We start from the raw sequence: 144,179 nt of genomic DNA, 5'->3' as shown, positions 1-144,179 counted from the left end.
GTTGAAGCTGAAGTTTTAAACATGAAAATGTGTATGTTGGACTTTCAGCACCATTTTCCTTAAGTGTAGAAGTTTGACAATGGCGTTTGGAATGTCGAGCATGATTCCACTGATTTTCCAAACACCATTGTCAAACTTCTACACTTACAAGAAAGTGGAATTGAACATCTGACATACACGTTTTCGTGTTTAAAACTTCAGCTTCAACCTCACTAATAAAATTTCTTCGGCCTCAGCCTCGCTAATAACTTTTGGTTATACTTCAAAATTTATTTTTATTTTAAAATTTGAATTTCCTGTACTTCTAGTTATATATCCTAAAATGTAAATATTTTGATAACTAATTTAATTTGAAAAAATATTGTACATATGCAAAGAAGAAAATAAAAATTTATTCTTGAACATATACAGAATGAATGATGATAAAACAAAATATTTTAATTATAACAAAATTTTTGGGTTTCTCTTTTTAAGATTAAAAATTTTAAATGAATCTTTTTTTGACTTTTTTCTTATTATATCCAATTCTCATTTGGTACACATGGGTTTGTATAAATTTTTGTCAGAAATGCAGGCTAGTCCAAAAGTGTGGAAACATCCTTATAAGACAAAAACAGATCAGTAAACAGTAATCTGATGTCCTGACATGATATGGGAGAAGGGAAAACTTGTTAGGCCATGTCACTAATATGGCAGCCATCTTGAGTTCAACTCCAAGTTTTAAGTGGGAAGATGGGCGCACAACATATCAAATTGGTGGAGAATTTTCCCTTAAATAGCAAATTGCTGACATTTGTGCTAGCATTTAGTCAGACTTGTCATTTTTTACATTGAAACTCAATGCAACTACAAAATCAAATAAAACCAGACTATTCATTTTACAATCTAATCAATATAGGCAATTTTCCTGAACTGAAAAATACAACTATAAGTGTAATTAGTTATTTTTTTTTCTCTTCTAATTATTAAAACAAAAATATTTACAAAAAAATGTTCTGTTTCTTAAAATAACAGTACTATAATCAAATAAGAAAAGTTTTAGTTTTAAATGTTCCAAAGCTCAGAATTTAATTTCACTTCTTGTTTTCTCCTCTCTTTTTCTTATGGTAGTAAAATAGAAATAATTTGGTTTTCAAAAAAATTTGCCTCAGTGATAAAATAAATTTTTAATTATTATTTCTTATTCTGTATGTTGTTAAGACATTTATATTTCACAATGATTCAAAATTTTTTTATTTTAATGAAAAATTTGTTGAGGATTATTGAAATGAATGATGTTAATGAATACAAGAACAGTTTTTGTTTAATTTAGATGAGCATGGATTAATTTGAGATTGACGAAGTCCCTGAAATAAAATAAATATTATGTATTAATTACATAAATTAAAAGTTTTAAAATATAAACAAAATATTTACTGAATATTTTTATATAATTTAATAATTTTGGTTTAGTCTAGATCAGGGGTGAGCAACCTTTTTAATCAACGGGCCAATTTGAATTTTAAAATTTTTTGGCGGGCCGCACATAAAGTAACACTTATTAATAATTTACAAAACTTTATTTATAATAAACATTAGAATGAAAAAATATAAAATTTAAAAAAAAGTAAAGATTTCATATACAAATTTTAATGCAAAATAAAAACAAACAAGAAAAGAACAGAAAAACGAATTTACTTGAAATTTTTAATGAGAAATTTGGCACTGTTTTTTCGATACAAGCTGATCAATATCAGCCGGAATTGATGAGGTAGCTACACGTACGCAGCTTTCTAATCGTGCATCACTCAGTCTTGATCGGTGGTCATTTTTGATTAATTTCATGGTTGAAAATAATTGTTCGCAAACATACATACTTCCGAACAGAGACATCATTTGCTTTGCATTTTTCTTCAAAAGCGGAAATTTCTCGGGGGTCACATAAGATTTATAAAAATTTTCGATGTTTACTGAGAAAAATACATTTTTTAAATCGGTATTATTCTGCATGTCAATCACTTCCATTTGAAAGTCTTCGGGAACTGTATCCACATCGATATTAAATGGCGAGGAAAACATTTTCATGGAAACCGCTGTCTTCTCAGCTTTGAACATTTGGAATCGTAATTGAAATTCGTTGATTAAAATGTCTATATATTGTGCGTATTTTTGAGAAGTAGTAACATTTTTCTAAATGTGGAAAGTGAGACACATTATTCTGCAAAAGATGCTGTTTCAACAATTTTAATTTGCCCTCAAAGCCCTGAATTTTATCATACAAATTGTGAATAAACTGTCCTTTGCCTTGAAGTTCCACATTAAGATCATTGAGATGCTGAGTCTTGTCGATAAGAAACCCAAAATCGCACATCCATTCTTTATTACCAAAATGAGGAAAGGCATATCCCTCATATCCCTTCATATCCAAGAACAATTGTATTTCGCTTTTTAAGTTGTATACTCTTTTTAGCATAGCACCTCTACTAAGCCAACGTACTTCGGTATTAAAAACCACGTCGCCATATTCAGTTTCTAAATCTTTCAGGAATTCTTTAAATTCACGGGGATTTAACGCGCGCGACTTTATAAAATTGATCAGTTTAATTATTGGTACTGTGACATTTGGCAAACTCAATCTTTTCGCACACAAATTTTCCTGGTGAATGATGCAGTGGTTAACGAATATTTCCCTTCCTGTGACCTTCTTAATGTCTTGAAATAGCCTTCCCGATATTCCTACCTCCATGCTTGACATTGCCCTTGCTCCATCTGTCGATATACCAATAATCTTTTCTAATGAAATTGAAAAATTTTCCAACACAGACTTTAGTTCATTGTACAGGTCTTTGCCGGTTGTAGTCCCTTGCACTGGAATCAGTGAACACAATTCTTTAGTAATATTAAATTTGGTGTCAATACCACATAAAAATATAGCCAGTTGTGCTGTATCGCTAATATCGCAACTCTCATCAAGTGCCAAAGAACAGTATTCGAATTTTGCAATGCGTTCACGAAGCGTTGTTGCTATGTTCTCAGACAAGTCTTCAATTCTCCTTGCAATGGTGAATCTTGATAAACTAATGTTTGAAATAATATTTATTTTATCAGGAAATGCTATTTCTGCAACAGCAGTCAGACATTCTTTTATCATCTTTCCATCCTCAAAGGGTTTCATTTTTTGTTTTTTTGCCAGTATTTGACTGACAACAAAACTAGCCTTTACTGCCATATTTGATAAAATAGCTTGATTTTTAAAAATAGCCTGTTGGTTTCCCAAGTTTTTCTCCATTTGATTAAACTTATCTATCCGGAGTTGTCCTGTTAAGTTTTTATATTGTTGTTCATGTTTTGTATCGTAATGCCTTTTTATGTTATATTCTTTTAATGTCAATACAGTCTCTGAGCGTATTAAGCATACAGCTTTATCTTTGACGAAAGTGAAAAAAATAATCAAATTTCCACTTTTCTTCAAAATGCCTGTGCTCATCCGCAACCTTCCGTTTCTTTTGTTTGCTTTTCCGACATGCTATTATGGATTAAAAATTTGAAAAGTTAAAAAAATTTGTAGGAAAACTTAATTTTGAATAAAAAAACTCTAATATTACCTTTTTGACAATAATATTGCACTCACGCCTTTCAAGAAACACAAGAATTGCTAAAATTGCTAGTTAACAGCTTACCAGTCTGACTGATTGTGTGACAAAAGCAAACACAAACAAGCACAGAAGCGGCACGTTCGTATTGCATGTTTAAACAAGTCGCCGACAAGTGAGTAACTCGTCACAAAAAATTGTTTCGGTTTAGTATGTACTACCATTTTATTATAATTAATTTTATAACATTATATTGATGGGAGAAAGTCGATAAAATAAATTCAATTTTAGAAATGCTTGGCGGGCCGCATAAACATGTTTAACGGGCCGCAAGCGGCCCGAGGGCCGCGTTTTGCTCATCCCTGGTCTAGATCATCATCAGATCCTTTACCATTAAAACAATGCATAAACTGCTATCTCATTCAAACATGAAAGGACAGGCCAATCTAGTACCCTAGACTCATGTTCCAAAACATTTCAGACTACCATCCTCTTTTAATGCATATGCAGTAAAACCTTGTTAATTTTCAAACTGTGTTAACTCAAAATTATAATAATTAGAAGCTGCCAACAGGTTCAGGGCATGGCATGTAGGATTTTCCATGTAATATAGTAAAGACAAAATTGTAGATACTTTTAACACACCAATTTTCCCATGTACAGTACCTTCTATCCTTTGTTAGATCTATGATGGCCATTTTCTCTTATATTCTGTGTGAATATAGACAATTAAGATAACAGAATACCACACTATTACAACCTTACATCCTTTTACTGATACAGTATGTGATCAGCATTCTGATTGAGACATAAGGGAGGTGTCTCGATAATATGTTCAAATGCACTGTAAATTGTATACAAGTTTGTAATCATTCTGTGAACTGATTCCTGAGAAACAGCTTGATAACAGGGAATTTACAGTCACAGAAAATTTTGAGAAAGTTAGATATCAAACTCACTGACTCAAAACTACTCAAAGTCAGGATTTTTACACCATTTAAAGTTAAACTTAACAAGGTTTTACTGCTATATATATACATATATATACAGTAGAGCATCGATTATCTGACCCCCTATTAACCGACCACGTTCTAGTCGGCAAATTCAAATGTCCGCTAGTGATGTGGCACTACAATATTTGGTTATGTCTTGGCTACTTTATTATTATTTTTGTTAAATTTTTGCATGTTTTAGCTTGCAGCACTGGCTCGACCATGAAAGGGAGGCTAGTATTTAAACCAGGCCTAATACACTATACTAATAATGTATTTTTTCATACTTTTCGGTTATTCGACTTTTCAGTTAAGTCGGATAATCGATGCTCTACTGTATATATATATATATATATATATATACATATATCTAATATTGACAAGTATTTTGACCAAAAGTACTCTTCACTATTAAATTTATATAGTAATATAAAGATATTGGTTTTCTACAATTTTTTGAGCTTCAGCTAATGAATGATTCATAATTAATATATTATGTAAGTTATCATCATCATATATTCAAAATTTACTGTTTCTGATATATAATGTTTCTTTGTATAACTGATATAAACTCACATAAAAATTACTTCTTACCAATTTTAGTATCTAACCAAACTATAAAAAGTTTTCAGTAATTTTATCATATAAACATTTTGAATATCCTCCCAGGTATAATATAATAATAAATCTAAACTTTAATTTATATAACCATATTTTTCAGTATCTGTAGCTATATTAATCATATAAAATTCATTTAATAATTATGTTTACTAGTGTTAAAATATTTTCCATAATGTAGGATTTTTAAAAAAATTATTGGTGATAAATATAAAAGGATATAATTATTCTAATTATTTTATAAACTGTTTCATATAATAGATTAAAAACATGTTTAACATTTAACATTGAAAAATATTCTTTTCAAAACATGTCTTTTGAATTTCATGCTGTAAGGAACTGAGTCCGAACATTATTTTTATTTTATTATTATTTCCGTTTTATTATCTTTTGTTTGGGGTTTATGTTTATTTAGGACGAAGGTTCCCCACCACTCTCTTGTTAGTAATGAAAAAATGAAGATAAAACAACTCACGGAGAAATAAGCGCCATAGGAAACATCTTGCGCACTTGCGCTGCCCGGCGGAAGTAACAGTCCGCAGAAAAAAAAATGGAGGGGGGAGTCCCCACAATCACTAGTAGAGAAATACTTGATAAACCGTCTTAAACATCCCAGAAAATTATGATAAATATTTTGTAAACGGTTTATAAGCTTTGTCGGAAACTTAAAGCTGCCAGAAAAGAAAGTTAATGTTAGCAACTAAGTATGTAAATAAGGGAAGTAACCCAGCTCAAGTGTGACGTCACCTCACAGTATAAAACCCGTACGTTAACCGAAGAAAGCGAGGTGAATTCCAAATCGAGGCGACTGTGAGAGCGAAGTAGATTCGAAAGCGAAGTATTTTCTGATAGGAGTCCAGATTGATAATTGGACGATCCAAGGTGTTAAAGAGGAGTTTGATTGACGATTTGATGATATCGAAAGGATTGAGGAAATAGTTTCTTCGTACAGTGAGGTGACGGATAGACGTTTAATTAGTAAGAGATTTTGTTCATAGTTTCTAAGTATTTGATTGTCGAATTTCAAAGGGGAATTAATATTAAGTTAAGCTAAGTAGCTGAGTTTATTGTCGGGTTGACTTGCTGATTTTCGTTAATAAATTTTGTTTGGATTATTGACATTTGTACGTAGTACGTTCTAGTTGCTAATTAAATATATTTGAACTTTTGATCTGACTTGATATTTATCGTTATTATTACTAATTTTTCGGTGCACGCTTAAAAGCCCAGGCCTGGCAAACTAATCTCGAATCCGCGTAAAGTACCCGTTAGGTTAACGGAAGTTTTACCGACCGCAATTATAGTCGGTCTCCTAAGCTACTAAAAATAGTACTTTACAATGCACTCAAATTCAATCAATAATATTCTTCTTACTTTAGTGTTCAGTTCTTATTTTCAGTAGAGTTTTTGCAGGAAGATAGAGAAAACATTAAAATATTTTAGAATAGCTAGCTTATATAACAATTTGTTAATAAATAAATTCTCTTATAATAATGTATCATCATAATGTTTTATTAACATTTTAAAACACTTGTACTCACGCCTAGTTATATCTAGTTGTATACTTGAAGATATTAAATTTATTTTAATGAAAGTGCTTGTAAGTTTTAGTTATATTGTGCATTTATTCTTGTTCTGTCACTTTTTTTTGTAACTCTTTCTGCCCTGTAGGCACTAAGAGGACTTCTTTAAAAAGCAAGCCCACAATGGGGTGGCCGAAGTGGTGAGGGATGAGGCCCGACATATCCAGACGGATTACCCCCCAAAAATTCCTGGGGATTTTTCGATCTGTCTGGTTTTGATCCCAGGTCCCCCAGAGTGGTAGGCTGCCACCTTCACTGCTCGGCCATCCAGCCGTCTTGTTCTGTCATTAAAGTAACACTAACAGACAATTTTTTCCTATTTTATTTATTGAAATTTTTGGTGTCTGTCATTCTTTTTGTCTTAAATGTAACTGATTTTTCTGAGAAATAGGACTAAAGTACAACATTTTCAGCATTGATAGTAGTTAAAATGATCAAATTCATCAATTATTGCACTGCTTCTGATTCTAGGTGGAAAGTGTAGCTGTTTCTCCTGTAAACAATATAAGTATTCCTAAAAATTATATTATGAAATTCTGTACAATAAAAATAACAAAGCTTATGGAAAACAGCTTTATGGCAAAGTATTCAAAACTTTATAGTCTGCAAGACTGTAAAGTTGCAATGTTTTATTATTTCAAGCTTCTCCTTAATACATAAAGCTTTCCTTTTTCACATTCATTTGTCAAATTCTTAATAATAAGGATATTTAATCAATTTGGGACATTATATTAAACACTTTTATCAACAAAAGTACACAAATTTAGAAGAACAGCAGAGTACACATTCAGGGTAATGTATATGAGAGAACTGGAGTAAGAGATTGTTTTAGAGGTGTTATTTCTCTATTTACCTACTATATATAACCAAATCTCTATACTAGAATGTTATATAATAAGCTAGTTTCCCCGAGATCAACAGTCTGCATCAACCACTTAAAAGTTGCCGTTTCTATCTTTGATATTTTAAAAAATAAATTACAATGTGCATTATGAACAAAATATTATGTATCCATTGTATATGATTAAAAGATTAAAGTTGAAATAATAAGTATAAAATTTCAGAAAACAGCATTCTATTGAGAAGAAAAATGTTTCCAAATTTCTGATGACAATAAAATATAAACAAAAAGCTAAAGTAAAAAGCCATTCTCAATATAATAACCCTATAATATATTTACAGATAAAAAATACTTTTTTAAAATCAAACTATTTAATTATAAAAACTATATTTTTATTAATCAATAATGAAAAATATTACCTGATAATAGCCTGTATGATACCCACTCATATACCATGACATCAACATAGATGCTAGAGCTTCATCTTCATTTACAATACTATCTTCAATGGGAAATGGAGGAGGAGGCATTGGAGGTATTGTCTTTAAAAATTTCAATAATTAAAAAATAAATATTACAAAATTTATATGAAATAAAATATGTATGATTAATATTATAGTATAATAAACATTTTAAGTTATTCTTCTCTTACATCAATTATAAAAGATTCTGAAAAATTTATATATTTTAAAAATCATTTTGTGACAAATTTATTTAAAAATACATCATCTAATATATACTTTATTAGCATAACTATTATTAAACTATTAATTTTAGCTAAATGTGATTAAAACAATTGATTTAAATTAATTAAAATTCAGTATACAGGGTGGGCCAACGAAAACGAAACGGCGGAGTGTTCGTGTTCGTCCAAGCAAATCGCTCGGACAGGTCGATTTTATACTCGAGGGGACATCTTTTGCAATAAAGTTTTTGCGATTCTGAATACAACAGAAGACAAAAACTTTTAAAAACTCATTTATTTTGTATTAACTAAACAAACATTTATTTCGAAAAAAAATGTTTGTTTAGTTAATATTCAGATTCGCAAAAACTTTATTGCATAAGATGTCCCCTCGAGAATAAAATCGACCTGTCCGAGCGATTTGCTTGGACGAACATGAACACTCTGCCGTTTCGTTTTCGTTGGCCCACCCTGTATATAATGATAATGTTTTTTCACTTATGTTATTTGAATAGTTGAGAGCTTAAAATAGCCACGATGACTTTGAAGATGACTGATATAAAAAATTATCATAAAAAATTGATCATTGTCAATCACCCCTTCATTCATAAAAAAAATCTGTTCCAAAAATTCAAACAATGATTAAGTAGCATAAAGTTTTGTATTGTTGTCAGCTAAAAGAAATGATTTGTACTTACAAACAGGAATCTCTGCAGCTTTGGCATCCTGAATTTTGCTGAAATTTTTATAGATTTAGTACACTCCTCCCAAAATACAAAGTAATATAAATTATACCAATGAGCAGTATTTTACAAGAAATCACTAAAACTTCACTAAAACTTTTCTGTGAGTGTCATATACTAAATGCTATATGTTACTCATGGCTTATAGAACTCGGCAACAAGTGGCATGGATAAATAAGTAAAACACAAGGTGAAAAGCTCAATATTGTAAATTCAATTATGGTTTTTTCAAAGTTTTTCCCACAATTTTTCATTTAGTGTGCAATCCAACGAATCATTAGAAAATACATTTGGTCCACAAATACTATATTGCAAATATTAATATCATCCACATATTCCTAAATTATGCCATAGGAAAGTATTTTCAATGAAAAAAAATTATTTCAAAATTAGGCTACATAACAAAATAACAAATTTGTGTATTACATAAAATTACATGATTTCACAATTACATTAGTTGTCACTCTTGGAGTGTTGTTCACAGTTCTTTATTTGTATTTTGATGATAATTATTGAAAAAAACATTTGAAACAAAGTACCAATTGACACCAAGCACATTTGATAGAAGTAACATCTTTGCAACAATACAGATGCTTTAACATTGTCAAAGGAAAGTAAGTATCCTATACTTAAAGGTTTAAAATATGTAGATGATCATGATAATTACATAGCAGTATTTTTTGGCTAAATGTATCTTCTAATAATTCACTGGACTGCCCACATCAGAAAAAATTACAAGAAAAAACTTGAAAAAAAAGCAGAATTGAATCATGACATCAAGGTTTTTAATTCAGTGCCTTACTTACTCAGCCATGCCACTCATTGCAAGTGGTTTACAGAAACTGGTGTATATAATGCACAAATAAAAATTTAAACAACAATTTCTCATAAACTACTTTCTTGTTGGCATGAGTAACACTATTGTGTATTATTGGGAGAGATGTAATAAAATCTAATAAAATTTCAGCAAAAGCCATGCTGTCAAAGCTTGGATGTTTCCTTGTTAAATTGAAAATACTAGTCAAGTATAATTAATTTAGTGCTGATTTAAAAAGAATGGCTCTTTTATTGTTATTTAAATTTTTAAAAAGCTTGTTGAATAAGATCTAGTTTTGGAAAAACAGGAAATTAGGATCCTGATTTACACAATGCATGACCTTATAAAAGATGAAAAAGTTCAGGAAAAGTTTAAGCTGCAGAACTAAAATATCTATATTAAAAAATTCTAAATATAGATTAAAATATTTATGCAAAAGTTGACTTTCAACATATCTCATTATTATTGATAGTTCCTTAATTATTTTTTGCAAGATGATGTAAAAGGTATATATATACTTGAGTGTTTAGTAATAAAAGTATATATATTTTGTGTTATTTTATAACAAAGTAATCAAGAAATATCAGGAATAATGAGATTTGTTAAAAACAAATCATCAGATTTATTTTGTTGTTATTATTTTGAGTATCTTCAATTATAGAAAATGTTAAAAAAAAAGATTTTTGCATGTCTTTATATCACTTTGTTCAGAATCACAGTAATGTAAAAATATTTTCTTGAAATCATAATATACAGATGAATAAATAACATTTTATTCAGATATGTAATTCATATGAGGAGAATTAAAAATCTGTATAATGAATTAAATATTACTATAAAAACAATCTGACGTAATATCTATGTCAGTTTTCATTACATTTAGATATAATAAAGAAAAATTTATTTAATACTGTGATGCTGTTTTAATGAAAGAAAATATTTTTAACATTTGGAGTAACAATTCTAATGTATGCTGGAAAAAAATGATTAATGAAAAATGATAAAATAGAATATTCCTGAAATGATATTAAAAAAAAATGAACCTTTTCAATATTTTATCTATTTTTTATTATGGTTATTATGTAGTATTACAGCTACAAGTTTTGGAAATTTATGGTTTATATCTTTTAATTAATTGTTCATTTTAACTGAATTTATTACTTTAATAAAATTATAATGTTTATCCAAAAAACTAACCTGCATGCAGTTTCTTTTATGATGACAAGAAAATGGAGGTACTGGAGGCATATTTGAAGATGGTACAAATGTCTGAAAACATTTATTATTAATAAATTGATATAATTTGATACATTTCATAAAACACATTATCTACAAATTAAAATAATATTCAACAATTTTTCTAACACTATAATCATTTTAAAAGTTAATTTCTGAATAAACACACAAAAACTGTGCTCATAAAGACTTTGCACACTAATCACATATATTGTTGCAATCATAGTTTCGCCTGAAAATATTTAATATGGTCTATTATACATTTATAATTTTCTATTTAGTTATTGTTAAATTATTTTTATTTTACATTTCATGTAATATCCACTTAATAGCATTCAATATAAAATTTTCTTTTGTTTGTTAACATGTCACTCAAATTATTTTGAGTATATTTATATTGGTTATATCATTGTAGGATAAACTAGTGAAAGAAGATTATGCATTTCAAACCATATTATTAATTTTAACTATTACACTTTTTCTATATATTCAAACTTCCTAAATTCAAAATATAAACTTTTAAGATCCTCATTGGTGTAACAATGTAATCCTATCTTATCCAATTTGGTCATTCATCATCAAGAAAAACTGGTATATTTAAACTTGTGGCAGAAAATATAACATATATATATAAAATTAACAAGTAAATTTTGTCAATGCTATATTTGAGAAGTAATTTTATAATAATTTGCAAGTTTTGATTCACTTATATTCAAAACACTCAATTATTTCTGATACTATGGACCAAAAAAACTGTTATTAAAATTAACTAAAGTTTGCTATGTTAAAATTTATCAAATCATACGAAAAATAATCATTTTTGCTTACCATTAAGTTTGTTTAAAAAGTTATTGATTTTACTGAACAACAACAAAAACATTAAAATAATGGAATTTTCCTTTATTATAGGGTAGCTGTATTCTTATGAGATTTAACTCTATAATCCTTTTATCATCAGGTGTAGTATTTCAAACAGCCAAACAAATATCCATTGGTTTAACAACAAATTTATTATTCAATTTTCTCTTCTACATATGCATTTTGGGTTGATGTAAAACCTCAACCTCTCTTCAGTGAATCTGTACATGTTTTTAGTTGTTCTTTATAAAAAACAAGTACAAACTCACTGAAGAGAAGTTGAAATTTTTTGTCAACCCAAAATGCATATGTTGAAGAGAAAATTGAAGATATTATATGATTATTATTATTAGTAAGATATTGTGTAATTATTAAAACTCCAACTGACAATAACAGAATATGCAGTTTCTGTTAATAATTAAAATAAAAACAGTTAACATTATATAAATTAATTAAATTAGTTATGTATGGGTTAACTTGTTTTGAAAATTAAAAGAATTGTAATGTTATAGTGTTTATACAAACCCCAGATGTAACATGAATAACTGTAATACAATAAAGTTAATTTGAACTTTTGGAAACCTGACAGAATTTATTAAATAAACATATAATTAGTTTAACAGCTTGCATTTTATGCATTTTCTTCAAATATTCCCACTATTATTATATAAAAAACAAAGACTTTCAGCATCTGAATGTTCAACAGCTTTTATTATAATTCTAACGAAGTGTTATGATATATTAAAACAACATATACATTGATTTTATAATGATAAAACCTTACATGACATTGATCAGGTCCTGAATATGATGACTGTCCAGAGGTATGAAATGGATACTGATGTGTTAAAAAATGATTTTTTCCATTTTGATTCTTGTATCCATGTGAGTGTTTATGATTTGTTCCTACAGATGAACTTGTATCTTCTGCATAATAATTGCAATTCATTTCATCTGAATGCTAAAAATATATTTCATAAAATAACTTATCTATTTATTTATATACAATACATTCTATGTTAAAATGAAAACAAAATACACATTATATTTTTATTTCAAACAACATTAATACTTTATACTTTTAAAATGGCTTTCTCAAGATTTTAATACTTAAATATGCAAACATAATAATGAAAAAGTATTTATAACTGCAATTATAACAACTAATTCTTTATTTTTTACTTTTTGCAATGGAATATAGAAAAAAATTAATTTTAATTAATTTTAATTATATTCTTTTTTTATATTATTGAAATAATTACAATTGGAAAATTAATATCAAGATTAAAGTTTTATTTAATACAAAAGTACAAAAATCAAACCCTATCCATATTACTTTCTTCAACAAATATTGTGGGTAATTCTGAAACTTAAGATTGAACATAAATGTGAAAAAAAGGAAAAATCATTTAATTTTCATAAGATAATCTCAAAAAATTAACTACAAGTTTATGAAAAAATCTCATGCAGTTGAATATAATTTTTATCTCATAAGTCAGAAAAAACAAAGTTAAAAAAATGTATATATATATATATATATAATATATATAATATTTATTTAAATCTAGAATAAATAAACAACATGTAAGTAAAAGCCTTGACCTTAAATTCCACAATATTTAAAAGATGTTTTCTGTGAAGCTAATTTTTTTGGCATATCAATTACACAAATGAAAGTATTAGAACACAAAATTAAATTTCAGAAAATTTAGTTACCAGTAGTCATGTTAAGGAAAAAAGATTAGATTTACATAATGTAATCCATTCAATAATGAAATGACAACATGTTTACCTAAATCATCAAATTCATAAAATTATTAATTTATTAGCTTAATTTTATCTAAATTATTTGAGTCAAAGTTAGCTGCACTCTAATTAATTTTAAGTTTGACTTATATTGCTTATTACACTGTGCATTTGTTATTCTAGCAAAGATTCTATTGAATTTATTTACAAATTTATTTATAATTACTTTATTAAAACCTAATCAGTTATTATTTGCATTCAAGAGCCTTGAGTTTAAAACTCTTCATAAAATCTGAAGAAAATCTATTTGTGTATTATGAATACTTTTCTTCACAATACACAAATATATTTGTTTATTTTTATACATGCTTATATTTTTTATATTTTATTGTTTTATCATTATATTAATACTGAAATTAAAGAATACACTTATTCACTCGCCTGATTTGGCAAGTTTAGAATAAAAACCTACATCATCAAAAACAAACTTTCAGACAATTTGAAACAACATCTTTTAAGGAATTAATGCAGTTGATTTGTTTTTCTCTTAGTTACATCCAATGTAATCTATAGAAAAATTTTTGTTTCATATTCATAACCAAATTTATTGGAGAAAGAAAAATTAAATAATAATTTAATTATAAGTGTTACAAATAACAAAAATATAGAAAAATCAGCAAATTAATATAAAGAAAATAATAATTATTAACCTCATAATTAGCATTATATTTCTGTGCTGCTATATTTTGTTGAATTCTAGCTTCTTTTCCTTTTGAATGGCAAATATTTTCTATTTTTATATTCTCTTCATTTTTATATCCAAGGAATTGAACTGTACAGATTCCATTGTTTATGTGCTTAATAACAGCTTCATATGGAAGACCATCTTCTGAATAAATAGCTTGGCAGTAATCTCCAACTTTCCACTAAATTAAAAAATTGACTGTATTAAACGATTTACATGTAATTTTTCTCCCAAAAAACTAAAAGGTATGATTATTATCATATGATGATATTGTTATTGTTATATGATACACGTTATTACTAATGTACATATAATTCACTTAATATTCAAATTAATAAATATTATAAATTTCTGTACTGGAAATATAAAAATAAAGAACTTTTTAATCAGTAATTTGAAGATAATTTATTTCAATTACATTTTATTAGTTTATTTTTTAAATTAGTTTTAATTAAATAGAATAATTTTAAATTATTAGCATTCTCTGTATTTTGTTAAGAAAAAATAAACAACAGATTATTAAGATTCCATTGACTAAGTCTTTTTCATTCTTAGTAGTTAACATGATAACACAACATGTGCATATATCTCTTTATGAGAATATGAAGAAAATTAACAATTAAATAAAATATAAAATTATAACAAAGTATATAGAAGAATGAAATAATTTGTCTCAAATTGCTTCACTTTAAATTAATGTATTTCGTATCTATTTTATATATTTGTATCAATTATTTAAATTACTAAACAATTGAAGTTTCAACATAAATTTTGCTATATTGATACCACATGGACACTGAGTTTTTTCATATTTGATTATGACAGCCACATTAAAATTAATAAGTTAATAAAAGTCATATCTTTTTAATATAGTATTAAAAAGATATGCTTTTTCAAAAAATGTCTTAATTTTAAAGATATTTATATAAATCTCCAGAAAATATGGTTACGACAAAAATAATAAAAATAAACAGTATGTATGGAGTTAAACAAATTTTCTCTATAAACTCAGCACTGACATAAAAGTTTTTAATTGTATAATTAATTAATTACAAATATAATATTCAACTACTACTAGTGTGTCACTAATCAAATTGTATGAATACATCAATGAGTGAACTAACCAAAAGTTATGGCAACATTAAACAAACTTCATTTCTTCTTGTTGAGAGAAATACAAACACACTTCTTAAGAGTACTTTCACCCAATACAACTGGGTTTCTTCAGTTACAACTTCAAACAACAAAAAAATATTCAGAACATATCCTTGAATATCAATTTTCAAAAAGTTCTATTTGTGCAATATCCTTATGCCAGTAAATAATAGGAGAAAAACAGAACAAGCAAGGAGCAATACATAAAGTAAAGACTTGAGTAGTGTAGTGTGTGCAATAGTTATGTACAGTACCTCCTATTATTTGCTGGCATAAGGCTATCACACAGATAGAATGTTTAGAAAATTCAAATTCAAGGACATGTTTTTTGATCATTTTTGTTCTCTTTCGAGTTAATTTCAGAAATTAATTAATTGAGTTATTTCAGAAATGGCACCAAAGTCATAAATAACAAACTATTTTAAGTGTGGTCTGAAAATCACAAATATCCAGCTAAATTAATAGCAAGTGATGCAGATTCAAAAGCATTTAAGAAAACCTGGCATATCAGAAGGTAATAAACAAGTTTAATCCTAAAGTAATATTTTAAAAAATTCCACTAAAAATAGATATTTCATATGCATTCTATACCCTCAACCTAGTTTGCTATCGAAATTTTGGTTATATAGTCATACCAAAAAGGATATATATTAATTCTATAATTAAAAATTGTAATATAATTTAGGATTATAATTATAATATGAGCTATTTTAAAATAGTTATTATATTATTATAAACAATAGTTTTATTATACTTTGCACATAACATATAATCAGCTTATAAACATTTTATTTTGCCTTTTTGAAAAACTTTACATTAATTTGTAAGTAAACAAATCAAATTATATATAGTGAAAGCATACTGTTGTTTTATTCTTTGATCTTCCGCGTTTCTTTCTCTTGTGACTACTTGTTACACTAGCTTTACCATCACTGTCAGATACAACTTTGTTCCTTTTTGCAATTTGTTCCTATGTGAGAAAATATTTTTAAAAAATTATTAATAATTATGAAAAATATTTACAAGCATTCCTTAATTTTCAGACAATTTGTCCTTTTGTACATTATACCTTGATACTTTATATCTACATCACTTTTTGTATGTCAAATTTGGACTTTTACACGTTTTCAGTTGACAAACAAACTTTTAGCTATCATGTAATGGCACTTTCTTTCAGCTTTAATAACAAAAATTTTTATTGCATGTCTTTCTGTTTAATTGATGATTTTAACATTTAAAATAATTTTTTATGCATCATATTCTCTGTAAAAAAGTTAAAACTTTTCTATCTTTATAAGAGAAACTTCCTACCTTAACCTTTCTTTTTAGTTCTGAAAAAAAATGCTTTACAATATACGAATCTATTGTTTGACTTTTGTACATATTTTTGAAAAAAATGTCCTAAAGTCAAGGAATGCCTGTATGAAAAATCATATGTAAATTTTAGAAAATTTTAAAATATTAATGTCTATAATTCAAAAAAATCTTTTAAAATAATAATCATTTAATTGTACTGATAAACTTTCTGCTTTTAAATATTAATAAAAACTAATTTTATAATTATTAGCTTCTCAAAATTTTAGAATAAATAGAATAACACTCAAAAGCAAAAAAAAAAAAAAAAAAAAAAAACCAAAAACATTTACATTAATTACATTAGTAATTATTGCAGAATTTACCAAATTATATAACAACTCATATTCAATTACATTAATAATTTCTCATTGATTAAATAAAGCAATTTATTTTGTATGCAATCGTTATTGGTTTAAATCTTAAACCCTTTTATTTTCTCTTTTTTAATTAATTAATTAAAAACTACATAAGTTATATAATCATTATATTTGAAAAACTTTAAATTCCAAAATTACGACATAGTATAGTATATAAAAAATTAAGTTTATTTTCAAAAATTGTAATTAATAAATACCAAATATATTAAAATGTGAAATAATCCTTTATTTATGGATTATCCTGATAAAAAATTTGCAACAGAAAACTTGATTAATCAAAATTTAAAGCACATTTCTTTCTATTCTTATTTCCAAAAATAGTTGTGAAATAAAGAATTTAAAATGCATCAGTGAACTCGATGATAGCTTCTTTATTTCTAGATTTATCACACTCTCATCAGACACAAGACCAGTTTCAATATATCAATTTTAATAGTATGAATTTGATTTACGGTCCCTCCAACTTTTTTTACAAATTTTCTGCAAAATTGACATAGTTACAACTCCAAATCATACAAAGAAATTTTCGAAATTTGGCAATAATCGTTTACAATTCTATCCATTAAGTATTCAATTAAAAGTGTTGAAACCGTACAAATATAAGGAAAAAAAAGGAGGGGGATGGTCTTAATTTAGTAGTGGTGTGTATTACTTTACTATTTTAAGTTTTTTCATATGTTGTAATTTTAACTGTTGGCGAGATTGTGACGTGTATTACGTCGTAGTTTTAGTTGTGTCTTGCATTGTTCTAAACACGGTTTCAACACTTTAAATTGAAACTTAATGGATAAAATTGTAAACAATTATTGCCAAATGTCAAAAATTCCTTTGTATGATTTAGTGTAAATATGTCAATTTTGCAGAAATTTTTAAAAAAAGTCAAGGAAAGATTAAGTCCAAAATGCATAGTATTAAAATAAATTGATATATTTAGGCTGGTCTTGTGTCTGATGAGAGTGTGAAAAGTCTAGAGATAAAGAAGCTATCACAGAGCTCATCAATACATTTTAAACTAGACAAGAAGCTTAAAATAAAATGAGCAATTACTTATTGTGACATTGTCATGATGCCGGGCTGCAATTTTTAATCATATTTTTAATTTAAAATGTATACTCTCCACCTCAAATTAGAAGTGGCTTGCCCCTGTATATCATACTTTTCCATTAACAATAGAATCATGCCAGTGATTTACATAACACTTTACAGGGGAAAATTTTTGAATTGAAGGTTTTCATTAAAAGTTTGTATATAGTTAATCAAGGCCTCCTGCCCCTAAAGTTTACATATCTAGTCTCATCTTTCATGTATCTAACTCCATTCAAGATTAAAGAAAGACAGACGGATGGACGACAGTGGGAATTTATAGGTCTACAATTTTTTCAAATTACAACCCAAATAGTTCAATTTTGATAAAAAGCTACCAGACATCTATTAATAAACATAGATTTAAATGTTTTAAAAGTAGCTCTAGGTATGCTCAATTTTTTGACCATGTAATATCAAAATTATTTTTCAGGTTCCTAGTTATGCCAAAAAAAAAATCTCCGATACCTTCATTAAACAACAATATTAGGTATCTCAAACATTATTATTTATTTATTAACATATCTATAATTTTGTACAAACAATTCATTACTGTTTTCGTCTTTAATTAAAAGGAAAATATATATTCAGCGGTCATCATCTATAGCAGATTATAATTTGAAAATTCATAGAGCTATTACTATATTTTACAATTACAGTTCATACAATTTATTTATATTTTTAGATTTTCATTATCAGGAAGCATTTCTTATATATAAAAATAGTTTAAAGTAAGAAAATTTAAATTTTGAAAGTGTAAAAGAAATATTAATAAAGAAGAAAAATAATATTAATTTAATCTGATACTATTATGAAAACATTTTATTTTCATTCTGTATGAATCAAACAAAAAGTCTTACCTCATATATGATTTTTAAAATAATATGTTTATTCTCTGTATATAAACTTGGAGAATTTGTAATTTCATTAAAAATATTAACAAAATTTTATTGCAGTGTTATTTATTACTTTTATATTCTAAAATAACTTACATTAAAAGAAAATTCAATAATACAAATCCTCTTACTTTGACATGGCTGACAGCTCTATCGTATGCTTCAATTAATGCAGTATCATCCCACATGTCACTATGATCATCATTCTGGAAATTTAAAATAAAAGTATTATTTTTCCAGAAGTTTTTAATCATAAAGACAAAACTAAATTAAGTTTAATGTATATGATGATTTATCATCAGAAAATACACATTTCATAATATTGGATTTCATAGTAATTCTTTGAAACTTATTAGTCTTAATAAATAATTTGACTATCATTTATCATATTGTTGGGCTGCAATTTTCAAAAATTGCAGACATATAAATTTCCACTGGCATCTGGCAGTCTTTCCTTAATCTCAGAAACAGAGTTACATAGATGAGTTGAGACCAGATATGGAAAGCTTAGGGGAAGGAGGTCCCAATTAACTATATAGGAATTACATTAGAATATATACACATTATTTCAATTCAGATATTTTCTTCTAAATGAAGTTAGGTAGATGACTGACATTACTTTTATTTTTAATAGGAAAAGTATGATGTACAGGAGCAGGACACTAATAAATTGAGAGCATTGTGACAAAAAAATTGCAGTCTGGCATTGTGACAATGTTATAGCTTGTTTTATTTATAAGTATTGTATTAATAATGTAAATCAATTGGTTCTAAACATTCAATGGGATGTTGAGAGAATTGAACTATTCTTTTTCATAATGTGGAATATGCAACATGTCATTTATTGACAAATGATATCAGTTATATTCAAATTTTTTTTATCGACATCATAATCTGAAAAATCGTTTTATGAATTTTAGAATTATATCAAAAAATTAGTAATTTAAATTAGTTTAGTTCAATTTTATAAAACAAATATTTATACAATTAAAACTAGATTCATCATTCTCATAATCTAATTGACTTGTCAATATCACTTTTGTCATTACTAAAATTTTTGAGACCTGATAAACTTTCAATCAATAATATTAAATACTTTTAAATAAACAAATTGTTCTTAAACATTATATGAAAAGAGTAATATAATTAAGGCATATATATATATATATATATATATATGCCTTAATTATATTACTCTTTTATATACACTTCAGTTCTTGAAGCAATTAGTTATTTTATTTAAGAAATTCTCATAGTCTTTTAATCTGTTATAATAGACAGAATTTAGATTTAGCTTGCAAATATTAAGATAATTTTGAATTTTAGTTTTTACAGTAAATATTTAATAATAATTAAAATATATAATAAGACATTAAATTTTAATGATTTTGTAAAAATGTCAAAAGTTATCAAAATATTATATTAATATAGAATTTTTGAAAAATATGAATTTGATCTCATACATAATATTTTATGTATGAGATCAAATTCTTAACACTGAAAAAAAATTGAAAATATTAATAAATAAAATTCTCATTGTAATTCATTTTTATTTCCAGAAATGTACTTGAATATTTACACAAAGTAGAAATTGTATACTCATTTCAACAGATAGATCAAAATGGCTTAACATTAATAATTTAAATACAGAGAATATATAGTAGAACCCTGTTAAGAAGTTTTTGAAGGAACTACTGTAAAAAACTTCTTATGCAGGAATTGTAAGAAAATAATTAATTACCGTAGAGCATCGATTATCTGACCGCGTTCTAGTCGGCAAATTCAAATGTCCGCTAGTGATGTGGCGTTACAATATTTGGTTATGTCTTGGCTACTTTAATATTATTTTTTATTTTTGTTAAATTTTTGCATGTTTTAGCTGGCAGCACTGGCTCGACCATGAAAGGGAAGCTAGTATTTAAACCAGATAATACACTATACTAATAATGTATTTTTTCATACTTTTCGGTTATCCGACCAGTCCCCAATTAAGTCGGATAATCGATACTCTACTGTACTTGTATATTCAATTTTATTTCAATATCAAGGTAATATAACATAGCATAGTGTAACATAGTAGTCATTATGTTAGATTATTAAAGCCAATCTAACCTATTGAGCCTAAAATAACCTAACCTAACTAAACCTATATCATCATCACTTAACCTGACTATCAAGCAGATATTTTTAATTAGAAAAAGTTTATGCTGTTGACTAAATCTAAAAATGCTGTTCATGGAACTGTAGGTTCAATTCCTAGCCTAACAAATCAACTTGATAAACCTTAGATTTATCAAGTTGATTTGTTGCAAGTCAGACTGGCGATATACATGACCCCCTTTATCTCATCACCCCTATCTTTAATCACCAAAATTTAATAGCATCAATCTCCCTAACAAAGAAACATCCCTGCAAAATTTCAGAAATTTTTGATAAAAAGGATAGGATTTATTAAGCTTCAAAGAGGGTGAAGAAAATTGTGTCCCCCCCACACAAACTAATCCATACATATAGAAATTACCTCCTAAATTTTTTTCATTTCTCAATATTTCAAGGTCCGAGTCCAAAAATACAATCATCATGTTAACCGTTTTTTTGAATAATTTTTTGACCACCAAGATATAGTATATGATGAATACGTCCCTCATGGATGAACTGTGACAAAGGAAATCTGACTATTTTACGTCACCTATGAGATGCTGTAAAGTGCAAGAGATCACAATTCTGTGTTGTGACTAGTTCATTCATCATAACAATGTGCCAGCCACGAATTGTATCTCATCCAGACATTCTTTGAAAAACACATAGTGCACAGGTTCAGTAGTCTCCTTACTCTCCAGTTCTTTCCCAAACTCAAGATGCAACTCAAAGGAAAGAGATTTCAGGACACAGAGAAGATCAAGATTAATGCAACAAAGTGCTTGATGGAGATCCCAATAAATGAGTTTTAAAAATGCTTCCAATAGTAGAAACATTGCTGGGAGTAGTATGTGAATTTGGAAGGGGACTATTGTTTGAACCAAATAGATACATAGGTTTTCTTTGACATTAGGTTAGATACTTTTTGATTAGACCTTGTAGATGTTCAAACTTGGATATATTCACTACCAGATTCCACTTGATCACACATATATTCAAGAATTCCGGTTGTCCATATTATCGTCAATGGATTAATTCATAAACAGATTTAGGGATACTATAGATTGCACTCTATGCAATTTTGGGACCGAGACAAGTTCAACGATAACCTACTTTTGGACCAGAGGCAAAAAATAAGAAAGTTATCATACTTTTTCTGGTGATTGTGCGATGATTGGGAATTGCGTCACTCTCTCCACTAAGCCTATTGCGTGTTTAACAGGCAGTCCGGCAAGTCAGCCATACATACCTTCGACACAGGCAGATGTTAATCCACGAGCATACTGATTGTCTGTGGTTGGAGTGAAGTCCTTTTCGCACACCCTCGCACTCCTCAACCTTGGGGCCTACAGCCCCTCAGCCACTGACATGCTCACTATCACTTGTGGTCGGCTAGTACTACACGCCGCTATCACGACTTGTCCAACAAAAACCGGTACTTATGGGTTAACGGGACGCCAGTCAGAAATCGCGATTTTTCCAAATAACATTTTTAAAATTTAAGACAATTGTTAAATCAAACAATAAATTAATGATTTACAAAAGGCATAGTTTTAATATTTAACAAATTTGCAAAACTGCTTATCCCTTACGGTTATTGTTACCATAGGTATCCAAGATGGCGGCTTGTCTCTGATTCCAGCATACAGAAGAAAGGAAACAGTGAGGACACATGAGGACACACATTTTCTAAACCTAACCTATTCTAATAATTTGGTTGCTAATAATTATGGTAATTTATTAGAATAGGTTAGGTTTAGAAAACGTGCATCCCCACTGTTTCCTGTCTTCGGATTCCGACTGGCGTTCTGTTAACCCATAAGTACCAACAAACCTAACCTATCCCTCTGGGAGATGACTGTCACAGCTAGATGGCAGAAAAATCTGAAATGGCATGGAAAGTACTGTGAAAGGCAAGAAATCGTAAATATTATAACTTTCTTATTTTTCATCTCCGGTCCAAAAGTAGGGAACTGTTGAACCCATCTCAATCCCGATTTCAAATACATACTCAAAGTCCCGAAATTCCCATATTCAATCTATAGTACAACCACAGATTCTATTTTTGTCTGACAGTTTCACTGTTACATATAACATTTGTGTTTGTTAGTGTTTATCAATTAAGATGTCAACCCTCTGTAAACAAAATACACATTAAAAATTCATACAAGCACAAATATTGTCTCTGAAATTACAAATAATTGGTCATAGTTAAATTACTATGGCATGTTTTATTGTGCAAATGATTCTGTGAAAACTGATAAATACCGAAACATCCTTATGATTAAAACAGCTAATTTGCAATAAATATACCTCTTCTCTTTTCCAAATAATTTCATTTTCAAAATATTTTGGAGAAGACATCTTCAATTCCTAATTCCTGATGGTAAGAAAAATCGAATGTTTTAATGTTTTTTCGTAATTCAAAAATTCTACTCGTAAATTACGTTCTTTTAATGCCTACTTCACCTGTGAAACTCTCGACGAAATTTGTTTATTTCATCGAATCACGTTGCCAACCGAAATGAGATTCGCTCAAAATGTTGATAATTAGAAAAGCACAAAAAAAAAAAAAAAAAAAAAAACGAATTTTGAAATGATAATAAAATTCGTAAATTTGAAATTATAGTAATAGTGTATAATAATTAAGTATTAAAAGTAACTTATGAACAATGTAATTTAAAATACACATTACCTTAATCTAGACTCGGCCAGGCTCACAATGGGGCGGCCAGACAGAAACGGGATCCGAAACAAATTAGTTCCGAAAACTTCCAAAACTGTAACAGCAATCGAATATACGATTGCTGTTACAGTTTTGGATGACTTACTTAAAACCGACAACCCGCCCATACAGTTTACATGGAGAAATTCGACATAAAGTGTCAGTCCATAGATCGAATTTCAAAATTCTGGCTTCATCAAGACATCGGCCTTGCAGAATTGTACATACTGTCTTTTCAAAAAATATGTTTAATGGTCGAGCTGGTTAGCTGGAACTTTGATCACAGACAAAACACTTTTTGACTAATGAAGAACTCCGCTCAATAACAGCACTCTTAATATCATCTCCACGAACATGAATTTACGACAGATACAAAAATCCAAAGTTCGCTTGAATGGCAGGTTTTTAGACACTGTCCACTCTCCAACATTAATAATTTCTTTGGGTTCAACGTTATCGTAAGCACGCGACAATTTTAATGAATATCTAAAAAAACAGTTGTTAATACCACAATATGTTTTCCAAAACTTCTTTGCCGACTATTTATGCGAGGTAAACTATTTTTAAAAAGACGTAAAAGAATAACCAAATAGAAACAAACTTCACTTTCTTATTGTGATATCCAGTGGCGTAGCGTAGATGTCAGCCGCCCGGGGCGGAGGAAAATTTCGTCCCCTTAAATAAAATACGGGGGAATCTCTACAAGTCAGTACAGACGGTGTTGTCAGTCGCTACAATGAGCAAGATGTCATTATTATACATTCATTTAAAGAAAAGGGATTCTCCATTTTCGTCACAGAATAAGTAATGAAAAATTCCGTGCTCATTTCAATCGGTCTGAATCGTAGGTGCGACAAAAATATGAAATGAAATGGTTCAAATTTTTACAAGATATTATTATTATTTATTGTGAAAAAATGCCGCTCCCTAAAAGTGCCGCCCGAAGCGGGCTGCCCCTGCCGCCCCCACTAAGCTACGCCACTAGTGATATCACAATAAAGACATTGACGAGACGTAAATTACCTCGGATAAACAGTCGGTAAAAATGTTTTGGGAAACATATTTTAAGTGCATAGAGCAGACGAGAACAATTTCAACATCTTCAACAATTTCGTTTTCACAATATAAGTGTGCCTTACGTCTTTTCCTGCCCCCTTCGCCACGTGGTAGGTCCGACTCGGTGGAGAGGAGTTGTGTAAATCAGGGTGTGTAACCGAGGGTGGGAGATTTATTATAGGGTGTGTCTCGGGGAGAAGTTTGGACGAAAGTGGAGAGAGGAGGAAGAATCAGAAGGGAAGAGTGTGGTGTGTGAAAGTGGCAACCTACCAATATTTTTCGATTAACAAATATAGTTCTTACTATATACTGGATGAATTATAATTCTTCCCTCCACGAAAACCCTTCATAATTCAGTGATAGGTGTTTCTACAACAGCTAACGTTTTTCAACCCCGTCGGGATCTTCTTCAGGCACAGCTCATAAGAAATTTCAAATAGCAGTGAATGGAACAAAAAAAAAAAAAAAAAAAAACCGAAGCGAATTCTATTCCATATTTGGAATCATGGAATTGGAAGATAAGATGGAACATTATGCTCGTGTTGGGATGTTGTTTACGCTATTACGTTTGCCGATCTTTGAATATAAATTGAATTAAATTAATGTGAAGTTATTTGTGGGTGTGCATTTTGTTATGACCCTGAGGTTAGACCGAGGTCTACCGGTCTACAAAAAAAAGGAGAAAGAAGTCGGCTTACAGAAAACGTGTTTATTAGTAACTAACACCAACTGGTGAACAAAGAAAACTTATATACAAATTCCCTTCCAACCTCAAGTGTACCGACAATTTTCCCGCGTGGAGAAAAAATAATCGTTTAAGATGATACCTTGGGCTGTCCTACTTCTGTATTGACTCCCTATAGTTCGTCAATCTTCCATACAGTTCCGATGGAGTTGGATTGTTGCTCCTCTCCTCCTTTGTTCTCCGGGGCTCCCCGATCCTCTCACGTGCTTGACACCGGTCCCACTCAAGCGGACGACGTTTGACCTCCAAGGATCCGGAAACAAAAAGATGCCCTTCTACGCCTGGACCTTCTATTTATCTCGTTCGCTGCTGCAGTCTCCCACGGTGATCATTCGGCAACCAATCTAAGGACCCTTTTGCACGCGTCCCCCAAGGTGGAACGGAAAGGTAGCACGTGTCGTCCAAGAATGATGAACAAACAAAATAATACCCGATACAAAAAAAAAACGCGATAATAATAACCCGATAATGACCCGATACAGTAACGCGAAGTTGTCTAAAAAATATACAATATATACAAATAAACAAGGGGAAAAAATCGAACAAATAGTGGCAGAGCACTACAATTTCCTTCATAACAATATTTCCAGGCGTGTGAGATGTTAATTGCATCTTTGCAGTTGATGCATGTGTTCTGCAATCCCGCCTTATATATCTCTGGAGTCTCCAATGTTCTAAGTTGGTCCGTATGGTGTGACATTCTGATTATACGAGCATTTTGGAGGTCGGCTGAGATTCCCGGTTGTGTGGCATAAGTTGCCAGTGTGGTAAATTGTTTATTGTTGGCAATGTCGTACCTGTGGCGCTGATGGAGAGAGCGTTTGGTCGAACCCACATAGACCAAACTTCTATTAAATCTGTCATCCCAAAGGGGAACCGCATATATACCCAGTGCATGTTTCATGTCCAAACTGTCCTTCCCATTTCGAAGCAAGCTGTATATCGACCTTGACCTCCTATAAGCTATTTTATTTTGGGTGGTGGATGAGATTTCTCTGTATATCGCATCCAGATGGTGGATTGTACTCTACTATTTTTCTTGCATTATTATCAACGGATCCTACCCCGGCGTTTAGGTTGTTACGAGTATTTCCCTGTGTGTAATTGCGGGTTATGCTGTACACTATGTTCCTATCATAACCGTGCTGTGATGCCACTTCTTGGATACGGCTGAGCTCGGCCAATGTGTCTTCGTATTTCGAGTTGTGCGTGAACGCGCGCTTAATTAGTGCCCTAAAAGCCGCGATCTTATATGAATATGGATCTTCCGAGATAGCTGGGATGAACAAAGGTACATGACATTTTTTATAAAATACCCTATGAGTGGTCTTATTATCCCTTATTTGAATGTCCAAGTCGAGGAAATGCGCGGAGATGTTGCTTTTTTGTTCCAACTTAACGCTTAGCCCATACGGGTTGTTGTTCATTGCGTTGATAAAGCTATTGATGTCCGGCTCTGCTTTCCATATGATAAGGATGTCATCTACATACTTCCTGTACAGGAGGATGTTGGGAAGGAATAAAGGGATGATTTGAGAGGGATGAGGTGGGTCCAGACTATGACGAAAACATTTATCCCATGATAGCAGTGGCGTGCCGTCATTGGAAGCGGTGGAAGCGCCGCTTCCCTTGTATTTTCTAAAATATAAATTTTCATATTTTAACGTAGTTTGAATTAATTAAAATTAATATTTTATTATAATTGCATTATGTATCTTATTACAAATTTCTATACTACATATGAAATAAACGATAAGATTGTTATTGTATATTCGAATATCAGTGGCGGTATGGAAGCGCTGTATTGTCGAAAACCGGGTCAGCTTCCAAGCAGCCAGATTATACTCATTCGCGCATGCGCTTTACAGAGCACCAACCTCACGGTTTAGCTGGTGGAAGCTACACACGTATAACGCTTCCAATGATTCTATCCCGGACCGGTTCTGGGCTGTTAGCCGCCCTCGCCCGATTATGTGAATCATAAGTACTGTGGGGAAGTACCCGATCTTGAGAGTATTCCCGTGCAGGAACAAAACAAAAAGAAACAAAAATAAATTATACACTCCATGATTCCAATGCAAGGAACTTAAGGTTTATTTTAGTCCTTCTAATCACTACTCTGTCCTTCCACTATAATAGACAAAAAAAAAAAAAAAAAAAAAAAAAATCTCGCGACTCTTTCGTCTACACGTCCTCACTCCCTTTCTTTCTTCCGAAAAAGTCCCTCTTCTTCCCTTGAGCTTGCGCGATCCACCTCCTTTCCTCCTTGATCCGGGTTTTTCGGTTGTCATCGGAGAATGCATATCCCTTCTTTACCCTGTAGCCCACCCCAGGAGTTGGTTACGCAATAGAACACGTGATCTTCAGACCACATATCTCTCCTTCTCCCATTAACTTTCACAACAACAAACGAGGAACTTTTACACGATGAGGGCCCATCCTTCCTTTATTACGTGAACCACCCAAGGGACTGGTTACGAGCCGGTTACGCAACAGAACACGTGGTCTTCAGACCACAGTATAATTTATAACTTAACCCAACCGATAGGAATTTACTGGCATGTTTTTATGATAGTTCTGTATAGTTGACAAAAGTTATTAAAAAAATTTATTAAAATATTTGATATTTTTATTCTCCTCTCCCATCTTATATTACTTACGGATTTCAATGTTAAACCAGTGATATTACGATTTCGTATGTCCCATCTATAAGGGTATGTAGAAAAAAACGAGTACAATTCTTGAACAATGTTAAAAAATTAACTGTTACTTCGGCAGCATCATTTACAACCAAATTTAATGAATAAGACGCACAAGGTACAAAATAGCTCCAGAATTTATTTTCCTTAAATTTACGATTTATGTATCCGTTGTCATAAAAATTTGCCTTTCCAGTTTTTTCCCACGACTACAAATATTTAGGTACAAAGTAACTGGTTTCGACTTATTTCTACTTAAGAAGTGATTAAATAATTTAAAAATTAGGGAATTGGGGACATACCGTATTTTACGGACTATAAGACGCACTTTTTTCTTCGAAAAATTGCCTCCAAAATTCAAGTGCGTCTTATAGTCCGTAGCGTCTTATAGGTATTTTTTTAAAAAATTGCTTAAAAATTAAGGTGCGTCTTATAGTCCGTAAAATACGGTAAATAAAACCCTGCCGAAAGAGCCAGAATTTTACTTAAACAAAAGCTTAACCGAACCAATCTCTAGCCGAGTACAGCGGGGACTGATTTCTTCGTAATATTAGATAATAAAGACAGAAATTTTTCTAGTTCAATGAGAGTGACTAAAAAGTTGTAAATTTTGGAAATTTTCGTGGACACTGGTCCTGAAACGAATTAGTTAGAAAACAAATGACGGACAATCCACTCAGTATTAAGTTTAACATATTTAGATTTTTTCAGCTATGGTGAGAAACGTTTAAAATTTACAACAACCCTGTCGCGTTCTTTGAGGTACACTAGTGATGCGACAAGAGGCATTTGACATTGACCGGTATCGACACCCCTCGGGATTTGGCATGCACACTGCACACCTACCTGGACCGTCTCTGATTCCATCCATTAGCCACTCGTATCGAGCTATTTGACTAAGTGGATTGTTTTAAAATTTAAAAAGTAAAGAATATTTTATGTTATTTTTATGTACGTTTCTTTACAAAGCTACATTTAATTATAATTTTCTTTAAAAGTATATTAATACAATTGAACAATATATTAGATGGTATGTAGATCCACCGCACATTTTATTTCACCGAGTAAGTTTTTTATAATTTATTTTTAATTTTAGCCCTTATATCGTGGCTAGCGATTCAGAATGTAATTGTGATATTAAAAATTCATTTAGAGAAGTCTAGTTTTTACTGGCTTATCGAACAAATGAATACGAATGGACCCCTTAGAACAGGGATGGGCAACCTTTTTCTATGTAAGGGCCGCATTTTAAGACCTTTGAACTGATGCCGGCCGCATACAAGAGAAAGAGGGAAAAAAGTTGATAAATCAGATTTATTCATTCATATATACAGTAATTATAAATTAGCATAGGTATATAATTTAGCTTCTGGAACTGATGTAAACGTAATATATTAGAAATATTTGGTTAAATATTCGTCACTGCTAGTTTTAAATTAATTTCAATGGGTCTGTTAGCTGTTTCTTGTTTTAATTTTTACTAAATTCATTGCGGGAAAAACTATTCACATAAATAAGTTGTAAGAATAACGTTTGAATTTTTGCTGCATACTTCCTTAAGCTGGGAAATTGATATATTTATTCACATTTTATGCGTCGCGGGCCGCAGGTTGCCCATCCCTGTCCTAGACCATCACTGACGCGCAATTAACTGATTGCCCCTGGAAGTCGGCTTCTTACAGAAACACAGCTTCCTTGTCATCAAATGTCACAGCACGCCACTGCTTGGTATAACAATAAAATCTTATTCATTTTGTATTTGTTTTACTTTTTTAAAAGCATGTTTTCCTAAATTGTGGCCCATCGTAATGTTACGCGTGATCAAAGTGGCCCGCGAAACAATTTGGGTTGGCCAGGCCTGTCCTAAAGCATACTATTTTGTTCACAGTGTAAGTTTATTTTGTTAAAATAAACGGTTTTTGTTAGATACTTGTCGGTCGTCTTTGTCTCCTCCGCCACCACTCGCATACGAATGGACCCTACACCATCACTGACAAGCAATTAATTGATTACCCCTGGAAGTCGGCTTCTTACAAAAACGCAGCTTCCCTATCATCAAATCCAAATGTTGACACTATCATGCACGCCACTGCATGATAGTGTCAACATTTGGATTGCCGGGGCGCTCTTTTGTGGCCCGGCGAGTCAAAGGTGGGTCCATATTATGACGAAAATACAAATCACATGATAGTGTCAACATTTGGAGTGCCAGGGCAGATGTAGTTAAAGTGGAAAAAGAGCTATCCGTATTATGGCAACGGACTTTGCCCTATTGGATGTTGAAAGAAAGAATAAGCAAGTGAGCTGAGTGTGAAAAGAAAGGGAGATAGGAAAGTGTGAAAGGAAGGCATGGGAGGCACCATGAGCGCCAGCATCTCATTTATTAATTTGATAAACAGAATATTACATTAAGCAAATATAAACATGGGTTACAATACATACACGTAGGTTATGGATACAATCAAAAGTACAGTAAGCTATTCTAATGAGCAATACAAATGAAGATTATAATGCAAGTAAGAAGAACAATGGTTACTGTGATGTTAGATGAGTATTACAATAGTACAAAATGCGATATGACATTAAAGGATAATCGTCGACTTCTATGTACAGAGTAATTATATACAGTACAATTGTTGTTAAATAAAAAGTTAAAAAAATACAATGCAAAAATACAAATATAAAAAACACAAATCATTTTTTTTATATACCATACAATTTGAGGTTGTTATATCAATACAAAAAGTTTTGGTGAGGTGCCGTACTGGACATTGTGGAGAATTAAGTGGCAGTAATATCTCTAAATTTTCTGGGACACTAAGTCCTTGTTTAATGCACAAAATTCTTGAGTCCTTTCCACAGCTTCTGGTTCTTGAAGATTTCCGCTGGGTTAGGTGGCCAGTTTTGTCTTTTAACCAGGCATTCCCCTATTAATGGGAGCCTTTCTTCGTCGAACTTCGAACAGTTGTAAAGAAAGTGGTCTACCGTTTCCTCCCTGGTCTCGTCGCAGTCACACGTGTCGGTCTCTCGTATGCCAAAGTGATGCAGGTAAGCTGCAAAGGTGCTGTGACTGATCAAAAATTGTGTGGATTCGGCATCCGGAGGGTAGTGTCTGGCCTGGAAGCGATAATTGATAGACGGGATAAATGCATAAGTAGTCCTACCTGTATCAGCAACATCCCATTCTTGTTGCCATTGCTTGCCTACCAGAGTGGCTAGCTGGTTACTGAGCCACGAGTGAGGTAAATTTTTGAAAGAGGGTTCCCTATCCAGGAGGCCCGCCTTCCTCGCTAACTTATCGGCGAGTTCTGTTTTTTTTTTAACTCTTTCCGCCCTGTGGGTACTAAGAGGACTTCTTTTTGCAAGCCATTATGGGTTCGGCCAGGCCCACAATGGGGCGACCGGGTGGTGAGGGACAGGGCCCGACATATTCGGACGGACCACCCCTCGAAAAATTCCTGGAAATTTTTCGACCCGTCGGGATTTGAACCCGGGTCCCCCAGAGCGGTAGGCTGCCACCTTGACCACTCGGCCATCCGGCTTTGGCGAGTTCATTGCCAGCGTGCCCCTGGTGAGCCGGGATCCAACGGAAATGAATATCCGTAATGTTGCCAAGATTGTTGGCCACTGAGATAAGTTTGGCTGAAAGGCCAATGTACCTCCTTTTATTTCTGAGAATACTAAGGGCTATTTGGCTGTCTGTGTGAATGCAGATTGAGCCCTTATACTTATAATTATTGTCCATGATATGCTGGATGACCTTGTAGATAGCCCATTGTTCGGCCTGGATATTCGTACAGTGCGAAGCCATTTTGTAGTACGCCTGGTACCTTGTCCTTCCCTCTCTGTTCATGATGACTCTGGCTCCTGTACCATCTTCACTTCCAGGAGTTACTGTCTTCTTCAGGGGCCTGGTTGACTGTGTATGTCTGCCTCTCGTGTGGGTGATTAAGATCCACATTGTTCTCCCTTGTCCCGTCCAAACCGTATGCCTGAATGTTAGCCATGATGTCCGACAAACCTTTGGTAATGTCTTCGTTGTTTTGGCTTCGGTTTGTGTTGTTGTAGGACCAGGGAGTTTGCCTCTAGAGATGAACCAATACCAGGCAGTGTACCTGGCTTGGATGTGGATTGGGGTAAGGCCAGCCAGTACCAGGAGGGCATTAGTTGGCGCAGTACGATAAGAGCGGCAGATTTGGATAGTGAACCTGCGCTGGATTGAAAGAAGCTGCCACCTAACATGAATATTGGATAGGGCCTCATGCCATACAGGGCAGGCGTACAGCAGAGCTGGTTCCATTGCAGCTTTGTAAATCCTTCTACTGTTCTTATAAGTTAGACCCCAGTATTTTCCTGCGATCCATTTTAGAGGGTTCGCTTTTTGAATAGATTGCTGGCAGATCATCTTGATATGATGGCGCCAGTTCAAATTTTCGTCGAAATAGATGCCAAGATAATTTAATTGGCATCTATCTTGTACTTTGTTTTTTGCTATGTAAATATCGGGTGCCCTCTGCAGCCAGCCGCCTTTGTTCTGTCTAGTGCAGACCAAGGCCCGGCACTTTTCGAAGTTTATTGGCAGTTTGTTCTTGCTGCTCCATTCGTGAATAAATTTTAGGTGGTTGTTTGTGTTGTCTGCTAACTTGTTCCTGTTCCTGTGTGCCACCAACAACAGCAAGTCATCGGCGAAAGCCTGGATGGCTGCTTCCTCAGTATTGGTAAAAGAATTCAGGAGGTCATCGAAAACCAGGTTCCACAGCCCAGGCCCACATCTGGACATCCTCTGTTGATCTGTTTACTGATATTGATGGTATTTGATTGAAAGACGACGCTCCTGTTTGACAGGTAGCTTTTAGTGAGCCTAAGGATGTTTAGTGGGCAGTTTGTGTCCTTTAATGTGCTTTTTATAGTCTTTCAGCGTGATTTTATATTCATTCAGTAATTTGGTTCTATCATCCTCGTTGTTGGTTCTAGTCATTTTCCTACGAATTTTGTTGGTCCTCTTTTTTTAGGATGGTTAATTCTTCGGTCCACCAGTGAGTATTCCTTTTCCTGGTCCTTTTAGTTATGATTGCCTGCTCACTTGCTGAATATATTGCGTCTGTAATATGGTTGGCGTAGTCGTCTAGGTCTTTTTGAGTTTTAATAGGGGGGGAGTTGTAGAGTTGTAGTTCCTCCATTGCTTCCCAAAGAACTCCCAAAATAGCTCCCAGTTGGTGTGGTTGAGTCGATACCTAGTCGGATATATGTGAGTGACAAAATCCGATATCTGAGTGAAAATATACCGGTAATCACTGGCCAATGGAACCAACATAGTTTCGCAATTTATGATGCGGTGGCTTAGTTCAGTGGACACCAAGCAGACATCAGTCCATCCCTCCGCATATGGAGTATGGAAGGTAGGATAAATGATCATATTTGTTGATATCAGGTCATTAGCATCCATGAGGTCGGCTACCAGCCGTTCTCTCTTGTCCTCCTGAGTGTGGAACCAAATGGCTGATTTAGCATTGAGATCACCAGAAACAATAGCGCTTTTACTATTAATTTTCCTGATTGCTGTAGTCAACTCATTAATACATTCCTCATCCTTATCGTCGGGAGGGAAGTAAGCACTGATGATGTAAATCGGCCTGGATTGCTGTATAACTGCAGTGCAGATTCTTTCCGAACATAGGCGAGGGATCAGTGCGATATCTAGCTCGCTATTACACACAATAATTCCACACTTTGGCCTGGTGTTGCAGTGGCCCGCTAGGACCAGCCAGTTTCCAGACCTGACGATCTTATTTCCAATTGTATGGGGCTCTTGGATCGTGATTATATCACTCTTGGTGTCGTTTGCCGTTTTGATAAGTAGGGAGCTGGCTGCCTTACTTTTCTGAGCATTCAGCTATAGGATCTTGATAGTTGTGACCTTATGGTTGTGATTGCTGCCAGTGAAATCCCTGGTCTGTTGACTGTCGATGTTGGTATTCTGAGTAATATTTGTAAGTTGACTATAGTTCATAATTGGTTCTATTGATTGTCTGCTGTTTCAATCGCTGGAGTATTGGACAATTTGTGCTGAATGCATTGTGGTGGACAGAGTACTTTTACTTTCTGGGAGACTTTCATTTGCTTTTTTGCAATTAGTACAGGTTGGATTTTTGTGCCGACGGTCACATTCTTTGTAGGTATGTCCTTTGGAACAGTGGCTACACCTGCAGTCGTTAGTACAGTCGCGTGCATAGTGGTCGAAACCGCAGCATCGAAAACATCTGACCACTGGTATGAAATCGTCTACATAAATAGTGGACCAGGACATGGAGATATGTCTGTGGTGTACCAACACGTTTTTTACTGCAGGGGTGACAGATAGTACTATATTTCTACAATTCTCTCTAATTCTTCCATGATTAAGGATTGTACTGATCTTACAGGAGGCAATCACTTCTTCAGGCTTCATGTTGCCCCAGATCTTATTTTGTTACACTATTACTTTGATTACGTTGTCCTCGGCAATGTAGTTTGGGACGTTGAGGAGGATGACCCTAGGTCTTCTCCTCTCTGAAATTTTGCAGTTGACTGTTTCTTGTATTTCTGGGATGGCATCTATCGCATCTTTCACTATCCTACCGTTCTGTTCGCTGCCGACACGTACACACACTCTGTCTGCCTTAACCTTTCTAATTGCTTTGACCGTTATCCGTAACTTTTCTGATTTGATTTCCTCGATGATTTGGTCGTAACCTCATCCATGTTCGGTCTCTTGTCCTCGCCGTAACCTTGGGGTATAAGAGGACCGCATGGGTATCCCCAGCCCCCCTGGTTTGCACCTTGGTACGAAGTGATTCAGATATAGTCTTCGTGGCCCAACTGGGTCTCACGTTAAAATTTGCGCTCACGACTTGGGCATAGGATTTTTCAATAATTGCCGGTTCCTGATCCGGAGTAGCCGCGCGGTTAGCTGTAGTTCGTGCAGGACACCGTACATTTGGCTAACACAACAGTGTAGCTGCATGACCCGATCCTTAACTTCTTTCCGATCTTCCAAGTTTGGACCGGATTTGGACTTCGCAGGAAGGAGGTCAATGATTTTCCTCAAATGCTGGCCCGCCTCGCTGAAGATAGTGTCCCCGAAAGAGCGATCAGCCTCGGATAAAGAGACAGACAGGTTCAAAACTGGGGTTGACACAGGCAACTCCATTACAATGTGCCCATAAAAAACAGAACAGAGACCAACCAACCGAGTGAAAAACCTCAGAATGATTTCGAACCAACAAGGCACTTGAGGAAACAGTCGCGATGGACTAGCGAGGCCGATAAAGACAGCCCTAGGAGCGGCCCGCGGCCTAACCTATACAGAAAAACCAGCGCGGAGAAACGAATAGCATGAAATAATAAAAAGAACCGCCAAAGACTGCCCAGACAATACCCAAAAAACAGCGAAGAAAATTGCCGAATTTGGGTCAGGTAGGGGCGAGAGATCAACCACGTGGAGAGGTCACCCACGTGGACCTAAAGATCCTTTGTTTGACTCGAAAAGAAAAACGCTTATAATGTACAAACGAAAAGAGTGATGGTGAAATTTACACTGTAGAAAGATAACAACGTTGGAAGCGCTTGTGAAAGTAGAACCACGAGAAAAACTCGACAGGCCCGTAATTAGGCCCGAAGCAGTAAACAGAAAACCCGTACCAACTTAAAGGCAGAGGAACAGAGAAAGAATCCAAAAGCAGCGCTAGAAAGAGAATGAAAAACTGAATCAAATGATTTAAAACAAGCCCACTTACCAGTGGAATAGCCCGGAAAACATAGGTAGAAACGCCAAAGTTTCCGAAGTCCGTAATTTCCGGGAAAATAATCTGATACGGAAGAAATTGACATCAAACGATATCTGGCGCGTAGACAATTCCAACGATGTATATGTACCCAAGGAATGAGTTGAAATTCCGCTGATCTTTCGATCGAAAGACAGAGCGTATATACACACATCCGAACACTATGGTGACCGGAGTCAGGGAGAGTGGAGTGCCGGGGCGCTGTAATGCGGCCCGGGCGGGTCAGAGGTGGGTCCTGATTATTGTGATGCCCGGGAATTGAGTTTAAAGAGAAAAGTGTAAATTAATATTCTTCAATATCCTCAAATTATTAAAATCTTATTTCGTCCACTGAATTTGCATAAACAGTCAAACAATCAAAATTAATAGATAAGGAGAAAAAAATTTGTTAAAATAAGGTATGTTCCAATGTTGTTTGAAGGATTAAAAAAGTTTTAAATAGTAAAATTAATTTAATACCGGAAAAAGTAAATTCAACTAAAAAATATCTATGTTATAGAAAGGAAGAAAAATATTGTGAGGTTAGCCGACCGACTGCATTAGTCAGGATGTCGCGAGGTCACGACCAACGTGTCGACATAGAAAAACTGTCAGAGACGGGTTCGCCATCGTCAAACCTTTTAATAATAATAAAAAATTCCTTACAAGTAAGCTGACAAAGAGACGTAATGCCAATCCAACGGAGGGAAATAAGTCCTTCAAAAATAAAAAAAAAAGTCCAAATGTCCCGACGGACGGACGTTTAGGTTCCTCCGGCGAAAATGAAGCAGAGAACGATGGTTCCGGGGCGCACAGTACAATTCGTAGCGATGACCACTGAGATGACCAAGTGCACCTGTGTTGGGTCTTGAGGGGACAGGAAAACGTATCCTGAAACGTCGAATAAGCCTTCGGTGTGGAAGGATTGAAACACCTAAAAAAGTTCCGTGAGAAGAGCGCTATGAACCAAGAACGTCACATACTTTTTTTGGACGGTTTTTATAAGTTTCTTTTGAGTCCCAGATCGAACATTCCGATAGGTCGATGCCGACTCACCCCAGCTCCTTAATTGGTCCCCCTCCTCGTTACGAATTGTAACGAGATCGGAACTCAAATCGTGGGATGAGTCAACACCGACTGACAATTCGATTCCTATGGAAGATGTTCGATCTAAGTACTCACATTCATCTATTGTTTTAATCTGAGTAGTTCAATTTTCTCAGAAATTTCTACATACATGTCCTTATATGGACATAAAACATTCGTTTTTTGTTTGATGGTTACTTTTTACAACTTTGTAATTATTATTATTATTTTCTTCTATACAAAAATAAAAAAATATTCTTTTTCTTTTTGCACAAATTATAGGCCCACTTTCGAAGCTTTACAATATGATATAACAGAAGAAAAAGGAGTAGTGTATTCATTCAATTGTAATTGTAACCCAGAAAAAAAACATATATTTATGAAACAAAAAGGAAATTAAAAATAAGATTAAGTGAACATATTCTAGCGATCAGGGGAAATTATGCAAATTCAGTAGTAGCGGAACACTGTAACTGAACGGATGTGAAATTGTTTTAAATACGGTAAAAATAAGGAAAAAAGAAAAAAATAATTATAAACGTCAACTATACGAACATATTAATATAATCAAAGAAAATAATGGAATAAATAATAATACCAGAAGAGAGATACACCAATCATGAAGAAGATTCATAGAGGCAGGGGAGGGTAATAAAGAGAATGATCGAAACAGGTTGAGAGGAAGTGAAAGTCAAGGAGAACAATCGGAGATGTAAGTTTTGGAATAGAGTTTAAATATATAAAATGTCGTAAAGTTAATGTTAACATAATAATTTTATGTTTTAATACAGGGTTTTGCTTAAAAATATTCTGTTAATCAGTCTTGAAATTGTAAGAATTTTATATAATTGTCGGTATATTTAAATTGTTGTACAAAGATTTTATTATTTTAAATTTTTATGTAGAATGTGTCATGTAAATACCTGCTGATGAGGGACGAACGAGTCCGAAACGCAATATTAACATGTATGTATCCAGGTAAATTTAATAAAACAAGTAATATAAAAAAAATGTTTTTAAAGTCAATTCCTACTTCGGTCAACGAAGAAAAATTTTATTTTATTTACTTTTTATTAAATAATTACAATTAATATAAATATATTACATAAATATCTTATATAAGAGAAATTTGTTTTTTTTTTTTACTTACTCGATTACTGCCTTACTCGATTAGGGCGCAGAAATTTCATGCATGCATGCAGAAAAGAGACGAAAGGGCACAAGAGTTCGCGGTCCGATTGCAAAACCTGGCCAGAGCAACAATGATAGAGCATACAGGCGCAAATAAACAGGAAAGCGCAGTTATCAAATGCTGTCAATAGCGGGAATTAGACGAAAAGTTGCGAGTCCAATTCCTGCATGGTCTGACCGATAAGCTGAAGCGACAGGTGATGACCCATGATCCACCGGCCTTTGCAGAAGCGCTGAAAATAGCAATCCGCGAGGAAACAATAGATCAGCTAGTGGGAAAAACACGGACTTTAGTCGCTAGCGTCAACGATGCAACAGAGAATCACGACACTCAGGCGGAAGAAGCGAACACGCTTAGAGAAACGGCTCTAGACACAAAAGTAGCCCAACTTTCTAAACAATTAGAGTCAATAGGAAAGAGATTATATTCACAACCAACGCCCAGGCCAACAAACGACTCCCGAAGAGAGAAACCATCGCGAGCAAATGGAACCCAAGAAACTAACAAAATGAACAACGGGATGCGAAATCAATGGTATCCCCAGAAATCTCAGCGAAACTTGCCGCAACAATTTTCCCCGCGACCATTGTCTACTTTTACACAAGGACAACCTCGCGCGCGAAATCCTTGCCATAATCCCTTTTATACACCATATCAAGAACAAAATCCGAACCCCCCCGTGGAGAGGAAACGGAGGGAGAACGCCAAACTTAAATTCATGCGAGAGCGGAAGGTACGTTTGCCTTTGCATTAGGCTGAAAACATTAGAGTATAGCAAATAAATGTCTCAGTAGCCAAAGATATTTGGTGATGATTTTGTTAATTATTCCTTCTTCTCAAAATAAACATGTATTGATTACTATTTAATAAAAAGCAAAAATACATTACAGATGGATACTACTCCTCTCTTCACTGGTTGCCATGTCCAATCACCAGGAACAACTATTTCCATTGCAGAGACAACCTTCTTTTAGAGGCTATGCCTTTGCACAAATATGTAAAACAGTTTAAAATGTCCTCAGGTGACAGTCCCAACTGGTGATTGGACATGGCAAGCAGTGAAGATAGGACTAGTATCCATCTGTAATGTATTTTTATTTTTTATTAAATAGTAATCAATACATGTTTATTTTGAGAAGAAGGAATAATTAACAAAATCATCACCAAATATCTTTGGCTACTGAGACATTTATTTGCTATACTCTAATGTTTTCAGCCTAATGCAATGGTCATCCTCAGTGCCATATTCTTGAAACGTCAGTTACAAACAGTTCTAAAATAGAATACAATAAATAGAAAATATTAGAACATTAAATTTAAATATTTTGTGGGGAAGTACTCGATCTTTAGAGTATTCCCCGTGTAGGAACAAAACAAAAAGAAACTTCAAAGAAATAAATCACACACACTATGACTCCAATGCAAGAAACTTAAAGTTTATTTTAGTCCTTCTGATAACTTCTCTGTCCCTTCGCTATAACAGACACTAAAACAAAGGAAACAACACACAAAAAACAATTTTGCGACTCTCTCGTCTACACATCTTCTCTCCTCTTTCTTTCTTCCAAAAAGTCTCTCTTCCGAAAAGTCTCTCTTCTTTCGTTGAGCATGTGCGATCTGCATCTCCCCCTCTTCCTCCTTCATCACGGTTTTTCGATTGTCATCGAGAATGCCCATCCCTTCTTTACCCTGTGGCCCATCCCAGGAGCTGGTTACGCGACAGAACACATGGTCTTCAGACCACAATTTAAATATAAACGTAACATCTAAAAAAAACTCATAAAAGTAACATAAAAATTAAAAATTCTAACGTAAAATAAAATAAAAGTGAAGTAAAAATAAACAATAAAAATAAAACTATAATTGTAAATTTTTAAATATAAAAATATAACTTAATAAAATGTGGTGAGTAGGAGTATCTATAATGGTTTTCTATACTTCTGAACAGGCATAGGTGTATGGTGATGATTTTAGTAATTGTATTTTTATTTATACATTGGATACTTTTTAAAGTTATTATTATTATTGTTATTATTTATTTGAATTGGCTGCTTTAATATAAGTTTAATCGTTTTTAGGCTGCAATTTGAAAAATTATAGATGTATACCATCCGCCTTTCCTTAATCTCTTGAACAGCATCAGATAGATAAAATCCGAGACCAGACATGAAAATCTTAGCGGCAGGAGGCCCTGATTAATTATATATGAGCTTCCAATGCAAACCAGAAGTTACGTTATTTCGATTCAAAACTTTTTCCCTGAAAGGAGTTAGATAGATGACCGGCACGACTCCATTGCTAACGGAAAAATATGATGTACAGGGGCAAGGTCCCTGCTAATTTGAGGTGTAGAGCATATATTTTAAATTAAATTAATTAAAAATATTATTAAAACTTGCAGCACGGAATTGACACGATGTCAAAATAAATTATTGTTCGTTATGGTTTCACATTTGTCGTGATTCAAACGTCTGTTTGTATGGACCTGAATTAAAATAAGACTTTTAATTTAATACAATAGACAGCGTTTGTGTTTAATTAATTTTTTCCAGTGAAATATAACGGATATTAAAGTAAGGAACGGCTACCAAGCAAACAGTTAAAGTTACTGATGACTGAGCAGTTAAGGTGGCAATCTACCCCTATAGGAGACCCAGAATGGAATCCAGACGGGTCTAAATACGGTCAATTTTTTTTTCGGGGAGTGTTCCGTATGGATATGTCTTTTTCCCATACCTCACCACCTGGTCGTCCCATGGACCTGGCAAACCCACAATGGCATGCTAAAAAGGTCCTCTTAGTAACACAAAGCGGGAATAAATTTAAAAAAATCAGGCATACAATAGAGACAACCAAGCATTAAGCAATGGAATTTGATGCATCTTAGTCGAACCACCGTGAAAATTTCAGCCGAAATCGAAATGCAATCCTGTTCGGATCTCTCAGAACAGATCCGAAGGCAATTTTTATCGTTTCGGCCAGTTGACAGACTTTAAAAAGAGGTTAAGCAGGCGTATTTAGGAAAGTGCTTATGATACTCTCTAGCACTAAGGACGGAATCTGACATATCCGTAACAGAATACCCCTGAAAAATTTCTGTAGTTGTTTCTAGAGTCCAGATTCTATTCAACTCATCCAGAACTGATACACTGACATCTTAACCAACCCCGTTATCTGGCCATCTAAGTTGGCGGCTTAACCGCCTTCCTTCAATCTAAATTATGTAATACTTTTATATTTGATTATTAATCTACAGAGGTATCGTTTGTTTATTACTATATGTCGGGCTTGATTCATAGGTAGTTTAGAGGTGTTATTCAGAGTTCAGCTGACGGGGAATCAAAAGTTTTCTCCTCAGTAAAGGTGCTTCTGTACATAATCAATCAATCAATCAATCAATCAATGTAATTTATTCGTACCATAAAAAAAAATAGTATATGCCCTGGTCCCGCTGTAGGCATTACCAGGGAACAAAGATACAAGCAAATAATAAAAATACATTGTGTAGTGAATTACAAATGAAATGACAAAATAAAGGATGAAAACAGAAACAAGAAAACGAGGCACACAAATAATGGTGCCTCACGCGACATCTCGGAGCGTGCAGGAACAAACTGATAAGATAGGAGTGACGACAATAGAAAAAAAAAAAATGCGCCACAAGTTTGGCGCCGACAATGGCAGGGTATGAAAAACATTACAAAAAAAGATTACACAGTAAATATGCGCGTGTAAATGAAGACATGCGTCCAATAAAAAACGCATTTACAATCATGACGCGTGTAGAATAATAGCGTACTTAATATTAGTTGAAACGCGAATTTGTTTCACTATCGCTTATAAACAGGTAGAAGTTCTCGTTACTCTGCAATAGCTCATAAACTATTCTCTCGTAAAGCGAATATTTTTTGCACTTTGTTATTCGTTTCTGTCGTACAATAATTGACACTGTCACCTTGTTACAAAACGTACAGTACCTATGTCAGACACTGTCATTTAATATAGAAGATTTTTCACTTTAGTTAACATTATTTTTCGTTCGATTGATTAGCTTTTATTATGTTTGTATTGTAAACAATAACTAATAATAGAAAATGTAAAACAAAAAGCTAACATGATTTAGAATTCATCGCTAAAGTCATGAGATCTATGAAAAAAAAAAAAAAAAACTTTCAGCAGCGAGTTGCTTAATTATAGTTAGATTGAAGAAACAATAGTTATTCTAAAAGTTAAATTTATGGAAATAGGAAAAACTGGAAACAGACTCGGTCTATGCTTATTCTTGTCGATACTCCTTACAAAATTTTCTTTAAATTAGGAAATTGTAAGAAATATTATCAACTAAACCACCGAGGTTACTGTATCAAGTAGATAGGATTCAAAAGTATTTGGATCAATTATACATTTCAAGAGACTAAAGATGGCTATAACCTGACAAAGTCTATGTGATGTATTCCAATCCCAGGATACTTATATAAAACGGATATTTTCCTATGATTTGTTTTGTATAGGGAGACACTAACGTTGCTGAATAGATACAACCTCCGTGCGATGAACAAGATCAAGAATTTGAAATATTAAGAAGTTTTATAATGACAAAATTGTAATTATTTATAATTATATAATCTGCAACAAAGTTTTTTGTAGTTGCGTTACACGACTTGCGATTTTATTTATTTAAGTACACAATATTCTAAATGTATGATAATGTTAATCAAAATAGATAAGATGTCAAAATATTGTAATTAATATATTATTATATAACAAAATCAACTGAAACTCCCCTTTGTAACAGGTATACCCTATGACAAATAAACTTTACTTACTTAATTAAGAAGAAATAAAAATAGCTGCAAATTTTATCGCATGCTATCATTAAAGATAATTTATTTTAAAATATGCTTACGTTATCAAGGATTAAATAATTTGAATAAATAACTCCTTTTAAATAATTTGAAAGGAGTTTTTTATCACTACAGAAATAATCATTCCAATGTATATACAAAATAAAGTAGATGTGTAAACATGTCAACTCTTACTAAGCATACCTAGGAACAGCCAGATTACGTGATATGACCTATAAGGTCATTTAAAAGTGATAAAATTCAATTTTATGCCAGCTTCTCCATCATTTTAGTCATTACAACAAATATCAGTTTCGTGAATTTTGTTTAAATATTTAAAAATATTCCAGTTATCCATGAGTAAATTTTAAATGACGTTTGTTACATTCTATAATAATTCGCGGGAGAGAATGTATATCGATTGACGTTGTTTCCGTTTCCACTTTTTTCCCTGTCTCAGATCTACATTAATTAAAATACGTGTGAATTGACGAATATACAAAATAAGTGAAAATTATCTTATTACAAAATTTCAACGAATTTATGCAACAATTTCGAAGGTGAGCAAACAATATAAAATATATTAATATTTATTTATAAAATTTGAGGAAAAATAAACTTTATTTTTAAGTTTTGCAAATATTGGCGTTATTTGATTACAGAATATTCAATTGCTTATACACGTTTCATCAAAATATTCATTAAGTAAAAATAAAACATCCATAAAACACATCACTTGTTTAAAAATAATATGCATATTCATCGACATGATGAATATGACTTTTTATTTGAATAATAATTATTGCATTGAAGATGGTACAATTCTAGGTCCGAATGACGCAGTTGTAACTGTAACAGAGCTGTAGAGCATACTGATAGGAACAAAAAAAGTCTAATGAACCATGGGTGTACCAGCGCGCCTTCGCGAGATATAGGCCCCCCAAAATGACTGTATGTGAACTTTTTGAGACCCTCAAAAATGGGGTAAAATTTAAAAGTGAAAATTTTCGCAAGTACAACTAAAAATTGCGTTTCGAACGCTTTCTGTTACAACTGACTAAAGACTCCTAAAAACCCCCTAAACACGAGGGTGCCACCTCTCGACCGCCACTTCCGGGGAGCGCCGTCGGGACTCGTGCCGCTCTCTCCGCTAAGCCTGTCGCGCGTTTAACGGCCAGCAAGCCCTATTCTAACGATAGTCGTCGGCAAAGGCCAAAGAAAAGCCCGATTAACAAGACTAATCAGGCAACGCTTTCTCTGACGTCGCTCCTACGTAAACAGAGCGCGCTTCTTCTATTTCGCGCTATCTCTAACACGTTTTTGGGCTATCTCTAACACGGCGGCGCGGACAGGAGGGGGAGCGCGCGCGGGGGGCTAGGAAAGGAGGGCACGCTTTATTTTAAACACTGAGAGGTGGAAAAAGCGAAAAAAATATTGGGTCACGTGACCCGGCTTTTTTGCCTGCGAACCCGCATGACGTAGGCGCATCTTTCGAGGGCTATATCTCGCGAACGCGCACATATACAAGTATGGTTCCTTTGACTTTTTTGCTCCCCAGGGGAGTCGACAATTTGCCCCCCCCGCGTCATTCGGACCTAGAATCGTGCCTTGAAGACACTATTAAAGTATATTTATTTTATAAATTTATGAAATTAAATTTTCCAAATTATAGGTTCGAAAGTGGGAAGGAGAAAAACCTTATTAACAATTATGTAATTTACTGTAAAATTTATTCATATTTGCATCAGATAATGGTATTTAATTGCAGTTTTATACAATTAGCAAAATTTAAATATTTAATAAAGTTTCACTTTTGTGTTTCGGTGTATATACATATATTGTCTACTTGGACCTCGTTTATTAACAGGACTTATTATTCTGGTGTAGTTTCTGATTAGCAAAGAAAGAAGATTTTAGTCAAAACAAAATACCTTTATTTCCACCTGTACAGTGTGTGTTTCGGACATGAATGCCCCTCTTCAGCAGGTTTACAACATTCTACAACAATTTTATAAAAAGTTTTTTTAAAACAATGATATTTCACCGCGAGAATAATATTTAAGATGGAAGATCAAATTACTTACAATTGCTTTATTGTCTCATATTAATACAACACCAATACCGATACAAAGTATCAAAAAACAGAGCGTAACGTGCTTATTTTAATGGTCTTTAAATTACGCCTGTACAAAATGATATTAAATAAATTAAGTTTTATAAAAAATGTTAAAAATGTGTCTTTATTCACTGATTTATATTAATTATATTTTCTGTTCGACGTATATTTTTATTTCCCTTTTTTATTACATACTTCTTTCTTAAGTACTTTTCTACTCATTACATCGTCTATAAATTGTACTATTACGTGATTTGCGAACTTCTCTTTTTAAATTATTATTAATTTTATTATCTTGTTTTCTTTATATAAATATCTTCAAATAGTTGTCTTTTAAATCCATTTCTTTCTTTTTTTCTTTATTTTTACTGTATTTAAATTGATTACACATTACAACAATTTTATAAAAACGTTTTTGGATGTGATTGAGTGTTGTGAACATGCTGAAGAGGGGCATTCAGGTTTGAAACACACAGAACGTACAGGTGAAAATAAAGATACGAGGCCTATGTTTTAAATAAGGTCCGTTTGTGAATGAAAGTGAGAATATTGCGCAATCACGGCGGTATGCATGCGCTTCTGCTCCGAGCAAGCTTGGCGCGCGTTTTGACGCCATTTGCAGCTCTATCGTCTGCCTGTATGCTGAGCTGTAGAAGTTTAAAATGTTTAAGAAAATTGAGTCTCCCGCCGACTGTGAAATACGATCTGTTATTCGATTCTTAAATGCAAGAAACTTGGCAGCAGCGGAAATTCACCGTCAGATTTGTGAAGTTTATGGTGATAATGCTATGAGTGAAAGTTCGAAAATGGGTAAGAATGTTCAAGGATGGGCGAGTTAATGTGTATGATGAGCCATGCCCTGGCCGACCTTCTCTGATTTCTGAAGATTTGATTCGTGATGTAGATAACAAAATTCGAGAGGACCGACGATTCACGATTTCAACGTTGTCAATTGAATTTCCACAGATTCCAAGATCAGTTTTGTATACCATTGTTTCGGAGAAACTGAATTATCGAAAATGTTTTCTCGGTGCGTTCCGAGACTGCTTTCTGACGATCACAAAACAAAAAGATTAAACAGTGCTTTGTCGTTTTGACTCGATACGATCATCCACACAGTCCAGACCTTGCACCCAGTGATTTTCACTTGTTTCAATACTTAAAGAAGTTCCTTGGTGGCCAACATTTCAACGACGAAGAAGAAGTGAAAACTGCAGTCGTGGATTGGGCTTCTTGACAGGCGGCGGATTTCTTTGAAGTCGGAATTCAAAAAATTGTTGAGCGGTACGACAAATGTTTAAACAAAATGAAAATTATGTAGAAAAGTAGAATAGATAAAAGTATGTAGAATATGGAAAAAAATATATTTTAATGATATTTACAGTATTTTTCTTATTAAAAAACGGACCTTATTTAAAAAATAGCCTTCGTATTTCGTTTTGATTTTTGACTAAGATCTCTTCTCTTTGCTAATCAGAAACTATACATCTATAATCAGACCTATTAATGAACAAGGTCCAAGTTGACAATGTATATACAAAAACAATAAGAAAAACAACAAAATGTCAAAAATTTCAATATTTTTTGTGTAAAATTATACTTCATTATGCAAAACGTATATATTATGAAGAAATCAAGCCCCAAAACAGCAAAGAAATGCCGAATTTCATATAAATTTTGGAAATTTTCTTGCTAAAAAAAGATTGTCTCACATTTAATAAATCTGAGCTACATTATTTTTATTTATTTATTTTTTTATAATAAATAAAATTGTTTTTTTAAAATCCTTATAGTCATTGCTATATTTTACATCTTATTACAGTTTCTTACTTATTTGTGGACGTTATATTACTTTTAGTCGTGTTTCCGAAAGTTTCGTCGTGGAATTGATGACGAAAAGCATTTTAATTTTTCTCATAAAAAGTATTATGAAATTAACTCCTGTCAACATTTTCTGGCAGTTCGTGAATCTCTCACTACCCTATTTATTGTTCGAATCACATTAATCGATTTTCTGTCGGGGATTTTCTTGTCCTATTGAGTTAAAGATATAAAAGAATATTCTAGCATATCTTAGGAAATTAAATAAAAAGTTACAACTTCCTCCTCACTTGAACTTCGCTTAGAAAGACAGACCTAGTGTTGCAGTCGAATGACCTGTTTGCCTGTTTAGTCAGACACCCGTGACATTAAGTATACGTTTCAAAAAGGAACGAGCAATTATTTATTGTGACATCGTCACAATGCCAGGCTGCAATTATTAATCATATTTTAATTAAATTAATTTAAAATATATACTGTCTACCTCAAGTTAGTATTTTTTCGCCCCAATACAGCATACTTTTCCTTTCAAAATACAGTTGTGCCGATTATCTAGCTAACAGCTCACAACGGGAAGGTTTTGAATTGAAATAACGTGTCTTCCGGAATAAACTGTGGGTTCATATAAAGATACCCGGAGCCTAATGCGACTACTACTTCTATATCTGATCTCGTCGTAATTTTATCTAACTCAATTCTCGAGATTAAGGAACCAAAGACGGACGTACAAGCAGACGACAATAACAACGGGAATATATAGATCTATAATTTTTTCAAACTGCAACCCAATTACTGATCTTAAGCAAGGAATAGCTATATATTTTTTAAAGTAAAAATACCTATATTATAAAGTTTATTTGGCAAGAAAACAGCTTTATATGATAAAGAAAACACCGAATGATTTTTTAAATATAAACAACACTTGTACAATTATACTTTAACCTACTTATGCAATTCAAATATTACAAATTAATTAAGAACTGATTTTTCTTATCACTTAACTTAATCTAAAAACTTAACCTAAATAAAGAAATGATCTCGATGACTTTAAACACTCTGATGTAGTTAATATTTATAATATCGTTTCAAAAAATAATGTGTTGAGAGTAACCGTACACAATATACTTAATTTCCTCACACATTTACTGAGTTAAGTAGAAATAATGTCAATGGTAATTTATTTGCAGCATACTTTCACTAAATTTTGATTATTTGTACATAAAAATAATATTGAATTAAAATAATTGGTCGCAAGCTTCTTTTAATATATGAAATAATTAATTGTAATATATTTATCAATTTTCATACAACCCACCAATTAAAAGTAGTGTAATATTTTAGGTATATTAAATATATAAAATGTTCCAAATACATCAGTATCTTTCTCTAATATCATAATTAAACTGTTTATTATATGTTACTGAAATTTCAAGGTTGTATGAACACAAATAACTGAATAAACCTTTACACTTTAACATGCTATAGATATATAGATTTAATGAGTAATATTGTAGATGCAGTTTATAGCTCGTCTCAGATGCGAGACATTAATACAGAATGGAGAAGAAACAGAAAAGTAGTCCATTGGATTCAGCCGGTGTTTTTTCTCGTGCGTTTTTCTGGTATGTAATGTTATTTAAACTGTAATAATTGTTTAATAAAATCTTTAATAATGTAAATTTAGTTCTTAGTTAAAAACTTAAAAAATTCATTTTTACTTACTTCGGTTGTGTTGTTTTTAACAGAAGGAAAGTATGGCGATCAGTCAAAAATGAACATTCCCTCAAATTTTTTAATTTTTAGACTCAGGACAACTTGTAGAAATGCAACGGGAATGGAGGGTTTTTTTTTGTATCTATAGATGTGTGTGTATGTATGTGCGTGGCACGATTTTATTCACCCTGTTTGATGGTTATTTACTCCTATGCTTTTCGACGAAAATTTCTGAGATTACTCAAGGGGAATTGATTATTAAAGGGGTTGATGCTATTAAAATTTCGTGATTATAGGTCGAAGGGTGGGACATAAAGGGGTCGTGTGTCATATGTCGAGTACAATTTAGAATTAATAACAATTACAATATTACTTGTAATTATAATCACAACATTACTTGTTATCAGCGAGAAAGAAGCAGGCAGAGGAGTGTCTTATTTGTACAGTGTAAAAATATTAATTGTCATTTTGATTCGTGTATTTATGTATAGCGAAAAGATTTATTCGAAACTAGCAGATGAGCCCGGCATAAATTAACAACAGCAAAGATTAAGAATATTAGATTATTTCGTACTTCTGACCCTTCTATTATATTATATTACAGTATTTTCTTTATATTTGCAAAGGATATCTTAAGTGAGAATTTATTACACCGAGTGACCAATCCATTTCAAAAAGCATTTAAATAGTATACAGTACAAGAATAAAGCATTTTAAAAATGTGTTAGATTGGTTATTCGGTGTGATAAACCCTTACATAAGATAACCTTCATAGTTATGCAGCCGATCATACCCGTTTTCACCGGGTTGAAGAATTAAGCCTTCTTCTTCTGAGGCTAATTAGAGACTTTTTAGATGGGTCTAAAAATGTTTCATTTCTTGCCGAAACGCTAAAAACAGCATGTAAAATAGTATAGTATTAGTCGAGTTCTTCAGGGTAATTCTTAGCTTTCTCCCTCTCCCAGCGGAAGGGGGAGATTTTCAAAACTCCCTTTTTAGTGTGCATTCTCATGGCGTACTCTGTGATCCATCTTTCAACTACTAACAGTTTGGGCTCTTCGCTTATTATTATTATTATTACTACCAACCTATCTGGATAATATAATCGAGATAAGTTGGTAATAATAAGATACTGATAAGATAATAATAATAATAATAATAATACAGTAGAGAACCGAAAATTGGAATTAATTGGGGACTGGGGTTGTTCAGATTAGTGATATGTTCCGATTACCGATTATGTACGAAAAAATACATTAACCTGTCCGATGTTCAAATTTTTCTCCGTTGCGTGTCGCTTCGTATTGAATTTTCGTCGATTTTAAGCCTAACGAAAATTTTTATAATAATAATCGAGGCTATCGTATCGTTAAAAATTATGTCTGCATTTTCTACAAACAAAAGAAATATATTGAAGAATATAAAAACATGAAAATTATACTTTAGAAGTAAATTTAGTATCAAAAACGTTCGATTCAGCACGACACAGCCCGACTGAAAATCGTTCCGATTACCGGCGATTCCGATTACCGGAGTTCCGATTAACGAGTCTCTACTGTAATAATAATAGGTGGTTATATTATAAGATACCAATAATTGCAGAGTATATCGACAAAAATATATTTAACGCTAGAGAACTTCATTTAATTTGTTTGAAATTTGTCAGGATGAGAATTAAGTTGTGGAAATATACGTCAAATAATTTAAATATCTCTTATACACGTGGTGATGAATTGAGTATTTTCCAAGGATGTCTTCTTCAAAATATCAGATAAGTATTCTTAAAATAAAATCTTTTTATTTTACAACTCTTCAATTATGATTTAGATTATCGAATGAAATAGTTTGCTGATATTCACTTAACTTTTATATACAAAAGCATAAATTCATTTTCATAGCTCCGGTCTTCTTTCTAGTAGTTGCTCCCCTATTGTTATTGAACTTATTTTACACCTCACACCTCTAAAAATTTATTATTGTTTTCATTTTGTATCCAACACCAATATTTGAAGGCAGTTTTTGATAGGAATATAGTTAGCATTTAATTATTTGACATTAAAATATGGACATGTTTCTTTTTGCTTGGACAGGGCGGATATGTCTATTTTCACGATATGTTAGAATATGTTTCTTTTTTTGCTTTGTTATATTGAGTACTAATTTGACTTATCAAAACAACATGGCATATTACAAAATACGGATGAAAAATAAACTCCGAAAAATAAAAATACAGCGACTTTTTTATTTTAAAAGAATGGTAATTAACTCTATTCTTCTTCCAAACAATCATATAGGCTCCCAATGTTACGGTTATTGGTCTGAGCAGTAGCGTAGCGTAGTGGGGGCGGCAGGGGCGGCCCGCCCCGGGCGGCACTTTTAGGGGGCGGCATTTTTTTTACAATAAATAATAATAATATCTTGTAAAAATTTGAACCATTTCATTTCATATTTTTGTCGCACCTACGATTCGGACCGATTGAAATGAGCACGGAATTTTTCATTACTTATTCTATGACGAAACTGGGGAATCCCCTTTCTTTAAATGAATGTATGATAATGACATCTTGCTCATTGTAGCGACTGACAACACCGTCTGTACTGACTTGTAGAGATTCCCAGTATTTTATTTAAGGGGGCGAAATTTTCCTCCGCCCCGGGCAGCTGACACCCACGCTACGCCACTGGGTCTGAGGTTGACGCTTCAGTCTTCTTCTCTTTACGTATGTACTTAGGTATGAACTAATTTTACAATCTTGTTCATATTTATCTAAAAATTCATGAATAGATTTTCTTAATGTAGCTGCATCTAATGGTCTAATCGCGGTGTGAAAGAGTCTCACTCCAAAGGAGCACTGTATTTTTCTATTTTCTTTTTTGCCCGTACTCGAACAGTTTTAGGTTTCTTTCTAGATCCAATATTGCACTCTTCTAAACTTATCAAACCGTCTTCATCCATTTTTCACTCAATTATAAGACTGAAATACACTGTATAATAAAATGTATACTAATAAACAACACTTTAACACCATAGTCTCTGTTCCAACAGAACAATAAAATGACAAGAAAAACAAGACCACCTGTTGCATTCTGGGAGTCATCTGCCTCAATTATAACTCTTCATTGGCTGAAGCAGACTGCAATGGATGTTTGTTTTGCTTGGAACACATGTAAAGAGATGTTCTTTTTTTGCACAGAAGGTCGGTTTTCGAAGCTCAAAATGTATTGGATGTATATTTTTTGGATGAAACTGACTATAACAGTAGATAGGAATGAGGATAAAAGAAATAATCAATTCTAAACTCAACTTTGATTCTTTGTGGATCTGTTCGCTTTTGCACCTCCTCAGCTATAAGTGACTGGAAACTAATAGAAGGGTAGTGAAAAAATTAATTTGTCAAATTTGTCAAAAAAACAATAATTTGCAATGCAAAAATGGGCTTTACATGTCAGATTTTTTCTTGGGAGCTTATCTTTGATAAAGATCAGCTTGGTGTTTTGAATCGAAACCGCAAGTGCTTACTTTTTAGGTCGATCCCACGACTAAATTATCAGTGTTTGGGGTTTTATCCACTCGACCACTAGTGGGTCTTTAATTAATAAAAACGATTCTCTGAAAGTATAGAACAGCGGTGCGCAAACTTTTTTCGACTGCGACTCCTTTTGTAGAGAGAAAATTTTTGGCTATCCCTAGAGATAAATGTTCACAAATACGATGTATATTTCGCGCATTTCTTTCGTTTCATCGAATAAAAACATCATCATATCTGACTCATATTAATTTTATTTATAATTTTAAGAAAATACTTTTTGTATAACATAAAAATCAGTAAATTGCCCTTTAATGAGATGTATGTGGCTGCAAGTTTCTAATTATCTCATCGATGTTTGGATGTATGTTGCTAATTGCAATTCGCATATCATCTTCAGGGTTTAAACGCGAGCGGTATTTAGTTTTTATTGAAACTAGTTTGCTAAATCCAGTTTCACATAAATACGTTGATGCAAATTGTATTAAAACCCTGATGGCATTCTTGCATAAAACGGGATATTGCTTTTCCACGGATAGCCAAAATTTTTGGCAAGGCTGAGTCTTAAATTGATTTCGAAGAGTATAATCACTAATTAAATCTATCAATTGCTCTTTCTCACTAATTTGAAGAGTTGAACTGCATATGTCGTAGGAAAATGGATCACGAATCCAACCAAGATCGTTTTCAGGAAAATCCTTGAATCTTCTCGAAAAATTTTCCTTTAACTTTTCAATGTGATTGGAAATGATGTTTTTAAATGTAAATATATCTATATTATTTTCCTTGATAAAATCGTTAAAGCAAGGGAACATGTCGGTGTTGTTTTTATTCAGTTCAGTTTGCCAGAGACTAAGCTTATTCTTAAAAGCTTGAATTTTACTGGCTGAAGTTATGATAGTTGAATTCTCACCCTGCAAGCTCAAATTTAAGTCGTTAAGTTTTTCGAAAATATCAACTAAATAGCTCAGCTTCCCTAGCCAAACTTCATTGATATAATAACTTGCCAATCTATGTTTCTTTTCGATTAAAAACATGTACACTTCATTTCTCAAATCAAATATCCGTCGTAGTATTTTCCCACGTGAAAGCCATCTGACTTCGGTGTGTAACAGTAATCTCTCATACGTTGAGCCCATCTCATTGCAAAGTATTGAAAAGAGACGGCTGTTGAGGCTGTTGCATTTAATGTAGTTAATTGAACTAACAGCGTCTTGTAATATGTTGTGCAACTCTTCATCCATATCTTTTGCAACAAGAGCTTGCCGATGAATCATACAGTGATTAAATACCATATGAGGCGCCACTTTCTGAATTAAGCCTCTGAGCCCTTTATTCGAACCTGTTAATGCTGCAGCACCATCAGTACAAACCGCAACACAGTTTGCCCAGGTAAGGGACTTTGCTTCAAAATATTCATTTATTACTTCGAATATTTTTTCTCCAGTTGTTTTTCCTTCCAAACTTTTGCAACATAAAAACGTTTCTGTTATATCTTCATTAAAAATAAACCTAACGTAAATAATTAGTTGTGACATTTTAGTAATATCGGTAGTCTCGTCCAGTTGTAAAGCAAATACAGATGAATTTTGTATGCGTTTTATGACTTCTGACTCGATATTTCGTGACATTTCGGAAATCCGCCGAGACACGGTATCTCTTGATAATGGTATTGTTTTTAGTTCATTTCCATATTTATCGCCATGCATAATTGATGTCATCTTGGTTGCTGCAGGAAGGATAAGGGATTCTCCAATTGTATGGGGTTTCATTGTTTTTCCTATTAGATAAGAAACTTCTAAAGAAGCTCGTAATGCTTTCTGAGGTATTGTTGTAAATTTCTTTAAATGTGCACTTTGAATTTTCAGATTTTCAGCTCGTCTTTGAAAAAAATCGGCATGTTTATTTTGAAGTTCTTTATGTTTAGTTTCCAGGTGCCTTTTTAATTTAGCTGGTTTCATGCTCTCATTTGCTAATTTTTCGTTGCAAATGACACATATCGGGCGTTCTTCATCACCAACAACACAAAATGTAAAACCATACTTAATAAAATCCTCATTGTATTTTCTTATTTTTTTAGATAGGGCATTTAGTTCAGTATTTTGCGACTCCTCATCAGTATTTGTTCGTTTGTTAGCTGAAGATGTACCTGGTGTACGTATTACCCATTTATCCATTATGAAGATAGGGGTTAAATTTTTTTAACTAAAACAAATAATATATTTTTTTAATCATTTTTTTCGAGAAATTCAATAAAATTAACAGAGATCTTTCTCTAATGATAGTACATACCTGATAACAAAGAGTAGTAAAGCCCGATAAAAATATACAAAATCATAATTACACAACGTCACATGAAAAAACTCGAGGAGAAACTAAAACAATTGCAGGCCAACTGCTACATGCTACAACTTTACATGGAAACGCGCAGTAAAACATTCAGCGATAATTTTTGGTCGTTTGGTTGGCCTTTGAGGATTGTGGCTTTGTTCCTTTGTTTGGCTTGGTATGCTTAATGCTTCACTTATCTTATCTCTTCTTTTATGGCTTGGTTGGCCTTGGCTTGGTACGCATGTCTACAAGATGACTACCACAGCCCTTGATTACCACTCCATCTCGTACGGCGCGCATGCTCAGTGCGCACCGTTCGACACAGTACGTATAACATCAATACGTCGGACAAATAGGCGCTTTTTAGTAAAACTGGCGAATTACCGCGAAGAGGGCGCCATCTACCGGAGTGAAAAACTTGCGTCTTCACACTTTACATACATTACGCATTACGGTCAAAGAAAGAGCGGACATCATGAAATTGCAATTAAACAGTGAGTGACGGCGCTTCACTCTTTATATGTACACTGTATGGTATGCAGCATGTGCAAACTGGTATGCAGCATGGTATGCAGCATGCGCAAACATAATGCATTTTCATAAAAATTTGGCGACCCCCAAAAAATTTCTGGCGACCCCTAGTTTGCGCACCACTGGTATAGAACATGTCCGGTGAGATGGGCATAACATTTTTCTAATAACATTTTAATATGTAAATTTCTCGAAATGTTCATTTTCTAAGAAAGTTTTTAAATACCAATTAATTATAAATACAGTCAAACCTGTTTTTATGCGCTCTTTTTATGTGCGATTTTTATTTGTGCGATTTTTTTAATGCGAATTTTTAATTTGTGCGGTATAGTTGGCGACTAGTCTCGTGCGATTCGTCATGTCTTACGTTGACTTATTATAGCTAAATAAACTTATTATAGCATAAATGCACTTATTATAGTAATATTATTGCATGAATATGCGAAAAATGAAATAATTTACTTTTTAAGTCAACAAAACACCACCTGGACAAAAATATGTAAAACAGACGATAGACCAGACGATGCAGTCAAGTGCTGACATCTGTTGTCAATAAATTCTATTTCGTACGGTTTTGAGTTATTTTCTACGTGAGACTTTTTTTATGCGGTCCGTGTTGACCGCATAAAAAATATTTTTTAATTGTGTCGCGAAAACTATTATTTACAGCCATTCGTGAAGTTTCGTGAGATTTTTTTTAATGCGTTTTTTTTTAATGCGGTCCCTATCCCCCACATAAAAACAGGTTTGACTGTACTAATAAATTATAATTATAAATCTTTTTTACTTTACATTTTAGCAATAATAAACTTAAAAATCAAAGTTTCAGGAGTCGACAGAAGTTTACCGATTCCGACTCCAGCCAAAACGTTTGAAACTGATGACTCCGATTCCACAACATTAATTTTAATTGTGCTATAGAACAGAATAGGGAAATTCACGACGCAAAAATTATATTAGTTTCTTTACAATAGTAATCTTAATTACAGTTTTTTCATAATCCCTTCTTCAGATCGTCTTTTTAATTTTTGCAAATCTTTTTAAGATTAATTATATCTTCTTTCAACTTACAAATAACTTTGAGAAATTCTTTATCTTAAACAGTTAAATTATTTTCTGGTGGTTGTATTCCATCTATATGCTACATAACAAATTATGAAGTTAATAAATATAATCAAATTAAATATACAGATAAAATATTTATTAAGTGAATGTAATTTAATTATAAACTTAAATAAACCAACAACAAGTTGCCTCATTTTTCGGCAGCATTTAAAATTTCGGTGGCTCCATCTGTTATCATATTTTATTTCAAAACGTTTTAAATTTTCAACTGTTATAAAATGGCAAAATGCTTAATTTTCAGAGTGAGGATGAGCTTCCTAAAAAATTGTTAATGCTAATAACGGTAAAATTGTCATTAAGACCGACCCTGTCATTACTGGAGATACATACGATCCCTCTTATCTCCCCACTACCTGGATATTTAACGAGAAAAATTTAATAGCACGAATTCTCGTAATAAAAAACCTCCGTGCAAAATTTCAGAAATTTTCGACGAAAAACCAAGGAGATGTTAAGCTTAAAACGAAGCGAACGAAATCGTGACGCACATACACAGACACCAACATACAAAAATTATGTTGAAACTTTTTTGCATTTCTCGACGTTTCAAAATATCCTAAATCCAAAAATGTAAAGATATCGAGGGGTTCATTTTTTGATCGATTGCCATACTTTTTCTCTATTATATATAAGAGCCCGGAAAGTAATAACAGTTAGGGACTAAATGAAAAAAAATAGCATATGTGAAATCCGCGATTTTAACGCAGTTGTCAGGAAAAAAAAGGTGTAAATAACTCCGATAGAAAAACCCGGAGAATTAAACCAAAGGTCACCGAGTGTATCAACAATTCGATGGGAAAGTTGACATATAAGTGTTAGAAATTGCAAGTCATCTCCAACGAGGGACGATCACGTGGCTCCTTTCCCACGACGATTGTATAAAAGAGCGAAACACAGGAAGCTCAGGGCGATCACTCGGAAGTTATACTTGGTAGATGTGCTATTCTAGACTCCATCGAGTAAATCAAAGGAGATCCCGGTAGGAAGCCACTGGCACTTCCACACAGAATTTATTCGTCGCACGTAGCTCACCTAGAGTTAAATATTTTAGACCGGCGAACTCTCTCTCTACCTTAGGCTTAGCAATTAGATCAAACCCTTTTGACAAAGGTTAGCCTGTATAATCGCCTGTATAATCGCAATTAGCTGTATCCAACTTATTGTAACTTTTGTATTTTACTGGTTAGTTATATAGGGCCTAATAAATTAATGTTTATACAGTAATACCCCGAACTTACGCGATAGGTGGGACCGAACGATAACCGCGTAAGTCGAATTCGTGTAAGTCGGGGTATAATTTCGCATATAAATACATACAAATTATTTTTAATTGTGGCCGGAGACTAAAAAAACCAATAATTTAGAAAAAAACGTTTAATAAAATCATAGATAATACATATATATAACAAATTATATTATTAAAATCGTAAACCGAAGTTATTTTGATGTAGAAGGCTTCAAAAAATCTAACAAATACGTCTGACGGCTGAAAGATTTTTTTCTCGTCCGCAAAATTTCCTCGTAGCATGCTAATCATTTTTTTATTTATCGTTTTGTAGAAGAAACGCGCTCTTCGTTGGAGTCTACATTTTCTAAAGTTTTTAACCCCTTTTCAATTGAACTGAGGCCTTCTGTCAAGTTTTCACAGCTTTGAGAATTTTTTCTTTACCTTTTATAGTTGTTCTTACCGTCGATTCTGGTAGATCAGACTTCTTTGTCAATTCACATACAGGTATACCTCGTCTTACGTCGGTAATTGGTTCCAGGAGAAGCGACAAACGACGTAAGTCGAATTTACTTGTGTAGTTAGGACGTAAGTCTTAGTTTCGATTTACGTCGTAACTAAACGCCAATAATGGAGGAAAACGCCAATAATGAGCACTTAAAGACCGCTAAATAAGGACAACACAGAAACACAGATGTTTTCATGTTTTGTTCTCTAGGATTTATGATGATTATATTAACATTTACTGTAAATGTACATATTTTAATATGATTTTATGTGCTTTCAACGCTTTTCCAGAGATATTACGACTTCAATGTTTGTGGCGGCGGATTTAAAGTCGAATAAAATGACTTAAACTTGATTTTTATTTTTCCACATACTTTTTTGACAAACGACGTATAATCGGGAACGACGTAACTCGAGGTATACCTGTATTTTTATTTTTGTATCGAAGTCTTTAATAATGTTAACTTTACATTCCAAGGATAAAGTTTTTCTTTTCTTGTTTGACGCAGAAGAATCAGTTCTACTTCGTTTGGTTGACATAGTAGAGTCTCTCAAGTCTCCGTAGATATAACAAACAGAAATAAATAACACAAAATAAATTGTAGCTATGCGTCGATTCCGCGCGACACGTCCGAACATGTAAGCTGAACAATAGTGTGGGGGAGTGAGTAATCAAGAATTGCGTGGCGCTCAAACAAAAGACGAATCGACGAGATTTGAAAATCGCGTAACTCTGGATTCGCGTAAGTCGAGGTATTACTGTATATTAAACCTGTCTCTTGTCTTCTAACGACGCCTGTCGACTTGCTCACTTTCCTCGCTACGCGATAGAAAGCCATCCGAAATGTAAGGACCCAGACGAGGTCCGAAATCGCAAAAATGCAGAATTCTGTTGTGAAAAAATAACGATAAATTATATGAGAGAGAGAGAGAGAGAGAGAGAGAGAAAACTCTTGATCGAAACTCGTAACAAAAAATGTAAACAACGAGTCTCGGGACGACGTCAACGCGTGTTAAACGACCTGTTAATGTTCAATCCAAAGGTAGAACTCTGACACACGCGCTCATAAAAAGGTAAGTTTGACACAAGTAGGCCTACTCAAGGGAAAAAAATTCAACTTAGAGAAAGAATTTCAGAAAAGGGGAAAAATTGGAGAGATAGAAAAATATCGCGTGATCGTTAGAATTCCAAAATGACATCAATTATAAACAACGGATTAAATTATGAGTGCAGGTGTTGTAGTTCTATCAACAATCTTGGAGCATAGACGCCAAAGGGTGTCAAATAGACACCTCGAATCGGACTCTCACGTTTCGGAAGATCGCCGAGATTTGGAACAGTCTATTCGATGTAAGCATGAATTCGTCCAAATAAACGGTTTTTCGCATGTAAACACTTGTTATCATTTGCCTCCTTCGCAACCGCCCACATACACGGGTTCCCTTAGGCTCATCCCGACGCGGGATTAATTGTAACCACCTTGAAAGTCGGCAAATCTTACAATGGTGTCAGTGAAGTGGGATATTTAAGCCCAATCTACACCAGTCCAAATCTTACAGAAACGACAGCGTGGGCGGTCTTTGCAGACTGGTGCCGAGTAAGTGGTCAGAAAGGTTTGACTCCTGGCCCACGGTTACTCACAGATACATATATGATTTAACCTATAATGTAGAGAGGTATTCATTAATAACAATGTTATATTAAGTAAAAGTAATATTTTAAAATATAAATAAAAATTACCTACTTTTGCTATTTGTTTCTGTTGTTGAAGTTATTCTTTTATAAACATTTGACTATGTACTGTACAGAGTACTTATCACACCATTACGCTTGTTTCTAATGTTAGTGAGATTAGTAATGGACTGGTGTGACATTCCTTTATTAATAAATTTAAAAGCTTACTTTAAAAAACTGGCTTTCAGCAGGTATCTTTATATGTTTCCAATTTTTATCATCTACTAGGTTTTCTGGTGAGATCCTTACCAAACGTCGTTGGTAAGGCTCTCACCTTCAAGAACTGGCAAAACAAGGAATTCATGTAAAACTGGAAACTAGAGATTCTAAAATGATGAACCCAAAATTTTTCTCTACAGATTTTCTTGGTAAAAGTTTAGTAACGATAACCGAAATTGTTGATCAAATTGTAACGAATGATCCAGATTTTGACAGGAGAGCAAAAGCAAGATGAGGTGTTTTGGATACGATCTTCTTGCTACCGACATCTGCTTAAGGAAAGAAAAAAAGCGACAAATGAAACTAAACGACTTTATCACAAAAAACAAGAATTTCAAAAGAGCCAGGACCTTCGTCACAAAAAATGAACTTTACATTTCTGTGTCCATATGTTTGTTATTTAACACACATTATTATGTAAATTACTATAAAAATAACTTAAACTAAAGTAAATTCTGTTTGAACTTTGGTAAATTTATTGTCAATTTCATATATTTAATATTTGATTTAAGGCTAAACATGAAGTGAGGCAAGTTGAGTATAAAAATGCAAATGACTGTGACAGATGAAAGCAAAATACATCAAATGCCAGGAGAAACCGTCCCTTTTAATTTATTTTCATCTGCATAATTTTTTTACAACTTAAACATACATTGTCGTATGATATTTACATACAAACTTATCACAATCATTGAAAATGCAAGGATTTTTAATGTTTTTTTTTTCTTATTCTATAGGTTAACCTGACCTATGTTCTTTGAAATGAATTTAGAAATATCACTTTACTGATTAATTCGTATTTTAAAACAAATCCACAAACCTTTCTTATAGGTCTTGTGTTAGTACGAAGCTTTGGTTTGTATTGTACAGTACTTTCATACTTTCACATTTGAAAAAAACCAAGTAAATTGTCATTCAATGTCAGGAGAGCTTTTATTTATATTTTCTGCCCTAAATTGTGTTTTTCTGAGGGGCAAGTATCACAAGGACATAATTGCCTGTGAATTTAAAAATTGATGTATTTTTGTATAAGCTTTGAAAGCTCACGTTTTGTATAAGCTTTGAAATCTTTGGAAATATGTTATTTGTTTTGTTTCGTTGTTCTCACCAATATAAATTATACTGCTTCAATTGATTAAAATAGCTGGTTCCACCATGTATATTATCTTACAGAAATTCATAAACTTATGATATTATTAATGCTTTTTTCTTTTTCAATTCAGCATCAATCAAGTTTTGTAAATGCACACATTGAGTCTGAAATATTTTTGAGCGTTCTCCTGTACTGACACCATTTTCTGCAGAAGCACCTCGCTGCAAGCAACCTGATTACGGAAACATGTTTTACTTTCATCTCTAACACAACATAAACAGCACCATTGGGATGAAATTATTGTTTTTGTTGAATTCTTATACGCGTGCAATCTTCGGGCATTTCATTAGACACTCTGCATGCTAAGAGCAGGAAGAATCTTTTTACATTAATTTTTCTGAAATTAGAGAGGTTAATGTGGAAGTAAATCCTAAATTCCTATTAATTATTTTTGCCTCTTCGAACTTAATATTTTACGTTTCTGTGTATATATTATCAACTTGTTTATACGTTTGTAACGGTTGATCATTTTGTATTAATATAGCAGGTTTTGTTTACATTATATATAGATACTCCTCACTTTACGACCGAGTTCCTTTCCGACGACTACGTCGTTAAGCGAATTGGTCGATAAGCGAGGAGCTTGCGCCGGGAATATAGGATCGTTGTAAAATTATCCAAATTATGCAACAAACTTCAAATTTATTCATAAAAAGACTATTATAGTAGGGGAGAGCGGGGCTAAAAGTTCCCGGGGTAAGTTGTTCCGATTGAAATAGCTCCACAAGGAAAAAATATATATATATAATTAGTAAATATGTCATGAAATCGAACGTTTCTGCGCACTGACGGCAGCTATCTTAATCAGGCCAGTGACGTCCGGTACATTGGAAAGAGAGCCTGTACGTCGCTGATCCGCATAAATAAATATTTTGGTGTTTGATATTTTTGGTATATCTGGCGAATTTAAATAATTAGCAATTAGTTGTTTGGTATTTTTATTCAAAAATATATCGAGTATCTTGATATACTACGCTAAAACTGTATATGTCTCGTAACCTAACCTAGTAGTTGCTGTTTTGAACCCATGTGTTATCGGGGCTAGATGTTCCCTTCTTTGGGGGCATGTTGTGATCTTGGAACTACTTGCCCCAGTTCATCTGTATCGGTAATGCAGTAAAAATAATGTTTTTTTCCTTTTGCAGTATACGGACTTATATTCGAAAAACAACACGGGGTTCTGTATCTCAGGAGTTGATGCAAAGAGCTGCAGATGCAGTTATTAAAGATGGTTAAAAAATAAAAACTGTTGCCAGAGAATTAGATATTTGTCATATGACGTTATATAGATTTGTAAAGAAGTTGAAATCTGGAGTAGAAAACACTGCGATTGGCTACAAAAAAGTAAGATTAGTCTTTATTGAAGAACAGGAAAACAAGTTAGCGAAGTATTTGTTAAATGTAAGCTTTACTGACGAAAGACAAATCTTGGATCAGCCAGGGTCATCAGGAGTTGTAAATTTGCCTGCAACTTCTGGTGTTATACAAGAACTTGGAAAGGATGTTCCTTTCTCCCCTTTCCTTTAAGTAAAAGTTATAAATGTTGAAACGTAAAAATGTTTTCTTTATAATACATTTAAGAAAAACAACTAATTATTAATAAGATATTATTGATTAGTCTTTAAATACATACTTAGTTAAATAAATTATTGTTTTTTTACATATTACACCTTCCATAGATCTTGTAACAACTTGCCCCACCCTGTTAACAACTAGCCCCGAACCGGGGTAAGTTGTTACTTTCCGACTTTAGGTATTGTATTATTAATTATAAAAAAACTTACAAAAAATCAACCCCAAAAACTGTATTTATAGCAAAGTTAGATATATTACTAAATTTTAATCTCTTAATACTTATGCTAGAATTATGTTTTCTTAACAAAATATAAGGTTGATTAAAAAACGGAACTTGTAGCCCCGCTCTCCCCTACGCTTAGCGCGCATGTCATCATTCACCACTGACCGACACTCAAGCTGAGAAAGGGGATTCCCCTAATTGCAGGTCAAAAGTCAATTGGTCGTTAAGCAGATAGGTCGTAAAGTCCTCACTTTACGACCTATCTGCTTAAAGTGAGGAGTACCTGTATTTACCTCATATTACTTCAGAAATGTATCAAATACATTTGTAATTGTAGTATTTACAAGGGTGCTGTAATATTTACAAAAATTTCTTTTTTGTGTTTTCGGCAATTGTCCCTTCATGAATAACCAGAATAATTGTTGATATGCATTTAGAAATATTAATTATTATATTTCATGAGATTAAAATGAAAGAAGTATCTATACAAGAAAATAATTGTAAAGAACGATAACAAATAATTTATTTATTTTTTAGTTGGCTTTTTCCAATAATAATCAAAGGAACAAAGCGATTTTTAAAAGAAGAAGATTTATACGAAACTTCCAAATATCATACTTCTGAGTATCTTGGAAATATGCTACAGATGTAAGTGAACCAACTTCTTTCGTTCATTCTGGTTGAATTAAATACTTTTCTAAACTAGGAGAAAGAGATAATGGGTATATTGTTCTTTAAATCACAAGTACTCTTAACAAAACTGTAAGTTAGGTATTGTGGTAATTACCCGTGACTTAGCTGATTCTTATGAAAAGTAAGTTGGCTGAAATATTAAGTAATTACGATTGATTCTCAAACAGTTCTTGTACTATATTCGAAATTAATTCATAAGATAGAAAAAAATGTTTCTATAAATTGTTCATAACTGCTTTTATTTTATTTTTATTTTTTTTTTTTTTTGCTCGAAAAGTATAATGACAGGTTGATTTTTAAATAATTTATTACACCGTTTTATCGGAAAATAATGAATTACAAACATTCCTTAAATTACGAGTGCTTGCCAATCTTTTTTTCTCATCAACTGCCTATATTCACAGTATTTAGGGACATGTAATTGTTGTTATGTGTATAAATTAATGCTAAGTTTCCTAAAATAAAACGCAATGGTTTAAGATTTATAAACAAACATTTTGCGTATTTCATTACTTAAAATAACATAGCCAAAATAGTCGGCTCTACTTCAAGTTCCATACAAACACTAGAATATTTTTATGATCAGGAGAAAATATAGAATGTTTGTTTCATGACAACTAATTACAATATTTGAATTATTTATTCAAAACATTCATAAGAGTATTGTATCTTGTTAATTAGTTTTTAATTCTAATTTTTTAAAACCGATTTTACTGTGTGGGTAGTAAGATGGTGTTTTTTGCAAGTTTAATACGAATTTGGCAGGGCTAAAATTCGTGCAACCAGTGCTGTGGGAGAAAACCTGATATATTCAGGTTTTTTCCCACAGCACTTTCAGGTTTTTTAATTTTTGCAATAAAATAAGTAAAATCAGGAATTCTGGAAGTTTGTATATTATTTTTACTTTTAACCTATTGTTATTTGAATAACGTGTGAGGTGCCACACATGTTTTTGATTTCGAAAAATTTAGTGAAACTCTTTTCAAATACAGTCAAACCTGTTTTTATGCGCTTTTTTATGTGCGATTTTTTTAATGCGAATTTTTAATTTGTGCGGTATAGTTGGCGACTAGTCTCGTGCGATTCGTCATGTCTTACGTTGACTTATTATAGCTAAATAAACTTATTATAGCATAAATGCACTTATTATAGTAATATTATTGCATGAATATGCGAAAAATGAAATAATTTACTTTTTAAGTCAACAAAACACCACCTGGACAAAAATAGTAAAACAGACGATAGACCAGACGATGCAGTCAAGTGCTGACATCTGTTGTCAATAAATTCTATTTCGTACGGTTTTGAGTTATTTTCTATGTGAGACTTTTTTTATGCGATCCCTGTTGACCGCATAAAAAAATATTTTTTAATTGTGTCGCGAAAACTATTATTTACAGCCATTCGTGAAGTTTCGTGAGATTTTTTTTAATGCGTTTTTTTTAATGCGGTCCCTATCCCCCGCATAAAAACAGGTTTGACTGTATTTTGAAAATCTGATATCTCTGAAAATTAATACTGTACTTCCGTAAGTTTCTGACTCACAGAAAATGCATTACATACATTTTCAATTGAGCGCCGATTTTTTAAATTGAAAAATTGCTGGCATCTCACAAGCACCAGGGGCCGTATTCTGGTCACTTATCTCTCGTCTCTTCTTTCACCGACGAATGACGTCAAAGCGAGAGACGAAATTCGTCTCTCATACAAAGTGGCGATTCTGGTCGTTCGTAACGATCTCGTCTTTGTCGTTGACGTCACGATTCTATTCGGTTGATTATACATGTTCGGGTTATCTGCGCGCGCAACGCGGTATAGAATTTTAACCAATGAAATTGTACAATTTTCGAAAGTGCAGAATACGAAAATATAGAGCACGTGGTACGGCACGAGGTAATCAAGATGTCTCGACTTATGTTATCATCGGAACAAATGGAAATGTTGGTAACCGAGTTGCAAAAGCGTCCATATTTAGCTAAAGGAAAATTGGACGGAAATATTTCCAAAAATACTTTACGAGATGGATGGCAAGAAATTAGGGATAAAGTGAACTGTCTAGCTGATGGTCCACTGATCGAAGTGGAACAATTAAAAAAAAGATGGAGTCAGTGGCGTTCCCCAACGAAAAGTAAAGCGGCTGCTTTAAGGAAAGATATACTTAGAACAGGTGGAGGGAAAAGAAGTACTCCACCATTAACAGATCTTGAAGAAAAGGTGTCATTAATTGGGAACGAAGAATTTGGATTGGAAGAAGAAAATTTATACGAGCTTGGAGCTTGCACTACAAGTTCCGTTGAACCTTTACATAATGTAAGTAATACCTTTTTATTTATAAATTCATTTTTTATATATTAAATATAGTCTATATATATATATATATTTATATTTATATATCGTAGATACAGAATATAGTTTCCGAAGGAAATGATGTGGAACCACATCGTGAAATAGTTGAGAGGGAAGATCTTGAATCTGCAAGTAAGTTATTTATTATGTCAAGTAATTATATTTCTTGACTTCAAGTTTATTTAGTTTTAAAATTAAATGTTTTAATCTTCCCGTTGTAATGCCAGATTCTGGATGTCGTCGTCGTCGTCACCGATCTTCAAATGAAGATACTGTAACTTCATTTATAGAGCAATCTGCATCTAATCAAAATTCATTATTAACAAGGTAAACCTTATAATCTTTTTGGAATTTATTTTACTTTGAAGTTGACTTCATTGATTAAAATATTAATATAGTTAGATAAAAATATTAAAACATTTCTCTTTGATTAAATGCTTTGTCTAGTTTCATTAAAAGTATCTAGTCATTTATGTGTATATATATATATATATACATTTTTTTTATGTAGGCTTTCATCTATAGATGAAAACCTAGCAGAAAATAATGAACTAATAAGACGACAAAATAATATAATGGAAGAGAAAAATATTCTCAAAGAAATCTTGCAAACTCTGCAAAGGGTATTTATTTTATATAATTGTTTAACATTTTAATACTTTTTAAAAAATTTATTGAGTAAACAATATTTTTATATTTACATGCGTGTCTTCTTTTTTCAGTTTGCGTGATGTGTTCGTACTGCTAGCCAATTTAAACAATTTTGTCTGTCTCTTTTTTTATTTTATAATGTACTTAGAAATGAAATAAATAATAAATAAATATTTCTAAATAATAACTTAGTGTGTTTACTTATTTATTTAGTCTCTAAAGAATAAAGACTGGAAACAAAATTAATTCACTTTTTTCATTCATGTTTATTTTAACAGAATCTCTGTAATATTAACTGTTGCCTGACATTTACAGCATTCTGATTTGCAGAATGTTCCATTTTATTTATGCTATCATCATCATCATCATTTCCACAGATTTCTTCTGAAGGAATGTTAAATGCTACACAAATGTTATGTAAAATAGCACAAGCCATCACTATTTTTGCTGATTTTTCTGGAACATATTGTAATCCTCCAGCTGACTTCAAGTCAAGGCATCTGAATCTAATAATTAAAAATAAGAATTTTAATATATAATTTTGTAAAATTAGTAAATTGTTAGTAAGAAAAATGTGAGAATTTCTCATACCTCTGCTTTAAAACACCAAAACATCTTTCAATGGTGTTTCTGGCTTTTCTGTGAGCTGCATTGTAATTTAATTCTGCAGCTGCTGATGGATTACCTACAGGTGTAAGCAGCCATGTTTCTAAAGGATAAGCACTGTCTCCTGTAAACATAATTTAGAGAATGGTATTTACTTTTTCATACCAAATTAATAAGAAAATAATGTCTTTACATTTTTGTTTTAGTTTGGAATTACATGACACCGAAATATTTCAAAAGACAATATGTCTGTGAAATATATGCTTACCAAGCAACCATAATCCTCTTCCTATTACTCCATCTTCAAAGTTTTCCCGCAGAGTAGAATTTCGCCAGATAAAAGCATCATGCATGCGCCCCGGATACAATGGGTTAATATTCAAAATTCTCAACTGAGAATCACACACCTAAAAGCATAATTTTAGTCTTATTACAATTGAATAATAGTTGTTTATATCTTGTATTCAAGTGATATTGATAGTGAAATGAGTGATTTGACATAGAAATTTAAAGATACCACTTTATTAAAGACATTAATTTTATTTATAGTTAGATGGTTAATTTGTATAAATACTTACAACTTGAACATTAATAGAATGAAATCCTTTTCTATTGATAAATGATTCTTCATTATATTTGGAGGCTGGAGGTGCCTTGATTGCAATATGAGTGCAATCAATAGCTCCTGCAATAAGTAAAGAAATAGTAAAAATCATCATATAATTAAATAAGAAACTTTATCATTTTATACACTAATTTTAAAATTATAAATTGTAACAGCTATTTAAAAAAATAAAAGTAATTACATACTATATTATATTCTAATGAACAAATAAAAACAATTTACTCACCCACAACTCCTGGCATTTGACTGATGATAAAAAATCCAGAGGACACATCCAATTGTTGTTCTCTACTCCTAGGAAAAGAAATTTTGTGTCCCAATCGGCGGATGATACTGTTGACTACAGATGGCATAATTCGGGACACTGTCGACTGGGCAACTTTAAGTTGGCAGTGATCACCGACATTTCTTTGAAATCCACCAGAAGCAAAAAATTGTAAGGTTATCAATAACTAAACTTCTGGTGGAATTACGGTCCGTGACTTTCTCCGGACTAAATCATCCCGCAATTCGTTGCACAGCCACGCGGTAGCTTCTTTCATTAGACGAAATCTTGAACGAAATTCATCATCATCTAAATCAAAAGCGTTATCTCTATCGCGAAATACTCTTTCTCGAGATAGGGAACGTTTTGTGATACGATCGTATAGCACGAGTAGCATGGAGTCGTCCATATTGGATATAACGAAATCGAGGCGAAAGACGAAAGACCGGCTGAAAGACAGCTATCCGCTCGTCTCTGATAAAAGAGAGAAGCGAAGAGAGAAAAAGTTGTCCAGAATCGCGTTTAGAGAGACGCGACGATCTCTCGAGACGTAAACAAATGATTAGCCAATCAGCGACCGGCTTGGGAAAGACGAGAGACGAGGCACCAGAATATGGCCATCATCGTCTCCTCGTCTCTCGTCTTTCCCAAGCCGGTCGCTGATTGGCTAATCATTTGTTTACGTCTCGAGAGATCGTCGCGTCTCTCTAAACGCGATTCTGGACAACTTTTTCTCTCTTCGCTTCTCTCTTTTATCAGAGACGAGCGGATAGCTGTCTTTCAGCCGGTCTTTCGTCTTTCGCCTCGATTTCGTTATATCCAATATGGACGACTCCATGCTACTCGTGCTATACGATCGTATCACAAAACGTTCCCTATCTCGAGAAAGAGTATTTCGCGATAGAGATAACGCTTTTGATTTAGATGATGATGAATTTCGTTCAAGATTTCGTCTAATGAAAGAAGCTACCGCGTGGCTGTGCAACGAATTGCGGGATGATTTAGTCCGGAGAAAGTCACGGACCGTAATTCCACCAGAAGTTTAGTTATTGATAACCTTACAATTTTTTGCTTCTGGTGGATTTCAAAGAAATGTCGGTGATCACTGCCAACTTAAAGTTGCCCAGTCGACAGTGTCCCGAATTATGCCATCTGTAGTCAACAGTATCATCCGCCGATTGGGACACAAAATTTCTTTTCCTAGGAGTAGAGAACAACAATTGGATGTGTCCTCTGGATTTTTTATCATCAGTCAAATGCCAGGAGTTGTGGGTGAGTAAATTGTTTTTATTTGTTCATTAGAATATAATATAGTATGTAATTACTTTTATTTTTTTAAATAGCTGTTACAATTTATAATTTTAAAATTAGTGTATAAAATGATAAAGTTTCTTATTTAATTATATGATGATTTTTACTATTTCTTTACTTATTGCAGGAGCTATTGATTGCACTCATATTGCAATCAAGGCACCTCCAGCCTCCAAATATAATGAAGAATCATTTATCAATAGAAAAGGATTTCATTCTATTAATGTTCAAGTTGTAAGTATTTATACAAATTAACCATCTAACTATAAATAAAATTAATGTCTTTAATAAAGTGGTATCTTTAAATTTCTATGTCAAATCACTCATTTCACTATCAATATCACTTGAATACAAGATATAAACAACTATTATTCAATTGTAATAAGACTAAAATTATGCTTTTAGGTGTGTGATTCTCAGTTGAGAATTTTGAATATTAACCCATTGTATCCGGGGCGCATGCATGATGCTTTTATCTGGCGAAATTCTACTCTGCGGGAAAACTTTGAAGATGGAGTAATAGGAAGAGGATTATGGTTGCTTGGTAAGCATATATTTCACAGACATATTGTCTTTTGAAATATTTCGGTGTCATGTAATTCCAAACTAAAACAAAAATGTAAAGACATTATTTTCTTATTAATTTGGTATGAAAAAGTAAATACCATTCTCTAAATTATGTTTACAGGAGACAGTGCTTATCCTTTAGAAACATGGCTGCTTACACCTGTAGGTAATCCATCAGCAGCTGCAGAATTAAATTACAATGCAGCTCACAGAAAAGCCAGAAACACCATTGAAAGATGTTTTGGTGTTTTAAAGCAGAGGTATGAGAAATTCTCACATTTTTCTTACTAACAATTTACTAATTTTACAAAATTATATATTAAAATTCTTATTTTTAATTATTAGATTCAGATGCCTTGACTTGAAGTCAGCTGGAGGATTACAATATGTTCCAGAAAAATCAGCAAAAATAGTGATGGCTTGTGCTATTTTACATAACATTTGTGTAGCATTTAACATTCCTTCAGAAGAAATCTGTGGAAATGATGATGATGATGATAGCATAAATAAAATGGAACATTCTGCAAATCAGAATGCTGTAAATGTCAGGCAACAGTTAATATTACAGAGATTCTGTTAAAATAAACATGAATGAAAAAAGTGAATTAATTTTGTTTCCAGTCTTTATTCTTTAGAGACTAAATAAATAAGTAAACACACTAAGTTATTATTTAGAAATATTTATTTATTATTTATTTCATTTCTAAGTACATTATAAAATAAAAAAAGAGACAGACAAAATTGTTTAAATTGGCTAGCAGTACGAACACATCACGCAAACTGAAAAAAGAAGACACGCATGTAAATATAAAAATATTGTTTACTCAATAAATTTTTTAAAAAGTATTAAAATGTTAAACAATTATATAAAATAAATACCCTTTGCAGAGTTTGCAAGATTTCTTTGAGAATATTTTTCTCTTCCATTATATTATTTTGTCGTCTTATTAGTTCATTATTTTCTGCTAGGTTTTCATCTATAGATGAAAGCCTACATAAAAAAAATGTATATATATATATATATACACATAAATGACTAGATACTTTTAATGAAACTAGACAAAGCATTTAATCAAAGAGAAATGTTTTAATATTTTTATCTAACTATATTAATATTTTAATCAATGAAGTCAACTTCAAAGTAAAATAAATTCCAAAAAGATTATAAGGTTTACCTTGTTAATAATGAATTTTGATTAGATGCAGATTGCTCTATAAATGAAGTTACAGTATCTTCATTTGAAGATCGGTGACGACGACGACGACATCCAGAATCTGGCATTACAACGGGAAGATTAAAACATTTAATTTTAAAACTAAATAAACTTGAAGTCAAGAAATATAATTACTTGACATAATAAATAACTTACTTGCAGATTCAAGATCTTCCCTCTCAACTATTTCACGATGTGGTTCCACATCATTTCCTTCGGAAACTATATTCTGTATCTACGATATATAAATATAAATATATATATATATAGACTATATTTAATATATAAAAAATGAATTTATAAATAAAAAGGTATTACTTACATTATGTAAAGGTTCAACGGAACTTGTAGTGCAAGCTCCAAGCTCGTATAAATTTTCTTCTTCCAATCCAAATTCTTCGTTCCCAATTAATGACACCTTTTCTTCAAGATCTGTTAATGGTGGAGTACTTCTTTTCCCTCCACCTGTTCTAAGTATATCTTTCCTTAAAGCAGCCGCTTTACTTTTCGTTGGGGAACGCCACTGACTCCATCTTTTTTTTAATTGTTCCACTTCGATCAGTGGACCATCAGCTAGACAGTTCACTTTATCCCTAATTTCTTGCCATCCATCTCGTAAAGTATTTTTGGAAATATTTCCGTCCAATTTTCCTTTAGCTAAATATGGACGCTTTTGCAACTCGGTTACCAACATTTCCATTTGTTCCGATGATAACATAAGTCGAGACATCTTGATTACCTCGTGCCGTACCACGTGCTCTATATTTTCGTATTCTGCACTTTCGAAAATTGTACAATTTCATTGGTTAAAATTCTATACCGCGTTGCGCGCGCAGATAACCCGAACATGTATAATCAACCGAATAGAATCGTGACGTCAACGACAAAGACGAGATCGTTACGAACGACCAGAATCGCCACTTTGTATGAGAGACGAATTTCGTCTCTCGCTTTGACGTCATTCGTCGGTGAAAGAAGAGACGAGAGATAAGTGACCAGAATACGGCCCCAGAATAGGGCCCCATGTGATCAATCGGATTGTGTAAAATATGCACGAATTACATTGAAACTCTATCATTTTAATTCAATAATATGTATATGAATGTACAATGAATATTTCATTACAGTAACATTACATTTCATATTGTTTTCTTTTTTTTAATGAGTGAACAAATTTTAATTCCAATCCATTGGCCAATGCGTTTATTTTTGTCAATGCGAGTCTTTGTTTTTCTGTGTTGTTGCCTTTTATTTTCCGCATGATGAAAAAATTTACACTTCCAATTGTGCAAGAATTAAAATTTTCATTTATAACGTAGCAATATAATTCAGTTACTATCACCCATGCCTATTTTTGGTAATATTATTAAGATTTTCTTAAATTATCAAGCTGCTATCCTGTTAGCTATCGAAGTAGACTAGTGCCAGATTATTAAAGATACAAGAATGATAAACGGTTTAGGATTTTTTGGAAAAAAAACACTGAAGTTGTATGCGATTTGCTCATTGCAGGCAATGCTGTCCATTTTGTAAGAGAACATTTTATTGCGTAGTTGTGATTTCTTTACATACACTATTTATCAATCTGCAGATTATATAATGCTAAGTTATGATGCAAGTTTTGTGGCATATAGCAACATTGCACGGTCTCACTATTCAAATTTGTTTCAATTATTCCTTGAAGTCTTTACACACTACATGTCAAAACACATTTTGATTTGAACATTACTAGCATGACTGATTATTAATCCACAGACTTCGTATTAACAGGTGCTGGATTAACAAACTCTTACTGTGTTTTCATAATAAAATGATAGTATTGAAAGCGCTATTGGTAACTTATGATTTAGAAAAATTAACATATTCATTAAAAGTATTGTTTTTGTTTATTACGTTTCATTGCATCTCGTTTTTAGAGAATGGAACAAAGAACTACAAAAAAGAAATCCAAACGTATTAAAAGCTTTACTACGATTCGTTGGATGGAAGTTTTTAGCAATGATTTTACTTACATTGATCCAGGTACTTGACAGTTGTTTCGCTTATACGACAATCATATATTAAAATAATTTAAATAAGTGATATTTACGTATATTTGCAGGAAACGGCGGTAGTCGCAGGCCAAGTACACTTATTAGGATTAACAGTACATTATTTTGACAATAGGTTGGAATGGAATCAATACAATATTTACTTAACCGTTGCCGGATTTTTTGGTTTGGTAGCGATTTATATGTTTGCATATAATATGAATGTTATTATGGCCGAATTATTTGGAATGAAATTGAAAATAGCTTTTTGCACAATTATATATAGAAAAGTGAGTATCAAATATATTGTAATATGAATATATTATATTTATATTCTTCACATGATAGTATATTGCAAAAAGATGAGGATTGAGCAAATTTACATTAATGAAAGTTGTTAGCATATGCAACGATCGATGATTTTATTTTTATTTTTTTATAATAATATCAAAAAATAAGAAACAATTTGGGAATAAATGAAATCTTTGTTTCTATATATGGACACTTTCAATTAAAAATTTGTTATCAGGTTAAATTGTCTATAAAAAGTTATTAACTTACACACTACACTAATACCGCGTTTTATGTTCGCAATTATATACTGTGACTCCATTGATGTGCAAATTCCTTACATCATTTAATTTCGCAATATATTTTATATGTAACATAATTACCCTAAAGTCAAATAATTAATATTCAACTCGTTTAATATTAATTTAAATAATAATAACACTTGTTGAAAAAGTTTGAAAATTTATTCTATTTCTCTGTATAAAAACCTTGTTAAAATTACATTCTTATTGTAACATAATATAAGTTTCTGAGAATATTAATTTATTGTATATATAAAAAAAAATTTATAGGCAACGAGGTTAAGTTTTTCATCTCTTGAAAAATCAAATGTTGGGCAAATGGTAAATCTTATAGCAAATGATGTCAGCAGATTTCAAAATGTAAGTTGAAGTTTTTATTTATACAACTGTTAATACACCTAACGTATTTTCTTGTTTACTTAATTCAATTACAGGTAAATGTGTTTCCTTCAAAACCTCTATTTTATTCACTTTCAGTAATAATTTGAATTAACACTGGTAAATAATTATAAATTGGAGTAAAGAAATGGTTACAAACTAAATATGTCATACGTACAGTACAAATTTAACAGAAGTATAACTGATGCCGTTGATCCACTGAATCCGACTGATTAACATTGTGGTAGACAGGCGTGTTTCGCATGTAACAACGAAATATGTTTATAATATTTTCATGGGTCCACTGAGTCCACAACAGTAGTTACGTAATTGTTTTCAGTGCCAAGTTTGTTGGTTTTTTTTAGTTTTAGTTTTTTTTATTTTAAAATGGAAAATAAGCATGAAAAAAGAGCAAAACAATTCATTTTAAGTTGCAATTGTTTGCACGAATCAAGTGTGCGTTACTTTTTGTGAGCATTTTCATTAGATAGTAGTGAGTGTCAGTTTTTATATGTAAGAGTACATTAAATTTAATACATAATTACAAAAAAGTACAATATTACATTTCATAAAATGTTTATTTTTTTAACTAAAAAATTTCTGTGTTTGTATTCGAAGTAAATGTTTAGTAAGAAATGATTCTAATACTTACAAGAAACACTTCTTATGAGAGAAAATAAATGTTCATGGATACTGTGTTGGCAAGTTAATAAGTCGACACAGATCTAATAAACTTGAAAAACAATATTATATACAGGGTGGACCAACGAAAACGAAACGGCAGAGTTATCATGTTCATCCAAGCAAATCGCTCGGACAGGTCGATTTTATTTTCAAGGGGGACATCTTTTGAAATAAAGTTTTTGCGATTCTGAATACAACAGACCACAAAAAATTTTAAAAACGCATTTATTTTTATTAACTAAACAAACATTTATTTCAAATAAAGTAACAAACATAAGAAAGAGTTATCAAGTATTCAATAAATGTTCGAATTGAGCACCACTAGCCTCCATATAATAGTACAAATTGTACTCAAAACGGTTTCTTACACTTCGGAATGTTTCTGGTGTTATTTGACAACACTCGTCTATAATTCTTTGTCGTAATTCTTCAAGAGATCCTGGTTCGGTTGCAAAGATCTTACTTTTTAAATGTCCCCAAAGAGAAAAATCAAGAGGACTAAGATCTGGGGATCTAGCGGGCCATTCTAAAGGACCTCTACGTCCGATCCAATACCCTCTGGGTATTGGATCGGACGTAGAGGTCCTTTAGAATGTTCGGACATACCCGTGTTCAAAAACTCTGTAAACTCTGTCTTGCATAATGGGGGGCCTCCATCTTGTTGGAAAGTAAGGCGGTCTTCTAAGTATCGGTCGTCACGTTCGACGATATCAACAAGTAATGGATGTACAGTACAGTACAGTACAACACTTTCAAGTAAATCTAAATAACTTTCTCCCATTTGATTACCATCTAGGAAAATGCGGCCAAGTAGTCGATCTCCAAAGATTCCGGCTCACACATTTAGCCTTTGCGGAGTTTGGCTATGAACTTCATTAAATATGCTTGGGTTATTACCTGACCAATATCGACAATTGTGACGATTAACCGTTGAGTTTTTAAAAAAAAAACTGTTATTAATTTTCTTCCTTGCATATGCGATCTAGCTTAAAAGAATTTTTTTATGTTTGTTAATAGTTTGTGTTTCTTTTTTCCGAAATAAATGTTTGTTTAGTTAATAAAAAATAAATGAGTTTTTAAAATTTTTTGTTGACTGTTGTATTCAGAATCGCAAAAATTTTATTGCAAAAGATGTCCCCCTTGAGAATAAAATCGACCTGTCCGAGCGATTTGCTTGGACGAACACGATAACTCTGCCGTTTCGTTTTCGTTGGCCCACCCTGTATATATGTTACAGTGAAAACCCGTTTTAAGTTAGAACGCGTTTTAACTAGTTGAAACTAGTTGATACTGGATGTCTTTGTTAAAACCCGTTTTGTCTAGTTGAAACTTGTTTTAACTCAAATTCATTTTTGACTAGCAGTAAATTCTAGTTTTAACTAGACAAAACGGGTTTTAACAAAGACATCCAGTATCAACTAGTTTCAACTAGTTAAAACGAATCCTAACTAAAAACTGGTTTTGACTGCAACATACAGAGTGATTCGGGGTAAGATGGTAAGCGGGGGAAGATGCCTACTTTTTGATATTTTCAAACGGTGACGTCAGATATTGTCATGTGTTTGTATGATAAATCGTTGGGCCAATATTGAGAGCGGAAAGCTATAGTTGGCTACCGTTACCTCATTTTCTACATCCGAGAAGAATAAAAGCAAGATAAGAACGAAGTTTTTGTTGCGAAATGTTTCTAGAATCATTTTAAAACTAAAAGTTAAAACTGAATTTATTAAAAATTGCGAAAAACAATTAATGTGTGATGTAGATAAGGTTCTAAAGCTTCCATTGTGAGCTACCGCCGATCCCGATCGGACATGCTAGAACACGTGACTTCACTAGGCATCTTACCCCGACAAATGGAAAAGATGCCACATTTTTCTTGGGGTAACATGCCTATTTTTTGTTAATTGAATTCCAATATGCCTATTTTAAATAAATTTTTGTTTTCTCGTTTTATTGAAGGATATGCACAGAAATTATATAGGGACTTCTCAAAAAGGTTTTCGGACTGAAAAAAACTTTCAGCTAGCTATAGAGCACGTTAGAACGGGCGGAAACTTAACAATACTTATACTGTGCTGTTATACTTACTATGACGTACTTTGTACTACATATGCAATAAATTAAATTTGGTTAAGATATTCGAAAATTAATTTTATGCAATTATATTTGTTATCTTACCCTAATGGCATTTGGCATCTCACTCGGATACTTGGGGTGAGATGCCTAAAATGCCAGACAGTAAAAAAGTCGTCATTGCAAACACAATATACAATTATTTTTCATATACTCCAAAGTTTTATTTGAAAAACATGCTCAAGAATATGATATTTTCGTTAGAGGCCTCCAAAACCCAAATTATCGCTATAATTTCCTTCATAAGCAAAATGTTAGGCATCTTCCCCCGAATCACTATAGATAACTTTATTTATTTCCCCCAAACATATTTATGTAGCTAAAATTAGTTTTAACTAATGTTAAAAGTTAAAACTAGTTTTATCTAAAATCAAAACATGTACAGCAGTAAATTAACTAGATAAAACCTGTTTTGTCTAGTTAAAACTAGAATTTACTGCTAGTCAAAAATGAATTTGAGTTAAAACTAGTTTTAACTAGACAAAACGAGTTTTAACAAAGACGTCCAGTATAAACTAGTTAAAACGCGTTATAACTAAAAACGGGTTTTGACTGTAACATATACATATAGGTTAATGTAATCCTTGGTACCAAGATGGCGGCGCTTCCGGTAATCTCCAATCCGGGTGTCGTAAGGTAAAAGCGATAGAGGAAGCTATCATGTAATTTACTGACGTAATGACGTTTAACGTGATGTAAAAAAATGAATGTGAAAGATTATGCAAATTTGTAAAATATGACGTGGTAGACGGTAGTTTTTCGTGGAAAATATGCAAATTAACCAGTAGGTAGACGATACTGACAGTGTTGCGTTGTATCTATAGTGGAATTTTTGATTTTTATTTTTCCAAAAAATGTTAAAAATGTAAATATATTGTTCTTATACGATAGTATTTGTGAATTTGATATAAATAACAACTAAAAATGTTGTTAATTTTTCTTTTTCTTTTGATAATTTTGTGTCTAGTAGTTATGCAGAAATTAGGTCCGGTGAATTTTTGTTAGGTCGAACTCTCTGTAAATTCTAATAGATAGATGAAAATGAATATTTGAAATTAGCGTGAGAGAATGATATTAATAATGGCTTTAAATTTGTTTTAAAATTAGGACTACAACGAACTCATGCAAGGTGCAACTCGTGTGCTAAAACATGTAAATTATACTATAGAAGCGACTTAAAATCGTGTTTTCTAAGATTTGTAAAAGTGGTAATAAGTATTCAGCATAGGAAGGAAACATTCAAAAGCATATTTGGCAATGACCATTTTGGTCGTACAGAGAGGTTTCAAGGTCGCATGTCACGTGATAAAACACACGTTTGCTCCGCCCATTCGCCATTTTTGTGGTAGTTTTCGCTCGCTTAGCTTGCACGTGGTCTGTTATTCGACGTCTTTTTTTAGTTTAAACGTACAAAAGTATTGCAGTTCTATTATCATGGATTAAGTTAAAAAAGATTCTTTTCTTGCGGGCTATTCTAGCGGTCTAACAGGACGAGATGCAGCTCTGTACGAACAGAAAATTTCGTTATTTCAAGGCGATCCATACGAAGCCAGTTTATCAGACTTCGTCGTAGATCAAGAGTTGTGGCCGAAAGTAGAATTTGGTGATATTATAAACTATTTGGTTTTGACAACAAATTTCTACACCCTGTCACAAATGAAAGCTTATAAATCTTTAGAAGCCCATAACTATTTAACAAGTGGCTGGGTTTCTCCTGATATAAAAGTAAAAGTGATGAATAACAGCGAAGTAATATTGCTTGGAAAGATGTTTTCTTTTGTTTGTTTAAACTCGTGTTTTTACGTATTTCTTAAGTAAGAATTTTTGTCTGAAAGTAAAAGTCTAATTAAAAACAGCCGTGGAAATTTTTTAATTCAAATTGTTCAGTACCTTTATTTTCTAGTTGAAACTAGCATATAATAAGCCTACTTGCTTTTAGTTTTAACGTGTAATGTTTATAAGTTTGCACTAGCTAAATCCTGAAATTACATTAGTTATTCGTTTATAAATGCACTATACCTAACTAAATTAATATAAGCAAATCAGTAAACTCTTTTAGGTTTTAAAATATAACTTAATGTTTATTAACGTAAATATTGAAATGAAATGTTTCTGACAAACTCTTGTATTGATATTCACTTTATTCGTAACGAAATTTTTCCGGTTAATTCTCGAGAGCCATGCAGTTTGCCTTCGTCGTGAAAGCTCCTCAGTTTGGGATCCTTGATGACAAATAATGCCGGAAATTTTTAAAAAATGATGTTCCTTTGTTCTTGAGTGAACTAGCATTACACCCAATTACACAACAAATCACCATAGTGATATTCGCGACGAAAAAAAAAACAACACAAGAACTCCAGTTAAAGCGCACGTGAACACACACAAAACGTAAACAAGTCACGAAGATGGCGCTGGACAATTGCACACGCTCATGACGTCACTCGTGATGTCGACATGAAACCTCTCTATTTTGTTTTTCGGTTCGCCCTCAAATTGTTTGAAATGTACGGCAAAGTGGAATTACAGCATTCGGCACTGTCCGAAACATTGATTGAATAAGTATAAAGAAAACCTGGAGACAGTTTCCAATTTTTTGCAAAACAATTGGTTGCGATGTGTCCAGGGACTGGGAAAACTCCAAAATGGTTTGATCTACAATATGTTCTATCTGCACTACTTCCGAACTTTAATAAGAAGCAAATACTGAAAATGGAGAAGGAATAGGAAAAGGCAACAGCAAATGTGAAATGAAAGGCAGCCAAACACTCTAAGGTTGTAACAGAAACGACAACATTAGGGAAGGAGAATGCAAAAAATGAAATTAGAATCTACCAAGCTAGGGAAAAAAGTAAGATCGAATATAAAAAAAGGAATCGTTAACGTGAGTATGTTTTTTTATCATCAATATTTTATCTTAGATTATTATATTTTCGGAGACACGTGATCTCTGATCAAACTAGCGCTAAACGAGCAGTCTCCAGGCCAATCCAAGACGGCGACCGGAAGCGCCGCCATCTAGGCACCAAGAGTTACATTAACCTAAATATATATGTTTAGCTTTATGCGCTTTGATATTACTTAAACAATTGGACTAATAACATAATAAGTGCAACTTCATCTCACAACGTCAGTTGAGGGTTAATCTGAAACTGTTAAAACAGTTGTTGTGTGAAATTATCGATAATGCTAGATAAACAGTTGTTTTGGAATTTCACGAAATATAGTAAATTGTACGTAATTCGATCTTTGCAGACACTGCTGTATGTTTTCTACTGGGTAAGCTGCGATACATTTCCAATCAGTATACGTGCACTCTTTACTCGTTTTCAGATGATTCATTATATTGCTCTACTCTGATAACTTTGAAAGATATGAGAATCTTCATGTATGAGAGTCTCTTCCAGAGTAAAAGAAAAAGTAAGATATAGTTCAGTGTATGGTATACGGTAAAATAATGGAAAATAAATGTTATATGGTAGGGATTGTGGGATAGGGATAGGGATATGTGGGATTGTTTAGATATAGATTTTATGCAAAAATATGTTCATAAAAATTTGAGCTTTTCCCTCATTTATGAAACAGTATAGTCTGTTCCATTTAAAATTAATGCTGATAAAACAGTGTTTCTAAACCATTCAAAACAATACAGCAATGTTTTGCACACTCAAAACCCATATAAATTACTGAAAATTTTGAATAATCTTGTAAACTATGGACCTGTAATTGTCAAATTAACGAAATCCTCTAAAAATAGACTGGTTTATGCCATCTTAACATGTATATGCTATATTCTATAATTTCGATAATAATTATACTGAAATTTATATTAATAGTAATCGAATTAAGAGTATTTTGTAAAAAAACTAATATCATTTATTACAGTGTAATTACGGCATTACGTATTTATTTACAAATGGTTTTTTAATCATCACTACGATAGCGCTGTTATGGCAATATTATGGATGGACTATTTTAATAGGATTCTTGGCCATATTTCTCTTCATTCCTATACAATTTGCTTTAAGTAAACTATATTCAAAATTCAGGTAATTATTTTTTAACTTATATAATTGTGATAAACGTATAAATAAGATAAAGAAATAACGAATAACTTAGTTATCATTAATGAAAATAAAATACAGATATTTAATAAGTATAAACGTCATACACTAGTCGAAATCTATAGACTTATATCTAATGTTAGAGATGACGGAATGGTCGAGAGCATTAACCGTTTTTGTTTGCATGACATCTCAGCAATTGTGACTAATGCATTTGTTTGGTAATAGTGTTTGATTATTTTATCTTATAAAGCTTATAAATTGCGCATAAGACATACAGTAGTTTTCGAGAAAAAAGTAGAAGCAGAAGCATTTTCTCTGTTTTGTATGAATAACGAGTACCTTATACTTCCGAGGAAATGCTTTTGGTAAACGTGTTAAAAGTTCCCGATATGCAGTATATGACACGTTAATCTGTTCCCAATGTTCTAATTTAATTGCTGTATTCAATTCGTATTAATCGTACGCATGTTGGCCTTTGTTACTTAGTGTAGACATCCAACTAAGTAGTAAACTTGCATCTGGCATAACAAGTAGCCTTTTTAATGTGGGTTTTGTAATTCGATTAATGTTCTCATAACCATAAAGTCTAGGTTTTTCTATTCCTATATGAGTCAATCATACAAATTTCAGTTGTAAAACGGTGTTTATTTTGCCATAACTGTTTTACTTCCATGACAGAATGACGTGATTTAAGAAATTTTATCTAACGATTAGCCTGAGCTTTCATTTTCTCCATAACATTCCTAACACTGATCTCTTCTATGCTTTTTTAGAATACAGGCTCAGTTAAATTTCTTAAACATATTTTTTTTTTAGTAAAGAATTTACCACCGCGTGAATCATTCGTCACTCCTAAAACATCTACTAACCATACAACACTTTCTTCTTCAAACATAAATAACGTCTTAAAATCACTGACTTGTGGAGCGAAACGAAGTTTATAATATTTAACCTTTCTTAGATTACCTACTTCAGCCACGGTTAAACATTAACAGATAATTAAAGTAGATAAAAGTAAGAGCAAACTACACTTTCTGCAGTTCAGTCTATGTCTGAGTAGATGCATAATCTATATATATAATCGAGACGAGTTGATAATAATAATAATAATAATCAGCGCAGAGCCCAAACGGTTAAGAGTTGAAAGTTGAAATTTGGTACACCGTTAGGGTACGTCACGAGAACGTACACTAAGAAGGGATTTTTCGAAATTCCTCTCCACGGGGGAGGGACGGGATTAAAGCTTCTATATACATTATCGAGACGTGTCCACACGGTTAGGAGTTGAAAGTTGAAATTTGGTATACAGTTAGGGTACTATATTTAAGTACCAAAGTGTTAAGTAACGATGATAGTGTGAAGTAACAATGGAGAACAAGAGAAAGCGACGTGCAAGATTTACGGGCTCTGGAAAAAAAAAGAGTAATATCTTAGAACACATTCGATTTTCAAATTTAAACAGATTAGTTCTCGACCTTTCTTCTTCATTCGATGAAAATCGAACGATATAATCAGAACACGGTCGTGAAAATCGAACAGTATTAGAGCATTCGATTTTCAAATTCGACCTTTCTTTAGAAATAATTAGTTTGTTGATGAAATTACTCTTTTTCTTTTGTGACTATAACGTAATAATCTTAATCTTCGCTATCGTTACTTTTGCCCGAGCAACGCCGGGCCTATCTGCTAGTCTATATATATAATCGAGACGAGTTGATAATAATAATAATAATAATAATAATCAGCGCAGAGCCCAAATGGTTAGGAGTTGAAATTTGAAATTTGGTACACAGTTAGGGTACGTCACGAAAACGCACACTAAGAAGGGATTTTTCGAAATTCTTCTCCACGGGGGAGAGGGACAAAATTAAAGCTTCTATATACATTATCGAGACGTGCCTAAACGGTTAGGAGTTGAAAGTTGAAATTTGGTACGCAGTTAGGGTATGTTACGAGAACGCACACTAAGAAGGGATTTTTCGAAATTCCTCCCCACGGGGAGAGGGACAGGATTAAGTCTTAACACTTCCATCAACAATGGAAGTGTTAAGTATCAATAGAAGTGTTAAGTAACAATGGAGAACAAGAGAAAGCCACGTGCAAGATTCACAGGCGCTGGAGGAAAAAAAAAAAGTAATATGTTAGAACATATTTGATTTTCAAATTTAAACAGATTGATTCGGTTTTTCTCGACTTTTCTTCTTTAGAACATTCGATGAAAATCGAACGATATAATCAGAACATGTCGGTCGTGAAAATCGAACAATATTAGAATATTCGATTTTCAAATTCGACCTTTCATTAGAAATATTTAGTTTGTTGATGAAATTACTCTTTTTCTTCTGTGACTATAACGTAATAATCTTAATCTTCGCTATCATTACTTTTGTCCGAGCAACGCCGGGCCTATCTGCTAGTATGCTTATAATTAGAAATAAATGCTTATAATTATTCATACGGACTACCTTTTACTAAAGCAACGCTTTCATTCAAAAACATTCGCTTTATGCTGAAAAATGTAAAATTTCGCTTCTATTTTTATTCATACGACAGAAAAGATTTTTTAAGTTTTACAAGAATATGATAATGCTTGTTTTTATCCATACGGTTCATGATATTCAATGCGCAAACTAAATGCTGTATTACTCTTGTCTAAAGTGTAAGGAGAACGTCTAGTCACGCTGAAAATTAAGAAATACAAATGTATTTTGACAGTTTTTGAGTTAATTATACTTTCTATTTGGAAAATTTCCTCAATCTTAATACAAAATAAGAAAAAAAGCGAACTTTTAAGAAATTTGCTGGTTTTCCCGGGATGAGAATAATTTTCCGGGTTAAAAATAAGCCGGAATCCCGTTAGTGAAACCCTAGTCGAAATCCTTTGACTTATTTACCACAAGCATTTGCTCGAAAGTATAAGCATTATTTTTAGTAAACAGAGGAAATTCTTTTGCTTTGAAGCACTTACTTTTATTTCTACTTTATGCTTATTTGCATTTCCTTCTTTTTGTTTATACGGACCAATATAAAATGTAGTATTTTTCTAAAGAAATATTTATTTGATATTTGTATTCTGTCTATTGCATAATGCGTGTATTACTGAAATAAGCTACTCCCGTGCAATTATCTCATATATTTGATGTAAAACGTTAGTCTCGTTGTGACTGTTTGACGCCAGCATATATATTTTTTTCTTTTGGGAACCAGGCTTCACTTTAAACCAAAACGAAAGCTTTTGTTTACAGTGTCCTAAAACAACTAGCGATTAATTCACATTGCCAGAAAGGAGAGATCTGGGTCAATATATTTCTCGCTGAAAAAAGTTAATATTTTTTATCTTGGTCTTTAGATCCGAGATGTCTTTCTAATAACGAATCTACAGAAAAATAAATACAGATAAGGTATATTCACCAGTTCATGAATACTTTACAAAATATCAGAATTAAATGATAAAATTGTAGATGTTGATTGGCTTCCAATAATCTTACTAATGTATAATAAATTACTTCAAATCTGTGTGACTCAATGCGACTACTACGTTCATCGAGAGGGAAAAATTTAAACAGATGTAAGTTATATATCTGACCGCAGAGTCGGCACAACGTCAATATGCCTCGTGAGGACTGACACCACTGTGTTTTAAAGGACATAGAATTCGCGATGGCCGTTAGAATCACGCGCGAGCGGCTTCGTTTACGGGCATTCGAATTAGGGGTGGAAGACATTCGGGTTAATGTGAGCCTAGGTATACAAAATGGCGGCGCTTCCGGTCGCCATCTTGTTTGCACACGCAAATGTGCAAACAAGATGGCGACCGTCGACAATAACATAAACGCGCCTATATTTAATCTTTTTTAAAACTAAAACATTTTTAAAACGTAAATTTGCTACTTACTTTTCCCCCTGCTTTTGGTTACTTTTCCTACTCTTGGACCAGAAACGAAAAATAAAAAAGTCATCATACTACCTATAAATTCAATCGATGCATGGACGAAGTGAATTACGAGATTCTATACATCAGTGGTTCGAACAAAATTTGCCTGCATTGTACATAAATTTTACTCGTCTTAAGAACTGCAGTCTTACGATTCACATCTCTCGCCTTTTCATCTACGATAGGCAGCGTCTCCATAGAGGTTGGCACTTGCGATCCACGGCCACCTAGCCTTCCACGTGTCGTTCACGTTGTCTTTCGTGTCGGAAATCACTATTACATATACTTGGTTATGACAAATTTAACACGTTTAACACACATTTGCACATTTTTAAACACATTTACACACTATAAACGCACATTTAAACCACGTTTAAACACATTTAGCTCACATTTGCACACTTTTAAACACGTTTAACACACATTTGCACACTTTACACGCAAATTTGAACCACATATAAACCCTTTACAAAATTTTTACCTCACTTACACAATGTTAACACACCTTTAATACACTTTTATGACATTTAACACGCATTAAACACATTAATGACACGTTTAACATGTTAATTACCATTGACAAACTTTCCTCCTCGATAACTTTAGACTTCGAGTAAATTGTACAAACTTTGAAAAAACACAAAACTTTTAAAAAATTAACAACGTACAGTACGTAATTCGTCTACATCGTAACCAAAATTCGAAATTCACATTATTCCTCATGTTTCCTGAACGCACTTTTTTGATGGATATTTGCATACGAAGGCATCATTACTATCAGCGCCATCTACATTTCTTTTCTAAAAACACTTGCCATCGAGGTTACTGGAAGCGCCGCCATTTTGTATACCTAGGCTCACATTAACCGACATTCGAGAAACATTGTACCCAAAAGTGCACTCCACAACAGAATTTCTAAACTAATACCCGTTTATTTATATAAACTTAATTACACATATATACATACTAGAGTTAACCGTATAGAAATTCAATTACTTATCCATTGTTCTCAATCAAGTCCTGTCGGATCTCGAACAGAGAGAAAGTTTACAATCGAACCCGAGATTGATAAATACCTTAGAATTTCAGAGATGAACCTTTTTCTAGAGACTTGAAGAGGTGTGACGGATGGCGCAGGAGATGTTTCGAAGATTTTTGTAGAGAAGTAGAACGTTCGTCAGATGTTTCTTGACGAGGGATAGCTTGCTGATAGATGAATATAAATTTGAAAGGAAATCGTCCAATGCCCAAAATAGTGGAACGGCGGGAGAACTGTCCCAGAGGGTCAGGTTGGAGACTAATGCGATAGCGAACGTTAACTGACCAACAAACTCTCGATGTCAACATCGGGTTTTCTCTTTTATTTGGGGGTCCTTTCTCTTTCTTCTCGTGCCCCTCTTTGGTAATTTTTAGTGCTACGGTCGAATAGCGATTTTTTCGTTTGGTTCCTGGTGACAATTCGACGTGCCACCTTGGAAAGGAAGTGACTCCGAGTTAAAAGATATAATCACATCCTTTAACGCTTTTTTTGTTGGTAAGAATTTTAACGTTATTCTTTTTTTCTTTAGAAAATTTTTGTTCAAATTTTTTTTTTCGTCAAGTCCAGTCCCTTCACATATCCATAGATTTCTTATTTATTCACTTTTTTTGAATGTATAATGTCTCAGAACATCGAGGTTTGCAGAAAAATGGGTGTGAAATTTCACACAATTCCATTGTTTTCTCACGTTATACATGATACTTGAGAATGTAAATACTAGACTATATTTTTATGCACTCAATAAACATTTCCTTTCATATTACATGGAAAAATAATGCTGGATTTATTATTATTTAGTATCACATTCTTATAAAAATAAACTTGTAGATCAACACTATAAATAGTTATTGTCTTATTGGTACAAACTTATTATAAAAGGAGCATGATTATAAATCAGTGATAACTGATTCCGCTAAGTTAATTCAAGAAGCACTTACTTATCAGTGAACATTCGTACGAACTGTATAGCCTTGGTCACACTATGCGACTTCCAGCCGCGCTGGCGACTGCAACAGCAACTAGAAACAAAAAGTTTGTTCTACTCGCGATGGTTGCAAACGCGCATCAATCAGCAGACGCCTTTGAGCCACGTCATACGGTGGCAACGTTGAAAATAGTTCATTATCATGGCGGATAACAAGAATATGGATGACTCGTGTATAGAATCCAAGTTGATCGAACTTATCCAGTCTCAGGAATGCCTGTGGGACTTTAATTCTTCGTTTTATCGAAGAAAAGACAAAAGAGCACAGGCATGGCATGAGATAAGTGAAAGTCTCAGTATTGATTGTAAGTACCATTTTTAGATTTCTGGATATAAAGTGTTGATTGATTTAGTTTCGTAACGACAATATTGTTTTAAATATAGCTAAAGAACTAAATAAAAAAAATCCATCATCTTGGAACGACATTTCTGAGAATTAAAAAAAAAGTAGACGACAGCAGGAGAAGTGGATGTGGGGAACACGAGGTATATAAACCAACGTGGGAACATTGGTCGTTCCTGAGTTTTCTTTTGAATTCGTACAAGAAAATGATATCACCGCTGTCGTCATACGATGTAATTATATAAGTTATATACATTTTATATAAAGTAGATAAAAAGTAAGTAAATATAGAAAGTGAATACTGAAAGTACAATCACAGACAAATACACATAAAACAAAATTCTATCACAAGCCTGCCTGGGAGAGAAGAATAGAAACACAAATAAATGATGTTAGACAGCAATTAGGCAAACTGACACAATACACTAAAAACAACATTACACTCAAATTAAGGAAACAGCTCAAAAACATTTTCAAGAAAATAAAAACACACACAAAACACGAACATCACAACACATACATTACAGAATACATTGATACACTAAAACAAAAACTTGCTGCCAAAGCACGTAGACTCAAACGATACAAAACATGTACACTACGAAAACAACAAAATAAATTATTTACAAACAATGAAAAACTCTTTTACAGACAAATTAATAACAACGCAAACACTGATACACAGCACAGTGGCACACCAACAGAAGAGAACTCACAACTTATTGGTCTTTTCTTTGGTCCAGTGCTGTCACGCACAATGCTGATGCAGGCTGGATCGAGGAGGAGAACAAAAACTTGCACAACATACCAACTATGCCCTGTGTTGAAATAAACATACATGATTTCCAATACACTGTTAACAGAACACACAACTGGAAGACACCTGGTGTAGACAACATTCACAATTTCTGGTACAAAAAGTTTACATCACTGCACCAGGAACTAGCTAAACATCTAACACACATCATCATCAATCCACAAGACATGCCAAATTTTCTTACCCAGGGCATCACCTACATGAAACCTAAAAACAACAATACCACAGACCCCACACAATAGAGACCAATTACATGTCTCCCAACACTCTACAAATTATTGATATCCTGTATTGCAAACAAAATATACAAACATGTTGAAGAACACGACATTCTTACAGAACAACAGAAAGGTTGTCATAGAAACCACAGAGGATGCAAAGAACAGTTACTCATAGATTCAGTCATTCTACGGCAAGCACACAAACAACACAGAAACATACACATGGCTTATATAGACTACAGAAAAGCATTCGACAGTGTTCCACACAGTTGGCTGCTACATATTCTACATATGTACAAAATACATCCATCACTCATTGCATTCTTTCAAAACACTATGCAGCACTGGAGAACAACACTACATCTCAGGGTTAGTAACACTTCCATACAAACAAAACATATTTTTATTAGGCGAGGAATTTTTCAAGGAGATTCCTTGAGTCCTCTCTGGTTCTGCTTAGCCCTGAACCCATTATCAAACATGTTAAACAACACGCAATATGGTTACAATATCAGACACGAAAAAACAACACAGTATACACTGTCACATCTCATGTACTGTACATGGATGACATAAAACTTTATGCATCCACACAAAAACAACTTCATCAACTCCTACAAATCACACATTCATACACCAAGGACATACAAATGAAATTTGGCCTAGATAAATGCAAAACACTTCACATAAAAAAAGGAATCCTGAAGAAAGAAGATTTTGCACTTGGAAATGGAGACGTTATTGAATCCATGGAAGAGGGCGAGTTCTACAAGTATTTAGGATTCCAACAGGCCAAACTAACAGAACATACACAAATAAAGCAAAGATTAATTAAAGAATACCAAAGTAGGTTAAATGCTATTCTCAGAACAGAGTTAAATGCAAAACATACAGTCAAAGCAATAAACACATATGTCATTCCAGTACTTACATATTCTTTTGGAGTTATACATTGGACTCACACAGATCTCGAGCAACTCCAAAGGAAAACAAGAACTACACTTACTAAGCATAAACAACATCATCCTAACTCCGCCACAGAAAGACTAACCCTTCCACGTAAAGATGGCGGACGTGGCCTGATTGACATAGTTAACCTTCACTACAAACAAATACAGTCATTGCGAGAGTTTTTCTACAAAAAATAAGAAACATCACAATTACATAAAGCAGTAACACTAGCAGACTCAAATAACACACCATTAACCCTCGGGGTGCCTGGTGGGGTCTGAGAAGCCCAACTCATTTTCAAAAGTTCATAACTATTTTAATATTTGCGTTAGCGACTTAAGGTTATTAGTAGCTTCAGTTCTCTTCATGCGCTTGCGATCCCCACAAAATTTTTAGTTCATCGCGCGATATCCTGCGAACAAGACGTGGTCGAATAAGTGCCGGGCCTCACAGACCCCACCAGGCGCTCTGCGTTGCAAAAGTGTAAGTAATATTTTTTGTGTAAAATTCGTATTTTTTGTGTTTGCTTGATTTATAACACTTTTACGTTGTCAGTAGCTAAACGTTTAAGCAGCTACTGAGCGTCTGGAAAAAATGATCCAGATATATTTGCATGGGACATGCGAAATTCCTATGGGAAAAATGCCTGAATTCTCAATTTCAAATTTTAACTGAAAAAGCTTAATTTTTATGCTTTAACAGATAATTATATTATGTGCCACTAAAATGAAGCCAAAATAATTAAATTATAATGAGATTACATCATGATTTCTAGAGAAACAAAGTTAATATTTTTGTTACAACAAAAAAAAGTTGATGTTTTTTATTATGTAGTCGTGTGAATAAATATTTCACGTAAATCAATGATTGTTTTATTTTAAATATGTCTTAATAAACCTATTGTATATATATATATTAACATAACATTGAAATTATCTTTACAAGCCATATAATGTAGTGTTTTATTTTGGGGTCTGTGGGACCCCACCAGGCGCTCGGCGGAAATTTCTTCACCAGGCACCCCGAGGGTTAAACTTACACTCACATCATATGGACACAACACAACATATAAAAAGCATAGACACCATTAAGCAATCGTGGGCTCGAAAGGCACTCCATGGTAGACATCCTTATGATCTGCCCAGGATTTTGTTGACAAAACTGCGTCAAACAGCTGGTTAGCTCGGGAATGCCTCTTTGGGGAGACGGAAGGATTCATGATCGCCATACAGGATCAGGTCATAAATACGAAAAAACTACAGAAAACACATACTCAAAGATGCAACACTCACAAATGACACATGCAGAAAATGTCACATCATGCCAGAAACTATACAACACATCACCTCTGGTTGCAAGCTCTTGGCACAGACAGATTATCTACACAGACATAATCAAGTAACAAATATAATACACCAAGAGCTTGCAAAGAAACAGAAATTATTAGACATCCACGAGCCATACTACAAATACATTCCACAGACAGTATTGGAAAAGAACACGCACAAAATGTACTATGACAGAGCTATAATCATAGATAAAACAATTTACAACAACAGACCAGACATCACACTTATTGACAAACACAATAAAATTACATACATTATAGATATATCCATTCCAAACACTCACAATATACAAAACGCATGCACTGAAAAAATTAGCGAGTACACAGAACTCGCCCAGGAAATAAGGCATCTGTGGAGGATGGATAGAGTGCTTATTGTACTGTACCTGTAGTTCTCTCGTTTACAGATGTCATACCACACACACTACACAAATGCCTGGGCACATTACAATTGAATAGAAACACACATCACACTACAGCTGGCCACTGTATTGAATACATGTCATATTGTGAGAAAATTCCTGAATACAGACACACACACTGATACCCTTCTTTAATTTCTGTTTCGGTTACTATGCCTTGACTTTGGTCCGGCATAGTACACAGCCCCCAGTGTTAACCGAGTATATCTCATAATAATAATAATAATAATAATAATAATAAACTGTTTTAAATAATTAATATTAAATAGCTCTTTTACCTATAGTTAAAGATGGATTTCTCAGCTGCCAACTGTTTCATTGGGTAAGACCTCATTACTCGTGAAGACATACCAAATCCTTCATCTGTAACAAATACATATGGAATTGGCTGTTTTCCACTTTGAAGAGGACTGTTTGGTTGAAAGTTTAACTTTCGATCATCGATGGCTTTATTTAGATTTGATGCATTCTAAATCGAAGAATCACTCTGTTTCCCATTAGTGCCTGCATCCACAGATATGTGAAATCCGGAATTTTTATATACAAAATCTTTAATTATTTTCCTTCGCTTAAAGAATCGGTGAGAAAAACTACTCCGCTGGGAAAATATACAACTTTCCTCTAAAAATGTCAACATTCTCTTGTTCCCAAACATCCTAAAGCTCGACTTGGAAGATAAGTTTACAATTAACGTCCGATTTCATCACTTTATTTTGGTCTCGGGAACACCTTTAACCTCTCACACTTGCTCCAATATCCTTTACCTCCTACAACAATCGATCACATGGCGTATTTTCCCACAACGAAGCTATGAAAAGTCGCTGCTACCCCTCAGGGGGGTCTTTCATTAATTAAAGGCCAGTCCAGTGACATCCAAGAACTTCCAGTGGAGTCTACAACTCGCCGAATCTCCGAGCCTCATATTATTACTAACAGCGATCCGTGTCTGAGTCGCGATCTTTATGCCTTTGTGCAAACTTTGGATACCTATGTGCCATTAAACAGGGATGAATTCGAACGGCCGTGGAATCTTCAAAGAGGTATGTTAACCATTAATGTAAACTTTCTCTCGTCCCCCCAACGTGTATTAGAAAGCTAGAGAACCAATTCGAAAAATTCTCGATGTTATTTAATAAATCTTTGTTTCATTGTTAATGGTGTCATTTACTAGTATATCACTGATGCCTTACCGACGACCTCTCTCTTCTCCTCCACTCGACCTGACAAAAGCAATCTCGACCCCTCGAGATCATAAAACGTAAACCAGCCATCCTCTGACAAGTGGGCAGGTTTCACCGACCTGTTGCCGACAAATTTATATATCTGCACGCACTAAGATTGCCATCATAACCACACTACAAAATCCTTATTTTGAAAAAACAGAATTTTAGCAAACAGAATAACTGAGTACAGCCTCAAATAATTGACTAATAACAGAAATACTACTTTTGTAGTTATAATAAGCAGATCCGGATTGCTTAGGACATATGATTTGTACATGTTTTCCATCGATTGCACCAAGGCAATCAGGAAATTGCCACATTTCATCAAATTTCCAAGCTATATCTTCCCTTTCTCATGCTGTACCTTATAAAAATAAACAATTTTTAATTAATGTAGCCATTGTAAATATAAAGTTAAAAATCAAAATAATATGAAGTTATTTAAAAGCATTAAAAATAAATTTTTTCTGCACAATTTTTTTCTTTTTTTTCAAATTAACAATATTGAGATATAATTTGTGTTGTATATCTGTCAACATATCTTGGTTATAACATTTGTATTAAATCAGTTTCAGTACATTTAAATGCTATATTTGATATAAATCAAATCTGAATATATAAAAGCTATTGTTAGATTTATTTTAAAAAGTTTGATTACTTTTAATAATAAGCATTTATTTTACTCAATTGTATATGTTAAAGAAAAAATATATCGATAAAAAATGAATTAAATTATTCAAGCATTCCTCTAAACAGCACTTACCCTCAAATATTCACTTTTATAAGATTGATAAATAGCTTCCAAAACTTCTGGGATAATGGCTGATATCGAATTATGGGCCACTCTAAATTGGTATGACAAACTACGAAACATTTCGCCTAAATTATGACCATTTTAGTCTTAAAGATTGCATAAAATATAAATTAAATACAAAATACATATTATTCTTACCGGTGGCTAAATAACGAAGTGTCAACGAAAGACGTTCTCCAGATAAAATAGAACTTCGAAGATGTGTATCTTCCTTAGCTATTATGGGTGTTATCTTCCTTAAAATACTTTCGATAGTATTCGTATCCATACGAATATATCCCCTATAACCTTCGGCATCGGAAAGCCTTAATTCATTCATCAGTTGGTGAAAGCTAAATTGTTTAGCCCGTTGAACTTTTTATTTTGCCAAGTTTTAACCCAGTATAAACGGTTTTTCTTCGTATATTCTCGCAAGCTCTAACAAAATTATCGCCTTTTTTCATTTACTCATTCCAGAAAAGACACTGCTTCCCATTTTAATAAGAAAAGTGGCTAAATTCCCGTAAATACTTTCAAGTGGAACGTAAAATGTCGATAAACTCACGAAAGTAGTCAAAAACAAGCTAGTGTAATTTTATTGGTTTATTATAGGGTCACATGATTCCGAGTTGTCACGCCAGCGAAAATGTGTGACCAAGAGAAGACGCGCGACTCGCTCGTGTTTCAGTCGCGGTCGGCTGAGCGGCTGAAAGTCGTATGGTGTGACCAAGGCTTAAGCCTTTACTTGTTTGTAGTAATTGTATATTATAACGAATAAAACAGAGTTGTTTTCTTCATTATTTCCGAAATTATTTTCACTAATAGAATCATTTCTACAGCACATGGTTTAAAAGTTTTACTAAATTTTCACAAAATATTTAATAAAAAAGAGTAAAGTTAGTAACTGAAATTTAAAAAAAAGTAACTATTTACAATTAATACGTATTTAGGAAGTAATTTTATAAATGCCTATTTTTCCAAGAGCATTCCAATGAACATTTAAAAAATAATTCCATAATAATAGATTACAAGCAGCTGTATTGGGAGATAAAAGATTGAACCTGTTGAACGAGATGATTGCTGATATGAGATTAATTAAAATGTACACCTGGGAATTGCCTTATGCTGCATTAATTGAGAAAACCAGAGAGTAAGTTGAATTGAATACAGTAAAAGCTGCCTAAAGCAAAACATGAATAATACTAAAATTTCTCCGAAGAAAAAATTTGCTTAAAACGAAGGATTTTTCTATGATGAATAACCTGTCCAAGATGGAAATCCATCCGATAAACGGAAAACATTTGTGAAATTCTGTTTTACACAGATTTTACTGTATTTCTTCCATGCTTGTTTTACTTTTAATAAATACATTCAAATTTTTACATTTCGTTTTAGTGAATTGTTTATATTTGCAGGAAAGAAATGAAAAAAGTTCGAAAGTTTATATATGCAAGAGGAATAGCAACGATAATGTCGTATCCTATATCGAAATTATTTACTTCTCTCACATATCTTGCATTTTTCTTAAATGGAGGACAACTAACTGCCCAAAATGTACTTGTCACTATGACTGTTTCTATGTATGTCTTCCTTAGCACTGTTAATAAGTTTTCCCTTGCAATAAATTATGCTACAGAAATTTTGATTTCGTTGAAAAGACTTCAGGTAATGAATAGTTTAAAAAATTATTGTTTTCAAATTTTAATATTAGAATATTAATTTAGAAATTATTCGAAAATATTAATATTTAATTGAAAAAATTAAAATTAACAATTTATTACAAATTTCATTAATTTCGAATTTCGTTTCTTGAGCCATAGCAATTAAGAGGATTTTTTATGCTATACACATTGTGAGTTTTGCTAGATCTGCGATGGAGATGGCAGCTGGTTACGAGTGAGGCTGGACATTTTAGGGACAGAGATCCCATTGTAATCATCCTAGGGGTTTATTGACTGAATTTTGAGTTTCACAAAGCAGTGGAGGAATCATGGACCAATCTAGCAATTATTCCATCCTGGGCAAGATAGTTATTTAATGCCTTTTTTAAATACAGACATAGTGTAATTTTAATCGAAAGATTTTAATAGGACCTCATACATTTAATTACTTAATTACTTTCAAAAAGTAAAAGAATCGACCATCTGCAATTAGGAATGTTTTATTTGCAATCTTCTCCCTGGGAAGCTGCCCGTCTTTGCCGATCTATTTAATTTAGTAACTTAATTAATCTGATGAGTTACTGAATTAAACTTTGACACTTTAATTCAGTAACTCACCAACAGACAAAGAACAAAATTTCGTAGATAACACTAAAAATGAGTATTACACTATGCCCAATCTTACTGAATTTTGGCAGAAAGGTATTGTTAATGCAGAATAAAGCAGATAATGAGAGAACATTTTTATTACCAAATTTATATCCGTATGAAAATTCACTACTTTAATAAGATATATTTGCTTTGTTTAATAGGAATTGGGACAATTTGATTACTTGAGAATAATATTGTAGATTCTATGAGATGCCATATAAATAGTTTTTTAGTTTACAGAACTCGTGTATCAAAAGAATATTGATATAATTATTAATATAATGTAAGTAATCGTGATATTTTAAATTTTAACCACGCTTGATTTTAAACCCCTGTCTCTCCGAATAACAACGATTTATGTATTTTAATCAGTGATATAATATCAGGGCCTGGTAAACAGACATTTCATCTAACTTCTCCCGTTGATCCTTTTTTCTTGGGCAGATTAGGCGCCGTCCATAAATTACGTAAGGGCGATTTTGGTCATTATAGACCCCAACCACCCCTGTGTAAGAAACCGTAATATTTTCTTCGATACCCCCTCCTCTTCCCTTCTCTATCTTACGTAATATTTAGGTATGATTTTATAGAAAGATTTTAACAAAAACAATTTTTTTTATAAAACCGTAAAAAAACTTAGGTCCAAAATATATAATTATTAATTAGTTAATTAATATGTACTATTATTTATAAAAGACTTTATGTAAACAAATTTGAAAATATAAAAATTTAATGAATTCGAATGAACAATTTATTTTAAGAACTTTATTTTTAAATTATTAACAATCTTTTTATTATTATTCATTTTTATATTAATTTATCTATGTTATAATTTATATGTATGTTAGACAGTATTCAAGATATACAGGTGATATTTAATTTAACTTAGTAATTCGTGTGCTTTGCTAGAAATATCATACTAATATATTTAAACGTTTATTTATTTAGATGAATCGTTTTTGTATTTAACATCTTTTAATTTTAATATTTCCTTCGGCTGTGAAAAAAGTTTTCTTTCCAATTCGGCCAGGGGGCAAAAACTGTTGGCCACGCCTGGACTAGCTAGTGCACGTGTAAACAGAAACGTCATATAAAATAGAACAAGAGAGAATAGAAACCACATTTCGTTGCCATATTAATTACATCATGGCTAAGGCCAAGAAAATAAACTACTGTACCGTACATGCTGCTAAAATGTGCTAGGTGCACCTGGGGACTAAATCGTAAAGCTTGTAAAACTCTATATAATGAGGCAATACAACCAATGTTACTTTACGTGACATCTAGCTGGGGTCAAGTAACTAGTAAAAATTCAATTGCAAGTAAATTACTCTCTCTTCAAAGACAGTTTGCCATCAGAATTTCAAAGTGCTGCAAAACTGTTTCTACTAATGCCTCTCTGATACTATCAGAGCTCCTTCCTTTTGTTACTATGTACTGTAAAAAAGGTTTTAAACTGCTACATCAGAACTACAAACATCAAGACTCAACAACAGCCTCTACTCCTATCTATGGCTGTTCATATGCTACCACATTGCAATTATCCTGCTATCTGTGATCATCACCCTGTAAACAAGGTTATCCCCAGCGTACATTTGGTGTCATCTGCTTCCTCCATGGATAACCATGCAGACATTAATATCTAATGTTCCGCTATCCATCAAGGATAGAATAGCAGAACATCAAAGAAACATTAATAAGGAACAACCGTGCACAGCGCTGGCCATCTACGTGCTAGCCAATTCACAACAGGTCAAAGCAGAATGGGACCAAACATGGCTTTTACAAGTAGTTCGAGACATTAAGCACCGCCGCTATGCAACAGCATGGCAGATATGTAAAGCAGCCCATAAAGGTCGCTCTGTCAACTTCAGGGACTCCACTAAAGTTTCTGCAGCTTGGCGTTCAAGCTTACTTTAATATATGCCCTCTCTTGTTTTACTGTATACTTCAGAACCCCTAGTATAACGGTGGATGTTATTCCGATTCCGATGTCTTACCAGCAGTGGCGTGCCGTAACATTTGATGATAGGGAAGCTGTGTTTCTGTAAGAAGCCGACTTACAGGGGCAATCAATTAATTGCGCGTCAGGGCCCGTTCGTATTCGTTTGTTCGATAAGCCAGTAAAAACCGTATACTTCTTTAAATGTATTTTTAATAGATTATCTGACGTACTTAATAAATAAGAAAGTTCAATATAATTACCTCCGTTATTAGATTCAATAAATTCCCTACGCCATCTAAATGCCAATTCTCGCTTTGAGAAAAAACATATAACGTCTATTAATTTAGATATACCTATTAATCGTAATTATCTCGTTATAATTTTCAATATTTATTTTATATTGTCTACCAATGTTAAATTCTATTCCACTTTGATTTCCAAATTGCTTCAATTTTACGAAAGAATCGTCATTTGTCATAAATTTTATCGTCAAAATGTCGAATTTTTTTTGTTGACATATTTATATTTAATTTAGGCGTTGGTCTTTCTCTCTTAATAATGTTTTCTTTTTTATTATACGGTCTCGAGCCATAACTTTTTTAAAATAAGTTTTTGAATCACTAGCCACGATGTAAGGGCGAAAATTAAAATTATCAGAAAAACTTACTTGGTAAAACAAAATGTGTGATGAATATACATGCCTAGTACAAAAAATTATTCAATTGTATGAATATACAGGTACTTTTAAAGAAACTTATAATTAAATATAACTTTGTGAAGAAACGTACATAAAAATAACAAAATATTCTTTACTTTTTAAATCTTAAAACAATCCACTTAGTGAAATAGCTCTCTACGAGTGGCTAATGAATGGAATCAGAGACGGTCCAGGTAGGTGTGTGCGTGCCAAATCCCGAGGGTGCCGATACCGGTCAATGTCAAATGCCTCTTTTGTCGCATCGCTAGTATATCTCAAAGGACGCGAAAGGGTTGTTGTAGATTTTTCTCGCCATAGCTGTAAAAATCTAAATATGTTAAACTTAACAGATTGTCCGTCGTTTGTTTTCTAACTAATTGGTTTTAGGACCGAGTGTTCATGGAAATTTCCAAAATTTACAACTTTTCGGTCACTCTCATTGAACTGGAAAAATTTCTGTCTTTATTACATCTAATATTATGAAGAGATCAGACCCCACTGTACTCGGCAAGAGATTGGTTCGGTTAAGCTTCTGTTTAAGTAAAATTTCGGCTCTTCATCGGAGTTTTATTTATGTTTCTAATTTCCTAATCGCTTAATTATTTAACTACTACTTAAGTAGAAATAAGTTGAAACCGGTTACTTTGTAGCTGAATATCCGTAGTCTTGGGAAAACAGTGAAAAGACAAATTTTTATGACAACGGATATATAAATCGTAAATTTAAGGAAAATAAATTCTAGAGCTTTTTTTTTGTACCATTGTACGTCTCATTCGTTAAATTTGGTTGTAAATGATGCTGCCAAAGTAACAGTTAATTTTTAACACTGTACTAGAATTGTACACGTTTTTTCTGCATCCCCTTACAGATGGGACATACGAAATCGTAATATCACCGGTTTAACATCGAAATCCGTAAGTAATATAAGATGGGAGAGCAGAATAAACGCGGAATAAATATATGAAATATTTTAATGGATTTTTTTTTTTTAAAACTCCTGTCAACTATACAGAACTATCATAAAAATATGCCAGTAAACTTCTATCGGTTGGGTTAAGTTATAAATCTAGTTTAGGGTGGGCAACCTTTTTTATAACATGGACCAGAATAAATTTTACGTTTTTTCCGCGGGCCGTAGTAGTTAATTGACGCCTTCTTGTGACTTGTAATTTTTTAAGTCTGCAAATATGAAATAAATAAATAAAAAGTTAATTACTACATTTATTTCTCTTATCGTTTTCGAAAATTACAAAGAATTGGAAAAATAACTATTAATTAGTTACTTTTCCAATTTAATAATCTATTAAAGATCTCGCGGGCCGGATAGAAACTTTTCGCGAGCCGTAGCTGGCCCGCGGGCCGGGGGTTGCCTGCCATTGATCTAGTCTGCTCATGATTCACATAATCGGGCGAGGGTGGCCGAATATCTAGCAGGCGGCTAACAGCCCACAACCGCTCCGGGATATAAAGTCGGACTCTTTACGCGTGTGTCGCTTCTACCAGCTAAACCGGGTGAGGTTGGTGCACTGTAAACCGCATGTGCTAATGCCTATACAGGTATAATCTGGCTGATTAGAAACTGACTCGGTTTCGACATTCCTTCCGCCACTGAATTATTTGAATATACAATAGCAATCTTATCGTTTTTTTTTCACATGTAGTATAAATTTTTTATGTTTATTTTTATTTTGTTTTTCCAGTGCTTTATGTATTTTTACGTGCATATTTTTAAACTTTAGCTATGTTTTAAGATGACGCACGTGATTTTGCAACGGATTAATGTTTAAAATTGTTCCAAAGCATGTTCGGTTTGTATTCGTACTACGTTTTAATTTTACATTGTTCTTTTCTTGAGAAAGGTCTTTGAACAAGACCGAAAACTTTCGAAATATTAAAGTTTGGCTGTACTATTTAAAGGTTTTTGAGTAGGTGTTTAATTAATATTTACACAGATTGGTTTAAAAGCCTCCTTCATGTCGGTTCAAGTATCTAACATATTTTGCCCAAAATATGTTAGAAGGTACAGATACCTTTCACATACCTCCATCTATCAAGCTAAAGAAGATGGTGACTACCAAGCTGTTCAGTGGGCCACTTCAGTACCAAACAAAACTCTGTCTATCAACATTTACAGTGATTCTCAGTCTGACCTAAAAGCTCTAGTAGATCCCAATTGCAATAGCAATAAATTCACATATATCCAGCACCATATTTAAAATCTTGTAAACAAGATAACTTTTATATTATTTTCCTGGCCATACTGGCATACTTGGAAACGAAAAATCCGACTTTGAGGCTGAGTCAGCTACAAAAAGACACTGACTTGAACTACACTCACATTCCTCTCTCACGTAGCAGCGTTAAATATTATATTCATGACAACACTATGCAAAAGTGGAATCAACAATGGTTGAGCAGTAAAAGTGGTAGAATAACAAAACTTTCCTAGTGTTGAATGGAGGTTCTCATTACCACTTACAGATTTATTGTTTGCTACTGCTCAACTACTTACTGAGCATGATAATTTTAGAAGCTACCTGGCGATGTATAACCGGGCAGAAACTGCCTCTTGCTTTTGCTCTACAGAAAACCTAGACACCGTCGACCATATGATCTATCATTGTCCAATTTACAATCAAGATAGACTTATTCTGAAATTAGAAATCTTTACGCTTGGTTTCAGGCGGCCATGTCCACTCGATAAGCTTGTTTAGATGCCACTGTTTGCTGATTTTTACAATTATGTTCAATAAACATGGAAGAAAAGACTATTTATAATTTCTAATATCTAGTTTTATATTTTAGTTTTCTCTAAAAGCCGAATGCTAATTTTATGCTTACTTTGTATCGTGTATTTTGGTCTATGTATTCTTAATGTTATACACCCATAGGAATGATGCTTATTCTTATTCTAATAAAAAGAAAGAGAAACTACCACACGGCCTTTCTCCCATGATAAAAAATCTGTAGAGCGTGAGTCTGCTAGCGTTATTATTCTATCACGTCACACTTGAGTGCGTTAGTACAACGAGCATTCGTAACAGAAACAGCCAAATTAAAGCCAAATTCAAAACTCCACCACTCAACAAGATGAAAAAATAAAAATAAGAATATTACATAAGACAAGATTTATTACTCCCCTACCCCTGAGTAAGAAATCGTAAGAAATCCTTGACCCCCACCCACCCCAAAATACCTTACATAATTTATGGACGGCCCCTTAGCGCCTGCATGATTGAACTAATGCATTACTGCTTCTGACATAGGTATCATAAACTAATGCAATGTAAACTAATATATAACTTTTCATCTGCTATCAGAAAGTGTTTTAAATTGAATTAGTTATAGGACACTCAATATGACTTATGACTGCATCCTGATTAAAAAACTAATATTGTGCATAAAGTTATTAAACCCACAGGAACATTGATATGATATATGTTGTAAAATTTTTCGAATTTTAATTTAGGCTTTCCTTCTCCTTCAAGAAAAAGAAAACAGGACTCTCAAAGTTGAAGAAGCGACCTCGAAATTAACTGAATATGGAATATGGATGAATAACGTCACAGCTACGTGGAGAAAAGTAAGACATAATTTAATTTAAATTAGTATGAGTTTTGAAACGAATACATCCGCCAATCTAATTCATATAATTATACTGATTTTAAAGTAGATGTATTAGCAGTTATTAAATATTCCTATGTTCAATTACTGGACATCGCTTGAATAGTTTTTAAAAATGTTTTAATGTGTCACCAGATGTTTAGCAGTTAACAGAAAAACACAGATATAACAATTAAATAGCTCACTATATAAAAATATATATAAAATACTATTTCAATTCCTACTATTAAAAAAGCTGTAATTTTGCAAGAAATCGAGGAGTGCAGAAACTGTCTGTTCCTCGAAAAGTTTGATTTTTTATATGTACAGTACATTCTGTGAGTACTTTTGTCGTAACCTAAAATTATGAGTATTTTAATGATTTTCAATGGCTTTATTTGTACAACGTTCTTTGTTATATATACAGTATTAGAGAGAATTTAATGCCGAAGAAATTTCACTGCAGCTTCATTTAAGGAAAACTTCTTACTCGTGAAGTCATATGCGAAGGATACCATTTCAAATAACAGTTTAAATTAGTAACAAAGCGATTGCATTGTTTTTCATCCTTCTTCGCAAAGAGAATGAAACATAACAACCAGAGATGAGAAAAATCGCGTTGTTTAAAGTAAGCACATCAGATAATTTGAGTTGAATTGAAATTGTTCCAAGTATGAAGGAAAAGGAAAAATATCAAAATGGCATTTTTGGCCTGTTTGTTCTGAATTGGTCCAGTGTCGAATCATGGTGATAACAGCAAGTATCTAAATCATGAAAATTTTCTAATGTGAATATATAGCAGAAAATGACATCTGTACGAGTCCAAAACTTTACAGCTTATAGACTAGTCACGCAATGCAGAGCATATATACTGAATTTTTGTTATTCAAAAACTGGGGAGAAAACGAATGATTTCAGATTTTTCAAAAATTAAAATTTATAAATAATTATCAGCGTTTTTATTAAATAATGTAATATTTACGTTATTATTATTTATTTTACGGAATATTATTTTTAATATTATAACGTATAAGATTACTTATATACAATGTAGTTACTTTATTTTTTTAATTTTTAAAAGGAAACTAACCCAACATTAAATGATATATCTATAAACGTACAACCTGGAGAATTATTAACTGTGATAGGTCCTGTTGGATCAGGAAAAGTAAATATCTTGTTTTATTGTTAATATATTAAAAATATTTATGCGCTTTTTGATATAAACATTGTTTAGAATAATTATTAAGAAATTTAAAAAATTTAACCATCTATTTAATTGTAATAAAATTAATTTTTAAATTGTTATATTTAATTGTTATGTCTAAATAATTTTATATGTTTTTGATTAGTTAAACGATGTAAGAAAAAAGAGAAAATACTTCTGGAATTCAGTGTATTATTTATTTTGTGCATAATCAGTTATAGAATCTAATCTATTCTCCAATTTTTAGTTAAAAGAAATTGATTCTTAACAAGTCAATTTCACCTACAACTGAACGTAGGCACATTTATAATTACAATTCGTAAAACTTATTCATGTAACTTGTGTACAGATGATTCTTATGCAAAAATATTAACCAAATAATGTTTTATTATTTTATTGTCTTTTTGAATCTGTTATTTTAAACTAGTAGCAAACATGCGAATTATTTTCATTGCATATTTCTAAATTAGTAAGTTGTTACTATCAACGCAACAGTTCTAAAAGAAATCGGCATTTATTAAAAATTTTATAATATATATGGAGATATTTACAATTAAATTTGATTTTATCAACCCATATTACTAATAACAGTTCAACGGTTCATTCAGTATGTTATTAATATTATTGAATGGTTAATTCAATCTGCTATTTCTGTGTGAAGGCCAATCATTGATCTGTATATGGCAGGTTATTTTGTGAAAAATAACCTGCCATATACAGATCAATGGCAGGTTATTTTGTGAAAAAGATGAAACACACATTCACGATGATTTGTACTGTTTGCACTAAAACATTATGCACGTATAATTCGGCTTCTGTTCTGAGTTAATTTTTATAGACTCCTGTAAAATGTTCGCTCTGCAGAAAAAATTTGTATGAGTGATAAATGTTATCTTTCATTTATCAGTTGAATATGTAAGTTATATTATTGCTTTGTAACACATGCATTTTACAACAAAAGCAGTTAATAATTGGAATATTTAAATACATAAACATGTAAATATTTTATAAATACTTGATTTCTTATATTATTTAAACGTAGTTTTCTATACCAAATAATAAAACGATTCATTAATTTGATTAGACGTCTTTTTTAATGTCTATTTTGGGAGAGATTCCTGTTTCTTCTGGCAATGTGATAGTAAAAGGGAAGATCGCTTATGCTTCTCAAGAGGCTTGGGTATTCAATGAATCTATCAGAGAAAATATCTTGTTCGGAGAGGAATATCAAGAAGAGAAATACAAAACAGTTTTGCATATAACTGCTTTAGAAAAGGTAATATATTGTTTCTTCCTGTTATTAGTTAACAGTTTTAATTACTTATTTGATTGAAGATGATAAGTTGTTTGATACCAACTACTAATTATACGACAATTACTTTTTAAATGCTATATTTATCTATTAAAATAGTGGCTCGATAAATTCTATAGCCACCAAGTTTTTCTGTTAGCTACCAAGTTTTTCTAAGGGTTTTTTGGTTTGTTTGGTATTGTTTGGTTTTTTAAAGATGTGTTGGAATAGATTTTGTGATATAATTTTAAATCGCGATATTTGTTTTTTAAATTTCGCGCGAGATTCTCATTGCTTTTAGTTATATTCGGAAACCTCTCTATCTTTATTATTATTGTATTTTTTGTATTATTGACGATAAAAATGTCTTTGATTTTGCTAATTAAGTACAAAATAGTACTTCTCTATTGTCGTACCTTTTCAAGTTAGAAATGATTCAGTTCATGATCTGATTGACTCTAATCTGAATCCAGATCTGAATTCTTACCCTATAATTCCTGCAATTGTTTGATTTATAAATTTCAAATTTAGTCTTTATTATACGTTATAAAATACTTACAGTATATCGATTATTTAATAATTTTACATTGTAAAACAAAAAGCAAATTTTTACTTACCGTTTTAAGTTTTACTGCGGACACTCGGTTTAAGTAGTGTGAGATTCGAGGGGGTTGAGCTGCAAACTTGACTCTTTTTACCGGCTTCTCTGTCAGGTTGGTCGTAGAAGGGCAATCTAAGTAGTGGGGAGGGGTGGTGAGGTCGGGATAAGGTGTCGGCTCAAGGATGACAGCATTAAATATAAAACTAATTTATTAGACAGGAAAACATATACAAATAGTATAAAACTTATAATTATTCGAAAGTAAAACTATAAGATACCAATTTAACAGCAATCTCTAGTATCAGCACGACAATTCTATTTGGCGTGGGGTGACCGACCGTTCGTACGTTACCGTTCGTAGTACTAATCTAACTTATAACTTATAAATAGGCGAGAGAGCGAGAGAGAGTTTACAATCTAGGTGTATTATACCTCTTAGACTATTGTATAGGGCGTATCTTTACGCTCCAGGATCGATAATCAGGAGAGGTGCACGTATGTCTTCGGGCTGGAGGTGTCGGACGAATGGCTTGTGGCGGGACGGATCCTATGTCTGCTGTGATGCCGTCGCCGATGTCTGCCGGAGTCCGCTGTAGAGTATGGCAGTTGATGTCTGACGGAGTCTTCTGTTGATGGACGCCCAGAGGTCTGTATCCAACCCTTTTTATACCCGTTGGCCGGGGAAATGACTAATGCATCGAATGATGCAATTCGTTCTAAGTTCGCTTCGGTCCGAGTGTTGTTTACTCATTCTACCTCATAAATTTAATAACAGCTATCAAACATTCGAAATAAATGGTTGGAGGTGACTAAGGTCAGAGTTGGTCTCTCAAACCTTAGTAAAACTCATTGCCTTATATGGTCATCTTGATCGGTTTCCCATCGTTGAAATCGGACATAATAGGAAGTGTGGGAGTTTGTTTTTCCCCTTTCATTTGACCTCTGGAGATTTTCCAGTACGTCGTAACAAGAATTCTAAATTATTATTTTACATATTAATTCTAATTATTGTGGGTACTGTGAGGTAGTCGTACCTCCTTTTTCCGGCTAACAAGTCGGCAAGACCTGCCCACTGTCAAGGATTGCTGGAGATTAATGGTCTCGAGATGTCGGGCTCGATGGTTGCTAGGTCGAGTGGAGGAGGAGGAGATGGGTTCGTAGATAAGACAGAGGCAGTATTCGAATAAATGACATCAGTTAAACATCGAACAAAATTTATTAACAAACAAAAACGATCGGTTACAAAGGCTGACCTGACTATATTAACCCTCCGTACTAATACGGGGGGGGGTTACTAACCCGAGAGAGAGCTTACAAAATTATGCGTCGTCATATCTCGGCAATGGGTCGTCGGGGTTCCTCGATGGGTGGCTGAGAGCGTCGAAGACAGGCTGGTCGGCAGATGCGGGAAGTCTGGAGGATGCGGAAGATTTCAGGTTCGGCCTAAGGTTGGAAGAACGGACATCGAACGACCCCTCTATCCTCTCGTCCCCTCTTTTTATTTCATCTGGTCACGTTAATTTTCTCGCCAATTGGCGAATTTTGTCTTTAGTTTCCCTCTGACTCAGATTCGAGTTCTGCGGGGAGAAGAAACGAACGGTGGGAAAAAAATATAGACATCTTCCGGTGGAAAAACCCCGAAATTTGTATCAAGAACAAATAAAAATAATAAAATAATATGCCATAGTAACAATTTAAAATTATCCTTTTGTTTTATCAATGAATTCGGATTCTCACATCATTCTTCTTGTCTATCCTCACAGTAGTAACATGTTCACTGGTCTGAGCATATATTTAATCCAGATGTTTACCTTGATTTTTAATGATTACATTTAATGATACTTGTAATTAATGTAAATTTCATAAAGGTTACTTAAAAATCTGTTAAAGTTAAGTTTATTATAAAAAAGTTCTCAGTGCATGTTATATTCTACATAATTATCTTGCATTTTACATTTACCAATTTCAGGATATAAGTTTCTTTCCTAAAGGAGATCTAACTATTGTGGGAGAGAGAGGAGTGATAATGAGCGGTGGGCAAAAGGCGAGAATTAATCTAGCAAGGTAAAATAACTTACAAGTGTAAGTTTTAATATAGTAGAAATAAACACATATATACCCTAAACACAAATGCATTTTAGTAAAATGTGACTATTGCTTATATATTGCTTTCAAATTTAATCAGTATATAGTGACAAAAATCATTTCTTAGAAACATACATCACTCTGAATCAGTACTCGGTGAGGTTTCCTAAATTATAAAATATTTCAATCGAACTTTACTATGAATAGAATATGGCAAGAATTGTAAATATTGCAAAATTTATAATGTAACATAATTTTGTTTAAAAAACAAACAAAATATTTCTATCTTACCAAATATTACGTTTGACATTTTTATTTTATGTCACAGTGGTAGAAAAATTATCTTATAATTGTGTTACAAACATAAAAAAATTGATTTATAGTTTGAATTTTGTTATGTTATAAACATTTTCGGTTAATGTGAGCCTAGGTATACAAATGGCGGCGCTTCCGGTAACCTCGATGGCAAGTGTTTTTAGAAAAGAAATGTAGATGGCGCTGATAGTAATGATGGCTTCGTATGCAAATATCCATCAAAAAATTTTGTTCAGGAAACATGAGGAGTAATGTGAATTTCGAATTTTGGTTACGATGTAGAGGGATTATGCACGTTGCTAATTTTTTAAGTGTTTGTGTTTTTTTAAAGTTTGTACAATTTACTCGAAGTCTAAAGTTATCGAGGAGGAAAGTTTGTCAATGGTAATTAACATGTTAAACGTGTCCTTAATGTGTTTAATGCGTGTTAAATGTCATAAAAGTGTATTAAAGGTGTGTTAACATTGTGTAAGTGAGGTAAAAATTTTGTAAAGGGTTTATATGTGGTTCAAATTTGCGTTTGAAGTGTGTAAATGTGTTAAATGGATTTAAAAGTGTGCAAATGTGTGTTAAACGTGTTTAAAAGTGTGCAAATGTGTGTTAAACGTGTTAAATTTGTCATAACCAAGTATATGTAATAGTGATTTCCGACACGAAAGACAACGTGAACGACACGTGGAAGGCTAGGTGGCCGTGGATCGCAGGTGCCAACCTCTATGGAGACGCTGCCTATCTTAGATGAAAAGGCGAGAGATGTGAATCGTAAGACTGCAGTTCTTAAGAGGAGTAAAATTTATGTACAATACAGGCAAATTTTGTTCGAACTACTGATGTACAGAATCTCGTAATTCTCTTCGTCCATGCATCGATTGAATTTATAGGTAGTATGATGACTTTTTATTTTTCGTTTCTGGTCCAAGAGTAGGAAAAGTAACCAAAAGCAGGGGGAAAAGTAAGTAGCAAATTTACGTTTTAAAAATGTTTTAGTTTAAAAAAAAATTAAATATAGGCGCGTTTATGTTATTGTCGACGGTCGCCATCTTGTTTGCACATTTGCGTGTGCAAACAAGATGGCGACCGGAAGCACCGCCATTTTGTATACCTAGGCTCACATTAACCACATTTTCAATCATCAACTCATAAAATATCACTTACAGTCTTTTGTTAAATGATAAAATAAGTATAATTTTAATTATTTTATTTATGGGAAACGATAAATATACGCAATTTCGCAATTTTTACAACAATGTCATAAGTTTCATACAGGTATAGGTACAATTCTAGGTCCGAATGACGCGGTTGGGACTTTAACAGAGCTGTAGAGCATACTGATAGGAACAAAAAAACCATGGGTCTACGAGCGCGCCTTCGCGAGATATAGGCCCCCCAAAATGACTATATGTGAACTTTTCGAGACCCTCAAAAATCGGGTAAAATTTAAAAGTGAAAATTTTCGGAACGACAACTAAAATTTCTGTTTCGAACGTTTTTTGTTACAACTAACTAGAGACTCCTAAAAACCCCCTAAACACGAGGGTGCCACCTCTCCACCGCCACTTCCGGGGAGCGCCGTCAGGACTCGTGCCGCTCTCTCCGCTAAGCCTGTCGCGCGTTTAACGCCAGCAAGCCCTATTCTAACGACACTCGTCGACAACGACCAAAGAAAAGCCCGATTAACAAGACTAATTAGGCAACGCTTTCTCCGACGTTGCTCCTACGTAAACAGAGCGTGCTTCTTCTATTTTGAGCTATCTCTAACACGCTCTAACTACCGAAAAGGCCAAGAAAACAGATCTTGTACTCTCCTTCGATAGAGTCTCCTCCTCTCGGTACATGACGACATCTAGCCTGTTTCCGATCTTGTGTAGAACGGGGTGAGGTCGCCGCCTCCTCCTCGGCTATGTCCCAGAGATCGACGACGACGAAGATGGTGTCCGAACAATCGCATATAATCCAGGTTTCACATACAAGTATCCTTCGGTAACGAGCACTATATATATGCACACACACACACACAAGCTTTACTGTTCGCTGGGCATTCTTCTTGTTGGTTAAACGGCTTGCCCGATATCGTTCAGCTGGAGTGGATGTTCACATGCCGCACCCATTCCAGCCAAACGACATCGGGCAACCCTTTAACAAAATTCTCGGCATAAAAACTTTTCCTTGCGTTAACACTGCGTCAAAGCTGCAAAGAGCAATGCTTTTCGAACATCAGATGTCTTCTGTTCCGCTTCGATCTAAACCCGATCGCGCTTCTATTCAGCTTCGATCTAAACCCGATCGCGCTTCTATTCAGCTTCGATCTAAACCCGATCGCGCTGCTTCTATTTCGCTATCTCTGACACATTCTAACTACTGATAGAAAAGGGCAAGAAAACAGATTCTGCACTCACTTTTAACAGCGTCTCCTCTTGCTTCTCCCGCGACGTCCTCCTCTCGCTACCTGGCGACGCCTAGCATGTTCCTGATGTTCTGTAGGTGAGGACGGGGTGATGCCGCTGGTCCCCGTCTCGGCTAGGTCCTGGGGGTCGATGACGAAGGTGGTGGTAGTGTCGCCCGATGTTGTCTGAAAAATCACATAATCCAGGTTTCACATCCGCAAAGAAGTATCCTTTGGTCGCGTGCACTATACACAGGCTGCACTACTCACTGGGCGGTCATCAACCCCCTGCTGTTCTTCTTCGTCGCCCTCGTGCACGGGAACATCGAAATAGGGCACGTCTGGCGGCAGATGTTGATCCACGGGCACACCGATCGTCTGGAGTTGGAGACCCTGGCCACCGGGGCCCTGGTAGACGGCCACGATGTCCCGTAGAAACTGCCGGAATTTGGCCGATGTTGTTGGCCACTGGGACAGGAACCGCATCCTGTACACGTAAGTGCAGGTGTAGCTTTGCAGGCTCCTGTCCGTGCAGAGCGACTTGGACTTCTTCAGCCAGCGATTTCTGCACTCGATGTTCTGAGTGTGGGCCTCCGGGTCATCGGTGTCCACGAATCTACAAAAAAAAAAACAGATAAATGTCGCTTCTCCATAACGCCCGTCCATTTCTTTCAATTAGCACATAGCACAGTTTGGTGCTTCTTACCTCCCGGGGCCCCGCTGGCTGTGGTTGACGATCTTATGTCCAGAGAAGCCCAAAAAAGCCGCACAACCGCGATATTGGGCTGCGCTGTCGGAAACGATGATGGAATGGGGAGCGATGTATCTGAGCATGTGGCTCCACAGAACACGTCTGCTTTTGTTGTCCACCTGAAACAATACGAGAAAATATAACACGTCTGAAATGCGCCAATGTGTGCCGGACAGTGTGCCTTCCACGATAACTGAACAATAAAAGGAAGTAATGTTTCGCTACTACTTACATGCCAGTACATCAGCTCTCGCGTTTCCCGACAGTAGGCACCAAATATTGTAATTTGGGTGCCTACACCTACGCGGCCGCGGTTGTATTTTCGCCTCCGGGTGAAGGTCTCATCGATCTGAAAAGAAAGAAAAAATAACATTAATATAGACAGCCATTTCGGCAACGTCAGCAACGTGGGTCGACGGTCACCTCGACGTGCAACCCTTCACCGCCAAGCTGGATGTTTTGAGCATGGGAGACGAAAACTTCCGCAACTTCCCGGCAGAAGTTGTACCAATCTACCGCTGTCGCGAGGGCCACGCGGCATTGCTCCGCGGCGATGGTGACCGGCAGCTGCATCACCCACGAATAGACCAATGTCAGCACCTGTAAAATACAAAGAAAACACATCTGTTATACATACGTCATCGTAATCGGCACGATCAAATTACAGAAATCGGCAATCGACTGGAATATCATACTTCTAGTGCTGACAGTTTCGCCCGTTCAAAGAACGTGTTGTGGGTGCATGACAGGCTACCGGTGCACACGACCCTCCTGACGGTGCCGCCTGTCCGTCGTTTAACTGTCTTCTTTTGTTTCAGTTCTTCGCAGCGGTAGACGAATCCGAACCTCTCAGATGGAGCCGGTTCCTTCAGCATGGGTCCTGCAAAATTACGACAAAGACATTGAAATTGCTTAGAAACGTACCGAAACGCTGCGCTGCGAATATCGGCTGCTCCTGTACATGCGAGAATCAAGCGATGCTTACCTCCGCAACGAGGACACGGCGGTATGGAACCGGTGAGGTCCGGATGTGGCACGAGCCCCACAAGATGGCAAAATTTCTGGGCGGCCTCTTCGGTGGGGAGGTAGGTACGAAATTCGTACGAGGTTAAGTTGTCAAATATGTCGTCGGAATCCACAACGGGAGACGCTGACTTATCGCAATTGAATGGCATTCTACAAATACAAGCCAAATACAAATACTCCAAATACTGTAAAACACTGATTTTAGAGTAGTAGAGCGCCGTTAAGCCGCGGAAAGAGCTTGGATCCCAATTTTGCACTATCGCAGATTAAATATTTAAATGCTGGCTTACAACTTCAAACAGGTATTTATAGAAGATTAGTCTTATATTTATCAATAACGAAGAAAATAAGTTACAATGAAATTCAAACTAAAATGGCGAACATCGAGAATAAGAACTAGAATAACAAATTTCGAGAATAACGTAAATCACTTCATTTCTTGTAATTTATGCATAATCATAAAATCTTTCGGCCGCGGACCACGTAAGCCGCGGCTGACGTATTGAACCATGGGTGTATTGTACGGGCGAGCCTTCGCGAGATCCGGGCCCCCCAAAATGACTATATGATAACTTTCGAGACCCTCAAAAATGGGGTAAAATTTAAAAGTGAAAATTTTCGGAAGTTCAACTAAAAATTGCGTTTCGAAGGCTTTCGGCAGTTTGGACCCCAATTTCTGCAAGTTAACGGCGCTCTACTGTACTGTAAAATTTGTAAACATAGTCTACATAACTGTACGCAGTTGTGAAACTAGGAACAATGGCCCGAAGGCGGCCTACGGGCTTATAACACTTCGGTAGGCCGTGCCGCGGTCACGTGACCCGCGGCCGGATCGCCATTGGCCGCGCGAGGGGCCCGCTTCAACTTCGCGCCGCGTGGGCGGTGCGGGCGCGCTGCATCTCTGGCGAAGGTGGGGCCACGTGGACGGTCAGTCATGCGCAGTGCGTTCCTCGGGCTCGCATGCCTGAAATATGAGTTCCGAATAGGTTCTGGCAGAGCGACTTGGCGGGCGAGTGCGTACGGGAGTGGACCGGCGCCTGCCAGGACGGAGGTTCGAGTCCCCGCTCAGGTAAGAGGTGTAATAATAATAGATACTTGTATTTACAGGCAACAGATGGCGACTCCGGACGGCTGCAGGCGGGAGACTTGGCCCGCGGGCCGCGTGCGAAGGGGAGACGGCGGCGGCGGCTCGGACAGGAGGGGGGAGGCGCGCGGGGGGACTAGGAAAGGGGGGCACGCTTATTTTAAACACTGAGAGGCGGAAAAATCGAAAAAAAATTTTTGGGTCACGTGACCCGGCTTTTTTGCCCGCGAACCCGTGTGACGTCGGCCCAACTTTCGAGGGCTAAATCTCGCGAACGCGCACATATACAGGTATGGTTCCTTTGACTTTTTTGCTCTCCCAGGGGGGTCGACAGTATGCCCCCCGCGTCATTCGGACCTAGAATCTTGCCCAGGTATAAAATAAACACTGATAAAAACAAAAAATAACTGACTAGAGATACCATACAATGAAATTTAATTTAGATTTTTTATGCCTGAGCAATATTTCTAGTCTATTGTAGTAAGTTTATTTTACCGTGATATTATTTTAAATGTATTTCTAGAGCATTATATCTGGATGCCGATATATTCCTTCTTGATGATCCACTAAGTGCTGTTGATGTTCCAGTTGCAAAACATATCTTCGAAAAGTAAGTATTCAGGTACTATCTATGGTATATTTGAATACATTTGCACTTTTCATTCATTTCAGATGTATAATGGAATATTTGAAAGACAAGATTTGCATTTTAGTTACACATCAAGTACAATTTTTAAACTCTGCAAGTAAAATTTTAGTGTTAAATAAGGTAACGATACTATTTGTTTAATAGTTTTCTTTGTAATTACTTTCTGAATAAATATAACATTATTTTCTATTTTAAAATACATCAATATAACGGTCAGAATCAGAAAAAAAATTATGAAGTTAAGTGTGTTGTTTAAATAAACTATAACAAAACATATATACTACGTGGGGTTGTATGACAATCTATATAGACAATAAGTAGGCTTGTTTCCAACGAAAATTCTTTACTATTTTTTGAAGTATTTTGACTGTTTTTTAAAAAATGTCCTCTACTCCGGAGACAGATACGAGATGAAAATATGGATAATTTCTCCAGGCCGTGTGTTGGTAAAGAACAAACTACTATTGTTCAGTTATTCACACACACTGTTGGAGTTTTCAATCAGATATATTTGCATTCTATGCTGCATATTGCGGTAAATAGAAAATAGGGATTTCATTACGACTGAATTTAACGAATGGAGCTTTTAATATACCTATAACACACTACCAGTTACTGATAAATTTGTCAAAAATATGTGGGTACTCTACTTATTCAAAAGGTATAATTTGAAGCCAAATATTTATTTGTATACCTTTACACGTATATCTGTATATTATATTCTCAGAAACAATTATATTTATATATATTATAAATTTATTTCAGGAAAAAAGTGAAATCATCGGTAATTACAATACAATAGACAATTTAGAAATGTTTACAAGAATTTCGTCTGATAAAAAAATCGCTGAAAATAGCATTGAATTAGAAACTGGTCTTTTGAACGATGATGAAATAATTGAAAATACTCAAACTGATATGTCTGATAATATTGAAGATACTAACAACAGTAATATGGTAAGAATTGCTTATGCATTAAACCGTTATCTGATTGAGTATTTTTAGAGTAGATTAAACAAAAATTGGCAGTTTCAATTTTTAAACTTCTGTATACAATTGTCTCTAAATTTCTAATTAAAACAATTATTCGATCTAAGGAATAAATTATTACGATCAAAATATAAACTGTTTGATTTATTAATGCGTTCAGTACATTAGCATACTTATATTAAAATTAAACTCTGAATGGCAGAGGGATCATATAGAAAGTTATTCAAAAGTATAATACTGTACTTAATAATACGTATTTTATGACATAATGATTATTTTATTTGATATTAGCATTTACACTTATTTCTAAAACCACTTCTACTCTCAAAATTCAGCCTTTTGCCAATTCATAATAATTATTAATATCAAAAATTCTTAATAATAAAATATCATTTAGACAGAGCGATATACTCAGTTTCAAATGTTAACGAGAAAGTTAAGCAACTCGTTGCTGTATTTTTTTTAATATTCATAATATGACTTTTAAACATTGTTTTAACTGTTACCGAAGAATATTCGATATACTGTTTGTACGTCTGTTTTGAATAAATTTAAATGTGACTATCTAATTACCACTCTGTTTTCATTAGAATCATCTAGTTAGGGTAGCGAATTATATATATATATATATATTTATTTATTTATTTAAATAAAGATGGGTGAAAACTGAGGACTACTCATGGGTATTGCCCGAGTATGAAGAGGGAGAAAAGGTGATTTAAGAGGAAGCTGAAGAAGAAAGAAAGAAGGATAGCAAAGTGGGTGAAAAGGGAAGGTCCATGGGCGTCTTGCCGATTTTATAAAACAAACATAAATTATGTACATGCGGCTCTAGGCCGTTTGAACAAAACCTAAAAATACACAAAATATAACCCTACAATCTTATGCGAATTATATAGCATTTTACAATCTACCTCTCAAGAATAAACCATAGATTGAAAAAGGTCAACTGGCTATACTTTCTAGGATAAAGAATGTTGGTGGCCTGACCAATTAGCGAAAGCACGTTGTTTGGTAAAGCCTATTAAATACCACGAGACCACAGATATTTTTAAATTTTCTATCTCCATTAAAACTAGTTTGTCTGGAAACGAGCAAGTAAGATTTAGGAAGTTAGTAGATTTATTGGGACCTGCTCAGTTACACTTAACGAGGTGTGGTACTGAAATATATTAAAATTTATTCAATTTTAAAAGTAAGTAGATTGCCATTTCCATGTAAGGAATGATTTTCCAAGAGGATTTGAGATGAGAGGTTCGTCTGTAGTTGTAATGAAAAATACTTTTTTTCATTGATTGTAATACTGAGTAGGTTTTTATTTTGCGTGCGAATCTAATTTTTAGTTTCATGAAATAATATTACCTTGGATTGTTACTTTTTCGAAAATACATATGAAAATATTTTAAAATAGATATAAATATAATTTAACGAATATTTTATATAATTTAATAAATATTTCTTGTAGGAAAATGAAAACAAAAACACACCACGTGACGATGAAGAAGTTGGAACAATAGGAATTTCAGTCTATAAAGAATATCTGAATGCTGGAGCTAGTTTCTTCTTCAAGATTTTCTTATTACTTATGCTTGTTGTAGCACAATCCGTTGTAACTATCAGCGATTATTGGCTTGTCAAATGGTATGCTATTTTTATGATAAATGTGAGTTTATTCATGTAAACAGTTTCTAAAATACAAGCTTAACACACATTATTTATGTCAAATTTATTTCAGTATGATAAGAAGTTTCAGACATAATCGAGCAAGCTTTCCCAGTTGAAATGGATAATACTTTTAATACTTCCATCTCGAAATATTTCCATGTGCAGTTTGAGCTTCATGTACCTACTTTTCTTCGAAATCTTGCTGTTGTTGTCGCACTCACAAGAACTGATTTTATTGAAAATTCTGGGGGTTTGGTTTTCCATGTTGTGAAACTAGTTGTGAATTGAAACTGCGAGAGTGAGTGGTCCTAAAGGGTGAATCTGGAATAAGAGATGAGAATAAAAATAAAAGAAAGACAAAGGACCTAAAAGTAATTTACTCGAATTTGATACTTATAGAGAACAAATACTAAGATTTACTTCACAAAAATTGTTGACAGATAAAAACAAGGGACCATTAGCAAGTAAACCAATCGAAATGCACCTAGTTTTACAAGATAGACTACAATTAATTCGTGAGGAGCTAAATATCTGTAGTTAGTGAATGAGAGGGCATCTTAGAAGCTTCTGTTAACAGAACCTTTTTTTCCTTAGAAAAACAATTCTGTTGTACAGATAAAGTTTAAAATGTTTTAAAGGTTATTAACAAGATTTATAAGTGACTTTCAAACTAAGAATTAAGGGTCAAATGTTCATGTACACTAAACTTATCTTTACTAAGAGACCATAAAATAAAGTTGCAGTGTGACATAGAAGAGTGCTGAAAAGATGTGGAAAAGACACATGGACTTTCGGTTTAATTCATTATGTCCATTGATGGTGAAAAATGCCGACTTTTCTTATTTTGCAAGTTTTTTCTCCAAAATCTTGAAAGGATAACTAAAGTGGAGAAATAGCATGCATATCTCATCAAACTGAGTGTTTTTTGCACTAAGGGTAAAGGACGAAGAAACAATTTTTAACTTTATTTAATTCTATAAGCTGTGAAAATGATTTTTTTTTCTGCTTGACAAACAAATTGTTTTATTCATTCAGGTTACAAAAAAAGTTTTTATAGAAAAACCAGTCAAGAATCCTATTGTTTTTGCCGATTTCAGTTTAAACGGAGAAAGCTGCTTTGGCCAATTTCGTGTTGAAAGAGTTAATTTTCGATAATCTATAACTATTCGAAAGTTCTGTTTTTTTCCCCTAACTACAAGGGCAGAAGCTAACCTGGTATCTTGGAATGTACTATTATTTTATATTCTAATCATTTATTTATGATTTCATTTATATGGTCTTGTTGTGTATTCTATAAGGAGGTTTATATAAAAATGAGGTGTTCCCTGTGTTTCTTATGCTGTGCTATATTGCAATATCACAAATTGTGACTGTTTTTAGTAGAAATATATTTGTATTTGTATAATAAGTCCGGTAGTATTCTCTTCTTATTTTTCTATATTTGGTGACCAATCGAATAACTGACTAAATTCTCTTTCAGTGAGATAAAAAGTTATTTGTTGTCTTAGTCTAATTTGATGGATTCTTGTCTTCTATATCTTTACAAATTTACCTGTACATTTGCCCTTCTGCAATTTAATGGATTAGTCAAAATATTCATTATTCCAATGGAAAGTATTCCCTTCTTTTAAAAGTTATATAAGCAGATTTCATAGTAAAAACTAAAAAAGAAGGGAAAGTATTCCTTTCTTTTTTAGTTTTTACTATGAAATCTGCTTATATAACTTTTTTAAGTTTTATTATTCCTGATTTTACAACTTCAATTACATTTTTTTCTCTGCTTCTTCTATTTTTGCCATTTCGATTATTTCTGATTTAGAAGAGATAAAACAATCTGTTAGCAAGACAACTTCTTGTTTTCGCTGTAGTTTATTGCTAATTTGTGAAGTCTCAATGTGATCTGACTGAGAATTAATAATGTTTTGATCGATATTAGATTATGTAAATATTCCTTCTTTCTCTGGTTTTTGAATCAATTGAATTTGCTTTAAGAACTAATCTGATCAAGGACATCCTGGAAGTCAACCTCCCTTCTGTCGGAAAGTACCAGTATTAAGATTTTCCTTGAAAATGATATCATTAACCCTTGCTTTTTAATTATATCTTGCCCCAAACGACTACCAATTGTTTGATTGTCTGCCATACAGCAAGAATTTGAAAAAGTGTAAAGGCCCAATGTTGAATCGTAACTCGAGAATTCTGCAAGTTTTATTCTATGTCCTGTAACACTTTGAAACAGCATCTTCATCTGCCTCTTGTAAAATCGTATTCTACCTAGCTTCTGTGTTAGTTTCCTTGAGAAAGCGTCAATCCCCTTTAATCCTTTATCTATTGCTGAACAACAAAAATGTTTTTAGTTTTACAGCAGAAAATTGGCTCAAAATCTCGGGAAATCCTTATGATTTTATGTTGATTTACTCCAGATGCTTCCAAAACAATCATTAATCTATTGATGTTACTTTCTTGATAATGTTGTTCTGGAATGGATCGAGGGTTGTAGGAGAGATATTGTTATTCTTTGCTGGCATTTCTTATAATCATCCGATTATTACATTTGCATCTTGAGGTGTGTTTGATTTCTTCCCTTTCACTGGTCAGCGTTCAAACTGCCTGTTACGTTTTCTCCATTCATATCGAGGATCAAAGTTATCTTCCGTTCTGCCTAATAAAATTGCTGCCTCTAGCCTTAGTTAAATAATCTCTTCGTTCTCAATATTCATAAAACTATAAATGGAAAATTTCTACACCCCGGTTGATTATTCAAAATTTTGCAAGTTCATAATTACCGTAATTCTTACTGCTAAAAGTAGCTTCTAACATTCTGTCTGCTCTTTCTACCCTGCTATTTGTATCACGGCCATTTATTGCTCTTATGATCACTCTAATTTTGCTAGTTAATCGAAATATAATTTCTTTGCTGATGGCTGCCTGATATGCGTGAGCAAATGTATCATATTTTTGGGACATCATGTGTAACAATTAAAAAAATTTCTTTATTTTGAGAACAAACAACTCTCTCGAAAATAAGGGTATTAATGGAAAGATTCTCTTCTTTTTCCTTCTTTATTTAAATGTATTCTTTACTCGAATAATACTTTTCACTTAATCTAATCAAAAAGTTTTTTCCGTACAGCACAAAGAATGAATTTACATCCACCTTTGACACCACTATGGGGTTTGTGTACCCAGAGTTCTAATCAAACACTGTTTTGTCAAGGAGGCAAATGATTATAAGATTGGCAAAAATAGAGAGCACGTAGACCGACAAGAGCATCATACTTTACTTTATAAAAGAAAACTCTGAACAAAATTTACAGTCCAACAGAAACTAAGAGATAAAACCAGTAGAATTATGGTAAATGGCTGAGTTCATTCTACACCAACAGCCTAAACATGCAGTTATCTCGGTCTTCGTAACATTGCTAATACCTGAATCGAAGCCAGATCTCCATAGAAAGTTTTTCCGGGAGGCATTTCCTGTTAGCAGATTCACAATATGTCACGTTGTTTTAAGCAAATAAACCAATCCAAATCGAATTAAATTTTGAAGAGAAAAAATATAACTTATTTTGAATTAATTTGATTTAATTAATCCAATGTAATAATTTTAAAGTGAAAATAAGAAAATATTTTGAAATGTATTTAAAATATTTCTTCTCAAAGTAAATCAATAATAATCAAATGTTGGCTATGTTGCTTCATTGAGATTTGTAGTGTGCTATAAGAACATTACACAGAGATATATGAATGACATGAATTTGTTTTTGACTGAAGCTTAATAGACTTCGATGCTTTTTTTTTCTAACAGAATCACAGGATGTCAGTATGGCTAATATTGCCAAATGTTTCGAATAAAATTGATCTGCAAAACCTTCAGCTGCAAAGCAAGAGATAGGAATAATGTTTACACCTTTACATCCAATAAGGAATTATGAGAATGTAGCTTAAAGCCGCATTGAAATCATTCTATGCATTTAACAATATGTACTACCAATTGATCATCTTATATATTTTACCATTACTAATTAGTATGCTTTTAATCAACGGTTTTAAGTAGTTTTATTGTATTTTTTTCTTGTCGAACAAATATTAGATATTTCAGAAAATTAATTATTTTATGTTTAATTTTCAGGTTGCATAACAAACGGATCTACACAGAAATTGTAGATAATGTTGTAAATATGACGTTTAATTCAACAATATTTAACAATAGTGAAGACAAAGGTTTATATAATAGTGAAGAATACAATGTATATGTTTACTTTGGACTTATATGTGCAGTGTTCTTTACGACGTTACTTTCTGCATTACTATTGTACAATTTTTTCATCGCTGCATCTTTGGAGCTGCATAAGAATATGTTCCGATGTATTATTCGAACTCCAATTTCATTTTTGGATAACAATCCTGTTGGTATGTAGAATAATAAATTCAGTTCTTTAATAAATTAAAGAATGCTCAACAAAACTAGAAAATGAAATGTTTTTCATAAGATACAAAAATATTTAATATATTTGCGTTGAGGTTTAGAGACACAAGTTAAATATTGTTTAGGAAAATGCATAGAATAAAAAATCTTATAATTGTAAATATATATTTATAATATTCCTTCAGGAATCGCGATAATTATGGTTGACACGTTCTAACACAGCACTTCCTACTAATATATACTATTTAGAAGATGTCAAAACTTGTACTGCATTTCATTTTCATAAGTATATTTACATAATAACAGCTTAAATATATTAATTTTCTCTAATTAAATATTTATTGCATATGTACATTTTCCAAAACTTCAGGCATGAAAAACCAAAAGCATGCTGATTGGTATATGCGATATCCTATAAATAATAATAATAACTCTCCCGTGGTCACCACCTGGTCGTGGTGGGAGAGCCCAGTAATTTTACTGAACCATAGAGCAATGTAAGCTGGAGCACAAGCTCCTGGTAAGGACGTTCATGCCAGTAAGGTCTATGGGGAGAAATGAAGCTAAGAGTGACCTTAACCACATTCCATGGAGATATTTATTATGGTAATAACCAGATCGAAGTGTGATATCGGCTCGGACGTCGCCCGAGTTAACAGGTCCGCGTTCGTGGGTTAGGCAGAGGCTCACGTTCGAAAAATAGGCCACAGTCTCCCTTGGTTACCAGTGGCGAAAGCAGCACTGGCCCAAGCATGGCTACTGCAATGCCTTCAACAGATGTGAGGAACCAACCTAGCCCTGGTGTTTCTGTGGCATTGCATCCACAGACCACAAAGGCTGGAAAACCACGCCAGCGGATGAAATGGACAATAGAAATGAATGAGTTTATCATCCGTACTTACTATACCATCACAAAACTCGAAACAAACATGACAGAATACAGACAACAACTACACCATAGATTCACACAACAATATCCTCACCTCACTGTGACCGAACAAAGGGTTGTTGATCAAAAAAGAACAATTATACACAACAACCTTATCCCACAAACAACACTTGAACTTATCAAACAACAGGTTGCTGATCAAATACACCAACAGACAGAAACATTTAACATTATTAATGAAGATCACGTAACCTGTCAGGATAATCCAGCAACAAGCATTGATAATAGCACACATACACCAACTACCACTACAGACACTTCCTTATCCACCACTGATAACATAGACATGGATTTAGTTAATACGCTCTCCCACAAAAAGAACACGAATACCAAAAGTCAACATATCAAAGGAAATAGGAAAAACACTAAATTATGTAAACACTCACTTACTACCACACTACATTCATTCAATTTCTACACTCTCAGACATTCATATGTAAAGCTTCGGAAATGGGTCTAGAATATGTGCAAAAAAGAAAAAGAAAATTTTTTAAAATAAAAACTAATAATTATAATAATTAAAATAATTTTATGTTGTAAAAAGAAACCGTCAAATGAAAAAAATAGGAAAAACGAGAAATGAATATTTTATGTCCATAAAAGGACATGTTTGTAGAAACTTCCGAGAAAGTCAGACTTCTCAGGTTGAAACAATAGGTGAATTTGAGTATTTGGATCGAACATCTTCGATAGGAATCGAATTTTCAGTCAGTGTTGACTCATCCCACGATCTCGGTTCCGATCTCGTTACAATTCGTAACGAGGGGGGACCAATTGGAGAGCAGGAACAAGTCGGCATTGACCTATCGGAATGTTCGATCTGAGACTCAAAAGAAACCTATAAATACCGTCAAAGAAAGGATGTGACGTTCTCTCTCAGTTATTAGTTCTTAGTTTTGGAGCGCTCCGCTCTTGGATATTGGCTGATGTTCAACAACGAAAAGTGGGTCGACGTTTTGGTATAGATTTTCGCCATCTCATCCCGGCAAGTATCGTACAAGTCCCACCGCCGGAAAATCATCCCTGATAATTGTGTTGTGCGCCCCGAGGCCCACGTTCTCCTCCTCATCTTAGCAAGAAGAACAGAATTGACCGTCGAATTGACTGAACATTTTTTACCCAGACTGATTCACTTGACGGATAGGCTTTGCGCCGAAGAAAAAGAGTAGTTGTAAGCGACATTTTTTATACTTAATAAAAGGCTTGCGATGGAAGACCTGTCTCCGTGAATTTTTCCTTCCCACACGACAGTGCTGACCGCTAGGTTGTCGTGACACTTTCTCCCATCTGGCTAACTTCACGCATAGATTAGTTTATGCTGGAGCAGTCACAGTAGTGTCACATCATGCACTGAAAATACAATCACGGACAGATACACACAAAACACAATTCTATCACAAGCCTGCCTGGCAGAAAATAGAAACACAAATAAACGACATTAGACAGCAACTAAGCAGACTGACACAATACACTAAAAACAACATAACATCATCCTAAATCCGCCACAGAAAGACCTGATTGACGTAGTTAACCTTCACTACAAACAAGTACAGTCACTGCGAGAGTTTTTCCATAGAAAACAAGAAACATCACAGTTACATAAAGCAATAACTCTAGCAAATTCAAATAACACACCATTAAATTTACACTCACAACATATGGACACGACACAATATATAAAAAGCATAGACACCATTTAAACAATCGTGGGCTCGAAAGGCACTCCATGACAGGCATCCGTACGACGTGGCCCAGGATTTTGTTGACAAAACTGCGTCAAACAGCTGGTTAGCTCGGGGATGCCTCTTTGGGGAGACGGAAGGATTCATGATTGCCATACAGGATCAGGTCATAAATACTAAAAACTACAGAAAACACATACTCAAAGATACAACACTCATGAATGACACATGCAGAAAATGTCACATCATGCCAAAAACTATACAACACATCACTTCTGGTTGCAAGCTCTTGGCACAGACAGATTATTTACATAGACACAATCAAGTAGCAAATATAATACACCGAGAACTTGCAAAGAAACACAAATTATTAGACATCCACAAACCATACTACAAGTATATTCCACAGACAGTATTGGAAAACAGCACGCACAAAATGTACTATGACAGAGCTATAATCATAGATAAAACAATTTACAACAACAGACCAGACATCGCACTCATTGACAAATACAATAAAATCGCATACATTGTAGACATAGCCATTCCAAACATTCACAATGTACAAAACACATTACCGAAAAAATCAGCAAGTACACAGAACTCGCCCAGGAAATAAGGCATCTGTGGAAGATAGATGGAGTGCTTATTGTACCTGTCGTTCTCTCCTATACAGGTGTGATACCACACACACTACACAAAAGCCTGGGAACCTGGGAACGTTACAATTGAATAGAAATACATACGTCACACTACAAAAGGCAAAATATTGAATACATGCCATATTGTTAAAAAATTCTTGAATACTGACACTGACACTGACACACTTATTTAATTTTAGTTTTGCTTTGGTTGCTATGCTTTGACTCTGGTCCGGCATAGTACACAGCCACCGGTGTCAACCGAGTATAACCCGCTACACCCAACATAATAATGATAATAAAATACATATATTTTACATAAGTTTTTAATTTAATTAAAATTTATAATCTAATATGTTCTAGGGAAAATTTTAAATCGGTTTTCCAAAGATGTCAATAACGTGGATGACCTGCTACCTAACTATATTCAAACTTCGTTGAAAGTAAGTTTATATAACTTTGCATATTTAAATTAACTAGTTTAGCAACAATTTATTTGGATTAGACGTGTAAAGCTAATTTGTGTTTACCCTCCGATTCACGTTTCGAAATATTTGCTAACATACTTGCAATTTCATCTCCAATAAGCAGAAAATAAACAAATCTATCGAGTATATATTACGTGAATAACTCTAACGATACCGAAGCGAACACTTGCTCTAATAAAAGACACAGAAAAGGCAAAAAAACTAGATATATATATATACGAAAGTGTTAATATTTACAAGTCATAAATATACACACGTGAAGCAATGTGGGAAAATAAAAAAGTAATATAAAGTAACAGAATAAATCACTCTCCAAATTGCTGCTTTCATCGGTTGTAAGTAAAGACGTTTATATCTCAGGACGTTTTCATTTTACGTATATAGAATTCTGTGAAAATTTAAAACATTCTAATTCAAAAAAGGTAAAAAATTCCTCTGACAAACTTGATTAATTCGGCAAATAAGCAAAACTGATAATGATTTCAGTCCTGATTCTAGTGTTAATTAATTTAACAAGTTATCGAATAATAAATTCGTTAATGTTGTAGTATAAGTAGTTGTTGGTAAGAAACTTCTAGATTACCTGTAATATTTGAATAATAATGGATTTCCTTTCAAATGCTAAAAGGGATAGTTACTATATCGTTTGATGTAATATTGATTAACATATAAATAGTAATAATTGAAATAATTTGTAACATACTAAAATGATAAATAAGTTTTTATTTATTAGCAATTAATATTGTTATATTCTAGGGATTCTTTCTGATCGCTGGCATGTGTGTTCTCCAAGCAATCCTTTGTCCTTATGTTCTATTATTGACATTTGTGCTTTCAATCTTGTTCTATGCTATGTGGACGATTTACAGCCGTGTGCTGAAAAGCATAAAACTTATGGAAGGAAAATGTAAGTGTATTGAATTCTTAATAGTTTACTGAATTTAACTGAATAACATAAAACTTTTTTACAACACATCACTTTATGTTTTGTGAACATACTATAGAGTCTGAATGCACTTAATTTTAACAATAGAAACATTTATTACCGAAACCAATTACGCAGAAATATTTTGTTATGAAAGACAACGTATCAACTTTTACTACACTCTCTATAAGACATATTGGCTTTTAACAGCAGAGCAAAGTTGTGCTAGAACAAACAGATAAAATAAGAGACTGAGCAAAATATAACGGAAAAGTTTTACATTCTACTTACAAAGGTATATGATAAAAATTTTTTGTCTTCAAAATCTGTAAGAAGAGATTAAGAAACTCGATCAACACCCCATTCAAAGATGCTGAGTTCGAGAACAAAACATTCAAAACATTTCATTTCAATAGCTAAAAGTTAGTTGAAAAATACTTGTACAAAGATATAACGTATCTACAATTGCAGAAAAGCTTTTACATATGACAGAACATTAATTTTGTAATTTCATAGCCAGAGAATTGTCTTTCTTATTTATAAAATTATGCCAGAATTCAGTCCATCATTGAACCTAAATAGCAAAATACTTGACACAAGGACAATAATTCATTGACCTGAATCAATTTTAAAAAATAATATAAATATTTTAATTAATATAAATATAAAATAACATAAACTTAATATAAATATAAAATTACAAATTTTCGGATTATTCATTGGATTATCCTTGTGTATGTATGAAACACTTATTGTCAGGTTAATTTTAATAAATTATTATTAAATTTATTAAAGTTTATTAGTAACTGCTTACTACAAGGGTCTCGTTCATATAGACAAACTACGTGATGGCCTAGGGCGCTTGAATTCGGAGGGAGCGGCATGGCGAATGTACTGTACATACATAAATTACAATAAATAATGAAAAAATAAATGTTTTTTTAATCACAATCCTGCTCTATGCTGTTTTATTAAGTATTTGAATAAAAATTACATACTCTATTTTCATTGGAGATTTATATCGTTGCGAACTTTTTTTAAATGGCGCGACGTCAAAGTCATTTGCTTAGGGCGCTGAGTTTGCTCGGGCGAGCACTTCTTACAAGAAAATGAAAAAAAAATAATGCTTTTGAATTGAGTAGAAAGTTTAAAGAAAAAGTGAACTTAGATCAAATTTCTAATTTAAAAGGTATTTTTGTTTTTTAAATAAAACATAATACAAAATATTAATGTAAATTTTTGTAAGTTTTTAAAAGCAAAGATAGTCAATGCTCAGATCACTCAGTCTGGTTCTTATTTTAGTAATGAAAATTCCTGCTACCGAGAATGCCCTTTTCGATTCAATTGATGTGGGTGGAATCGTCTTTAATGCATTTAAGACAAGATAAGTGTTACGTAATTTTTCACCTGTAGCGTCGAAGATTTTTAGTTCGTTTTCAATATGCGTTTCAGTATTTCTTTTGCTGTCTAGTGTTCTTGATTTGTCTTCTTCGGCTGCTATAATAGCGGCATTAAACTCACAGCCCTATAATTCGGCAGTTGGTTTGACTTTAACAATCAAATTTATGAAGGAAAACTTCATACTTGCATATTTCATATTCGTTTGTATCCTGGCCCAACTTGTACAATCTAGCATTATGCATTTATTGAAGGTACTGGGCATAGTTAAAATCTACGACAGCATTAGCGCAATTATTCAAGATGATATAGGTTCTGACAAGTACAGAATTTTATCCTGTCATGAATAGGCTACATATTGATTATTGACAATCTGTTACATGCCATAACAAGGAAAAATTTAAAAAAGTAATCAGCAGGCTTAAAATTAATAAATACAAATGTATTCTGACAGTTTATGAGTTAATTATACTTTCTATTTCAAAATTTACTTAACCGTATCACAAAAGAAGAAAACGGTGGACTTTTAAGAAATTAACCGGAATTTTTGGGATATTTCCCGCGTTAAAAAACAGCTGGGATCCCGTTAGAGCCGATACTCAACCTGCGGCCCGCTGAGCTTTTGTGAGTGGCCCGGACGTGACCCGTAAATAATGCAGTCAAAATATAAATTTTGAAATTTTTGCGACAAAAAATAGATTCGGTCACTTCGACCACACCGCTAAGTCCCTGTTATCCTTTCTGTAGAAAAATGTGCTCAAAGTTTACGTTGTTTGCATCAAGGTATCTGCGTGAAACGTCATACTCAAAAAATGAAATATGCAAAGAACACATATATAGAAATCGGCTTACTGATTCACACCTGAATGCCGTTTTACGAGTAGCATGCAGCAGTTACAAGCCTAATTTAAATGAAATTGTGAAAAAATGTTCGCAATATCAACAGGGTATCAACGTCACACTAAATTTCTAGGGTGAGTGAGAAATTATAAAAGTTTTTTTATTATAATCGTTATGTTGCGGCCCGCGTGTAATAGCTATCATGTGTATGTGGCCCGAAAAAATAAAGGTTGAGTAACACTGCGTTAGAGAAACCCTATAGGATACTGTGGGAGACAAATTGCATCTAGTCTAACTCGAACAAGAACTCTTCAGCAGTTCCAATAAGCGCTTGATCGTAAATGCAGTTTTTTGTTCACAGAGCTTATTAAAAAGAATAATATAATAAGCAGTTACTGTGCAACACGTGCATGCAAAAAACCATCATATAATTTATTGCACATTTTTTCTGCCAAAAATTTAAAACCCTGCTTAGAAGTTTGTTTTGTTTTCGGCTTGACAAAATTTAGAAATGCAGCTTTTGTTTTTCAAATGCTTTTTTTTTCACAAAGACTACAATGTACTGTTTGTGTTATGTTAAATGCAATTGTGATCGGTTTCTTCTGAAACATATGATTATATATAAATGTATAATGAATGCACGCGTTTATATAATATATAGTTTTTTACATACGAAATTATGATATTTATATTAATTCATTTAAGGATTATTTTAGAAGTTAAAAAGGTAAATATTAAAATGTTTGCCTGTCGGTTTTATATTTTTTTAAAGATGAAAATTGCTTTTCATTTGCTTTATTAAATACAATACATTGTTATCTTTAATAAGATTTTGCTTAAATAATTATATTTTATATAGAATTTCTTTTAACAGCAAGAAGTCCGGTATTTTCTCATCTCAGTGTATCTCTTTATGGACTGACAACAATTAGAGCATTTAAAGCTGAAAATAAATTTATTTCCACCTTTAATGAATATCAAGATAAACACACTGCAACGTGGATCATTTACATTGCATTAAGTCAATGCGTTTGGATATATGGTAACATCATTTGTTACATAAATGTAGTTATTACTGTTATTATTTTTTGTTTATCGATTTATTCAGGTGAGTATATACATTTAGTTGTGTATAGTGTATAAGACATGTAATCTTGAATTTATAATCGCAACTTTAGATGATGCAGGAAGCCAAATTGGACTTGTTATGAACTATGGAGTATTATTTATAGTGTATTTTCCAGGCGTTATTAAACATACATCTGAAGTGAATTTTCAGGTAATATATGTACAGCTATCCCAATAATGTTGTGAGGACCGGAAGCCCCCTGTTCTCCCCCTTTAAATTTTAAGATTAAATAATTATCGAAGTTTAATTTATATTGTTTTATAAAATATTATATAATTTTTATCTATGATAAAACATACATTTGGTGAAAGGAAGACGTTTCCGTTTAGAACTTCCTTGCAAATGTTAACGGAACTTTCTCAGGCACCAATTCATCCCCCTCACCATTGTTAAACTTAATTATTACCAAGAGATTTACTTTAGAAAACCCTTTTGTTTATTTTAGCGTATGGGGATTTAACTGTATTATTTGAAATTTGTTAATGTTTAAGAAAATATAAAATTTATTAAATGAAGTAATTGATTTTAGAAAGGAGAGGATTTCACCCCCTTTCATAACAAAGGAAATAGAGTTCCGTTTTTAAGATCTTTATCGTTAACAAAAACGGGTGGACGTCAAGTGTCTTACCCCCCTGATTTACCACCATTATGATGTAATATTGAAAGATTTTGATTGCATAAGGCAATAGAATATTATCGAAATTCACGCCGAAATCGGGGAGTTTCCCAGAAGTTCTCGTAGTAAGAACCATAGAGAAAAGGGGTCTCAAATAAATAGTCGAGAGACCGATAAAAGCTTTCGATGATAAAGCAAGTAAGGGTCCTCCAATATAGATAGAAGCTCATGCATAAAGTGGAAGATAAATGCTTAATATTATGTGCCAAATAGAAATCATCTAGATTCATCATTAATAAGGTATTATGATCCTAGAATATTGTTGTAAACTCTCTCTCTCTCGGTGATAGGAAATAGATTAAGATAGATATAGATCCGATCGAATGTTACAAATATCCTTTATATTCATTATTATTTGTTAAATTAATATATTATTGTTATTGTTTAAAAGGTTGTTCTCTGACTCAAATTTTTAGTAGGTTTTTCCAAAACAGCGGTTTCCCAACCGGTGGTCCGCGGACCACCAGTGGTCCGCAAGAGCTAAAATATGGTCCGCGAAAGATTTAAAACTTTTATTCAATTTAAATTATTATTCCCACATTGATACAAACTGAATTTAAATTTTACTAAAAATGTTGTTTTCTATTATAATAGTACTGTTAAAGCACGTTACTCTTGAGTTTAACGATTACTTATGTTAAAAGTTTTGATTAAAGTTTATTTTTAGATTGACACAGTTTATTTTTTATTTTTCTTAAACCTTGTGGTCCCTGCTAACAACAATGAAATCAATGTGGTACCTGGTCAAAAAAAGGTTGGGAACCGCTGTTCCAAAACTTACGTCCCTTCCCCTCGTTATTCCGCGAGGTTTAACCCTTTCCATGCGGAAAACCTTTAGCATTAAGTAAATAGGTGGAATTCGTTATGCGGCGCATTTTTGCGTTTTTTGGGTAATTTTTTTAAATCGCGATATTTCGCTTCAATATCGCGCTATATTCAATCTGTTTTTTTGTGTTTGATTAAAAACATGTTACAGTTTACGATTGTATAATTTTTAGTTTTATACATATTTAAAGTAATATGAAGTTTACGAACAAATTTGAAGGTTACGAACAAAAAAAAAAAAATTAATTTACAGAGAATCGCTGAACTTTGTACATCTGTTAGATAGAAACATCTGTCCTCTATTAAACAAAACAAACCGCAGCTTTCTACCTAGAGCGGGGGAGAAGTTATTGCCATTATTCACACTATGTCTCTAATTACTTAGCTGGGAGAGTAGTCGATTGTTATCGTGAAGCGACACTGATTAGTCAGCTGTACGACTGTGTCAGTCGTAGAGCTTTGCTCTTACTTTTGTAAGATAATTAAATGTATTCAAAATATATATGAATTCATTTGACAAAAATTTTAAAGCCAAATTAACAGCGCGAACACCTTTCATAGACTTACTATAGGAAGGTAGAGTTTCCCGGGAATATTTATCGCTAGATAGTTTTAAAAACATATTTACTCGTTTAAATATTGTCGAATTAGCTGATTTAATGTCAAAGTGCATTAAATTAGTTAATTAGAATTAAAAATCGATTTAAAAAGCGAATTTACAGTGATTGTTTACATTTTACTTATAAGGTGGAAGGCGAGGCTTTTCGCGGCAATTTTTTCGTTTCATAAGTCTGTGATTAGTTAAAGTAACGTCAACAAAGACAGAAGAGACTCAATAAAACTGTAGAAGGAGTTTCCCTTTGATTGTTTTTAGCCAACTGTGTAGTTAACTGCGAAGATTTACTGTAGAATAGTAGGGGATGTATTTACCAAAATATTTATGGCCCAGGGGTGGTAACAAAACGTTTATTGGCTTAAACAAAGTCAATCGACATACAGAAAAGCGAATCAAAGCTAAGATCTCTGGAAAACTCGAATATAACGCAAATTAATCAAAGTTTTTGATTAATTTTTTAATTTGGACCGACCGGTCCGTTTCTCATCACCGATAAACGAAGAAGTCACGTGATACGGACCGATCGGTACCTAACCTCATGGAAAGGGTTAAAGCGCATTAACCCGCTTAAAAACTGGTTAATTGGTGTCAGGAAAAATCGTCATCCAGGGGTTTTTGCAAACACTGGAAAAAATATAATAACTCAAGGAAGCCATCCTGTACTTCCGAGTAACTGTTTAACAACAGGGTCCGTAAGCGGTGAACAGGTTTTACTTAACGTGTCTAGCACCCTGGCTAACCTCACAATGTATTCATTGTTAAACTTTCTGTCAAGCCCACTTTTAATATAGAAATGCCGATTATTTTTTCCTGTCTCATCTGAGAAGTTACATGAGAAGGAGTCCTTTCTCGGATCTATCATTCTTGCATTATGACTGGAACTCATATACTGAAGGCTGAAGTCGTCCAGATGTGACGTAATTATGCACAACAGCATTAACGTAGCTTACAATTAATGAATGCAACTGCACATTTTTTCTCAGATGCCGCAGTAATTGAAACTATTATTGGTTTATATACGAATATTATATCAATTTTGGTTAGGTGTATGAAATTAATTTTAATTAGATTGATTGTACGTTATAATTAGTAATGTATATTTTTCATTGTAGCGAAAAGAAAGTCACTTAGTTGTTCCTTAACATATTTGTACTAATTTCATTTGTGTTCAGGTTACAAAATCCGTGTAAACTGTTGTGACGATATCAATAAAATTGAATTTTTAGTAAATAATTATTTCATAATTGCATTAAAACTCCTAATTACAAAAATATGAATTAAAATTACTAAAATATATCAAATTTAAAGTCACAAGTAACAAACATTTTTACTATTGTTACTTTATATTTTACTAAATTACACTTTGTTCTACATAATGTTAGCAAAGAATTTTCTAGATAAAAGATAAAACAACTAAATACGGTTTATGTAACCATGTATCTTCATACAAAAATATTTCTGTCATTAGTCTTATGAAATTTTACATATGTATTATAACTGTAGCTAAAATATATTGTTACTTGAATAAGTTTTATGCATTGTGTTGCTTCATAAGAAATCAATTTTCCAGATGAATTCTGTAAAACGTATACTGAACTACAACAAACTAAAATCAGAAGCATCTTACGAAAGTTCCCCTGATAAACAACCATCTTCGGATTGGCCACAAAAAGGAGAAATTTATTTTGATAACGTTTCTTTACAATACTCCAAGGATAAAAATATTGTTTTGAAGAATTTAACATTTCGTATTCATTCAGGAGAAAAGGTAAAATATTCTCGAAAGCCAATAAGTGTTGCTAAAAATCACTGTCATAAATTATTTCTAACATTTATTAATTGCAGATTGGAATTGTTGGGAGAACAGGAGCAGGAAAAAGTTCTATAATTGCTTCGTTATTTCGCATGACAGAGCCCACGGGAACAATAACCATCGACGGAATTGATACCAAAGATATTGGTCTTCGGGATCTACGTAGTAAAATATCCATCATTCCTCAAGTACGAATATATAAGAATTAATTTGATGAAAATACTTTTCATTAAAAAATTTTTTAAATATATTTTTCTAAAAATATTCTTTCTTTGATTCCTTATGTTAAAATTTAACCTTTTTAAGTAAGATAAAATACAAAATGTAATGTTATATTTTACAAGTGATGTCGAAACGGTAAAATTTTTTGCAGGTTATGGCAGCAACAACTTGACACAACAGCATCTTAGCAAGAAAATCGCACTGTTGAAAAATTAACGTGTTCGCATAATGGAATAGAATTGAAATTGGTCATACAATAAGGAATCTCAAAAAATATAATAAATAATATGCAGTGATATCTCGGTTTTCGTCGATAATCCATTCGAAAACAATCGGCGAAATCCGAAACAGACGAAAACCGGGGCAATTATTTCCATATGAATCAATGTTAATCCAATTAGTTCGTTCTAGACACTCCAAAATACTTACAAAAACACATTTTATAGAGAATTAATAGTGTTAAATACTAAAAGCAATAAGAAATTAACATGAAAAACTAATTAGTATAAAGATAAAAGCATTAAGATTGAAAATAAGATAATTAGCATTAAGATGAAAGCAATGGAATTGTGCGGCTACACGCGCGTTGTAATATCTTGTTTTGTAGAAGCTAGTTAGAGACGAGCTTCTAGCTATATCGCCCCGTGGCAAAGTATGACGTAATTGTCACATAATAGTAGTAGTATGCGTTTTTGATGTTCGTATCGAGGGGAATAATGCTTTCCAGGAAATCCGTTTAAGGGTAACTGGCCCCTATTCAGGCGTTTCAGACGTGGAGAAAACCCGGAAAACTTCACGTGGCCAAGCCCGCCCAGGCGAAGTGCGAACCTACGACCGAACTCCCAGTGTTCAGGAAATGGAACCGTTGGCCAATGGTGAGCCGTCGCGGGGTAATATTCACACAACGAGAAATAACACCTCACTGCGCCGGATAACGCGTGGGTCGCCCTTGGTTTTTGCAAAATCCGAGGCAATCGAGTAAAACCGAGACAAATTTTTCGCGAAAAAAATCGACGAAAACCGAAGTCAACGAAAATCGAGGTATTACTGTAATTGAAAAGACATACTCATTTGACTTTGATAATTTGACGTATCAATCTAATTAGGTGTAAAGCTTGAAGTTCACTACAAGTCATTCAAATTCACTATGTTGCATGGCATCCGTGGCGCTAAGTTAGCGCTGGATTAAGCCTCTAGCGGGGCCTAGACAAAATTTAAATTGGGGCCCCATTTAAATAAGTTGTTTCTAAACAAATCTTATATAATGTGACAGCATAGCTAGCATGGGTGACACCCGGTGCGTATATCGTGGTGTCACCCCAAGTCACACCGTAGTGTCACCCTTTTTAACTCTTGTATAAAACACTATTGAATTGTAATATCTTCGCACTCGAGCAACTTGAACGCTACATCGAATATGCGATGTCGCGAAGTATAAGTTAGGATTTAGAAAATAAATCATAACCATACATGAGTACTACCACGAGAGGCGGCCCTAGGAATATTTCTGAATGGTGCGAGAGATCTCGTGGCGTACATTATTTCTGACGCTCGGGTGGCTGTTGACCTTTTTTTTTTTTTTTTTGTTTTTTTTAACCCAATGGCGAGTCGAGCGGAACTTAGTAAGAATTGTTACATACAGCCTTTTCTATCCTATCGAATTTCTTCCATAATTTTTAACTCGTTTTGAAACAGAGAAATCTTCTGCACTGAAGCCGGGCCCCTCCGAATTACAGGCCCTAGACATTTGCCTACTTTGCCTATTCGATAATCCGGCCCTGCCGCTAACCTATGCTATATACGAAAACAAGAACCCCAATGTAAACTATACGCATGGCATCTTTTTCTTATTGAAAATGCGAGAAAATTGGTATTCATTGTTTTCAAAGTATTAAAAAAAGATTCAAAAAAATTCAGTACCGAGGAAAAGTTGCATGATTCCATGCGATTTCATAAAACTAGCAAAACATTAATGTGTGATGGATGTTTTTGTGTGACGTGACAATTGTAAAATAAATTCCTCTACGTTTACTGAAATTTACGGGAATGTTAACTACAAAAATCAACAATTGCCGTGCGAATATTTAATGTATCAAAGTTTGTTTTTCGACATGTTCTAAACACCATAATCTTTGAACTGATTAAAGAGCATGTGAACAAATCGTAAGCATGCAGCTGCATGAACAGATAGAAAATGATCATCGATCTCTGCAAAACACGAATCGCGCATAACTTATTAATAATTGCAAAGTACAAAAGCATTTTGTTATCCGTCATTTTTCCTAAACGAGCACGGCTGTTGTCCCATCGCTGCAGAATTAACAAACCTTAATTTTATTACAAGTTAAATAGCAAGTTGAATTTAAAAAATATATTCTGGTATATGAATTGACTAATTTGCTTGCAATGAATTTGAAATTATGATAATTCAAACTACCCAAAATATATTAATAAAATAAGTGAAAAGCGTTAAATACAATGTTGATATTTTACTGAAGGTAGATAAATCGCACATCTTTTAAAAGAATTAATAAAATTTAATATTTACCACTATCGTAATCATAATACAAACAATCTCATAAAAAATTGTAAAACGAATAAAATAGCATGTGTTTTTTCAGGATCCAATGTTATTTACCGGTCCACTTTGAAGAAATATCGATCCTTTCAACGAATATTTAGATGATATTCTATGGCAAGCTATAGAAGAGGTAAGAAACGAACCACTGTTTTCATCTACTCCCTTATATGTCTGTTTAATTTCTTTTTAACTGCTAAACATAATTATATTTTTTTATTTTAAAACGACTCAACTAAAGGTGCAATTAAAAGAAGTTATCAGTACGTTGCCTGGAGGATTGGATGCACATTTATCAGAAGGAGGACGAAATTTCAGCGTAGGAGAAAGACAGTTAATTTGTCTTGCCAGAACGATTCTTCGCCAGAATAAAATCCTGGTCATGGATGAAGCAACATCAAATATAGATAAAAAGTAAGATTAGAACAAATTATAAAAATTATTTAGTTATAATTGCCTGGACAAATCCCTGACTACTGGGATAAAGTTCGCACTTTCTTTTCCGAGTTTAAAAAAAATCACACGTTAGATTTTGATGATTTAGGTGTCAGAATTTTTAGTAGAACGCTGGCATGTGTATAAAGTATCTTTTTGGAAACTTTAATTAATTGTCAGATAAGATATAATCAAAAAACGCTTAATTTTGACGTTTAATAACAAAAAGATATTTTGACATTTTTGGGTGGTTGTTTGAAATGTAAAGACAGACTGGACATTTGCTTCATATCGTTGTAGAGAGTGGTGAATTCCGGTTGAACAATGAAAAGATTATTCGAGTTAAAAGTAATTTTTCTTTGAACTCGGATTTATGGTGCTTCATTTCTTTATTACACAAGTTGATATTTTAATTTAAGTTTTTTATAACGTTCACTTGTCATTAAACATTACTCTGTTAATAATTTTGACTAAATAATTAATGAAAAAATAATTCTAATATTTAAGAAAATTCTTTATAAGAAACTCTTAAACACTTGCCGCTGAAAATGATAAAATAATTCGACGATACTCAGTTTAAAATAAATTTACTTACTGTAAAAATGCGAATACAGGAAAACCTGTGGAAGCCAGAATCGCATGGTACTGAATATTTTTTCGGTTTCGCAAGTTCCGTTTTAAACAGATTTTTTAACATAAAATCTTTGTTTCGAAGAATTTTTTCCGTTTTATTCAAGTGTCGGTTTTGACAGGTTTCTCCGTACATGGATTTTTATAGTAAATGCATGTTTTTATTACAATATTAAATTCTGAATAAAAATTATCTTCTTCATACAAAATAATTGTACTTAAAATATTTTAGTTTATTGACAAGAGTATGTCTTGTTTATAAAATCGTACTGCCCTCTGTCTTATCAGCTTAGACATACGAAGAAGTACATGTCAAGAGTTTAAATTTGGAACAGATTATTGGGTGCCAAAATCATGCGCGCATAAAAAAAACGGACTTCTAGGCATTCATGGGACCGAGAACCGAAACACAATAAAATACAAAATGGCGACAAACTCTACAAACAGGCAGTAGTGCGAGATTTGCGCATGCGTTGCTCATTGGTAAGTTGGAAATACGAATATTGTGAAATCGAATTTTGACAAACGAATATTTGAAAAAAACCTATTTACCTGTCCCGTGTTATTTCCTACATATTTCTGGTCGCCACGTGCTAACCTCGACCGATTGACCGGAGATATCTCATTTCATCATGGAACATTTTGAAATTAGATGGCAAGTCGTTATTTTATATTAAAACTAACTTCCGAAATAGAATTATTTTTTTCTTTTTACGGTTATTAATATATATATATATAGTTTGTGCAAAATGAAAAAAAATTATTGCGAACGATACAATCGCCATCGTTATTTTTTTCAAAAACGAGAAATTTTCGCGTTGACAAAAATTCAACCTGGGGCGTCAAACAACGGAGAGAAATTTCAACATTCGATAGATTAATTTCAATGAATATGCATCGTGGAATAGGGGAAAAAAGTGATCACGTGACATAGGTGTCGCGCCTATCGATACGGTTGTAAACAAGCTGTTCCGTTCGAAGGATAGCTTACTTTATAATAATGGAAGAACGAAAATATTTTTTAGGAAGGTTAACAACGGTACAATTAAAGGAAGAATTAAAAAAGTACAATGCCAAGTTAGCTGGTAGAAAAGCCGATTTAATAGAAAGGTAAGTTAAAATAATCTACATCTATATTTTTATCGTTAATTATTACATTTATAATTTCAAGTCCTTATAACTATTACATGATGAGGTAACTTACCAGTATATGAAAGTTTTAAGGATAAGATTTCACAAAATGCACATTTTTCGTCGATAAAAACATTTAAAGATCAGTAAAGTTGTCATTGATTCTTTTCACATTTGCCTAACCAAAACATAAGGTCAAAACTTTAAAATGAAGTTTTTTCCTCTTGGAATATGGTCATGTACTGAACCTGATATATTATAACCAATTTATACCAGTATCTGAAATGTTAACTGTACCAATAGGTTATCACTGTAATTTAGAACAACAATCAACACAAACAAAACTACTTTCTATGAAGTTCTAAGACAATATAAGAGATATATATCTGAATCTTTTACCAAGAGAAAACAATTTTTGGAGTAATTAAAATAAATATAATCAAAATGTCTTTTTTATTGGTCACAAGTCTTCTTACTTGTTTCAATAATTTAATGCAATAAGACTAATTTCTTTACCAATAAACTTTTTGTACAAGTGAATTTTTTCCCATTTTCTTTTACTAAATTTGGCATACACTATATATATGCCATATTTAGGTGCTTGTCAATACTGTTCAGTTACCTTATACTGTTTATTTTTATATTATATGTAATATATTAAGGTAAGAATATAATATATAATAATAATTTTTGCCTTTCCTGTCAATGTGACAGAAAAAACTGAATAAAATATTGGTGATCATATGTTAACTAGTTATTAAACTTGTTTACAATAATTTTCAGGTTACTGGCATATGAGAGGAATCAGGAAACTCATAATTTTTCTATATCCTGTGATAGCTCTCCTGAACTCAAACTTCCTGATTCATCTGAATATAAGGATCTCTCTCCAAGTTTACAAATACCAGTTTTGACTATAGATACAATTGATGCCTACATGGAGATGTCAGATCAAAGAATGCCACTGTCTGCTGTGCAGATGTATTTTAATGAATTCTTATTAACAATAAGAGGAACAAAAGAAAAAAAATTTTCATATTTTAAAGGTAATGTAAAATCTGAATTAACCAAGGGGAACACATATTATACAGATTTAGTAATTACAGATGATGGGGATATAGAAAATGCAATATGTGAATGTACAGCAGGTAAAGGGCCTAAAGCATATTGCAAACATGTATGTGTAACACTATTGGCAATAGAAGAATACGGAAGAACAGGCAATTATAAGTGTCACAAAACATGCACTCAGGTTCTGCAAACATTCCATCAGCCTACCCGCCAACATAAAGGTTCCCCAATTAAGGCTAGTGAGCTTCCATTTCATTTATTTAAGAAGAGAGGAATGAAAAGGAAACGATTGGAAGACATGAAATTTGACCCCAGACCATCTGGCAGTTCAATCTCTGATTATACAAACTTTGTTATTAATTTGGCAATGAACATGCAAAGTGGTTGTGCAATACCGATATTACAATTAAGGCAACCAGCAAACATGAGGGCTTTAGAGTCAGATCATGATTATTGCAAAAGCACAATGTCCGAAATGTTTTTAAAAGCTTTACATGTAACTGAAGCAAGTAGGGAGTACATAGAACATTTGGAAAAAGAGACCCGATTACAACGAAAAAGTGCAGTTTGGAAGAAGGAACATTTGTTGCGTTTGACATCTTCAAACTTTGCGCAGAGTTTGTAAATTACAAATCAGCAGACAGACTAAAATTGTGTGACTCGTTACTGTCAAGTAGGCCAATAAAAAGTAAGGCAATTTCTCATGGCTTAAGGTATGAAAAAGAAGCAATTGAAGCATATTCTTCTTTTGAAAATACTCCTGTGAAAGAATGTGGCATGTTTCTTCATCCAAAATACCCATTCTTAGCTGCAAGTCCAGATGGGCTTGTGGATGATGATAAAATATTAGAAGTTAAATGTCCTTACTCCAGTTTTAAACTTCCTGTGAATGTGCAAAATGTACCATATTTGGAATGTACTGATGACAAAATTACTTTAAAACGGAATCATGATTATTTTTATCAAATCCAAGGTCAATTAGCAGTGACAAATAGACAAGTTGCTCACCTGTTTATTTACACAAAAAGTGACTTCAAAGTTTTTATCATTCCAAGAGATGATAAATTTATTGCAGACATGACTGAAACACTAATTATGTTTTTCCATGAGTATTTTAAGCCAGCTCTTTTAAAAAAGATGTTCTATAAACATTAAGTTTATAAAATAATTGAGCTAATTGTTATTTTTATTTTACAATTTGAGTTTATGTAAAATTTTTGTAGATGGTGAATTTTTTAAATAATAAAAAAAGATTTTGTTTTAAAAATTAAAATTTTTTATTTGCTTACAAATTTACAAACATTTATTCAACTATAGTACAAATTTTAAAACCACTATATTACTTTGAATTGAAGTTCCATAATGAAGACCTTACTGTGTATGCTAGTATACATTCTTAATCTTAGAATTTATAAGCAGACAAAAATTTAAAAATACTATAAATGGAAAACTTAAATTAGGCTAGAGTCTAGAATGAAAAAAACATTATATACAGAATTAATAGAGCTAGACTAACAGTGAAACAAATTAAGCATCTCTGCCAACAATGCATGGTCTAAAATTGCATAACATAAAACATATAAATATAATTTCACTGCCAAGTTTGGTTACTGTCGGATGCATGTGTTGCCTCAAAATCTTGAATGTACGAGCCATTCCTATAATACGTTCAATATGTATTCTTTTACTAGATATTTTTCTGTCTCGAGATGATAAACTGCTGCTCAGCTGTGCTTTTCCTCTCATAAAAGTGGGTGTATTTACTACAACATCTTTAGTAATTAGCAAGTCCTGAATGTTAAAACCTCTATCAGCCATTACACAGTCTTTTGCCTCTGTTATTTTACACAGTGAAGACCTTTCTGCAATCTGTCGATCACTTGCAGAACCACCATAGGCTTCTGAAACAAAACTTACTAGACCACCTGGTGTGCAACCTACAACTGCTTTTAATGTGTTGTCATTTTTATATGACGACCATGTAGCCTGCTGTGCAACAGGATTTTTTGGTTTGCTTATTTTGCATTCTAGAGAATCAGTGATAACTCTAGTATTTGGAAATTTCATTTTAAAATCTCTAGGCATGTATGTATCAACAAGAGATCTTTCACTCCATATATCCAACTCTTGCCATTGTAAATACATGAAATTGATCCAAGTAATGAAAACGTTTCGTACTGTTTCTTCAGATACACTAAACATCCTACTCAACTCAAAATTTGCTGTATTCAATCTTAATTTTATTAAAGTCAAGAACAACTGGTTTGGCACTGCAAGTGTTACAACCTGAAACTTGTAATATTTTAAGCTGTATGCTGCTGGTCCCAAACTTTGTAGTACAAAATTGAAAGAATTGTAGTTCTCTAACCCAGTATAGTAATGTATAGCATTGTTGTCAAACTCAAATCTTTGAACTGACATTGGGACTTCAAAAGTATGGGTCTGTGTAGTTACACAGACCATAGTGCTTGCCACATTATTTTCAATAAGACAAGTAGCCTTTTCCTCCTCCTCATCTATTATTACTTCTCCTCCTATTTCTAATGTACCAGTATCCATTATATAGCATGCATCATGATTATCTTGAACTTTGCGTTCACGGTTTTCTCTTCTTGCTCGTCTGCTCGCAACCGAAGGTGCCTCTTTTTTAGACCAAAGAAATACATTTGGTACAGCATCAGCCTTCAGTTGTCTCTTTGCTGGGATGTTTCCTAATAAAGTAAAATAAATCTATTTATTTTTCATTTAGTATAAAGAATTAACAATTAAATCCATGATACTATATATATTTTTTATCCTTTGTTAACTTAGCATTAATGCTATGTAAGTGCTCAAAACTAGCCTCTACTGTTAGGGCTTATCACGCCTAGATATTATAACTAAACAGAGACTTTTGATGTAAACATCAAGTATTTTTCAAGCGAGGTGTTTGAAGCTTCTTAATTGCTAATAGCTTGAAAAAAATATTGTACAGTTATTATAATTCTTTAAATAATGTGCTTACCAAAGATATTAATCTCCTTATACTGATCAGGTGTGAAGTGATTTTTACACACGAGACTGGATGAAGTTGGTTTCCAATTTGCTTTTTTAACGGCGTGAATCCATTTCTTTCGCAATGCTGGATTTTTTGGAAACTTGTGACCACCACTATTAGAACAATGTGGTACACAGCACCACGTACTTGGCATTTTTGAAACTTAAAATATTTATTAGATTTTCGTTTAAAGAAAAAACAAATGGTACTTTACAACCGACAACGTATCGCTTAGTCTGTTTACGACCTCATCGATACTAGCGCCGCGTGCGGAGTAGATTTCACTTTTTTCCCCTATTAGTACTAAGTTAAAAATCCGGTATCAATATGACTAAGTTTTTTGGCAAAAATCGGCGATTTTCAGTCTAACTGCGAAATCGTCAGTTTCCCATGTGCTCAGTGGTGATATTCGAAATATTTAACAAGGGGTTCTCTAGCAGAAAAATTTTCCCTGACAATCACCGACAAACGAAATGGAAGTTTTAGCTAGAAATAAATACAATACCTTTTCTTCCGATATATCTAACAATCAGTGGCGTATTTGGCGTAACGAGCCCTGGATGAAGACCAAAGAACAATAGTATTTTAGTGCTGTCGACCTTTTTTTTGGCAGAGAAATTTTTCACCGCGAAATGGTACACCTCGTAATAGACAGATATCATCATCTCGAGATACATTATCCTTTTTCTTTCGCTGTCCATAGCCAGACACGTGTTCCACAGCCATCTTGTATTATCTCGCGCGCGTGACATTCTGGGATCTCTCTTATGACTGGATCTACTCTAAAGAACGCTCTTGAATCGATCACGATTAAACCTCGTTTCGGTCGAGATTGAAACGGTCCAGAGAGATCGCACCAAGACATAGTCCCCGACCTTGCTCACAATCTAGATTGAAATGCTCGGTGCAAACGGAGTATAAGGCCCTAGTTTAATAGTATTACAGAGTATAATACGTATATTTTAATATATTTTTAAAAAAAACAAACCCATTGAGAAATGTTCCGTGTGTTTAACAAGGTTCGGAAAACTGAAAATTTTAACAACGGGTTCGGCCAAACCTGTGCGAACCCGCTGAGTATCACCATTGCATGTGCTTCGTGCAAAAATGTCTATAAAACAGTCAATTGAGTTTAAAATTGATTCCATATTTAAGAAATTAGGTGGCAATATATTTTGCTGTACAAAAATAAAAAAAAGAAAACAATTCTCTGTGTTAAGTGCTCTACACACGTCAACTACGAACGTGCTACAATTAAGAAACGACTTTCGAAATATCTCAACAGTGCAAAACACAAGAAACATAACACGCTAGTCACAAACACTGTTGTTTGAAAATGGAAGCGATTTTGATGAAGAAATGGTTGAAGCATTTACCAGAACAGATATTACGCTTGAAAAATTAAATAACGAAAAACTGAGATTGTTTCTCTTAAAATATATAAAGAAGCCGATCAAAAGTGTTCCAAGTATTTTTTTTATTGTAATTGATTTTTTTAATGAAACGTTTATCTTATTGAAATTGATGCTGCTGTTTGCGATTGTGCTCATAATTTAGCTGAAATATGATTTTATTTCAAGTCTCATTGCGATATTTATTATTTTAGCACTGCGGGCACATCAAAAAACTATATTCAACTCAGTAACAGAAAAAAAATTAAGGACGAAATTAATGGACATGATGTCTATTTCATTGCTGACGAAAACTAGTGACAAAGTGCAACGTAAAGTGGTCATAGATATTGAAGGAAAATTGAATGACGAGAAAGCAAAATCAATGTTAAGTGATGTGACATTTCACTCTACAGTTGACAGCATTATAATACAAGGATGTATACTCAAACGTGTCTAGAAATTTGTAGCCAAATGATTTAAAGTATTCAAAACTGAAGTTAATAGTGATAGATAGAGCAAAATTCACGAGGAAGGCAGTAAGTTAGATTAAGAAAACTTCATTGATTTTTCCAAATATACCTCTCGTCACGAGTCTCGCTCACGCCTTACATAACGTTGCGTTTAGGATTCAGAATGAATACAAATTAACAAATTGGCTTATATTAAAAATGAAGAAGTTTCTTGCGAAGTGAAGAGAAAGACAAAATGATTTTAAGAACGCAACTGGAGTTAGCAATCTTCGTCCAGAACCAATTGTCACTCGTTGGGGGTCTTGGTTAAGTGCTGCAAAGTACTATGTCGATAATTTTGATACCGTTGAGCGCTTAATTTTGAATTATAAACAAAAAACTCATTTAAATGCTAGAAATGTTTTGTTGAAACTATTGAAAGAGAAGAAAGGTAACCTCAAGAAAGAATTATTTGATCTCCGAAATCTCTGAAGTTATCAAATATTATGATTTCACTGGAAGAACCAGGACTCGGTGTAACTAAACAAGCCGAACTAATTGAAAATGCAAAAGAAATTGTTTCTGATTA

At 33.2% G+C, this 144,179-nt stretch overlaps 4 protein-coding genes and 4 long non-coding RNA genes across 9 annotated transcripts; 3 read left to right on the top strand and 5 right to left on the bottom strand.

Annotated features, from left to right (window-relative positions):
- Positions 1–372: 372 nt before the first annotated feature.
- On the bottom strand, positions 373–23,921 carry Smn (survival motor neuron). 2 transcript variants are annotated; one of them, XM_067267821.1, is made up of 8 exons: positions 23,756–23,921; positions 19,435–19,509; positions 16,454–16,561; positions 14,402–14,617; positions 12,730–12,906; positions 11,049–11,120; positions 8,026–8,148; positions 373–1,346 (listed from the first exon to the last, which is right to left on the bottom strand). In XM_067267821.1, the coding sequence occupies exons 1-8, from the start codon at positions 23,804–23,806 to the stop codon at positions 1,278–1,280; spliced, it is 891 nt and encodes a 296-aa protein (XP_067123922.1). In that variant the 5' UTR covers positions 23,807–23,921; the 3' UTR covers positions 373–1,277. The 2 variants fall into 2 exon arrangements, with proteins under 2 accessions (XP_067123922.1, XP_067123923.1); XM_067267822.1 differs by lacking the exon at positions 11,049–11,120.
- Positions 23,922–49,055: 25,134 nt separating this feature from the next.
- On the top strand, positions 49,056–135,856 carry LOC136973122 (ATP-binding cassette sub-family C member 4-like). The gene is made up of 25 exons (XM_067267824.1): positions 49,056–49,150; positions 63,930–64,040; positions 73,587–73,692; positions 73,772–73,990; positions 74,564–74,653; positions 81,371–81,534; positions 94,653–94,778; positions 95,044–95,293; positions 102,052–102,165; positions 103,267–103,353; positions 104,477–104,668; positions 107,254–107,348; positions 113,452–113,538; positions 113,601–113,697; positions 114,343–114,534; positions 116,033–116,208; positions 120,365–120,645; positions 124,297–124,376; positions 125,178–125,328; positions 128,459–128,692; positions 128,763–128,863; positions 132,401–132,598; positions 132,676–132,831; positions 135,487–135,576; positions 135,685–135,856. The coding sequence occupies exons 1-24, from the start codon at positions 49,086–49,088 to the stop codon at positions 135,514–135,516; spliced, it is 3,402 nt and encodes a 1,133-aa protein (XP_067123925.1). The 5' UTR covers positions 49,056–49,085; the 3' UTR covers positions 135,517–135,576; positions 135,685–135,856.
- Positions 66,972–67,269, top strand: LOC136973129 (uncharacterized). The gene is made up of 2 exons (XR_010880445.1): positions 66,972–67,054; positions 67,154–67,269. It is a non-coding gene; the product is annotated as an uncharacterized lncRNA (long non-coding RNA).
- Positions 67,329–67,738, bottom strand: LOC136973128 (uncharacterized). Its single transcript, XR_010880444.1, has 2 exons — positions 67,674–67,738; positions 67,329–67,588 (listed from the first exon to the last, which is right to left on the bottom strand). It is a non-coding gene; the product is annotated as an uncharacterized lncRNA (long non-coding RNA).
- LOC136973127 (uncharacterized) lies at positions 70,652–71,061 on the top strand. Its single transcript, XR_010880443.1, has 2 exons — positions 70,652–70,716; positions 70,802–71,061. It is a non-coding gene; the product is annotated as an uncharacterized lncRNA (long non-coding RNA).
- Positions 71,121–71,418, bottom strand: LOC136973126 (uncharacterized). Its single transcript, XR_010880442.1, has 2 exons — positions 71,336–71,418; positions 71,121–71,236 (listed from the first exon to the last, which is right to left on the bottom strand). It is a non-coding gene; the product is annotated as an uncharacterized lncRNA (long non-coding RNA).
- Positions 110,083–111,993, bottom strand: LOC136973125 (uncharacterized). Its single transcript, XM_067267829.1, has 7 exons — positions 111,804–111,993; positions 111,514–111,698; positions 111,242–111,418; positions 111,051–111,167; positions 110,774–110,937; positions 110,338–110,683; positions 110,083–110,253 (listed from the first exon to the last, which is right to left on the bottom strand). The coding sequence occupies exons 1-7, from the start codon at positions 111,991–111,993 to the stop codon at positions 110,083–110,085; spliced, it is 1,350 nt and encodes a 449-aa protein (XP_067123930.1).
- Positions 135,857–140,185: 4,329 nt separating the features above from the next.
- Positions 140,186–141,901, bottom strand: LOC136973118 (uncharacterized). Its single transcript, XM_067267819.1, has 2 exons — positions 141,715–141,901; positions 140,186–141,421 (listed from the first exon to the last, which is right to left on the bottom strand). The coding sequence occupies exons 1-2, from the start codon at positions 141,899–141,901 to the stop codon at positions 140,238–140,240; spliced, it is 1,371 nt and encodes a 456-aa protein (XP_067123920.1). The 3' UTR covers positions 140,186–140,237.
- Between the last annotated feature and the right edge of the window lie 2,278 nt (positions 141,902–144,179).

The sequence above is a fragment of the Centruroides vittatus genome, unplaced genomic scaffold (genome assembly GCF_030686945.1).
Source record: "Centruroides vittatus isolate TY-2023 unplaced genomic scaffold, ASM3068694v2 contig_3088, whole genome shotgun sequence".
Classification (NCBI taxonomy): domain Eukaryota; kingdom Metazoa; phylum Arthropoda; class Arachnida; order Scorpiones; family Buthidae; genus Centruroides; species Centruroides vittatus.
Note: the sequence above shows the minus strand (reverse complement) of the source record. Positions and strands in the feature narration are given on the sequence as shown.

Coding starts and splice junctions, on each gene's coding strand:
- Smn (XM_067267821.1), bottom strand. CDS start 23,806: ATGTCTTCTCCAAAATATTTTGAAAATGAAATTATTTGGAAAAGAGAA. Junction 12,907..14,401: donor AATATAATGCTAATTATGAG/GTTAATAATTAT, acceptor ATATATTTTTAG/CATTCAGATGAAATGAATTG. Junction 8,149..11,048: donor ATAAAAGAAACTGCATGCAG/GTTAGTTTTTTG, acceptor AAATTTTTAAAG/ACAATACCTCCAATGCCTCC.
- LOC136973122 (XM_067267824.1), top strand. CDS start 49,086: ATGGAGAAGAAACAGAAAAGTAGTCCATTGGATTCAGCCGGTGTTTTT. Junction 102,166..103,266: donor TCACAGCTACGTGGAGAAAA/GTAAGACATAAT, acceptor AATTTTTAAAAG/GAAACTAACCCAACATTAAA. Junction 107,349..113,451: donor GCGAGAATTAATCTAGCAAG/GTAAAATAACTT, acceptor ATGTATTTCTAG/AGCATTATATCTGGATGCCG.
- LOC136973125 (XM_067267829.1), bottom strand. CDS start 111,993: ATGCCATTCAATTGCGATAAGTCAGCGTCTCCCGTTGTGGATTCCGAC. Junction 111,168..111,241: donor GTGAAGGGTTGCACGTCGAG/GTGACCGTCGAC, acceptor CTTTCTTTTCAG/ATCGATGAGACCTTCACCCG. Junction 110,254..110,337: donor AGGGGGTTGATGACCGCCCA/GTGAGTAGTGCA, acceptor GTGATTTTTCAG/ACAACATCGGGCGACACTAC.
- LOC136973118 (XM_067267819.1), bottom strand. CDS start 141,901: ATGCCAAGTACGTGGTGCTGTGTACCACATTGTTCTAATAGTGGTGGT. Junction 141,422..141,714: donor TAAGGAGATTAATATCTTTG/GTAAGCACATTA, acceptor TTACTTTATTAG/GAAACATCCCAGCAAAGAGA.